The sequence below is a fragment of the Spea bombifrons genome, chromosome 8 (assembly GCF_027358695.1).
Source record: "Spea bombifrons isolate aSpeBom1 chromosome 8, aSpeBom1.2.pri, whole genome shotgun sequence".
NCBI classification, from domain to species: Eukaryota; Metazoa; Chordata; class Amphibia; order Anura; family Pelobatidae; genus Spea; species Spea bombifrons.
In genome coordinates this window covers 23,754,673-23,898,851 of record NC_071094.1, presented here as the reverse complement: position 1 = coordinate 23,898,851, position 144,179 = coordinate 23,754,673, and the positions used below count along the sequence as shown (strand labels likewise).

Here is a 144,179-nt window from a genome sequence, read left to right as displayed (position 1 = left end):
CTGGCGGGGAAGCAACTGCACCTTGGCTGCCACGTGTTTCTTATTTTGTGTGTTTTCATTGTTTTTCCATATGTAGCCACCAGGCTGTGGAAACTTCCAAGCACAAGTTTTGTCACAAATTTTGCTGGAATCCAACAAATCCTCTAAAATATAAATCTGACATTGAAGAGTGCAGAGAAAAGTCAAATAAAGCGGGTCATCTAATGCATAAATAAAGTTGTCTCATTTTTGTCTGTGCTTGCTTGGACATTCAATAAAAGATAAAAGAAATACCAGAAAAAAAAATGGGTATTGCGTTTGGCTTTTCTTTTTCTTTTCTTTGGCTAATTTACAACCCCCCCCCCATATATATATATATACCGGTGTGTATATATATATATATATATATATATATATATATATATATATATATGTTCATGTATACACACACATTAATAGTGCATTTTAATATAAAGTGTAGGTTTTCTGAGGCTCCATTGTCCTTTTTAAATGGGGTAACCTTCATAATGTAGGCAAAGTAAAGTGCCAAAAAAATGTGTGCAAAGTACTGTCTGAATTAGTCCATTACCATACTTAAAAACAGCGAAATTGCAATCTATCTAAACTACATCTGTAAGAGGAATTGTGGCCTTGAACTTTTGCACTCTCCATTACATTTGTACTAATGCTAATGGTAAGTCACCTGTCAGTATTTTACTTATATGGAAATGTCAGCCTATCATATTCCCATACTGCAAATCCCTGGATGCATAAAACAAATATAGGGGTATTTAGTAATAAATTAACTAAATACCGTACATTTTAGAAGCAAAAATATTACTTGAAATCCCTATTAGCAGTTGCTCTAATCTGGCACAAAATTTCCCAAAATATTTGCAAATTATTCCAGCAAGTGCAAAAATAAATCAAATGTATTAACACAAATTAAAAATAAAAACCGCACGGCAACTGTATAATTTTCTTTTTTTTTCATTCAGATTATCCCACCTGATAATGCACCTTCACTGTATGCACTAAAGAGGACCAATTTTTAGCTAGTTATTCACACATACATATATATATATATATGCATTTTCTTTGGGGGGGGTTATTATTTAAATTTGTTAAAACACATTAAGGGGACCTTATGGGATTAACCTATTAGATAATGGGTCCTATTTTCTTCAATTGATATTCACTATAAAAGAGTAACCAGGAGGCAAGACTAATTATCCCCATATGTAAAATAAATGGGCATCTCCATCCGATTGAACTTATGTGCTCTAACAGCTTTTGTTAGAAAGGCTATCGAGAGGGCTGAAACTATTAAACAAGGTTTATTTATTATTGGAGGGGATTTTAATATGGTGATGGACACAAACTTAGACAAAACCTTTCAGAAAAATAACATTTGCCCCAAGAACCTGAAAAAACAATCCTTGGCTTTTCAGCAAATAATCAAAGAATCCGGTTTATATGATATCTGGCAAGCCTTTAACGCAGATCAAAAAGATTTCACCCATTTTTCTTATCCCCATCTATTTTATGCTAGATTAGACTTTTTTTGGGGAGGATTCCCGGCTAACAAACACAGTATCCAAATCTTTTATTAAGGACCTACCCTGGTCAGATCATAATGCTGCAGCACTATGGACAAAGGACCCCCTGACTAAAATCTCAGACTATAATTGGAGACTATACAATCCTCTTCTAATGACAGAAGAGAATCAAAAATGTTTAGGTAACATAACACAGTTATACTTTAACCCCTTCAATCCCAGGGGTTTTTGGTACCTCAAAGCCCAGAGCAATTTTGCCATTTTTGCGCGGTTCAGAGATTATTCTCTTTTCCTGTGAATAGTGTACCCATGTAAACTATATATTGTTTTTTCAAGGAGAGATAGAGCTTTCTTTTGATACCATAGTTGGATGATTAGCTGACAATTTAGAATGAGAAATTTAGTAAAAACTAGAGAAAATTAGAAAAAAAACATTTTCCCTCCGAATCCTCACAAAATTAGGTAAAGTGATGGAAAATCCCCTCCAAATTTATCAATTCAGATGTCCTGATTTCAGAAATACCTAATTTATATAGATTTTCCATACTTTCCCAGCACCAGGGAGCATACTATAAGGCAGGGGTGTCCAAGTTTTTTCTGCAGTGGGCCACTTCATCAGAATTGTATACGTGCGCGGGCCGCACTCATTTTTCACTGTGACAAAAAATATGGCCTTTAATAAAATATGCAGATTAAAATAAAGTAAAATGACACAAAACCTTTACTCTTCCTCTCACTGATTTCTGGGCCTAGAAAGTTTTGCGACTACAAATTCAGGATTCCCTAGATTTATTCTAGGGATGAACTAAAATGAAAATTCTGGACCAAAACATTCAGGGTTCCCTTAGCCAAAACCGAAAATGACACCCACCTTTAAAAATAATAATAAAAACTCACATTTTTAATAAAAGTAGGTAACACACAACTGGACAAAATTAGCAATATGACTTGGCAACCAGTAAATGCTGGCAACCCAGGCAACCAGTAAATGCTGGTACCTAGGCATGATGGGACTGTGCTCGCTGTGATTGCTGTTAGCAATCACACTCCTATCATGCCAAGTCAGCCAGTACATGCTGCTACAGGGTGGCTGTAAGTGATCTGCAGACCCCATACTGCTGGCAGCATCACTACACAAGGGGGGCAGCTAGCTAGGTTTCAGCATGTACTGGCTGACTTGGCATGATAGGAGTGTGATTGCTAACAGTAGTCACAGTCCCATCATGCCTAGGTTCCAGCACTTACACATCCATCCAGTAAATGCTGGAACGTAGGCATGATGGGACTGTGATTGCTGTAGGCAATTACACTCCTATCATGCCAAGTCAGCCAATATACGCTGGTACAGGGTGGCTGTAAGTGATGTGCAGACCCCATACTGCTGGCAGCATCAATACACAAGGGGGGCAGCTAGCCAGGTTTCAGCATGTACTGGTTGACTTGGCATGATAGGAGTGTGATTGCTAACAGCAATCACAGTCCCATCATGCCTAGGTTCCAGCACTTACACATCCATCCAGTAAATACTGGAACCTAGGCATTATGGGACTGTGATTGCTGTTAGCAATCACACTCCTATCATGCCAAGTCAGCCAGTACATGCTGGTACAGGGTGGCTGTAAGTGCAGACCCCATACTGCTGGCAGCATCAATTCACAAGGGGGGCAGCTGGCCAGGTTTCAGCATGTACTGGCTGACTTGGCATGATAGGAGTGTGATTGCTAGCAGCAATCACAGTCCCATCATGCCTAGGTTCCAGCACTTACACATCCATGCTATCACACACACACACACACACTCATTTATTCATATAATCATTCATTCACAGATTCATTCCCTCAATCACACACACTCATTCAAACACCCTCCCCACCCCCTTACCTGCACTGCAACTCCTCGATGCCGCTTACAAACTTCAGCAGGGGGCGCGGCCTCCCTCCGCCTTCTCTGCTAAAGCACAGAGGAAGTAGGATGTCACGTGAACTCCGCTTCCTCTGTGTGCAGTCCAGAAGACCCTCCCACAAGTAAGTAGCAGGGCTTGAGGTGCGGCTCGCATAAGATCGGTTGCCCTGGCTGCCGATCTTACGCGGGCCGCACCTCGAGGTCTCGCGGGCCGCATTTGGCCCGCGGGCCGCATGTTGGACGCCCCTGCTATAAGGTGTACATTTTTTGTATAATTTTTAAGCCTATGGCTTAACGGGTTTGGGGGTTGTGAATGGGGGCAGGAGGGTTATACTGGCTAGATGTTATGCTAGGGCAATGGGATGTAAGGTTTTATAATTATTATTTATTTTTTATTATATTTTTTTATATATATTTTTTTTATATATTTTATTTTTATTTTTTTTGTATTTTTTATATATTTTTTTTTTACACAAAAATGGTTAGAGGTCCTCTTAGGGACCTCCTGAACATGCCAGTTTATTATTATATTATCATTTTAATGATTTTTATTTAATTTTTTAAATGAATTAACGGCTTTTTTTTTCCTTCACTGTTTCAGGACGGGAGGGGGAGTGAGAGACATGGTTTCTCACTCCCCTCCCCGCGATCCCCCTGCACCGATCACACTGTGATCTCTATGCAGGTCCTCACAGACCTGCACAGCGTCCTGTCCTCCGATGACCGCGAGATCGGGCATTTGAAACGTAATAGCTTTCCAGCTTTCATGCGGGAAGCTTTATAGCAGATCGGACAGCGGAAAGCCGGCGATGCCGGCTTCTGCTGTCAGTGGGGAGTCCAGGCTGTCAAACGACAGCCTGATCTCCCGTGCAGCGGCAGGGATGTGTCCTTGATGCTGCAAGAAGGGCTGGACGTACCGGTACGTCTATAGGGGATTGAAGGGGTTAAAGAAAATAGGTCAATTGTTATTCCTATCACTAAAGTCTGGTGTGCTTTTAAAGCCATTATTAGGGGCCACTTGATTAAACTTAGTTCCAAGGAGAGGAGATCACAAAATATGTCACTTCCAGAACTCTATATGACTTTAGACCAACTAACCAAAAATAATAAACGTAATCCCACTGGAAATAAAAGGTAAGATTAATACTCTACATATGTTAAAGATTAAAGAAACCCTCACCAAATTGAGACAAACTTGGTATTATAAAGGTAATAAAGCTGATAATTAACCAACAAATTAAAAAAGAAAACTGCCCAACAGAGAATATTCAAAATAGTAAATAAAGATGTCGCTTATAACAGTCCTAAAGAAATTGATTCTGCCTTTGGCAAATATTATGAAGACCTATATAACATTCCTAACTTTCCTGATGAAAATGTAATAAGGAGGTATTTAGGAAATATTAAGCTTCCAACTTTAATGAATCATCTATTAGAAACGTTAAATTCTCCTTTTTGACTAGAAGAGATTAGAGCAGTTATTAAAAAACTAACAAATAATGTGGCCCCGGGCTCTGACAGATTTTCGACTGTATTTTATAAAATCTTGATGCTAAAAATAGTGAACCATCCAGTAGATCTCTTAAATTCAATAGATCCCAACCTAGATTTTCCAGAAGAGATATTGCAGGCTAATATTGTAACTATACTAAAAAAGGTCTGTCAGTAATTAGCAACTATAGACCTATTTCACTTCTTAACGTTGACATTAAACTCTATGCATCTTTAATTGCCAATAGGCTGAAGGCTTTAATCCTCTCACTAATCAATAATGACCAGTCTGGTTTTATAACGGGAAGATGCCCTAGCAACAATATTCGAAGACTTATACAAATATTGTAGGGCTGAAACAACTAATCGATAAAATCGATAATAATCGATAATGAAAATCGTTGTCAACGAATTTCATCATCGATTAATCGGATCGATTTTTATGGATTATAAAAAGGTTTTTTTCAGAGCAAATGCTCTGAAAAACTCCTCTCCTTATATAATCCGACCTCAAACAGAGATCGGATTATAACACCGGAATCCAGATCCCCGCAACGCTGCAGGGGACCTGGATTCCCCTCACTGTCGGCCGGTCTCTCACTTCCGTCTCTCTCCCCCTCCCACCTGCCTCCTCCCCCCTCCCATACATCACTCTGCCTCTCTACCCGGCACCGTTACTGACAGCCACTTTCCCTGCAGCTTCATAGAAGCCTCAGTGTAAGTGAAGGTGAGTAACGGAGTCTGTCTGTGCGATGCAGACCCCCACCGGCTGACAGAGAATCATCCTCTCTGATAGCCGGTGAGGGTCTGCATCGCACAGACAGACTCCGTTACTGCCCTTCACTTACACTGTGGTTTCTATGAGATCCTTCAGTAACGGAGCCGGGTAGAGAGGCAGAGCGGTGTATGGGAGGGGGGAGGAGTCAGAGGGGTGTATGGGAGCCACCCTCCAATACACCACTCTGGCTCCTCCCCCTCTCATACGCCACTGCCTCTCTACCCGGCTCCCTGGTGTCTTGTCAGAAACGGAGGTTCACAGGAGGCAGAGTGGAGTATGGGAGGGGGGAGGAGGCAAAGTGATGTATGGGAGGGGGAGGAGCCAACGTGATGTATGGGAGGAGGCAGAGTGGAGTATGGGAGGAGCCAGAGTGGAGTATGGGAGGGGGAGGAGCCAGAGTGGTGTATGGGAGGAGCCAGAGTGGAGTATGGAGGGGGAGGAGCCAGAGTGGTGTATGGGAGGAGGCAGAGTGGAGTATGGGAGGGGGAGGAGCCAAAGTGATGTATGGGAGGGGAGGAGGCAGAGTGGTATATGGGAGGGGGAGGAGGCAAAGTGATGTATGGGAGGGGAGGAGCCAAAGTGATGTATGGGCGGGGGAGGAGGCAGAGTGGTGTATGGGAGGGGAGGAGGCACAGTGGAGTATGAGAGGGGGAGGAGCCAGAGTGGTGTATGGGAGGGGAGGAGCCAGAGTGGTGTATGGGAGGGGGAGGAGCCAGAGTGGTGTATGGGAGGGGAGGAGCCAGAGTGGTGTATGGGAGGGGGAGGAGCCAGAGTGGTGTATGGGTGAGTTATAGTGGCGTATGGGGGGTATTATGAATTTTTAGGGCATATAGGGGGCATAAGACATCGATATTAGGCATATCAGGGGGCTCAGTTGCATATCACTGGCATATAAGGAGTATAAGGCATATGAGGGGCACAGTGGCATATCAGGGGGCACAGTGGAATCTGGCATATAAGAGGTATAAGGCATATATGGGGGCAGAGTGGCAAGCTGGGGGTCAGATGTGCATAACTGGGGCAGTTTGGTAAATAAAAAAATTCAAACAAGGCTTTTTTCTCAGTTTTTATTAAATATGAAAAATAGTTAACATATGAATTAATATTTACTAATAACTTTGTATTAAAACCTAGTTTGAGAAGCACTGTGTTTGGGTTCTTGTAGCTTTTATTATTATGTCAGTAAAATAAGAAGGTGAATAGAGAGAGGCCATTGCAATAAAGAGATGAAAGTGTAAATTGTACGTTTTTTATTGCAATTTTTCTTCAATTTAAAATAATGTATTTTTTTATCCGATTAATCGATTAATCGACAAAATAATCGGCCAACTAATCGATTATTAAAATAATCGTTAGTTGCAGCCCTAAAATATTGGATATGTCTAAGAGACAAAGAATACCCCTCTTGTCCCTGTTTCTTGAAAGCTTTTTCTCTGAAAAAGCTTTCGAGGGGGTCAACTGGAATTTGATGATGGCTACATTAAAGACCTTCGGTTTCGAAGGCAAAATCTTGCATGGAATAACTGCTTTATATAAAGCCCCCCTTGCAAGGATTATAGGTACTGATATCTCCTCTCCTTGGTTCGTATTAAAAATTGGAACTCGCCAGGGCTGCCCTTTGTCCCCGTTGCTTTACGTTTTTACTTTTAAAATTAGTCTCTACGCAGACGACATTGTGGTAACTTTAACAAACCCATTATCTTCAAAAGATAATCTTCTTAAGGCACTAAACAGATATGGCGAACTCTGTAACTATAAACTTAATTTCAACAAAACATGTATCCTAACCTCTAATATATGCCCTAAAGATATACTAACGCTAAAAGAAAAATATAACTTTAATTGGTCAGCCTTCGAAATAAGCTATTTGGGCATAACTTTTACATCTAATATAAATAACATTTTGGCCATCAACTATAAAAACGTAATGTCCCAAACAACCGAGACCCTTAAACGCTGGCTACCCTTAGAAATATCTTGGTGGGGCAGAAAAAAACTCAATAAGAGCTTACCTTTTGCTGAAATGGCAATATCTCTTCAGATTAATCCCTTTAGCCTTTCTAAATCAAACCTTATGGAAATTCAGAACGTTTTAAATAGATTTATCTGGCTAGAGAAAAAAACAGAATTGGCACCAAAATACTAAATAAGATAGATTCAGGGGGAATCGGGCTCCCAGATATTCGTAAATACCATGATGCTTATATGGTAAAACATCTAATTAAATGGTATAACGACAAGTTTATTAACGAAAAATGGTATCGGATAGAGACTCTTATATTTAATGCAGATGACCTGAGTTATCCATTATGTTTAGACCTTCATGAAAGGGAAAAAAACATAATTTACTCTAAATTAGTAATAGAGAGCCTTTTAGGTTTCTGGGCCTCTTTTAAGAGAATAAAAGAAATTGGTTCCATTCCATTACCAAATGTTTGGAATTTAATATCAAAAACCTTTCACTAAAAAAATGGCTAGAAAAAGGTCTGTTAATATATAAACAATTAATAATGGAGGAAAAAAATTCAATGTTAAGGGAAGATTTTGATCTTTCTCCTGATGACACACTCACCTATCTAAGAGTCAGAAGTTACATTATGGGAGCTATAGGCGATCTAAACCATATTCATAATGAAGTATTAATTAAGATGTTCACTGAGGACCCATTAATTAGTCAGATATACCATACCCATCTTATTGAAACTAATGATTACGCTAAGTGTAAAACAAAGGCGCGCAAAAAGTGGTTGAAAAAAGTATAGAAGCTGAGCTAGAGTCCTGGAATAAAGTAATAGTTAAAATATTCATAGCCGAAATCGTATTGAACTTCAATATAAGCTTTTATATAGATGGTATTTAGTTCCCGACAAATTAAACAAATTCGGCCCCTCCTATACAAATACATGCTGGAGATGTGGCCTAGATAAGGGCACAGATGTCCACATCTGGTGGCATTGTATCAGTCTATTTCCATTTTGGAATATGGTTAATAGTACCTTAGCGCATTTGGAAATACATGTTATAAGGCAGGATAGTGATGTATTTCTTCTTCATTTAAACTGGCCAAAACTGAACGATATAAAAACATGTGTGCTTTGCCATGTTCTAATTACTGCTAAAATAATTATAGCTAGACAATGGAAAAGTAAAAAAATTGCCATTTGGTCTGAGCTTAAAGCTCAGATTGATCATCAATTACATATGGAGAATGGTCTATTCATAGGGAAATGTAACATTTTAGCTGACAAAGCCTTAAAGATATGGGTATCTCATTTTTAATCTTTATTTGTATTATCATGATTCTATATGTTTTTATCTCACCCCCTGCTGCTATAATCCCATCTGATTGGAACCCCTAAATCAATCCAAATTTTCAGCTTGTTTTGAGTATCTTTGCGACAACACAAAATTATTAGTCCTGTTGTTCTGCTGTTTTTTATTTTTGCTTTGTATGTCTAAATAAAAAAAAAAGAAACCTGTGTATCCAGGCAGAGTTGCCCTTCGGCGTGGGAGCTGTCACTCACATGTTGGTGTCTGGTCCGCAGGCTGATAGGAGGCAGTGTGCCCTGTGCCTGCCTTTTATTTACAGGAAGGACTCTCCCCAACCGCGGGCTGCTGCTTGATAGAGCCCTTTGTCTGATTTTAGAGCCTCTAATGTTCTGTATGGATCCAGTTTTTTTCTTCCATGCTTCGGAATGTCTCTCTGCCCTCATATCCCCTCAGAATTTACCTACACCTTGCTTGCCACCTAAACTTGTTACGGCGCTGCTATCAGGGCCTTTTGTCTCACAGGGGCTCAGATGTGGTGTTTGTGCTGGATGGTAGAGGGGGTATAGAAGGAAACCACAAGGAAGTGACTGGAGCGTGCAAGGTTTTCAGAGCCATGCTAGGAGGCAGCTATGTTGAATCTCAGCAGGGGGAGGTCTATGTGCAAGAGATACCTCCGTGTGCCTTCATTCTAGAGGACTGCATTGGGAGTCAGGTCCCGCCAGAAAACATACGGCGTGGGCGGTCTTGCTGGGGTTGCAGGCGGGAGCGGGCGGTCAGGCACTGTACCTGCGGGTCCTGGTAATCCCGTGCAGTCCCGCAAGGCTGCCTTCTCACTGCTCCCTTACAGTGTCTCCTGCCTTGCTCCGCCCAGGAACAAAACAGAGTCACGTGATGTGACATCACTTTCCGTGACTCAGCCTTGTTCCTGGGCGGAGCAAGAGAAGAGACTGTGAGGGAGCAACTCGAAGGCAGCCTTGCGGGACTGCGCGGGAAATCTGCAGTTCAGGTAAGGAGGTGGGCTTGATTGGCCACAAATGTGGCGGGAGCGGGCGGGATTGGCCACAAATGTGGCGGGAGCAGGCGGAAGTGTATCTACTGAGGGGACCTCACCCGCCTCTTAAGAGGGCATCATCGCTCTTCCAACTTTGCCAAAGAGCACAAGACAAGCAGAGAAACTGAGTCATTTACACATCCTTTGTGTAGCTGCACAGTGATATTTCTTCAGTGGGTATCTCCTTACTGCAGGGCTTGACAAATTTGTTGTGAATCTAGGCGCCAGCTAAAAAAGTTAGGAGCAAGGATTTGGTCAGGAGTGATCTGATCATCATCAGCCCACTTACTAAACTCACAGTATTTGACCTGGAAGCACCCTTTCAGGTCAGTGCTGGTTTTTGTTGTTTTTTTTAATAATTTTTTTTGATAATTTTTTTTTTTAACACTTTCAATGCTGATGTTCCATTGGAGCACAGCATTGACTGATATTTAGTCCCCAAATGTTAACCCCTGCAATGCCACGAATGTGTCATACACAATTGTGGAATTGAAGGGGTTAACACTGCACTGTCGCTCTCATGGAGCGATCAGGCAGCAGGGGAGGGTTGGGACTGGTGTCCACACTCATGTGGAGACCGAAGAACCCTCTCCCCCTGTCTCTGATGCTGCCTCTGGCAGCTGGGGCGCAATTGCTGGTCTATAGACCAGCCATTGCAGGGGGAGTCTATGATGACTGCTGTAGGCTTCCATGCCTACAGGAGTCATCAAAGAGTTTCTGGGGGCTCGTTTTTGCTGTGGCTTCCAGGCCAGCAACAAAACGTGAATTACCCCTAAAATGCCGCAATCGTACAAAACGTGAATTACCCCTAAAATGCCGCAATCGAGGCATTGAAGAGGTTAACGCTGCACTTTCGCTCTCGTGGAGCGATCAGGCAGCAGGGGGGTGTTGTGTCATGTTCCCAATCTTGTGTTGAACATAAAAAAAAAAGATGAAACTGCTAATTCAAAAATATAACAACTGCTTATTTTACAACTGCTTTGGTGAGTCTACAGGTGGACTGGTCCATAAAGTGCACCAGTACTGATTTTCAGCATGATCACGCCAGGTTAATGAGTTGGAGATGTATCCAGCTGAACACATTTCCTTCACAGAAAATAGCTGGGGGTGGGTAAAGAGGCAAAATATATTATATTATATACATATAATAGCTGGAGTGGCCCCTTTAATTGAAAGATGGACCGCCCCTTGGAAAATATACTTAATTGCATCTTAAAAAGAGGTGCCCAACTGATGTGAAATTGAAAATCAGAACGTTGAAATGTCCTGATTTGGAAGAAAGCAGACATTTATTTTTTCTTTTGAATAGTACTTGTCTTCTTTTCTCAGTGGCTGTTGAGAAATTGTAGTGAAGAAATTACTGGCACTAGGGTGACTATTTTCAAATAACTAATGTTCAAAGTTCCAAAATGACATTATATTTATCAAGTAAATCACTTGCAAAGTCTGTTAATTAATTTTAAAGCTGCAGATTTTATCGTACATTCTGCTAACCTGTTTTAAAAATATTTATGCATTTAAGAAAATATTTCAACTTTTATGTGTAAACTGATTACCACGATCTGTTTTAGCAAGAGTGGGCAAGCCAGATGGGCCCAAGCACTAGCCAAGCTGGACCTGCCTGCAGTATATGCTAACCATAAAGGGCCTGGCGAGGACTACAGTCCTAAACTAGAAAGGGAGTTTGAACTAGCACAGCTCTGGTTGGCCAAGCAAGAGGTTGGGTTCATGCCTAGATCAAGGCCGTGTTGATTTGCCCAGCTATATATTTGAACAACTGACTTTGACACAAATAAGATGTTTTAAATTGGCAAACATCGTATGCATTAGCCAGAGAAAAATCCTGCATGACTGAAATACAACATTGCTCTCGACAGCATATGAACGACCACTAAGTAATTTTATGAATTTCATATACCAACTAACAAAGTATTTCTTGAAGCAACATATTAGGGGAAAAAAGCCCCCAAAAGACTACACTGAGCAGTCAATTGACTTTCTTTGCATGTATTAAAAAGGATTAATTTGTAAGACAGCAGCAAAGTATCAATAGGTACAGCATTGATATCCTTTAAATTCCTTTTAGTTCAAAAATCTTCAATCAATATCATTACAACAAATAACTGGATTATTTCCAGCTTGAAGTTCTCTAAAGAGCTTTTTTTGCAAATTGATATTCCTAATTGGGGTTTTTTTTTTAAAGACATGCTCTGAGAGGAATGTTCCATACCATATAGCATATAGATAATTTCTAGTTGTTGTAACTAGTGCCTATTTTAGGTGACACCAGGAAAAACAGGCAGATTAGATGGGCCAAATGATTCCTATCCGATGGCCAAATTCCACGTTTATTTATATCAAAGATGCTTATCTCTGTAACTGCCATGCAATTAGCTATTTCAACAATGGCATTTCAGTATGAGCAGAAACAATTGAGGGGTCTGGGTATCGTCATTTTGGCATAATCTGGAACATGAAATGAAAATATCAGATTGTGGGACCCTAAAAGGGTCGGCTGTAGGTGTTCAGGTGCTCTGTGCGAGCCACACCCGTAGCGCCTCCCATTATCATCCCCAGTGTTCCTTTGTCCCCTCCTGAGGCTGTGACACAACTATCCTTTCCTCCCCATATGGTTCAGGCATAGCTCAAAACAATGCAAGGAAACACAGCACTACAGGTATAGATCAACTGAATAAGACATACAAACCCTGTATTTGCAGGTACAGAATAAATAACACATGGAAATACATCTGAATAACACACAAACACAGTCTAGCAGATATAGATCAACTGAAAAATCACATACAAACTCAGCATTGATGGTATAGATTTAAAAACATAATGCATGGGAACATTAAATTATAGCCATAGATCACAGGTTGCACACCACAAAGGCCAGCTCTGGCACCCAGATTGCACACATAGGATTTTTCCCATTACCCAGATTGCACATAGGATTTGACCAGCATCCAGATTACACATGACTTGCCCAGTACCTAGATCAGGGCTTGACAAATTTGTTGTGAATCTAGGCGCCAGGTAAAAAAGTTAGGAGCCAGGATTTTTTTAAACTAACAGTTGGTCGGGAGGGATCCGATCATCATCAGCCCGCTTACTAAACTCACAGCGTTTGACCTGGAAGCACCCTGGTCAGTGCTGTTTGGTTTTTTTTTTAATTAATTATTTTTTCATTTTTTTAACTCTTTCGATGCTGATGTTCCATTGGAGCACAGCATTGACAGATATTTAGTCCCCACAAGCTTGTGGGGACAAATGTTAACCCCTGCAATGCCACGAATGTGTCATACACAATTGTGGCATTGAAGGGGTTAACGCTGCACTGTCGCTCTCATGGAGTGATCAGGCAGCAGGGGGTGTTGGGGCTGGTCTCCACACTCATGGCGAGACCAAAGAACCCTCTCACCCTGTCCCTGAAGCTGCCTCTGGCAGCTGGGAAGCAATTGCTGGTCTATAGACCAGCCACTGCAGGGGGGAGTCTACGATGACTGCTGTAGGCTTCTATGCCTACAGGAATCATCAAAGGGCTTGTGGGGGCTCGTTTTTTTGCTGTTGCTGGTCTGCCTGTGCTTCCAGGCAGACCACCGGCAGCAGAGCCCCTTACAAAACGGGAGTTAACCCCTAAAACGCTGCGATCGCGGCATTGAAGGGGTTAACGCTGCACTGTCGCTCTCAGGGAGCGATCAGGCAGCGGGGGGGGGGGTTTGGGGCTGGTCTCCACACTCATGTGGAGACAGAAGAACCCTTTCCCCTGTCCCTGAAGCTGGGACTCAATTGCTGGTCTATGGACCAGCCATTGCAGAGGGAGTCTCTTTGATGACTGCTGTAGGCTTCCATACCTACAGGAGTCATCAAAGGGCTTGTGGGGGCTCGTTTTTGCTGTTGCTGGTCTGCCTGGGCTTCCAGGCAGACCACCAGCAGCAAAGCCCCCAAAACGGGAATTAACCCCTAAATGCCGCGATCGCGGCATTGAAGGGGTTAACGCTGCGCTGTCGCTCCCATGGAGCGATCAGGCAGCTGTGGGGTGTTGGGTGAGGTCCCCAGACTTGTGTGCGGACCCAATCAACACACAAACCCCTTCCCTGAGGCTGCCTGTGGCAGCTGAAAACACGAGTGCTGCTTTTACAGCAACCGCGTTTTCAGCCTACAGGATCACTCCGTGGGAGTGATCTCAGGCTCGGGGGCGGGCTCGGAGTGGCTGTGCTGTCTGCCCAGACTTCTGGGCAGACAGCAGCAGTGCCCCCGTGTGGTAACTCAGCCTCTTACATCCACAATTTTTTCTGGATGTAAGAGGCTGACAAAACCTAGGCGCCAGGACAAAATTCTCTGTCGCCATGGCGACCTGGCGCCTGGGATTTGTCGAGCCCTGACCTAGATTGCACACATAAGACTTGCCCCAGCACCCCAATTGCATCCATAGGACTTGGCCAACACCCAGATTGCACACATAGGACTTGGCTAACACCCATATTACACATAGAACTTGCCCAATTCCCAAATAGCACACACAGGACTTGGCCGACTCCCAGATTGTATCCACATGGCTTGTCCAGCACCCAGATTGCACACATAGGACTTGTCCCAGCAATCATCCAGATATTAGCTTGTCCTTACACATGCTTACACACAAACACATTCTCCCTCTCTCATTTCTCATAATTTCTCCCCATCTCATCATCTTTTCTCTTTCTCATTATCTATGCCCTTTCTGGCCATCTCTCCACTTTCTCTTCATCTCTACCCTACTTTTCGATCCTCCCCTTTCTCATTATATCTCCTATTTCTTTTTATCTCATCTCTCCCTTTTCTTGATTTTCCCCAATTTCCTTACTCTTTATTTCTCCATTTTCTGTTTATCTTGCTCTTCTTTTTGATCCCCTTCTCATTATCTTCCTTCCTTTATTTCTTTTCTATGTCTCATCTTTTTATCTCTTAGTTCTATCTCCCTACCCTTCCTCTTTCTATCACCCCTTTCATTTCACCTCACCCTTTTGTCTCTTTCCCTACCCTTTCTTTTCTTTGATCCCTCTTTCTCATTATATCTTGTTTCCTTCATCTCGTCTCTCTTATTTCAGTTTAACTCTCATTTCACTTTATCTCTCCCCTTTCACTTTATTGCTCCCTTTTCAAATCATCTTACTATATATTCTACGATATCCTTCCCATTCTCCCCACTCAGTATCAATAGCCGACACGCTTTGCAAGAGAGCAATAAAACAGAGGCCTTGAGCTCTCTTTATTTTGGGATGGTTAGAGAGAGATCCATGATCTCCACAACCGGCCCTAATCCTCCTGCACTGATCAGTCAAGCCCGCCTCTGGAGAGGGCTAGTAAGGCGAGATCTCTCCAGCCAGTGCCTAACAGAGCCGCAGAGGAGGCGTCCTCTGGGGTGATTGCGCCCTATGCAGCTGGACAGGTCGCTCACCACTAAGGCTGGCCTTGACCTTCTGAAACTGAGATTAGAATTAAAAACCCACACTTTTTTTCTGGTATGTGCCATCATAGAAAAATATACATTTTATAAATGCAACGAGGCCAGACTTGAAAAATCTACAATATTAGCATTCAGATGCTTGTATACAGAAGCATTGGTGTCTCCTATTACAGGACTTTTCTATTAAAACCAGTAAATAATTTAAAAATTCCCTTAAATGCACCTATTTACTTACACTCTGAGATATGAACTCATACCTTCAAAAAAAAAAGTAGCCCATATAGCAGGGTAACAGGGCCGGCCTTAGGTGTTCAGGCCAGCCTTAGGTGTTCAGGCGCCCTGTGCGGATTACGTCTCTGGCGCCCCCCCCCTCGACAAACTAGAAAGGGAATAAATCTAGTTTTAATTCGAGATTATTTATGTGCAAATGCAAACAAGCACAATAATATATAACTGGAAACACTTGGAACAATAATGTACCTTAAATACATTAAATATAAAACATATATATTTATATATATAAAACAAATTGGACCCTAGGCAATTACTCCCTCCGCTCCCACACCAAAAAAAAAAAATTGCCACACTGACTGCAGGTTAGGGGAAGACTGTGAGTCAGTGCAGTCTTCCCTCCTTCTGACTCCTACCGTGACTTTGAAAGGTCCTCTCCCCCGTAATCATCCCCAGAGTCCCTTTGTCCCCTCATTCACTAAACCACACCTTTTACTTATTCCCTGTAGGTTAAGGTATAGATCAAATAAACAACAAATGTAAACAACACTTGCATGTATAGCATTGCAGGTATAGTCCAACAGAATAACACACAAACCCAGCGTTGCAGGTATAGATCAACTGGGGATCACATGTATACCAATAAAGGTATAGATCAAATAAACAACATATGGAAACAGCACTGCAGGTATAGATCAACTATATAAGATATACAAACCCAGGTATACATAAATAATGTATGGAAACATAGCATATCGGATATAGATCAACAGAATAACACACAAAGCCGGCATTGCAGGTATAGATCAACTGGAAATCACATATAAACGCAGCATTAAAGGTATAGATAAAAACCCTAAATTACAGGCATAGATCACAGGTTGCCCACCCCAAAGTCAGCCCTGGTGTCCACATAGAACTTGACCAGCACCTAGATTACACAGACACATTACAGCCCAGCGTGAGCCATTTTTGTCCCCAAACAGCCCAGCATAAGACATCTTTGTCCTCAAACAGCCCGCCCTGTGCCGTCTTTATCCCATAAACACCCTGCCCGTGCCATCTTGGTTCCTGTGACAGACCGACCAGGGACCTCAGGTTGTCCCTCTCCGCTAAGAGAGACTACTCCCTTCAGGACAATAATTCCCTGCAATCCGTAGGCAATTTTCCCAAGCAAAGTAAAGGGATATCGCTATTCAGTACCCAAATAACCAGGCAAGACTAGTCTTTAGGTACAACAAGAGGAGAACTGATTTATTTTACACACAGACGGCTGGATATATCCAGCAAAACACACATTAACATAAAACAAGATACTGGGATACAAACCGCCCCCCTTAATCTGCATCCCCTAGACAACAGGGGCAGTAAAGGGATTAACAATACAAAAGGACACAGATACCACTAAAATAAGGAATACACAGTCTTGTTTAGATTATCTCCCAGACCTTAGTGTGCTGTGTGTAAACAGTTAGGAAATAAGGCAATAATAAAATACATTTTTATTAATAACACACAAAAGGGCTTCATGTCACTGGATAACATTAACCGAGGGGTAGGGTGACTCTAGGAACCGTCACAGTCCCAAAATGCAGGAACCCCAAATCTGTTTCTGAGCTCCACAGTCTTTCGAGTATCTTATGATTTGGATAACGTCGCACTTCTTACCAGGGCCCATAGTCTGTAGAAAGGAGGCTGGCACTCAGTCCCCTCCAGGAGCCCATGGCACGGAGGCTTCCGTGACAGTCCCCAATGCTCAAACACCCTGCTTGTGCCATCTTTGCCTTTCCCCAAATCACTTATACATCTATTATATACACAAGTCACTCATTATTAATTCTCTCACTCATTCACACAAATCATCCACACATTAATTCATTTTCTCACCCATTCACACAATTCATCCACACATTACTTTATTCATTATCTTACTCATTCTCAAGATTCTTACAATCTCTTCCCCTTCTCACTATCTACCCCTCTCCTCCCTTTCTCACAATCTCCTCCCCTTTCTCAGTATATACCCACTCCCCCTACTCACTATCTACCCCCTCTCCTCCCCCTACCCACCCTTCTTACTATCTACCCCTCCCACCCCTTCTTACTATCTACCCCCCTCCTTACTACCTATCCCCTCTCACCCCTTCTTACTATCTACACCCCCCCCTTGCAGTTCACTTACCCTGTGGTGGGAGCGCGAGGCCTCAGTCATGCCACGGCGCACGCAGCTTCACAGCTGAGCGTCGGAATATGAGGTCATACTCCGGTGCTCATCATGAAGCCCCGCACCACAACCAAGGTCTCGAGCTCCCATCACCGCAGTCAGGGCAGCGGCAGTGAGCAGAGGAGACAAAGGGGGCCCGAGCGGTTTTCTTGTGCGACCACTCGGCGCCCCTTTCTCTCCTCCTCTCCCTGCCGCCTCGGCACGGCCCTGGCCTTGGTGATGGGACGGCCGCATGGTGCCCCTGCTGCCATGGTGCCCTGTGCAGCCGCACAGCGCGCACACCCCTAAGGCCGGCCCTTATGTTAAAGGATCTGAACATATATAGCCTGGAAGAAAGATGTGACAGGGGGATATGATATGTCAACATGACAAAGGATGAGAGTTTATTTAAAAGGAGAAATACTACCACAACGAGAGGACATAGTCTTAAGCTAGAGGGGCAAAGGTTTAAAAGTAACATTAGGAAATATTATTTTACTGAAAGGGTAGTGAATGCATGGAATAACCCTTCAGCAAAAGTGGTAGATGTTAATACAGTGAAGGTGTTTAAGCAAGCATGGTATAGGCATAAGCTGAAGCTAGATATAAGACAAGGCGAGGGACTAAGGAAAGTATTTAGGGGTGGAACGACTAGATGGGCTGAATGATTGGTATCCAGGGCCGGCCTTAGGGGTGTGCGACCTGTGCGACCGCACAGGGCGCCATGGTTGCAGGGGCGCCTGACCGGGACTAGATTAAAGCATCGTTTTTTTTTTTTTGTTTTTTTTTAAACTTTATTTAACATCATTGATGTTAAAAAAAGTTTAAAAAAAACAAAACGATGCTTTAATCTAAGTCCCGGTCAGGGGCGCCGAGCGGTTGCTCGTGAAGTTCTCGGCAACCGCTAGGCGCCCCTTACTCTCCGTGACTCCGTCGCGGTGCCAGCATCTCATATTGAGCGCCGGACTATAACGGCGCTCAACATGAAATGCCGGCAGAGCGAGAAGACGGATGCCTCCCGCTCTTACCGCAGGACTCCGGCAACAAGGTAAGTGGGGGGGGGGGGTAGTTTGAAGGGGCAGAGGGGGGGGGTAGTTTGAAGGGGCAGAGGGGGGGGTAGTTTGAAGGGGCAGAGGGGGGGGTAGTTTGAAGGGGCAGAGGGGGGGTAGTTTGAAGGGGCAGAGGGGGGGGTAGTTTGAAGGGGCAGAGGGGGGGGGTAGTTTGAAGGGGCAGAGGGGAGGGGTAGTTTGAGGGGGGGTAGTTTAAAGGGGCAGAGAGGGCGGGTAGTTTGAAGGGGCAGAGAGGGGGGTAGTGAGTGGGGGCGCCAGAGGAGTAGTCCGCACAGGGCGCCACAACGCCTAAGGCCGGCTCTGTTGGTATCTGCCGTCACTTTCTACGTTTCTATTAAAACCAGTTCAAATAATTTAATAATCCCCATAAATGCACCTATTTACTTACACTCTGAGATATGATCTTATACCTTCAAAACTAAAAGTAGCCCATTTAAAAACATAAATTTACTACAACAATTAGGGAGGGTGCCCTGTTTCTGAGCTTCCCACTATTTTTGCCCAGATATTAACATTTTTGCGGTACTCTAAGGTAGTATGTCTTCAATTAAAGGGTGGGAGGTACACAATTTCAGAAAGATTTCTGCTGTCCACACCTCTGCGGTACTCTTTTGTTTCCCGCCATTTTTGCCCAGGTATAAACTTATCTGCAGTATCCCAAATTAGTGATACCATCTTCACTGAACAATAGCAACCAAACATATCTCCATTACTACCTGTTACCATCCTGCCTTTTAACCCATGCAGAGGGTAAATTTGAGGCACATTTAAAACTGTCAGTTGTGATGTGGCAGGTGACTGACATTTTCTTTGTTGTTTCTTAAGGCAAAATGGCCTTAATTACCGGTACTTAAAGATGTGATGCAACACTTTCTATGGTATGATTCCATACTTTTTAGTTGGCATATAAGAATATATAAATATATATATATATATATATATATATATATATATATATACCGTATATTCCGGCGTATAAGACGACTTTTTAACCCCAAAAAATCTTCTTAAAAGTGGGGGGTCGTCTTATACGCCGGGTACTTACCAAGCCGGAGGTTCCCACGAAGCCACCAATCTCTCTAATCACTAGGCGCCGGCTATTGATGCCGAGCGCAGGGATGACGTCATGTCCCGGCGCCCGGCATCAATTGCCGGCGCGTAGTGATGAGGGAGCAGGGAAGCCCGAGGTCTGGCACTTGAGACCTCGGCTTCCCTGCTCTCTAATCACTAGGCGCCGGCTATTGATGCCGAGCGCAGGGATGACGTCATGTCCCGGCGCCCGGCATCAATAGTCGGCGCGTAGTGATTAGAGAGCAGGGAAGCCGAGGTCTGAAGTGCCAGACCTCGGGCTCCCACAACTGGATGGAAGAAAGAAGACAGAAGATAAGGTAAGAGATGGGGAGAAAGGGACAAAGGGGGGAGAAATATACACACACACACACACACACACACACACACTGGTGTGTATATATATATATATATATATATATATATACTGGTGTGTGTATATATATATATATATATATATACACATACACACACACACACACACACACACGTGTGTGTGTGTATATATACCGTATTTGCTCGATTATAAGACGAGGTTTTTTCCAGAGCAAATGCTCTGAAAAATACCCCTCGTCTTATAATCGGGGTCGTCTTCTAATCAGACCCCAAAAAAATGCTGGGGCTTACCGGTCGCGAGCAGCGTCTCTTCTGTTAGAAGCAGGGCAGGACGCTTGCAGCGTCCTCACAGAACTCTATCTCCCCCCTCCCTCCTCTGGGGGCGGGGCCAGAGAAGTTGCTACAGCCGGTCCCCTGCAGAAGTCTGCGAGTGGGAGATCTGCAGTTCAGGTGAGGGGGTGGGGGAGGGTTTTTGAGTATGTGTGAAGTGTGTGTGATTAATGGAATGAATGAGTATTTAAATGTTTGTGAATGAGTGTGAGTGTGTGTGTGATAGCATGGATGTGTAAGGGGGGTGGGGGTTGTAGCATGGCATATGGAGGCTGTAATCCCACTGCTATCATCCCCAGGTTCCAGCATGTACTGGCTGCCTTGGCTTGATAGGAGTGTGATTGCTGTTAGCAGTTTGATATATATATATATCAAACTGCTAACAGCAATCACACTCCTATCAAGCCAAGGCAGCCAGTACATGCTGGGTTAAAAGGCATATCATGGGGCTGAGTGGCATATAGGGGGTTAAAATGCATTTCTGGACCTCCAGAAATGCATTTTAACCCCCTATATGCCACTCAGCCCCATGATATGCCTATATACCTCCAGAAATGCTTTATACCCCCCTATATGCCACTCAGCCCCATGATATGCCTTTTAACCCCCTATATGCCAGAGTGACATACAGGGGTATAAGGCATATCATGGGGCAGAGTGGCAAATAGGGGGGTATAAAGCATTTCTGGGGGCAGAGTGGCATAACTGGGGGGGGGCAGGTTGGCAAATAAAAGGAAATTTAAAAAATATATTTTTCTCAATCATAGCTTTTATTAAACATGAAAATAATTTACATTAATTAATATTTACTGGTAAAACTTTTTCCCTATAGGGTAGTCTTATATTCAGGCTTTTTGTTTTTTTCCTAAATTAATATTTTGATTTTGGGGGGTCGTCTTATAATCGGGGTCGTCTTATAATCGAGCAAATACGGTGTATATATATACATACGTGTGTGTGTGTGTATATATATATATATATATATATATATATATATAGATATATATATTATATATGTGTGTGTGTGTGTAAGGGCAGTGCATGTATGTATATGTCAGCAAATCAACCAGCAAATCAACGGTAAGGTACATCGCTTGCCGTGATTGGCTGGTTGTTGTACGCTGGGTAGAGGGGTAGTCTTATACGGCGAGTATAGTCCAAACTCTATATTTGGACTGTAAAAGTTGGGGGTCGTCTTATACGCCGGAATATACGGTATATAAAACCATCAAATTATAACTGACCTTCAGTAAACATTCTTCACTTACAAACCACCACTGCACAAAACTATAACACAGAATGAATTAAGGATGAGAATAAGGGGTAGTATGAAAATCAATGCTATATTAAATATAAGTTCTGATGCTACTGAGCACGTCATAAGTAAAAATGAAGAAAAATAAAAAAATCAAAATGACTCATGAGTAATTATCTATATATATATATATATATATATATATATATATATACATCAAACAATTCTGTCCCGTTAGATGAGTGGCTTGCTAAATTAGATTAATTATTATTATCTAGCACTCCGTTTTGATTTTTGCTCACCTAAAGATGTCAAAGTTATTTAATATAAATGAATAAGCAGAATACGTAACTATATAAGCAGAGCTACCAGATATTGTCGGCTCTGTGTCATAAAAATATGTAGCTCTCCTGAAGGTTCTATGTGGCTGTGATCAGCAATGGTTTGACCGGATGCAGCTTTCAGATGAGTTTTGACCTTTCCTTAAATCGTTCTCGCGCCCCAATAACCCCATTCATCTGTGACCCCACGTGTCATCTCATCTGTCACTAGTAAACACCTAGAAGTCTGTTCCTCCACCCTTAGCACAGCTGCCTCCGCCCCGGGGAGTTACTTGGCGAGTATCCGGGGTGAGGGGGGGACGGACCCCGGTAGAACTCGCCCGGCCCCCGGGATTTGGGCCCTCGTTGTAGTTCAGAAGCGTTTGGGCTACGTTTGTACTGCGTTACTTCTGCAACCGGAGAGGTGCAGGGAGGGTACAAGCTGCTGTGCATGCAGGGTAGAGCTGGAAGCGAGAAGAGGGAGGACAGATAGCGTTGTGCAGGCACCGGGACAAGTTCTGATGTAGACAGAGGGGACGTAGCGGGACAGGCAGATTAACGCACAGTGACAGTCGCTCTAGTTTATAGCAGTTGGAAGCTCAATACCTAGGGTTCGGTAGTTTAGGGGCAGGTGGGCAGCAGTCCAGCAGTTGCTCCAGGTTTCTGGAGGGACAGTAATATACTGAGGGACTTTGGCTAAGACCTAGTCCGCGGAGGGTGGCAGCAGAAGTTTCTGACTTCGTGGGTGGGAGGGCACACTGTGCTCAGTGTAGTAAGACAGGGGGGCATTGTATTGGAGGGGAAGCACCGAGTACCAGGGCAGCAGGTACGGAAAACGGCCAGTGGGCACTACACCAGGGGAGAAGCGCTATAGAAGGGGTGGGCGGGCACTCTCCTGGCATTCACCCTGACCCAGGGCGGGGGGGATGGAGGTACACATTGGACTCGGAAGGGTATACAAGCAGCCTCCCGGGAAGATGATCCGGGGAGCCTTCGAAAATCTTTTCCTGAGTGTGAGGGAGGCGCTGCAGGGTGAGCGGAGAACAGTGATAGAGGGAGCCCAGACAGCGACTACTTGGAGAGATCCTGGGGGCAGCCACTCAACTTCTAGCTGGAGCGAAGGCTCGGAAGCGCAGCCCCTGCCCTCCTGGACTGACCCCAGGGTTGACCACCTGTCTCCTAGCTGGGGAGAGTCACAGGGCGCGCAGCCAGACGCAGCAGCGCCTCGGAGTCCGCGTGCTCAGGCATCCCAGTTTCCGGGACTGAGCAGCTGCCCCTCGGAGCTGAAGGAGATTCTGGGAGATCAGAGAGGGATGCTGGAAAGCGACGACAGGTCCTCCGATCACCCCCAGAAGGAAAGTTACTCTAGAGCTCCACAGGGGATCTCTGACAACGCTAAAGAGCTCTGCAAAGCGGTGTCCGTGTCACTGGGGCTCAGCATGGAGGCTCTGGAGCATCTGAACCCAGGCGCAGAGACACAGAGAGGTGACTGTATGTTTGCCGGGCCCCCCACACATACTCTAGATGCCCACAAGTGCCAAGTGGGAGAGGAGGAGAAGAGTGACACATCCTCTCCCCAGTACCATGAAGGTACATTTAGGAGGAGCAGTCAGATCAACTTTCCAGCTGGCAAAGCCCCAGTGGATGGCAGGGCACTGGGTACGGAGGAGAAAGAGCAGCCTTGCACAGACTTGGCATTGCCAGAGCCCGTAGGCTTCAGGCACCGTGGCATGGAGCTGGCACCCAGCCTCACTCTGTACAAGCCCACCACCTTCATGGAGGAGACTCCTGTTTTCTCAGGAAGGGACTATTACAGCTTTCAGATGGCACTTACACCACATGGCAGGATAAAGGTAGAGGGACCCATGGAATATGCGGGCAATGCCTGGGGGGCACCTGCCAGATACAGCGAACTGTCAGGCTTTGCCCACTGTGGTCCACCTGGCAGTTGGCACTCTTTGTTCGAAGAAGGGCAGTCCAGTGGCTCCTATGCAGATGCCAGCCTGTACAACTATCAGCGAAGTCATGTGCCACCTGGGCCAGATGGCGAATACCCACCGGACTCTTGGTATCCAGGACCAGCAATCTTGGGTAGAGTACCCTATGGCGGCCCCATGAAGAGTGAGATGTCACCTTGGATGGAGGGTTACCCAGGCGCATTTGGAGAGATGCGGTAAGTCAGAGAGCATGAATCAACGTTTATGAGAAATGTAAACAATTTGTAATATTGGGACTGTGGGGAGGCTAAACCAGGGGCACAAGAAACAGCACAGTCCACTTATCAGGCACACTATTTGTTTGTGACACAATTCAGGTACTGTTTTTATTTTCATTATATTGCAAAAACATATACTCACTGTGACATTTTATATAAATAGCATACATATTGCAAACAGAGCTGAGTATATTACTGTTCATTTGCTTGGTGCTGCACTGGACAGCAGCAGTTTGTTTCTGCTAGCTCTCATCTGACAACTGCTCTGGTTCAATGTTGTAGACCTAGCTGTGCAATCTTTAGAACAAACAAAATTTTGCATGATACAAGGCTCATACTTTTAAAGATACCACTGTTGATTTTGCTAAATTTCCCCAAACAAACCATAAGGAAGTTAACCAGTAATATCTGTACTATCTATTTTAGGCATTCCATTCCCTTAGCAAAGTTTGTCATCCTGTGTCCCACTTTTGTGTCCATTCATTAGGTAAGCTATGGTAGGTAGTAACCTGGAAGTTCTTCATGCCAATGGTTGAAGCCTCTCTAGATCCTGTTTGACCGATTGCGCAATTATTTTAATTCATCAAAACAATATTTACAGCTAATCATAAAGACAATTAACGGGATTGAAACATGGTTACTGATCACACACCTTAATAAATCTCCCTATTTGTGTCTCTTTTGCCCCAGAGCTCAACTCACAGTTGACCATTTAGATCTGTAATTGTCTATTTTATCGAAAAAACTTTTTGTTTACCAGTAATATTGGGCAGGACAGTTTAGAAATGCCTCAGACATAAGCACAAACACAAGAAGCCATGGGATAACAGTTCATACCCCAGTTAATTGTTATGCCCCGCTAGACAAAGCAATGTCTTATTTTGACTTTTTTTTTGTGTGCAATTTTAGATTTTAAACAGCCTTTAGAACATAGTAACACACAATATATATATATATATATATATATATATATATATATATACGGTTGTATCTAGGTATCAGGCAGCATGCATTAAAAACCATTTATACACACGCATGTATACAAATATATATCTATGTGCCACTTGTTTATTTAATTCACGCACTTTCAAGCAGTGACTCCACAAGTGCTGCATTCTTTCCATCTGTTGGCTTTTAAGTGAATAAGAAATAATTATCATGACACAGGACATTGAGCTTTTAAACCAGAGTGACTTCAAGTCTCCACATTTTTCAGTTTAATAGTGAAAATATTTGTTTGCGATCCTGGCATGTGTACTACTTTCAGATTTAAAATTGAATTTCTCCAGTACGTCTTACACAGCATTTTTTTTAAAAAATGTAATCCTTATTGATAATTTATCTTTAAATGCCCCTACCTGTTTTATAAATGGATTTTTTGGGCAACTTGACTTACTCCAGCAAAATAATGGTTTCCACTGAATTAAACTGTTCAAGTGCTATACTGTACATGAAGAGGCTGCGAACAGGAAGAGCCCCTAATATTACTAATAATTTTTCTTTTAAGGCATTTGCTTTAAGTGTTCAAGTGCCATAGGAATATTACTAATAATGAACTTTTCAGATAGTACTTTTGCTCATCATAATTTGATGCGTGTGTTATTTTTTAATGTAATACTGTATTACCCGAGAAGTGTTTATTAGCACGGGTATTTCTCACATTACATTGTGTATTTAAAGTGCCGATAGCTCAGTCTCTGAGGAGGTTCCATACCTGCCAAATTATTTAAAAATTAAAATAAAATTACGATAAAAGTACTTGCAGCAAATTTGCTAACACTACCTATAGCAGCATAATTTGAAATTGTAGAAATTAGACTAAATCTATTTTTCATTCGCTTATAAGATCTCAGAATCAGGTAAAATGGTCGGAACAGTTTTTTTTTGTTTTTTTTTAGCACTGCAAGTTTTCTCAAATACCATTAAGTGAACAAATCTAGGCAAACAAAACAACATCCAAAAAGCTCATGTGAAAGTTGAGTGCCCTATAGAACGCGTAATATACTATTTAAAAAGATTTAAGGGCTTTTTATTTTATTTTTTTATAGAACTGGCCCTTTAACTGGCAACTAACTGGAAAAGAGTCTAGTGTAAATGCAGAGGAATTTGTCCTTGTAATGTTTGTATTTTTTTGCTTGTTTTCTTTCGCTCTTCAGTTTTGAACCCACATAACAGTGTTTTGTGAGAACATATTAGCATATTTCCTATAATAACACACATTTTGGAACACAGTTTTTAAAACGCAAACACAAGAAATAATGTAACATTGCGAAACCTACGTAAGAATATTATTAGCAATGGAGCAGGTTAAAATGGTTCCTTTTTTAAATACAGGATTTTGCCCAGAAATGCAAATCCAGACTTGAGTTGGGGTTACATAATCACTACCTAAAAATTAAATTCCATAATAAAATTAAAGTGTTCTACAGCGTTTTTACCGCCGTATTTTTCTTTTTAAGCTTTGCAGAAATTTTCCTTTAGTATGTCGGCTGGAAAACTTTTGAAAATATTGTTGCAAAAAGTTTTCAAGTCTTTTTTTTCTGGGATTGTGTTGCAGCATATAAAAACTGATTGCTATAAGGTTCCCAAGCATATCAGGCGCTTTAGGGCAGAACACTAACTATTATGGAGATGAATGGTTTATGGGATAAGAATAAAAATACGTATCATTTTTTTAATTGCGTTTGTAAACTTTCCGATGAATCATTTTGTTTTGCGTGAGCTCATCAACACTTATTACACCGTCAAGAACAATTGGAGCCCAGAACCTTCAGGATATATTTCTGCCCTGATTTAAATGCTGTCCCACTAACTCTGTCACCCACAATATTAAAATGCACTTACGTATTTGTTCACTTATTGTGAGTTTAATTAGGATTATGGGGCTTTGTACTCCTACAGTGGGAAAGTCGCATTTAATATGTAACGCTGAGGGTCTGATTTACAGGGGCCTCTTTCCACTGATTAAGTCCTCAATTAACCAATACAATTTCCTGTATACATTATCTTAAGTTTTGTCTGTAGCGCACAGAGATTGTGATCAGAAAATGATTTGGGAAGGCTGCATATGTTTAACCCTTTAAACACCAGGGGGATTAAAAAGCTCCCTTTGCCTCGCTAATGCTGCTTGTAAATTTAGGTTAAACAGGTATAGTTTCCAGAGGTGAATTATTATAAAGACTATAAATACCAAGATTAAAAACATTTTAAAAGCTGAAATTAACCCTTCTTTTGCCAAGGAGTGAACAGCTGTACCCCAGACAGTAATGTGTCTAATAATAATCACCGACGGGTGTGGGGACAAAAAAACTCAACTAATTCATTAATCCACTTGCCTGCCAAAGCTGATTTGTGATACGTATGTCTTTTTTCACTTATTCTGCTTAAATTCTTGTTATCAATTCTGTAATGTCTCCAAGGTGTTGTGATGATAAAAAAAAAAAACATATCTTTTGCCGCTATATTTGCATCTAAAACAGGACTTGTGAGTATACCAAAATCACTTACACCGGGGTAAGTTTAATATTTTTTTTAAATATTTAGTGCTGTCATGAAATGGAAGCCAAACACTTTAGACTGATTCGTTTTTGACTTTTTATTTGCATTTTGTTGCCATTTGAAATGTTTCATGGAATCAAGTTGAAATAATTATCCTTTGTGTAAAAACTGTTTCAAATAATTAGGTGGAGAAGATGTTCATCTTATTTCGGCTTAGCTGGTGTATTTCACGGATTATCACTTATGACTTGTGCTATGTTTTTAAAACCTTAAAAGCTTAAAAAAGATGAAAAAGAAACACAGAGTATTTCATAATGAGTGGAACATATAACAAAGCGGCATAAGCAAAACCATTTGGTATACGGGACATTTTTGGTACGCAATTGTGTGTGTACTTATACATACATATAATGACAAAGATGCACAAACCACGAAAATATAGGAACATCATCAAGTCAATCTGGGAAACATAACTGCCCAACTCCCCTCTACAGTTTTTGAATATCAGACTTTTATATACAAACTGTACTTTGTTTGACTTGTTTTGTACTAGTGGCCATTTTAGGACTTGATTGCATTTCCAGAAGACTATCCCTACGAAAAGCCCTTCTGAATGCTGTATTTTAAATACGTGAAATACGCTTTTGTTGTATTTTAATAGAATACTAATATCTTGAACTAAGATACAACTTTGTAAACTATTTTGCATCGGACAATCCATTTTTCATTGGATTGGTTTTCAATATACCGTGGAAATGAACATAAACTGAATCCACTGAAGGCCACGGAGATCACAGACTGAATTCAGCTACATTATGTGACTGGTAAATGTTTATTATGAGTGGGCTTGGACAAATGTCTGTAAAATTTCACAAGCTAGGAGGAAGAAAAGGCACACTTAGGGAGATCAATGTAAGGGAGCACATAATGGTAGCTTGTAACATTTCTGGAGCCGTAGCTACCTAGTTCTTTGTATTTGCCTAACCGTGGTTACATGTTTGAATCCGAGTAAAATGTGTTAGTTTTCTATTTGTGAAATTGACGTTTAAGCATGGAGGGATTACTTTTACACGAATGCCAGGTTCCTATATAAAACCTCTCATGTGAGATTTAGAAATTTTGAAATAATTAAGTTAAATTCATTTTTTTCTTTGTGGAACAAAAACATCAAGAAAATTGAGTGCAAATAGTTAGCAAATTAGTCACCAGTTCTAATAAAAATGTAACATTCTTTACCAATTCATCCAAGGGGGTTGAAATTTCCAGCAGATTCTTCTATTACATCGCCATTTCATTCAACTATACAGATTTTTCTTAAAAAATTAACGTAGCTGGTTTTGACAAAAAAAAAAAAAACGTTTAAACAGCTTAATGAAACTGGATAGATGCCTAAGATCATAGATTTTTTAAATTTCCTTTTTCTTTAATAAATAACATCTGCATTGTAGAATATTTATTAGTTCATAATAAAAAATAGCCAAATATAATTTAAGTTACACAACCATTACATAACTTTTTCCAAGAACATTTTCTGAGCCAGAGGTTGCTCTTAAGGAAGAATGGTAATTATATATATATATATAAATATATATATATACATATATATATATATATATATATATATATATATATATATATAGTATATGTCATATATATATATTGTAAACTGTACCGTATATATTTTACAGAGGCATGAATGTATATTCAGCTTTATGTTTCCTGTAAATGTATTATATCATGAAGTACAGCTAATATTTAGGACCTTTTCTTGCAACTGAAAAAAGCTGTGGAATTGCAATATACTAGGACTAGTACTATACCTTAACATAGCTGTTTCTTAAGTAATGCGCACTTCAGACATAAAATAAGTTAAACCATTTCCATGATTTTCCCTTAACATTTATAATATTTAATGCAATATTAAATTATCCATTGGATAATATAACTTCTCCGTGCCTTACTTCATTGATGCTACAAGGCTGAGAAAGAAGTTTTTCTCATTAATTGCTTGTTTTGTGAGAAGCTGTGATGTATATTATTGAGTGTTTCTGTTGCTGTGTCAGTTGTGAAGTAAGGTAGATTTACTGGTACTTTTTATTGAACGGGCATGAAATCACTTAAGCTATAAAAGCACATGCTTGTGCACGCCGGAAAATGCATTGCCGGGCAGAAGTTAATCATATATTAACACAAGTTAATGGATTGATTGAATGCACTATTTCCAATATTATATTCATGCACATCAAGCTCGATTTATCAATAATGTACAGTACATGCTCTTGCATACTGCCAAGGGATGCCCAGTGGTTCTCAGTGAAGTCTCACCCAGTCTAATTATTGAGAGACACAAATGCAATAATATGGCATCTAGCCACGGTAAATTGATGGTAGTTTAGACCCTTAGTAGGTGACATGAAAAAATACACATTTTACAAGGTGCTCTCCGTGTCATTTGTTCCCTTCTTCAATAAACGCATACTAAAGGTTAATATATAAAGCTCTCATAAGAGCCTGAGACTCTAGGTTTTATGAATAATGTTCACAATCATCACTCAAGGAGTTGTAGAATATTTGTAGTTTTTCGGGGTGTTATGATGAGTAACTTTACCATGATTTAAAAAAAAAAAAATAATCTCATTCTAAAAATCATTTTCTGTCAGCACTTCCCATGGACTTCTTATGTTTAAAATCACTCAGTGATATAGTAGGTTTTTAACTAACCTGGGAATTTGTGGGAGTTAGCAGGGGAACTGATAATTTTAACTGCCTTATATCACTATGCACGATGAAGGGACAACCCTAAAGAATGTGATTTGGCCCTTTCTCATACATAATGATTTTTTTATCAATGATGACATAGTGACCATTTTAAGCATGACCTAACGATAAGAAGCCAAAAGTTTTTACCTATAAATAGGTTGTGATCTTGGGGAAGGCGGGGGGACCAGTAGAACTTACACCCTCTTTTCATTTTGATTTTCAGAGTGCCGAGTCTTATAATTTATATGTACAGTTTGAGTAGGAGCCTGCTATAAACTACACTACAAGTGACATATGGTTAATAAGTGCATGCTGGCAGTGGATGAAGAAAGGAGCATTCCTCAGTAAATATAGTAATGGTGCATCTGTTAGATTTTTATGATTATAGTCTCAGTATTGGTCTAATCCCTGTGTCATAGTGGTCTTAAATACAGCAAAACAACACACTTTTCTTTCTTGGGAGAAAAAATTCAATGTTGTTTGTAATGGCTGGAAGAAAGGATGGGTTAAGAGTTGTTTTTGCGTATCAGAAGAGTTTAATTGATCATATTGTAAAACAAGTACTCTTTGTTTATATTATATTCATTTCTATGTGCCAATCCTGTGATCCCTTTGTCACTGAAAAAAAAAAATCTCCAATCAGTCTATAAGTACCCAAATAGTCTATCAATATTGAGATTACTGCTTAGACCCAAGCTTTCTGCTATTTAGAGAATAAGTATATCATGATAATTTTTTAGTTTTTAATGTATACTGTCTATTTTGCATTTACTCCAAAACACTGTACATGAAAAATGATGCATTCATTCTGTAGTTATTGGAGTTATAAAATGAGACTTCCATCCTATTAGCCTACTCTCCCTAGCTGAAAATAACTAAAATCAATGGCAGTTCAACCTGCGTACTTGCGGGTTCAATGACATTGAATCACTTGTATGAAAACCAAATGCTCAGCTTTCACAATGTGGAGATGGAGTGTTCCTTTAATAATATGTATCTATCCTTTAAGGGTAGATATGGGACCCCTGATCAAAGCAGATTTTTGAGGTCTTATCTGGACTTCTTTGGAAATCAGCAATAGGTGTGGAGCTAAATTTAGAACTTAAAAGCAGTAAATCAATTTCAATGTTTGTACACCTTTTGCAATGTATTTTACGATACTACTATTTAATATTTTAGCAACTTTTTATAAATACCTATTAGCAATATAAATATAGCTATAGTCTTCTAATAAATAAAATGATTTAACAGATGGTGGCATTTTTTCTTAAGAAGGTGTTAAGAACAATACAGATGTGGAGATGTTTAGGGGTAACTTTAGGAAATTATTTTATACAAAGAGAATTTGTGGATTCATAGATTAGCCGTCTGTCTAACACTGAATGGTAGTAAAAAGGCATGGAACAGACATGCTGATACTCTGAGCTGAAAACAAATCTGCAGATTATAACTAGGATTTAGAAAGATAAACTAAGATAACTACATTGAAATTTCTAACTCTTTCAAAATTATAAACAGAATTCAGGAAGATTATTATAGCGCGGTATTTGAGAAGGAGTGGTACAAGTGCCTATACCGTTGCATTTTTGGTCATAGGTCATTTTTAATTAATCAAATCGGACTGAAAATTATACCCATAAAAGATCCTTGCAATCTTGTGGCTTGTCACAATTTTTCATCTGCTGCAGTTTCACCTGTTCAAGTGCGCCACAGCAATAGCTTAAGACTCCCTCTCTACAAATACAAACTTAATCCGTATTCATGAGCAGGGATGGTTAATTAACTGAAACTTTATCCCCTTCTCTAACATTTCTCTGAGGTCCCTACTGCCAGAGTGGGTAGAGTTACATGTTAAAGGTAACTTTTTCTAAACGATTTATAACAATTAATACCAGTGTCAGAACTCATAAAGTCAGCACAATAAAATGTCAAATTACCTTACGTTGCAAAACACTACACTTTTCAAGAGCATATATTACATATAACATACTTAAAACAAAATTATTACTCAACAAAGTGGCAGATATGAGTTGAATATATATATATATTTATATATATGTGTGTGTGTGTGTGTTTGTGTCTGTGTGCATGTGTGTGCATGTAATAAATATATACATCTCTGGTTTTTATCATAGTTTTGAATTAAGAGATCAAATTATCTTCCTAGTGAGATCTGCCCCCGTTCTTGTGCACTAGAGACCTCTAATTTACTGGACTGCTATTTTTAGAGTTTTTCCAGAATGCAATGGTTGTCCCATGCCGTCTTGTATATTTAGTTGATGTACCCTAAATAAAGAGAATGTCACTGAAATCTCCCAAAAGGTGCATGCTCGTTAAACATAACAGTCACCCCGTATGCTAGATATTATTGTCTACAATTTATTATGCAGTATATGCAAGACCTTTATCCTTTTTTTTACAAGGTTATAAATATACACACCTAACTAAAAAATAAAAGTAATAATTAAGTACTTGGGAGTTTGGCAACAACATATCTTTATTTAACAAATTATTCATGATATTGAATAATGATATCATGATATGATATTGTGGTCTGACCCATAACCGATAAATGTTTATATTGCAGGTAAATGGAGTTTGAAATCCCCTTTGTTTTGTCCTTATTTTTAGAAAATATTGTCCATTGTGTGATTAGGATTGTTATTTAAGATAATCAGTATTTAGAGTGCATTTGAAACATTTAAAATGTGCACTTTAAATCTCAAGCTATGAGTGACTCCTATACATAGAGCGTTTACAGATAATATTCTGTATATAACCATATTTAAGAAAAAAAAGACAAGATTTAGACTGTGTAACGTTTAGCAAAAGAAAGTACAACGTCTAAAGTACATTGTCTATTTACAGCCAAATAAACCAATTTCCATTTAGTGATATAATAAATCATTCTTAATTGATACCTTGGTTTTGTTTTGCATAATTTAGAATTCAGATTTTTATAAAGTTATAATCTTTGTGCTTTCTAACACATATCTATTTTCAGCATTAAAAAATTTGAATTTATGCCAGGGGGAGGCAATAAATCCTTCTTTGCCGTTTTTATATGTATGGTTTCCGTTAGTACGAAAAGCAAAGCTTTTATAAATACAGATATTTACTTGGTTGCATAATTACGCTGTTGTCCGTGATCAAAACCTTTAGCATCATTTCTAGAACCCACAAAGTTTTAATTAATTTACCAAAAGCAGGGCATGTTTTAATGAAATTCTAGATAATTTGTTCTGGACTCTTGTCTCTCCCAGGTTATGCTCCTGGAAATGTATCAATAGAAAAAAAATACAGAGCAATAATCACTCATACACTTTGATTTAGACATATTAACCATGATAGCATTCCTGGCAGCAGATCAAACCATTTTGCATTTCTAAATATCGTGATTAATAGGAAATTGTTTAAAGACTTGTATCTTGATAATTAAACCTATTATAAAACATAAAGGAGCACCCTGAATTTGTTTTTTATTGATCAAACATTCCTTAGGTATTAGAAGGTTCAGATCAGAAGGTTTTAGTGGTTTTTATCATTTTTCTTTTTTAATAGCTGCTGGCATTTTTTCCCTTTTTTTTTTGTAATGCTCATGGAAAGTAGATTTTTCCTATTCATGCACTTTTTCAAATAATGTGGCGTTTATAATTTATAGGCCTTCAAGTCATCATAATTCTATGGCATAGAGTACATATTAATGCAAATCTTAAAAAATATATAAAAGTTGGACGATGTCAGCTCTGGAACTGATCTTAATTAGTATGGTAGTTAAAGCAAAATATTCTTGATATGCAAGATGGTTCAATGTGGATCGTAAACAACCCATAAGCAGATATCTCGTACAGTAGTTTTCATGTCATAATTAAGCTTTAGAATTGCATGCACTGCTTTTTTGGTAGCTCGAAAGATGTATTTTTCCTCAGTTAATTATTTTTCCTTATGTCACCAAATGTGATACTTTTTAATACAGATATAAGAGGTAATTTACCGTATTTTACGTTTAAATACACTTTAGATAAGGATATGTTTCATTTTTTTTATATCAAAATATAAGTTCACATACTTTATTTACAAATTCCATCATGGGTTCAGCAAGCTCACTTCTTATACGCCGCAGAAAGCCCAAGCCCTTCACACTTGCTTGTAGCATCACTGTGGAGTGTCAAATATAGTGTAGAGTTTGACAATATTAGTATGTCTCAACATTCAGTCCTAAACGCAGCAGAAAAGTTGGAAATAAACAGAGAGCGGACATAAGGGCCTTCCGGTTCTTTTACATGGTTGTTTGCTCACGCGCAGATTCCAGCACACCGGACAGACCAGGAACCTCACAGGAGCAGGAACCTCAAAAGCTTTACTGATGCTTAACTATAAAGCATTAGTACTATTTTTTTCTGAGTAGGTCGTATGTGTCTCGTATGTAGTAAACAAGTACATTGTGTGTCTCCTTCTATAGTTACCAGGGAAGGGAATGTATTTTGTAACAATAGTTGTTTACAAACAAGATCTATCCTTTGCCTTGTCCAGTAGAACCTTCTCCTCTTTCAGATTTCACACTTTGGTCTGATGCCAAACTGAGAAAAGCAACAGGTACAGATGCTTTGTTTATTAGACACCTGTTTGGTAAGCTAAAGACAAGTATCTGATTTAAGACGCTTGTTAGGGAGTGACATGCACAAAAGAATGGTAGCTGCAATAGTCTTCCAGTAACAAAAACACAGTTCCATCCTGAGAGCTAATAAACAGAGCAAGAAGTACACAGTGCTATCGAATTCATACGAATTCATTCTGCCACTTTATTTTACTGTAACGTAGCCGACTCTTTCAAAAGCTCAGCAGCGGCCATTTGCCTTTCGACTAAGATTAATTCAGACATATGTAGCTTGGTTTGCCAAAAAAGATGTGTAATGGAGGCAGGAATAACACACCATATTCGTTCTGTTGTGCACGGAATTGTAGGTATTCTGGTATTAACATTAATCATCCGCTCCACCAGGATCAGGAGCATAAACAGAAGTCTGGCTTGCAGGAGTTAACATGAAGGAGCATTATGCGCCTTATTTATTTATTTGATTTTATCTTTTATTTGCGTTACCATCTATTTTTTACTTCAGATATCAAAATATAATGCACCCTGAGACAATGTAAAGACACAGTACCTTTTACTTATGTTTACTTAAGTATGCTCGGGTACATGTTGCCCAGTTTTTAATTCAGGTTTGACACTGGCAAAGCAGGTAAGTTCTTATTGCAATCAGATTTGTGTCCAGAGAAGCAAGCAAATGTTGGTGGTTTGCATTAGTAAACTAGATTAAGGAATTATTTCTGCCTCTTTAAATTCCTCACTTTTTTATGCTGTCAATATTTAACATGTTTTGTTTGTTCCCTTAAAAGTACAAACACATGACACTCAACCAAGGCAACCAGTCTCAAAAACTTTAAACTGAGCCCCAGTAACGATACTTTGCAACGGCTGTACTGTTGTTATGTATTAAATCTCCCCTTCTCCACCAGGCTTAAGTTTACTGCTAAGACCATTAAGTGTTCAATTGCTCAGAACCTTACAGAATGAGGTCGAGGTCCTGCCAGTTTCTAAAAAAAAACAGCACTTTTTTCCTGCTGTACATTGAATGAGATACGTCTTTCGTATTTCAAAGAAAGTGGGGGGGGGGTTTCTTTTTTTCTTTCTCTCCTCTGCTTTTATTATTAAGAGCTCAGCTCTATTTGGGAAATGATTTAAAAAAAATAACAGCTGGAGCAATTTATTTTTTTTAAAAGGAGAATTCCTTTGGCAGAAAAATACACAGTAATCGTATGGGTTTGTAAATCAGTCTGCACTTTGAACGCTCATGCAACTTTTATATAATCCAGATATAATATGTACATAAGAAAATGCCAATAAGGCTTCATGTCGCTGATTTTAAGCATGGCTGCTAGATATGATTCCATGCATTTGGTCATTCACATCTGACACAGGGGCTTAAATTAAGTTTTTTAACTTAATATTTAGGCAGAGACTTGTATAGGTTTCATGAACATACCAAGTTATGCATTTTGTTTTATTTCTCTAACTGCGGTTATATATTATATAGCTGACCAATATAATGCTGTATATACAGTACTACAGAATCTACTGTACTTTCTATCACATGTAATATGAAATATAGCATCTTTGACATTTTTTTTCCTGTGTTTTTTTGTTAACTTTCTTTAAGTTATTTTAAATGCGTCCTCTACTCGACAGGGAATGCTTTATCTTTTGTCTCCATGAACATATGTTTTTTGTGTGTAAAAAATATTCCTCTGCTTTATAGAATATTTTACCAGTGGAATATTTGAGTGCTATATATATATAGTAAATTTAAATATAACAAGCTTATATAAATTGTATACTTTTTTCTTGATTCTTTTATCCACAAATCTTTTCCACCTTAAAAATGGGTCCAATAAAATAAAAACACCTTAGGAGTAGAAGTTGAATGACATTATAGGGACTATTAACAACCCATGACAAACTCGTACATACTTAGACGGATATTTCACAATGTAATTAGAGCATGAGGCAGCAGTATGACGAAAAGCATCAGTTAGTATGAGGATAGAGTCCTACACTCTAAGCTTAACTATAACCACCACGCTTCACCCGACCTCAGCTTTGACATCAAAGCTGCGGCTCTAACAGCCTTTTCGAACTTAAGGAAGCCCTTTTTCAAGGAGCTTAATATGAAAAAAAGTATCGTAACCTAAAGGACACTGAGGCGCTTACCTTATTTTCCATCATTCTTCCTCATATTCTACAACTTAACGATTCAAAATATGTGTAAAATTTCCCCAAAGGAGTTATTTTCCTAAGCCTGAAATATTTACCCCCATTAGGATGCATGGAAAGGTTTTTCAATGGTTATTACTAGTTGTAAAACTCAGGCAAGTTACTATACAGCCGGGAAATACCATAAGGCTTACAGAGATCTTTTGCTGTGCTTATTTTTTTTCCTTAATTAAAATGTGTTCAACGTATGTATCTTTAAAATCGCTAAAAGTTTTATGATCGCATTCCCTCTAGTTATTGTGAATCCTGATGTGAATTTTAAGCCAGCATAAGTCTTAATATACTCTTATACTCTTTTTTATTTTCTTCAGGCCACTGGTTCCTTTCTCGATTTTCCCCATCATTTATAAAACCTGAATGTGTGGCTCTCTCTATATATATATATATATATATATATATATATATATATATAATGTGTGTGTGTTTGTATGCAGCCAAAAACAGATATTCTGGGAAAGAATACACTGGATAAAATCATATTTTCTTTATTTAAGTACAATTCAAGTGTGGCTACATCTTATGCCCATAAACAAAACACAACAAAAATGGGCAAGTGACCGTATGACATAATTTCAGCCCTGGGCAGACACTATTTGTAAACGTTTCAATGATGAGGTTTAGCGTTGAAGTCATTCAGTTTTAAAAACAAATTAAAAGTGTTACGCTTCATCAGAAATGTTGTTAGTGATGACACTGAATTTTGATTGCATTATGCACATGTCCTTTGTCTTTAGTGTTTATAATTAGTTGAGGAACTTTTTGTGACATTATTTTAGTGGTGATCATCAACTGCTTTGCAATGCTGTGTCTGATTTCATTGAATCAATGAGAAAACATAAATGTCTATAATAACATAAAAGCCAGACATTATATGCCATTACTGAAAATAAATTAGTACTGAATTTACTGTTTTCTATAAATCCACACAGTGTCTGTAAAACTGCCCTGTTACATTGTTACTCCAGATTAGTAGATTAAGGTGTTTGTTTAGTAGAAAGCCCTAAATCTCTCAGGCAGCTGCATCTGAACACTCCTTTAATCAAATGATGTGCCTTGTCAGTGCCTTGTGCATTTTATTCCATTATCTATTGTTGTAACTGCGACTGGATTTTGCCTAGTTATGACCCTGAATTAGGACAAAAACAATTTTAGTGATTACTGACCATGAGTTCTAAGTCTTCACAGCAATTAGCATCTCAAGGGCCAATTTAGAACATAAGAAGTTGCGTAAAATAAAATGAGGCCCTGGTAGGTAAACAGATTCAGTCAATTGCAGTGAAAGAGAATAGTACTTTAACCCTTTAAGTCAACATGAGATGTGTAGGAAGAAATCCATTTAAAAAAATATACTTCTGAAAAAAAAATAGACGTAAACAATTACGTTGTTATCAATTATCAGACACATAAGAGGCCAGTTTTACAATTTCAAAAAAGTTATGGGAAGTTTCTTAAGCAATACTTTCGAAGGGTACATTTTACATTCCCAGCTATATTGGCATTATTATTGCACGTTTCCGAGAAGGTTTAAATGCATGTGTTAGTTGGTCATTAGTTAGCTGAATGACACAAGTACCTCGTTAGCATTCAGCTAAAATTAGTAATGAAGTGAGTACAAATTGGCCATTCGAAAATAGCTCATGGGTGTAGTGCATAGTACATAATTCGAGAGATCAATTCATACACCATAATCCTTATCAAATGACCTCTACAATCTTGTGATGTTCTTGGAGTTAACTTCCAGTGCTGTTCTAAATAGAGTCCCCCCTTTAAGTAATATTGTCATACAGAAATTATATCAGTGCGACATTTTAAGGTTACCAGCATGACATATTAAATAGAAATACTACATATGATCTAGTCGGTTTGTGTATTGCAGTCATGACTTCTGATACTATCAGACTTTGTTGTGTGCAACTTGAATTGCAGTGTGCATTATGCTATCCAGCAAAGTTTCCCCGACTCCGTGAAAATTCTATAAACAACATAAACAGCATTATTAAAAATAGTATTATGGGAGCAATCACTAATGTACGGAAACATTTATTTGCTGGTTAAGTAACATATAAATGTTGAAACAGCCAGTATCCGTTTCCCAGTAGGCTAATAATTTGTTTTCAAGTTCATTATGAAGGATCTGGAGAACATGGAAGAATGTTCCCTAAACAGGTCTTCCATGCCTTTTATATATATATATATATATATATATATATATACCAGTATATATTTTTATTCTTTGTTTATTTTTAATAAGCAAGGTTAAAATCTTATTCCCGGTTGGTAACCTTCTGGTCTTTGTTACAATTCTGTTTACATTTTTTTCTTGGTTATTTTCTGATTTTCAGATGTGAATTTACAGCTTTTTATGTGCTCCGCGTTGTTAAAAAGATAGATTTATTAGCTGAAAGAAAAAAAAAGATCAAGGTACAAATTGTTGATATATTAGAAATATTAACAAATGCTTTCTTTCTTGCGACTTGCCAAAAAAGCCTTTTTTTGATAAATGCGGTGCTGATGTCTCTGTAGCATTTTGATTGCGTAACTGGAGAGGTAGTATTTTAACATGATAAAAGATGTCAAAGAGATATTGACAGCAGATTCAGCACGCATTAATCTGGAAATCAAAAGAAGATGCATTACTGACATACTATAATTAAGGGGTATGAGAGATATCTGGGAATTTATATATATAGGTTATATATGCACCCGTTTTTGCCTTTGTAATACTAAAACAGTTACAGGCACAAACAGGGACAGAACCTCGGGTACCTGCATTGCACTAATTTCTTTAGGAAAACAAAAAAAATACTAGAGCATATGCCTGATTAATTAGCGTTATCATCTGTTCTTTTTTATGCAGCATTATTTGTTTGTGAAATCCTTAGGTGGTAGTGTTTAGCGTAAATGAAAGTGCTTTATTTATTCAGTTTCGCTGCTATTATATAGGAAAGATTTTAAGTAAAAACAATTTTGCCTGCTGAGGTTAAATTTCCTTTAATAAAACTAATACCCTCTTTTGGAAGGGAAAACATATTTATCTTGCCAGATTTCTGTTTGAAGCGGAATTATGTTTAATAGCATATCCAGATGTGCCTGGGGTTTGCATTTCATTTGATAATACACATTCTCAATAGTATCCAGTGGCAGTTATAAAACTGAATATCGCAGAATAACACCACCTATCACACCGAAGGAAGCAGGAACTTTGGCTGCATATCTCTTTATACAGAATTCTGTTTGGTTACGGTTGTAGCTCCTGTTCCATACAAAAATACTTTGAGCAAGATCCGGTTACAGGGATAGCAAACTATGGCTCTACAGCTGTTCTTAGATCACAGGCGCTATCTACCTCTGTCTGCAAGTGTTGGTTTATCATGATGGGAGTTAACAATAGCTGTTAACAATTCTCAAGAACCAGGTGGCTCTGGCCACAAAGTAGTCTTTCAAATCTGGTTATCATCAGCCTTGTATATGTGTAAAGAAACCACTTTTGTATCTGCTTGAAGCAGTTCAAAAATTCAATTGGCGAGCTCTTGCACACCTAACTATTGTCCACTAACTTGCATGCCATATACACATAAACGACAAACTAAATGTAGCTCATTTATCTGGTTGTGCATGTAAAATGCACACACAACATGACAGTAATTAGGTTACCTGTTTTTCTTATCTTGATGTTATTTGTATATAATTACAGGCTAGTTGTTTATTTCATTGGTCATGTACTTTTCCAGGTCATATTTTCAGTTATTTATGTTATGCATCATTTTGTACTAACAATCTTATTTTTTATATTCTATAAAATAATAATAAGATTGCTATAGCTTCTGCTTTATTTTTTGTTTGCTAAATATCAAAGCACGATATAAAGAATGCAGAACATTTCCAAAATTACTATATTTGTGCAACATAAGCAGCAAGGCCTCCAGGAGGGAAGAGGAGATGACAATTCAACAAGAAGCATTTTACTGATCTACTGTAGTTCATTTACTTTATTCTTCAAAAACTGACAATTCATGTTGGTTACACTGCAGAGCCTTTTATTAAAGATATAAATTCTATACAATATCAACATGTGCCTCTAGGAAGAAATCAAATAGAATTGAAATTGGTAATGCATTGTTTATAGCTGGAACCATCTACTGGAATAGGGAGATACCATATGTTTAACCCCAAAAATAATGTAGGAAATGTGGATTTGAATGTATATCATGTTTTCTTTCTGTGATTCCTTACTGAACACAACTTTTTTTATCTTACAAAGTTTGGGAATTACAGCTTTGTTCAAACCGTTACTTTATTTGATACATATTTACTACATTTTTCTTGCATAGGGTTTGCTTATCATGTCAGCATAATTGAATAATGTATTTTTCCAGTAGAGTTAAAATGCAGAGGGTCCACAGAAAACACCATACAATAATTTCCATCAGCACTTTTCACTTTCTCACTAAACTCTTTCTGTGATTTGGCAAACAGTTGATTAAATACCTGCAGATTAGACAAGAATGACTTATACCATCCATACTATTTTGCAGCAATGGGGTTTCTTGGGTTCCAGACAGAATTTCCTGACGATCATTATCAAGAAAACAATATAAAAGCACAGTTTTCTACCATCACAAGTTACTGGTTATAATAACTGTGAATTTGGGCATTTATTTATCTGTCCTTGTAAAGAATCAACTGGAAGAGTAGGCTATTTTTATTAGAAGCATTTATTTTAATTTTGAATAAAGTGGGAGTGTGATCAAAGCTTTCAAAGAATGGGCAAATTGCCAAAAACCAAACCAGAGATGTTCAGAAAGGTAACACCAAACTCTGTTGGCACCTGGCCATCTCTCTTTAACCTTGCCGCACCCAATATTTAGAGGTTCTGCCAAACTTTAACAAGAATTGCGTCAATCGCCATGCGCACTTCAAAGCATCTTCACTTATTCTTCAGTCATTTTTAAATTTTACTAAATTATAGCAATTTGCAGCAGTCCTGTAACATGTAATAAAATGGTATTAGTTTTTTAGACATTGGACTGCATCTGCATTGTATAAAAAGCTAAAACATCTATTAATTCACGCACATCCCTTTAAGACCATTTCTTAAGATATTTCCAAACTCTTTCATGTGTAGCATACTTATAGAATAAGTATGACCCCTAGAGAAAAGGTCACACATAAGTTATGTGTTATATATAAACTGCAAGCCTACCCAGTTAACCTGTTTACCTGTCAGTCATGCTGCACAGACGTGTGTTGCAGATTTTGTCTAGAATGGGGTCACAGGAACTTTGTTAATGGGCTTAAGAAAGATTTATGGAAGAAATAGCTCTGTTGAAAAACAGCTCCCAGCCCATTGCACTACCAGCCCTCCCCTAGAAGAAAAAACATTTGATCAAAGTTAAAATCACAATGACACCGAAAATGGACCATAAAGTAGAAAAATGCCGAAAACACTGCTTGTTTGGCATGCAGTTTAAGATGATTGGCTGAGATGTGTGTTGATATCATCATTGTGTGTCTGTAACCATCAGCTGTCAGTTGGACAGCTACAGAATATGAAGTGTAAATTCCAACAGGTCATACAAAAATAACTGGCCATTTAAAAAAAAAAAAGTTTATAGGATTGGCTGAAGATCTGATGTGAGAAAAAAAATAAAATAATGGGAGTTGTCTCTTAGTTAGCATTTAACTGCTGCTTTAGAAATCCCATCTTGCATGCAGATATCTACATGTCCTCAACCAGCTTCTAACTATGCCCAAAATTTACAGATAATACCCAACACAGATGACAATAACAAGTAGATTTTGCAATGGTAACACAGTAACTTGCGATGTGAACCTGGTAAAGGCCGCAACTGAATGTTTTTATCTTTTGCTAAGGGATCTGGCAAGTGCATCCCCAATCTTTTTTCCTGTGATAATTTCCAGCAATGAATATGCACCAGTTGGGGTTTTCAAAATTAACTCTTCTGATTTATACGTTATTTTAGGATTCTGAGAGGCACTATTTTATTTTGTCAAACTATGTAGCCAGCCTAGTAAGACTATCTATTTGGACTACAAAAATAGGAGCAACTTTTTATTGCTTTTTTTACTCAAGGAGTTGTTTACTCAAGGCACTGCATAGAAAGTGATTTTGGTGCAAATCTGTAAAAATAGAAACCAATGGAATATTGCTGCAGATTTGTTACTACAGTGATACGCTTACTTAAACCTTTTTTCCGCCAATAATCAGTATTGTACCATACAAAAGAGCACATAACGTTAGTGTAGACGTTATCTTAGTTTATAGCATTTCAAAACTGGGACGACTTTCTTACATTTCTCTCATCAGATCTGTTTTCCATAATAAATTCCCTAGATGCGAACAAGTATTACAGGGAGTAACATCTGTGTTTTTTCTTTCATAAATGGACACATGCAGTTTCCTGATAGCTCCTGCTGTAATACATATACAATATGAGTTTGTGTTATCTCTGCATCATGGAAACATAGGGGGTCTACACTAGAGCCCTGCGCTGGACTGTTTTTTTTAATCCCGCTCCCGCTGATTTTTTAACCAATCCTGCCCGCTCCCGCAATGTGGGTGTTCCGCTCCCACCACATTTGCCCTCGAGTTGCTTCCTCACAGTATCTCTTCTCTTGCTCTGCCCAGGAAAAGGCGGAGTCACGGGAAGTGATGTCACATCACATGACTCCGTTTTGTTCCTGGGCGGAGCAAGAGAGGACACATTAAGGGAGCAGTGAGAAGGCAGCCTTGTGGGACTGCGTGGGATTACCGGGACCCGCAGGTACAGTGCCTGATCGCACGCAACCCCAGCAAGACCGCCCGCCTCCCAATGCAGTCCTCTAGTCTACGCTCACCTAGAGATGACATAGCAGCCTCAAAAAGATACAGTAAAACAGTGTGATTTATTTCAGTTGTGAAATGTGTTTATTCTACAGGGGATGACAAGGCCTTCAACTCAGCACAGAAAGTAGAGGCATAGGTTTTACCTGTGCAGTTAAAAAGAAGTACTCCAAACGGAAAAAAAAATAATTGTTAGAAAAAACAATCTGTAACTATGTGGGTTTCTGGTTTGTGTTAGACAGGGCTCGCCCTTAGGGGAATCCATGCGTGTCAGAGGTTCTGAACTCTTCTAATTATGCAATTAATAAATTAACTTTGCAGCATGCTTCACAAAGAAGTGTGTTGAGGTATAGTCTGCCTTAAAAAAAATCTAACTTTTATTAACCCTAGACACTGGGATTTGGCAGCACTCTTTCAGTGCATATGAGAAAAAATATGTGAAAAATACCGTATTGGCTCGAATATAGGCTGGACATTTTTCCTCCACTTTAAGTCTTTAAAGTGGGGGTGCGGCCTATATTCGGGGTTTAGCGCAGGAATGCGCAATTCGTATCGCCCAACGCCCGGGCGCTGGGCAGGCAACAGGGTTAGGATACAGGGACCTGCATCCTACTGCATCCTACTCTCCGATACACTCAGCCTCCCCTGCCGGCACTTTCCACGGGGGGAGTGCCGGCACGGGAGGTTGTCTAAGCGCATTGCGCAGACGTTCACCGGCAGCAGCGATGCACGTACACAACCTCTGCTGCCGGCACGTCTCCTCGGTGTGCTTTAACAATCTCCCTTGCTGGGAATTCCCACGGGGGCAGTCCCGGCAAGGGAGATTGTTAAAGCACATCGTGCAGACGTGCCGGCAGCGGCGGTTGTGTATGTGCATCGCTGCTGCCGGTGAACGTCTGCGCAGTAAGCTTTAACAATCCTCCTTACCAGTGCAGACTCCTGGAGTCCCCGATGTCTTCCAGGGCCGGCCGGGGACATCTATTCTACGCACAATAGAAATGGAAGTTGTATACCGTTCTGCGTACAATAGATGTCCCCCTCCGGCCCCGCAAAACACCGGGGACTCCGGGAGTCTGCACTGGTAAGTCTAGGGGAGGGGGGCACATCTCGGGGGTGACACACACAGAGTGGCAGCATGTCTCGTTGGGACACACAGAGTGGCAGCATATCTCGGGGGGTTGGGGGACACAGAGTGGCAGCATGTCTCGGGGGGGCAGAGTTGCAGCATATCTATTACACTTTAAATTACATTTTTTCTTTAAAAAAGCACCTAACTTTTAGGGTGCGGCCTATACTCGAGTGCGGCCTATACTCAAGCCAATACGGTAACATTATTGTGATTTCGCATTCAGTGAAACTAGTGTTAACATTTTTATTTCTTATAGTTAATCTCTATAATAAAAATTGTCATTGTCCCATAAGAACATTGCACTGTTTTTGTCGCTATCTCTGGCTGGTCACGTATGTTCCTTAAAGCTCCTACTTTTGCTTCTGGTTTAAACCATTTAAAATTATACTTCTAGATTAATAGAAAAGGGAAAACGTTTCAATAAAAAAGAGGTACAACTTTCATTGGGCTACCAGCGATTCACATCTCAAAGGCTGGTTGGGGAGATCAGAGATCCAATGCTCCCTGTGGGAGTCTATGATGTTTCCTTGTAGTGCGTGGCTTTCTTTCTAACAAATGTTGCATTGCAAAAATGTACATGTTTTTAGCTAAGATAGTTTTAGCCTCTATTATTGGGATCATGTCTATGGTCAGGTTATAAAGAGCATTGTAGTTTGCAGTTATTAGAAGTACTGGTGTAGAAAAGTGGCGTCTTTTCACTGTTTTAATTAATTGGTGGTGAGCCTATGTCTCTCAGCAAAATACAACTATTTATCTGTTATTTGTTTTCTTGAGTACTACATTTCTTTTTATCACCTTTCAATTAGTTTTGTCACTGAAAACCATCAAGTTAATCTACAAGCCGTTGTTATTTTAAACCGTGGCATTAAACTTGATGCTGAATCCATTATGGGAGACTGGGTCACTGTCAAACATCATTGTACTGTGTCTCTGTCAACTTAATATGTCTGTGCCAGGTAAGTCACGAGATAACTGCCTAGTCAGCATTCAGGACAGCCCTCATTAACTTATGCAGAAGTTATCTTTATTTACCTGCCAATTTATGCAGCTCAGTACTGCAGACGTTCTCAGACTTTGTCATGGTGCTGAGGCTTTCCACTTACTGACCATGTCATGGTTTAATAACAGGGTCTCATTTTACACACGCAGGTTCGTTCAGGGTTAGCTCAATGGGCTTAATTCCTGTGTATCATTGTTTTGTCCCTGGATCGTCGTTGAGACTGAAAAAAACAGGGATACATTTTCCTGAAGTAAAATAATCCCTTTCCAGTATAATTTATATTTTATTCTGTAGCCCTCTGAAATCTCAGTTCAGACATTTTCATTTAGTGTAGTGGATTATGTAACATTTATTTTAACCTCTCTACACTTACATTCGCTATCCTTCTGGGGATGCCGTAAGCGTTGCATTAACACTAAAGACATAGTCTCTGATCGTGGGGCAGCAACTGATCAACAACATTTAACACTATCTAAAATTTTAGAAATAAAAATTGCATATGGATGCTTGGGCAACCATATATTTTTGTTAGCATCAATCAAGACCCTTGATATACATAAGGAGAAATAAACAACCACTTAAGACAACATCAGGAAAATAGAATGGCAAAAAAGGTTGTCATGAAACATTCTGCAAGCAATTCTTTGCTCCTGTATTTTTTTATTTTATTTGGCCATGCATATGTAACCGGGACCTTGATTTATACATCTGGTCACATGATCACATCATGTTTTTACCACCCTTGGCTGAATTAGATATTTTGTTTTCTTCCCTGTGGATAGTTTCATGAAAAAAACATCATCCCTATTTTAGAGCAATAATATAAATTCCACCTTTCAAAAAGCTACTCTGTAAGTGTAGTTATTTATCATGGTATCCTTATGAGAACTTGTACTGCTGAGTAGCTATTCTGCTCAGATCTTGATGACACTAAAATAGCCACTCTAATCCTCCCTTATTTTTGTCGGGATCCCTTCTTGACACCACCTAAGTGTAATGGCTCTTGTTAATTGATTGAATACAGAAGGTATATTGTGTAACAGATATTTGTTTAGCTTCCAGTTTGTTCTCTCAATCCCTAAGTTAATATCTAGTGCAATAATGTTCATGTCAGTCTTTCAACAATGTTATCTCATTGGAAAGCATCCAGAAATCTTCATGAATGATGACAGGTCAGTATTCAGATAGAATGACAGAGATTAACTTTTTTTATTCATATAACACTAGTCAAACAATATAAGTACAATAGAAAATCACCATTGCCCCAGCGGTAGCTCACTCATAATTTAAGATGTTTTTAGATATCATGGCTAAAAATTGGCTTTAAGATATAGTAATACAGTATATTTAACAGCATAAAACTTAAATTCCTTTCTATTGATTTATATATTTTACCATACGTCACTAATAAATTCACAGTTCTGATGCCTTACAATTCTACTAATAACTTTTGTCAAACAAAATATTTCAGTATAACTTTTGTCAAACAAAACAGTTCAGTATAACCTGTGACATTCTTCCTCTACCTGCTTTTTTGTACAATTTGACCTTTCCTAGTACCTAGGACGATTGATAGATCTTTATCTCTTGATCGTAATTGACCTGTATAAATGTGCATGTATATAAAAATACAAAATGTATATATATATATATATATATATATATATATATATATATATATACCGTATTGGCTCGGATATAGGCCCCACCCGAATATAGGCCGCACCCTTAAAGTTAGGTGCTTTTTTAAGGAAAAAATTTTCTTAGTTAAAAAAAACGTAGAATAGATATGCTGCCACTCTGCCCCCCCGAGATATGCTGCCACTCTGCCCTCCACCCGATATATACAGCCACTCTGCCCTCCACCTGATATATACTGCCACTCTGCCCCCCCGAGATACGCTGCCACTCTGCCCACCGAGATACGCTGCCACTCTGCCCCCCCGAGATATGTTGCCACTCTGCCCCCAAGATGTGCCCCCCCATGACTTACCAAAGCAGACTCCCGTGTGTCTTGCGGGGCCGGCAGGGGACACCTATGCAATACGCGTAGACAACTTCCGGTGCCGGCACTTCCGCCGGCACGGGAGATTGTCTAAGCGCATTGTGCTGCAGACTCCCCTCGTGGGAATTCCCGGCAAGGGAGATTGTTAAAGCACATCGAGCAGACGTGCCGCCAGCGGAGGTCGTTCACGCTTATCGCCGCTGCCGGTGAACGTCTGCACGATGCGCCTAGACAATCTCCCGTGCCGGCACTCCCCCCCTGGAAAGTGCCGACAGCGGAGGCTGTCAGAGCGCATCGGAGAGTAGGATACAGGTCCCCTAACCCTGCTGCCTGCCAGGCGCCCCGTAACTGCAAGCAAACTTGCTTTAACACCCACTCACTCTAGTACCGTACACTTACAAACACACACATTTGTTCTCCTGCTCCTCCTCTCCACTTCCCAAGTGCCACTAACCCCATGGAAACAAATTGATGAAGAGCTATTTAAAGTACTGGGATAACAGACTACAATTAGATTAACCCCTTAACGTCCATTGATGGGTCAGGCACGTCACGCAAAAATGGTCACTTAACGACCAATGACATGCCTTGTCATTTCATTAAACAAGCTTAGAAAGTGATCTACGATCACTTTCTTCGCTTAAATGGTGTTGCTGTAATGCCTCTATGTCGAGGCATTCAGCAACACCGAGATCGGCATTAGGGTCACAACCGCCACTGCAAATGATTTTGCCACTCGCAAGATGGCGGTGCGTCCTTAAAAAAAAAAAACAAAGTTGGAAAAGTTTGTCAGAGTGTCTCCAGACCCTCTAGAGAACTCTGGCTCCACTTGCAGCTTTCTAATCACAATGTGAGTAGTAAAATATTTAAAAAAGAATAAAACAATACTGAATATGGAAAAAAAACTTAAGAAAAAAAAGTGGTAACGTTTAAATATAATTATGCATCAGATGAACCACCCAGTTCCAACAAAATTTAAAAAAAAGTCCAAAAAGAATAATAATTTTTTAATAAATAAAAAAATAGGTTTGAGCAAGTGCTAAAATAAGCGCTGTATCTTCCAAAAAATCTTGACATGGAAAGAGTTAAAGTAAAAGTATTTCAAATTCCGAAGGGGTGTCTTAATTTTGAAAAATGAATGGTTTGATGGGGTAAATTGGAGTGGCCGGGCTCAAACATAGGGCATAGGCACAGACTGACCAAAATGGGGAGAAAAAAAGCGCACAAACCCATGCATGGGTGGTATCACTGTACTCAGGCGTTCTTGCTGAACACACATTGGAGTGTTGTTTGATAGTGACATATACCTGGAGCTATAAATTTATACCTGAAGTACAATTTGTGTGGAAAAAATGCAAAAAAAATTACTACCACAAACTTTGGCAAAGGCTGGTGGTAGAATCGCATGCATGGAAAGGGTTAAAATACTAGGATTTGAAATACCTTTGGGTGTCTAGTTTTCAAAAATATATGGTTTGATGGGGTAAATTGGATTAGCCGGCTTCACAGATACCCAAAATGGCACATGGGGGCAGTAGGACCAGATGTAAAAGTTCCAAGTTAAAAAATGCGCACTTCCTAAATGTGGCATTTTACCTCCAAACTAACCCAACAAACCCATGCATGGGGGGTATCACTGTACACGGGATATATTGCTGAACACATATTAGGGTCTTGTTTGAAAGTGACATACACCAGGAGCTGTAAATCTATACCTGAAGGGCAATTTTAGCGATAAAAAAGGGTGGTAGTAGAATTAGTGCATGAAAAGGGTTAAAATACCAGCATTTGAAATACCTTGAGGTGTTTTTCAAAAATATATGGTTTGATGGGGTAAATTGCATGGGCCAGCTTCAAAGATACCCAAAATAGCACATGGGGCAGAATGACCAGCTTTGGAAAAAGTATGGGGAAAAGATCAGAAAGAGAGGGAGAGAAAAGAGAGGAAGAGTAAAAAGGTTTGAAGAAGGGGAAGAAACACTGGGAGAGAACATAGGTGGGCAGAGATAAGAAACAGAGGAAGAGAGAAAAATGGTGTGAGAGAAGAAAGACAAAATAAACAGAGTAGAGAGAGGGGGAAATGAAGAGAGGAAGAGAAGAAAGGAGGGAAAGACAGAGAAGAAATACATTTGTTATGTTTCATTTTCTAGCATTTAAGCTCGTTTTAATTGTATACTAATAAGGAAAGTGCACACTATAATGCCCCATGCCATTTAACTTTATTTTATCTGTCCCCATGTGCCATACTATCTATTACTGTACTCTGTTAGACAGCCCCCTATTGCTTTGTATACATTAAGGGCTTCCTTGTTATCTCTTTACTTACACATTAATTGCAGACAATTAGTAAGCCATCTTGTTACAAACAGAATATACTGATCACCAGATGTGCATCATTATGATCTCAGTAGGAACCAATTTACAACCTAAATATCCATTCTGGCAGCTATATAAACTGTGTGTAAAGGGAGCTGTGCATGTTGTGAATGTTGCAGGATTAGTTTCTTCTTCATCTTTCAGTGGCAGGAAGCAGAAGGCCAGAGGTGACTTGACTACAAATGTTTTATGATTGCTCTGTAAGTGATATTATTGAATTCTGCGGTCTGAGCAGGCTGACCAAAATCGAGAGAATATGTTTTCTATTTTTGGCTCTGGTACCTAGAAAAAAACACCATTATGTGTTGAATGAGACTAAGGAGTCGCAGCATCCTTTAATACTTTCAGCAGCTAGGGTTTGTGCAACACATGAAATGGTTAACCAGAATTTGTATTTGTTTAGGTTGTAATTACTTTCTGTATATATATATATATATATATATATATATATATATATATATATATATATATGCCAATATATATATATTAGCTTAATTTGTGTTAGGCAAAACAAACTGCCTTTTGCAGAACAGAAAAAGGGTTAGATTTCAAATTGGACAATTTGCACATATCTGCACATGCTGTAAAGTGCTGCCCAGCAATATGTGGATTTTAAGACTAAATAACTGATTCCCTTCTTTGTGTTTATACATCCCACAAATTGCGGGGCTGCACTTTACATAAGCAATATACTAACAATACATGAAAAAAATGTCTAGCAATCTAAACTGTGAGTTATAATGCTCCTTTCATCCCCAAATTCTACCCACAATTCTCCTTTCCAGGAAATGGAATAGGAGAGTAATATAAAAATCTGAATTGTATTATAGCTGACAACAGCCCTAAGTATGCCCACAGTCCTAACCACTGGAGTTAAGTCGTAGCTGTTTGGTGGTCCCTGGCAGAATCTCAAGTATGAGCACATTTTACATCCATAAAAGAAGCAGATGGGCATTCAGTGGGAGAACTGATGATACTGATGACATTATAGGCAAACTTGTCTTTATGTCACCCTCCCTTGCGTGTCCCAGGAAAGTTGCATTCATGTGTTGGTAAGTAGTTTAATTTCTACTTTAGGAGATTATATTGAGAATATAAAATAATTATTAACCTACTCATATACATATAATGGTGGATATGTTACACAGTAATTAAATATATTCCCATGACTCCACAGTTTTATACCCATATGAAAGTATAATTGGAAAAGCAGGACACATTATTGCATGGAAAGGTGGAAAGTCAATGCAAGTTATTTTTATTCTGGAATCCTGATATGTTATGGCCTTAATTATTTTTTCTGGCTTATACAAAACGAACACTTGTACTTGTTGCTTCTGGCCAGAAAAATGGTACAGTAGAGAATGAAGTGTGTTGACAGACAAGTTAATTATTTAAAAGTATATCTTTTTGTAACAAAGTGAATGCTAATTTACTGTAAATTTATTAAATGTTTTATCAATTATAATATGCATGAATACGTTTAAATGCAGTGCTAAATGCCAGATATTGTTGAAGCTAAAGAAAATCCCTCTCCAGTGCGTGTCCAGCATTTTAGCCAGTTCAGTAAGTAAGGTCAGTAAATTATGCTAATCTACGAAGGCCTATTGAACAAATCTAGGGTCTACGTCAGGGATGGGGAACCTTTTTTTCTACCAAGGGCCATCTGGATATTTAAAACAAGATTTGCGGGCCATACACAATTATCAACTTACAAATTAGCCCTACATTGTATATTTATCCCACCCCCCTTTTATTATTGATTTATGTGATGCCCCAAGCCAGCACCCCTTGTGAATTAGTGCTCCCACACCCTTGTGTATTGCCCCAGCCAGCCCCACAGTGTGTATGTATGCCACCCAACCACCTCCTCCTCCTTAGTATCATGTCAGCCCTGGCACCCAGATTACATCCACAGGACCTGTCTAGCACCCAGACTGGAAGCATAGGACTTGTCATCCAAGCCCCCAAACAGCCTCCCTGTGACATCCCTGCCTCAACCAGCCTCCATGTGCCATGCTTCTCCCCGCTTACACATCCATGCTATCACACACACATATTTAGTAATTCATTCACTCATACACACATATTAATTCAATCATTCACAGATACTCATTCATTCATTCCCTCATTCATCTATACTCATTCACAAATACTCCCTCATTCAAATACTCTTTCATTCACAGATACTCATTCATCTACCCTCTTCCACCCCCTTACCTGAACTGCAGATCTCTCTGTGCTGCTCGCAGACATTCGCAGGGATCGCTGCTTCCGTCTGTGTTGCTTGCACTCTGTGCAAACAACAGCTCTTTTTACAACCCAGGGGAAGCAGGAACAGAGCAGGGTCATGTGACATGACATAAACTAAAACTCCCATGTGACATGACATAAACTAAAACTCCCCTGTGACCGTGGGCCAGACCAAATGAAGTATAAAATAGTAAAGGAACAGATTAGTGCTAAATCAAGTTAGTGTAACTGGGTGTTACGAATAAGCCAAATAGACAAAATACATCAATTTAGAAAACTTACATTGTCTGGACATTTGGTGGCCTTACTCATCATCCTGCACATCTCTACAAACTTTGTGTTACTATTAATCACTCCCTTCTCCTGCAAACACTTCATTCGTAGGCTACCTATGACACAGCTCTCTTAGCATCAGGTAAATAACTGAATCTCGTCAAGCTTCTAAATGTTTGCCATTTGCTTCCTAATGTTACAATTACAATGGTGTTGATGTACTTTAGTCTATTGTGTGTATATTCCAAGCCACTACAATGATAAACATGGATTTTGTCATGGAATCTGATTTCACAGATGGTAACATATGCATGGTTATTACATTGTATGTTGTCATTCAGGAACAGGAACTCATTGCTGTGGATGGAACTTGCACATATGATCACAACTAAGAACTGTGTTTCTTGAACATTATATCTAATAACAAGTCTGAAGAATACTAGCAAAGTTATGGTCATTAGGACCATATGGACCAGGTTGGTCATAGTAAGAGACACTACACTACAATACAAGCAGAAACCATAACAAAATTAATGTAAAGCCGAGCAGATTGCTAGAAGAAAATTGTTAATGCTAAAGAGGTATGGTGTCTACCCCACATCAACAGTCTCAACTAGGGCTGCAACAACTAATCGATAAAATTGGCAACGAATTTCATTATCGATTAGTTGAATCGATTTTTATCGATTATAAAATGAGGGTTTTTTCAGAGCAAATGCTCTGAAAAATACCCCTCGTGTTATAATCCGTTTAGTGTGACTCACAGGAGTCACAGCAGCAGTTGCTACTTACAGTTCCTCCCTGCAGTCACTGCCGATTGGCCCGCCCACTTCCCTTTTCCAGTCCCTCCCTGCAATCGCTGCTGGAGAAAGAAAGGGGCGGGGCCAATCGGCAGTGACTGCAGGGAGGGACAGGGAGGAAGAAAGGGGCAGAGCCAAAAGGCCGATTGGTTCCGCCCATTTCCTTAACATCGCCATGGCTGTGACACTCATCTAACTGTGAGTATAAAATTTATATTTGGGCTGCTGAAAGTTAGGGGAGGTGGGGGTTAATTTAGGGGCAGTTATAGTAAATGTGGTGTTTAGGGTTAACTTAGGGGCAGTTATAGTTAATGGGGTGTTTAGGGTTAACTTAGGGGCAGGTATAGTTAATGGGGTGTTTAGGGTTAACTTAGGGGTAGTTATAGTTAAAGGGGTGTTTAGGGTTAATTTAGGGGCAGTGGTGATTGATGGGGTGTTTAGGGTTTATTTAGGGGCAGTTATGGTTAATGGGTTAATTTAGGGGCAGTTTTGGTTGATGGGGTCTTCAGGGTTAATTTAGGGGCAGTTGTGGTTAATGGGGTCTTCTCTTCAGGATTAATTTAATGCATATCTGGGGGTATAAGGCATATTGGGTATATAAGGTGTGTGGCATGTCTGGGAGGGCAGTGTGGCAAGCCTGGGCTCAAATATGCATAACTGGGGGGCAGGTTGGGGAAATAAAAACAAGAATATTTTTTTATTCTGCTGTTTGTTTTTAACATCCTATGTTACTTTATTAAATAATTTTTTTTTTTTTCAAAATCCAATGTTTATTTGAGTTTTCAAATTTTTGTAGTAAAAGGGGAAAGGGGTACAGAAAGGAAGGAGGGAGGGGGGAGGAATCAAAACAAGGGGAACAGCGCAAAAAGGCTAGAATGACATGGCAATAAGGCAAAAAAAAAAAAAAAAAAACATCATACGTAGATACGCGATACAGAAAAATGCAAAGGCGTACAGATACAAACGCCCTGGAGAACACAAAGGATACATTGATGATACAGAGCAATAGTAGGCACGGAACAGGAACAACGTGTGAATGAGAAACAATCAAGGCGCCTACTGAGAGCGACCACCCACATACAAAAGCCAGTGAAACCAAGTAGCAGTGTAGGCGTCCCTTTGTTTCAGAGACGAAGCCGAGAGGTCCTCGATCACCCTGATCTCCTCCACCTTAGAGATCCACTCCTGCAAAGACGGAGGGCGATCCGACTTCCAATGCAAAGGAATAAGACATCTCGCAGCATCAAGCAAATGCCGAACCACGGACTTTTTGAATTGGGAAACAGAAAGCGAAGTGTGGTGCAGGAGCATAGGAAAAGCCTGGAAGGGAGGAGGCGAATCGGAGAGCTCAGAGATGACGCGGTAGATCTCCCGCCAGAAAACTTGAATAACAGGGCAGGCCCACCAAATATGAAGCGCGGAACCCACAGCCTCCCCACAACGCCAGCACACGTCGGGAACAGTCGGGAACATAGCATGTAGTCTTGCGGGCGTGCGGTACCAAAGAGTCAGGATTTTATAGTTCGTCTCTTGCGTCTTGGTAGCCCTAGAACTCTGGTGGGTAAGGGTAAAAAGCTTAGACCAGTCAGCGTCCGTAAGTCGAATGTCGCAGGAAGCTTCCCAGGAGCGGCAGAAAGAAGGCAACGTGTCAGAAAACAGCGACAGCAGCAAGCTGTAGAGCAAGGAGATGGCCCCAACCGGCGGGCGCGGCTGAGTACACAGCGACTCAAAGACCGTCAGGCCCCTGTAGAGGCAGCCCTGGTTCGGGAGAGAGGACACATAGTGGGACAATTGGTGGTAGGTGAATCGGTCTAACCAGGAAGGGGACCCCTGTGCATGGAAGTCCGAAAGGGGCAGAATACCCCGTTCCCCCAAAAGACAGTGCAGACGAACCGGCAGCGGGACCCCCAGGAACGCCAGTCCCACCCAGGCCCGACCCGGCGCAAAGTCCGGATTCCGCCAGAGGGGCAGCATGGGAGAGGGCGACGTGGAGAGCCGAGGGAAGTGACCCACGCGCCTCCAGACCGCCAGAGTGGCGGAAATCAAAGGATGCCGCTCCAGCCCACAGCCAAACCTGGGGCCCCAGAGAGCATGAAGCACCCTCCCCCTCAACTCCCCCAACTCCAGTTCAACCCAGGGCTTCTTGTGCGGCCCCGAGATATTCCACTCAATGATTCGCAGCAAGTGGGAAGCCTGGTAATATTTTTGAAAATCAGGGAGAGCCAGCCCACCACGCGATTTGGGGCGAGTGAGCTGAGAAAATTTCTGCCTGGGGCCCTTATTTCCCCAGATGAATCTGGTTACAACTGAGCGGAGTGTAGTGAAGAAAACCCGCGGCAAGCGGATCGGCAGCGTTTGAAACAGGTAAAGAGCCCTGGGGAGCAAGTTCATTTTGATTACGTTAACCCGACCTATCCAGGAAAGGAAAAGGGGCGCCCACTTGCGGAGATCCGCAGTCATAGCAGAAAGCAGCGGCACAAAGTTAGCCTGGTACAGGCGCGCCAGATCAGCGGTCAACCAGACCCCCAAATATTGCATCCGTTCCGGGCACCACCGGAAAGGAAAACTAGCCTGAAGTGCCGGAACCTGAGCGGGAGGGACAGAAATGTTAAGGATCTCGGACTTGGAATAATTAATCTTCAGGTTCGACAGGGCCCCATAAAGCGTAAACTCGTTCAAAATGTTCGGTAGGGTAACACTAGGATTAGTAACAACAAAAAGGAGGTCGTCGGCATATGCTGCCACCTTAAGAGCCACCGACCCTGAGCAAAAACCCTGTATGTCAGCATTAGCCCTAATAGCTTCCATGAATGGTTTAAGAGAAAGCGCGAACAGCATCGGGGACAAGGGACAGCCCTGTCTAGTGCCATTCCCGATAGCAACCGGGGGCGACAAGGCCCCATTAATCCAAATGCGAGCAGTGGGCTTACTATACAACGCATCGATCCACGTCAACATAGCGGGGCCCAGACCCTGATGTTCCAGGGTGGCCCGCAGGAACGCCCAGTCCACCCTGTCAAACGCCTTTTCGGCATCAGTTGACAACAGCAGGACCCCCCGGGCCGCCCCGCGCGCCCGATGGATAACATTGAGGATTCTAACTGTATTGTCACGGGCCTCCCGCTGGGGGACAAAACCCGCCTGATCGGGGTGGACCAAGGACGGAAGAAAGCGGCCCAACCTGAGGGCCAACATCTTCGCAAACAACTTGAAATCAGCATTAAGTAAAGAAATGGGTCGGTAGCTCTGACAGAGGCTGGGGTCCTTCCCGTCCTTGGGAAGGACAACAATCGTGGCCGCCAAGGCCTGGGGCGGCACCTGAAAGCCCTCCCGTATGGAATTTAGAGCCCGGAGGAGAAAGGGGGATAGCCGCTTAGAAAAGGTCTTATAATAACCCAAGGGCAAGCCGTCCGGTCCCGGGCACTTACCCCGTTGGCTGGCACGTAGCGCCAAGGTGAGTTCCTCCTCAGAGAAAGGATCCTCCAGGGAGGAAGCCTGTTCAGGGGTAAGCCGCCGACGAACATTGCGGGCCAGGTACTGAGAGACCCGGTCGTGCACATCCTGGTGGGCGCCCCGGGGGTCCCCCGACCGTATGTTGTAAAGCGAAGAGTAGTATGCGTGGAAGGCTTCCGTAATCTTAGCAGGGAAAGGGGACACCTGACCGCGCGCCGTCCGAATCTTGTGGATGTGAGAACGACGGCCAAGGGGACGGAGCATCCGAGCGAGCAGAGTTCCGCATTTATTGCCGTGTTCATGGAAAAAACGCTGGCTATAAAGGGAGGCCCTTCTATAACGGGCGTGCAATAAATCGGAGAGCCTGCCCCGCAAAGCCGTGAGCTCCCGATAAGCCTCGGCAGATAAAGAGTGTTTGTGAGTAGTTTCTAAGTGCCTAATCTGTGTGGTGAGGTGGTCTATCTCCCGAGTGCGTGCCCTTTTCCGCTGTGCCCCCTTTTGAATGAGGAAACCCCGGATCACGCTCTTATGGGCCTCCCACAGAACCAGTGGGGACATCTCCGGCGTCGCATTGTCCTGAAAGTAAAGTCCCAACTCAGTCTCAATCTGGGCCACCAGAGTCTCATCCGTCAAAAAGGAGTCATTGAGTCTCCACGTCCAGTCTCTAGCTTTGTATAACGGCGACGAAACAGTCATAAGAACAGGGGAGTGGTCCGACCAGGTCATTGGCAAAATAGAAGCAGACTGCAGCAAGTCCAGGTGAGCGTGGGAGAGAAACAGGTAGTCCAGTCTAGAGTAGCAGTTGTGGGGGGGTGAGAAAAACGTATAGTCGCGGGCCTCTGGGTACAGAGAGCGCCAACAGTCAATTAATAGGAGCTTAGCCAAAGTGCCGCGCATGGAGCGCAGGCGGCGATGTGGGAGGCAGCTAGACCCAGAGGACGTATCGGACTGCGGAAAAAGGGGGGCATTCAGGTCACCCCCAACTACCAAGACACCCTCCCGGAAACTAGAAAGAGAGGCGGCGAGGGACCGGAAAGCGACATCCTGTCCCCTATTAGGGAGGTATATGCTAGCGAAGGTATACATGGTGTCCGCAATGGTCCCCTTGACAAAAGTATAGCGACCAGACTGATCAAGGAGAGTGTCCTTGACCAGGAACGGAACCGTACGAGCTATCAAGATTGCCGTGCCCTTAGTCTTAGCCTCCACGTTATTGCTAAAAAAACCTATAGGAAAATGTGAGTCGCGAAGACTGGGGGCCTGCCCCGCTTTGAAATGAGTTTCCTGTAACATCACAACAGAGGCCTTATAAGACCGAAACTCTCGGAGAGCCCTAGAACGCTTCTCGGGTATGTTGAGACCCTTAGCGTTAGCCGAGTAGAAGGTAAGGGGCGAGGGCTGGTAAGCCATGTCTAGCAGCGCAGTGGAAGGGAGCAGGGGGGTAACAAGGGAGAGACAACAGGACGGGGAAACAAAACAAGGGCAGGAAAAAGGAAGGGAAGGCGGGAACGAGAGGGAATTGTGTCAAATACCGGTGATAACTCCGCACCACCCGTTCAGGGAGCAGAGACCCCAGTAGGAGGAGTGTGACACCAGGTCCCCTAGGGGCAAGAAAACAGGCGGGCGAGGAAGAGTAGGCAGCAACCGCAACCAAGCGGTAACAGCAAACACGCCACAACAAAATAACAGTGCCCCGCCACCCACTCAGGTTTAGTAAGGCATATAGGCAACACCGAGCATAAAAAACGATGAACAGACAGATTTAATAAGAACAGACCGCAGCCGCAGGTAACATGTCATGACAAATCAAAAATGGAAAGGATGTGTGGAAATGAGAGTAAGAGCCGGAAAGAAAAAAAATAAAAAAAATAAACATAAATGCCGAGATGCATGTGCGTGTGACAGTGTGTGGGGCAGCGTCAGGACCTATGGAGCCAGGGGCAGAGACCCACGCGAGGAGTGAGCGACGGCCACCGAGCCAACCAGAGCACTCCCGCCAGGTCACTACAGCAGCAATGTACATAAGAGAGACACAGTGGAGGCGCACAACCCATCCCCAGGAGACCGCAGAGGAGCAGCCGAGGAAGGGCAAGCAGCAGCCCCAGCGGACGCAGTCGGAAAAAAAAAAAATATATATATAAATGCCGAGATGCATGTGCGTGTGACAGTGTGTGGGGCAGCGTCAGGACCTATGGAGCCAGGGGCAGAGACCCACACGAGGAGTGGGCGACGGCCACCGAGCCAACCAGAGCACTCCCGCCAGATCACTACAGCAGCAATGTACATAAGAGAGACACAGTGGAGGCGCACAACCCATCCCCAGGAGACCGCAGAGGAGCAGCCGAGGAAGGGCAAGCAGCAGCCCCAGCGGACGCAGTCGGAAAAAAAAAAAAAAAAAAAAAAAAGTGCCGAAATACCGAAACGACAGGACTCACAGGTCCAGGCGCAGGGGCGAGCGATCGGGAATAGTACGTCCCCCGCCGCAAGAACAAGCGAGCAGGGAGTGCAAATGTGGAGCGAGCACTAACCCACATGCAGCAAACACCTAAACAATAACGCACCCAAGTCCCCCCATAAAGGGAAGAACGGGGCACGGACGCAGCACGGAAAATAAAAGAAAGGAAAAATAAAAATAAAAAATAAATAAAAAAAAAACAAAATAACAAACAATGATAAACAGTCAGCTCACGTGAGCCAGGAGGGCAACATCATGGAAAAAGTCCAAGTCACTTGGAGAGCAAGACACTCAGGCCCTAAAAACAGCAGAATAGGAAGGTGCAGGCAGGAGCGCCGGCAGCTTGCGGAGGCAGCCAACTTCACCCCTCCACGCGGGGAGCACGAGCGCCCTCCCGGGCATCGCGTCACGGCGATCTCTGACGGTTGCCGCCGGTCCGGAGGGGTCGAGGGTGGCGCAGGCGGGGTCCGGGTGTCCAGGCATGCCAGTCCTCGACGTCCACATCGGGTAGCTCCAAGGCGCGCAGAAAGGGTCCCACGTCTGCAGGCGTGCGCACAGTGGCCGTAGTGGACCCCCGTCGCGCTATCAAGGCGAACGGGTGGCCCCAACGGTAGGGAAGATCGCGCTCCTGCAGCGCAGCGGTGACGGGTCGAAGGGCTCGCCTGGCCTGCAAAGTGTAACGGGAGAGGTCCTGGAAAAGAGAGACCTGATGGCCCTCAAAGTCCCACGATCTGCGAGCACGTGCCTTCTGCATAATGGCGTCCTTCACCTCATAACTGTGGAGGCAGCAGATAATATCCCTGGGGGGGTCGCCCGGGTCGCAGAGCTCTATGTGCCCGATCAAACTTTATGGGTTTTCCACCCGAGTCAGCGGGGACCCCCAGAATCGACGAAAACAGCTTGTGCAGTATGCCGCGAAGAGCCTCCGGACGTTCACCCTCAGGTAGGCCCCGCACACGTATGTTGCATCGCCCACCGCGGTTATCTAAGTCCTCAAGGTGGTAGAGTAAGTCAGCAAGCTTAGCGGAGTAGGACCGGTCCAGCAGAGTGAGCCGTTGGTCGACGTCCCGCATCCGGGTCTCCGTGGCTGTGAGCCGCGTGTCCAAGCGCGTCATGTCCGTGCGCAAGGCCGTGACCTCCGCCCGAACCGTCTGTTTCACCTCCGCCACCAGCAAACTAAAATCGTCCTTGGTGGGGAGGGAGGAAAACATCCGCCTCCAATCCCTGGAAGTAGGCTCCGGAGAGCCCTCCGAAGCGCGCGGCAAGGATCCGTCCTCTGAGGCTTGAAGGCCAACAGGGGTAGGCGCCATGTTGGAATCGTCTGACTGAGACTGGAGCAGCGCCGGGGTATGGAAATACTCCCTCAGGGACGGAGGCGGAGGCTTGGTGCTGGGCCCCGGGGTAGCAGGGTCGGTCGGGATCCTTTTAGTTCTGCCCATAGCGAGCGAATTCGGTGTGCAGGCGGTAAATAGAGAGCGGGTGGCACAGAGCTACGCGGCTAAGTGGCCATTCTCGTCGCCAGGCCAGCCACGCCCCCCAAAATAATTTAAAATAAATGAAAAATGTAATTTTTTTTATCCGATTAATCGATTAATCGAAAAAATAATCGGCCAACTAATTGATTATGAAAATAGTTGCAGCCCTGGTCTCAACCAGGGCAGGGCTGGCAGGTTTTGGCCAGGGTGAGCAGGTAAAGCCTAACGGCCCCAACATAGACACGCGCACACTCACACCATCACGCTAACACACATATTTACATATTCATGCTCACACACACTTACACGTGCGCACATACTAAAATATCACAGCTAGCTCTCATTTTCACACCTCATTTTCACACCTCAGTTTATGATCCTCACACCAAACTCTACCACACCTTACACCTCACTCAATCACATCTTACACCATCACACCTTTACCTTGCCTGGAGCCTTTTTTTATAGCTTGAATGGCCACGCTATTACTGCTGGTCATGTAACGGAGCATTACTGTGTAAGCCTACTGTGCTCCCTCCTCCGTGAGAAATATGCATATGTATCAGGGTGACTGCATCAGCAGTTTTACCCAGGACACATATACATTTCACATATTGCTGACCAGAACAGAATAAAAGGGTAGGGGTTAATCTCTGTTGATCTGTAGAGTGGGGAGGACTGTCTTTGTGCTGGTACAGAATTCCAAGTTAGGACTCATTAAATGGACCAGAGAGCCTTACAATTTCTCTCTGGTCTAATAATGCCATGTCCCACTGGGCTGCTTGATTGATCTGACCGTGGTGATACGAGTCTTATTGATTAAGCCCTAGATCATTTAATTTAGGGTACCTGATGACATTTTTATCCAGTAAAATTTTCTTTTAATGTGAGTAAATATTTAAACTGACACTTCAACCGTGAGAGTGATTGTGCAGCTTTAACCCCTTCAATACCTCAATTGGGTCTCTGACACAATTACTGTATTTTAGGGGTTAATGTTTGCCTTCAGTGCCCACAATGTTGTGGAGACCAAATGCCAGTCAATGCTGTGCTCCTAAGAAAAAAAATAAACAAAATCCAGGACTGACCTGGAAGTCTAAGGTTCTTCCAGGTCAGTTGCTGCCAGTTCAAAATGTTGCAGACTCAATCGAGTGATCTGATCATTATGACCAGTAACAGCTGCCCTAGCGAGGGGGGGAGGGGTAATGTAAGGTAAGATAAAAAAAAACATACACATAGTAATAAAAAGTAATCATTTTATTATTTTTAAGACATAATTATTACTACCTGACCACTTATCAGTGACACTTCAGGTCACTTATTATTGATCATGACCTAATCCAATCCCTATCGCTAACACTATACACTAACTCAGGGCTCGACAAATCTCCCGCAGTCAGTTATTAACTTGATTTACTAATAATTTGATGTATTGATATATCAGTTCATTAAAAGAATTAATGTTTTCACTAATTTATTTATACATGGATTATCATTAATATATATATTTATTTTTTTTTGCCAAAAATATCATGATTAATCAATAGTTTATTTTTTTCTATTTATTACACATATTTCTGATTTCTCATCTATAGTATATATATATATATATATATAAATATTTATATATATATATATATACCGTATTTGCTCAATTATAAGACAACCCTCATTATAAGACGACCCCCCAAAAAAAACAAAAAGCCTGAATATAAGACGACCCTATAGGAAAAAAGTTTTACTAGTAAATATTAATGCATGTAAACAATTTTTTCATATCTAATAAAAGCTATGATTGAGAAAAATATATATTTTTTTTATTTCCTTTTATTTGCCAACCTGCCCCCCCCCAGTTATGCACATCTGCCCCCAGGGTTGCCACTCTGCCCCCAGAAATGCCTTATACCCCCCTATTTGCCACTCTGCCCCATGATGTGCCTTTTAACACATGGCATATAGGGGGTTAAAAGGCATATCATGGGGCAGAGTGGCATATAGGGGGTTAAAAGGCATTTCTGGAGGTATATATAAATATATATATATATATATATAAATATATATATATATATATATATAAATATATATATATATATATATATATATATATAACTGCTAACAGCAATCACACTCCTATCAAGCCAATGCAGCCAGTACATGCTGGAACCTGGGGATGATAGGAGTGTGAGTACAGCCTCCCTATGCAATGCCACCACCACCACCCCCCTTACACATCCATGCTATCACACACACACTCATTCACAAACATTTAAATACTCATTCATTCCATTAATCACACATACTTGCTCAAAAACCCTCCCCATCCCCCTTACCTGAACTGCAGATCTCTCACTCGAAGACTTCTGCAGGGGCCTGGCTGTGTGAGCAACTTCTCTGGCCCCGCCCCCAGAGGAAGGAGGGGGGAGGTAGACACTCTACTAGCTTCCTGTTCTCCTGCTACTAGAAGAAGAGACGCTGCTCGCGACCAAAGCACCGGTAAGCAGCCTGGCAACCTAATCGAGGTCTGATTAGAAGACGACCTCGATTATAAGACGAGGGGTAGTTTTCAGAGCATTTGCTCTGAAAAAAACCTTGTCTTATAATCGAGCGAATACGGTATATATATATATAAATATACCGTATTTGCTCGATTATAAGACGACTCTGATTATAAGAAGACCCCCAAAATCTGAATATTAATTTAGGAAAAAAAGAAAAAGCCTGAATATAAGACGACCCTATAGGAAAAAGTTTTACCAGTAAATGTTAATTCATGTAAACTATTAAATTTTTTAATAAAAGCTATGATTGAGAAAAATATTTTTTTGTTTTTATTTCTTTGTATTTTCCAACCTGCCCCCCAGCTACGCACATCTGCCCCCAGGCTTGCCACTGCAATATGGCACTTGCCACTGCAATATGGCACTGCAATATGGCCCATGATATGCCTTTTAACCCTCTATATGCCACTGTGCCCCATGATATGCCTTTTAACCCTCTATGTGCCACTCTGCCTCCAGAAATGCCTTATACCCCTATATCCCATTCTGGCATTTAGGGGGTTAAAAGGCATATTATGGGGCAGAGTGGCATATAGGGAGGTATAAGGCATTTCAGGAGGCTGAGTGGCGTATAGAGGGTTAAAAGGCATTTCTGGAGGCAGAGTGGCATTTAGGGGGTTAAAAGGCATTGTATAGAGCACTCTGCCTCCAGAAATGCCTTATACCCCTATATGCCACTCTGGCATTTAGGGGGTTAAAAGGCATATTATGGGGCAGAGTGGCATATAGGGAGGTATAAGGCATTTCAGGAGGCAGAGTGGCGTTAAAGGGGTTAAAAGGCATTTCACAGAGCACTCTGCCTGCAGAAATGCCCCATGCCTCCATTTAACACCCCACCCCCCACACACACTTACCGGTGCTTCCAATTTCCTGTTGTATTGCCGGGGCAGCGGGTTGACGTCTACGCGATTCGCTGCAGCCGGAAGGAGGTGGAGTTGGCAGCGGGGGTTTGTCCATCGCGCAGACCTTCCCCAACTGTCAGAGATCAGAGTTCCCCGCACCGGTGCCGCACTGCGCGATGGACGCAGACAACCCCCGCTGCTAGCCACACCTCCTTTCGGCTGCAGCGTAAGTTGTCTACACGGATCGCGTAGACGTCAACCCGCTGCCCCGCCAATACAGCAGGAAATTGGAAGCACCAGTAAATGTGTGTGGCGTGGGGGGGGGAGTGTTAAATGGGGGGGAGACAGAAGGATCCAGGTCCCCTGCAGCGGTGCGGGGGATCTGGATCTTAGTCTCATAGTCAGACCTCTATTTGAGGTCTGATTATAAGACGACCCCGATTAGAAGACGAGGGGTATTTTTCAGAGCATTTGCTCTGAAAAAAACGTTGTCTTATAATCGAGCAAATACGGTATATATATTTATATACTAAAGAAAAATAAGTTAGAGCAGGGCTTGACAAATTTGTTGTGCATCTAGGCGCCAGCTAAAAAAGTTAGGAGCCAGGATTTTTTTAAAACAGTTATCATCATCAGCCCACTTACTAAACTCACAGCATTTGACCTGGAAGCACCCTGGACTTTCAGGTCAGTGCTTCCCAGACACCTGGGCGGACAGCAGCAGCGCCCCCACGATCAACACGATTGTGGTGACGTAGGGGCATTTTTGGGGGGATGTAGCAGGCTGACAAACACCTAGGCGCCTAGGAGTTAGAACATCATCTTAGAAGAGAAAAAGGAGAGAGAAGATATGACTAAAACTTTAAATATATGAAAATAAAAACATGATTAGGAAAAAAATTGCTCCCACATTTTTTGGTCAAAAATTGTTGACTCCTACACACTAGCCCTAACATCTAAGTGTACCTAACACTAAAATGACTGCTAGGTATATTTACTAAACTGTGCTAGTTGGTTCTGAAACACTCAAACACATTTGAAAAGTTAGCCCCAAACCCAGTGAAGCAGAGACCAAAACGAACATTAAAGATAGCCCCAAACCTAGGGAAGGAAAAACACCAAAAACATGAAAAAATTGCCCTCAACGCAGGAGAGGAACATCAGCAAAATCCATGCTTATATACACAAAATCCTAATACGTGCAAAACATGTGAAGAGGTAAAAAGAAATATTACTCAATCTCCTGTGTTCCTGTTAGATTCGAGGTCGTGGCAGTCCATTAAGGGAGGTAAGTTCAGTGTCTTTGAGGTCCTTGGGCAATGTGCGTTTTGTGAATATATAATTTATGGGGATATTTTCATGTTTAGGGGTAGTTTTACCCCAAAAGCATGAGGTGCACTTTTTGTGGTTGAACTGTAAAAAAGTTGAAACCCCCTTTGCACTCTCATGCTTTTGGGGACTCTTGTGCCCATGTAACACATACCACCTATATGTGGTACCTATGTGCTCAGGAGAAGTGCAAGATTCTTTTTTTGTTTTTTTTTTCTTGTTCCAGGTAGCACAAGGTTAAAAGGTAGAGCAAAAAAATTGAAACTTTTTTCCTGTTAGATTTTTTGTTGCAGTGGGAAACCTAGAGGGGTGTCTTTGAAATCTTCAACGGGTGCATTTTTTTGAAATATGCAGTCTAATGGGGTTAAATTGAATTATGAAAGATCTACTGTGCCTCGCATAAGACATGGGCCCAGTACAGTGATCTGTCAAAATTCCAACTTTGAAAACAGAAATGTGCATGCCCCCACAATGTCTGAGAAATATGCCATACCCATGCGTGTAGGGTAATGCTGTAGTCAGGAGGCGTTGCTGAATATGAATCAGAAACTTACTTGTTCTATAACATATTCACTCAGGAAAAAACATGGTGAAACTGAAAAGTGCATGTAAAAAAAGGTTTCTTTTTTGTTATAGCAACTTTGAAAGATGTTGGTGTGGAATCAGCTGCATTGAACATGCCAATATGTCCCCAATCAGTTTTTCTGTGCTGTTGTGTTATGAGGTAAATTGAAACATGGGAACTCTATTGTGCCTCAAATGAGACATAGACCTAGCAATGTGATCTGTAAAACTTCCAAGTTTGAAAACTGTAATGTACATATTCCCATTTTGACCCCCAACTTCCAAAAAACATCCCATACCCATGCATGTGCAGTATTGCTCTACTCAAGGGTGTTGCTGAATACAAATTATATTGTTTTTATATTATGTGTTTGTTAAAAATGGAAAAACCATAATTTTACTGCAATGTTCGGCACAGATTGGTGCTAAAATGGTTAAATAGAAAGTGTTAAAATGTCCCTAGTAAAATATTTTGGGTTGTCAACATTTAAAACGATATATAAACTTTTGTTTGGCAGTTTTAGTATATCACATTTTTTAAAAAAATGTAGTTTAGAACCTACATACCTTTGATGCACATATTTAGCCTCATAGCTACCAAAATAGATGAAATAGATTCTCTCTTCAATTTTCGATCTGCTATCGTCGAATCTACGTGGACATAACCCGGCGGGAACTTCTGCTAAAATGAAGGCGCTTGCAATGACGTCCTCTCTCTGATCCTCCAATCAGGGAGAGGATGTCACTGAAAGTGCCATAATTTTTGCCCTAACGTGAATTGAGGGCAATATGTCATCATGTCCGGTGACATCCTCTCCTGCGACTGGAGGATCGAGTAGATAATCTCTGCGTCAATTTAATAAATAAACTTAGTTATACTAAAATATGAGAAGGTGAGAGTTTCTATTTAAAGGAGACATTTGTGTACAAGCAATAAGGGTATTACTACGGACGTCATTGTCTGTTTTCTAACTCATGTTCCAGGAGACATGGACAAGGATCAGCCTCCTTTGTGTTATGATTATGTTCCTTCTCTGTGGGAGACTTTCATTTTTGTTTGTTTTATTGCCTGGCTCTGCAAGATGACCAGTTTATAGATGGAGCACATTTAGGCACATGCAGTTGCTTGAATGGTATATTCATCAAGCAGAACAGTAAGAAAATGAAAACAAAAACAGAACGCAATTGTACCAGTACCGCACAGCAAGTAGCATTTAACTCCTTGGTATTTCAGATGTTACAATACAGGGAGATTAAGCATCTTCTTAGGGCCCCAGGGTCCATTAGAGAATATAGATAAAATACCTGTGAACGTGGGACACATGCTAATCCTAATGTTAAATTGCTGTATCATTTTGTGAATTATTAAATTAATCATTTCTTTCAAAGTAAGTCAAACAAGGGGTAGCAACTGTTGAATAGGTCTTGTTAATGTCAATGTTTGAAATTTAGCATCTTTTTTTTAAAGATTTGTTAATATTCATGCTTTTGGGTTTCACTTACAGTACCTGAATGAAGGTATATATTGTGTACTTGCCACAAAGACAGACTATAGAAACCTTATACTAGCTGCCCCCAAAGGATTTTGTTCATTGTACAGAGAGTTCCAGACATTTATCATGTTGATTTTACACATAAATGGTCATCTCAAGTGAGTTTCTTTGGGAAAGAGGCGTGTATTGGCGCTGCGCAATGCATAGTTAATCTGTGATATAAGTAGTGCGATATATGCATGTTTTCAGGGCTTTAATAAGTGCCAGCCACTTAGCTTAGAAATTGTGGCCACTTGGGCATTTATCTTTAATAACTTACACTTTGTATTGAAATTAAACAGGCTTCATTCTGGTTCATTCACGTTAAAGGCCATTTGCTAGGATTGCAGTTTCAAATGCTGATAGCATCTGGCCTTTGGCTATTCTGGTTTAGCCTAGCTTAGTAAATATGGCCATAAATATTTTTGTGAAACAGTCCGTAAACAACGCTTTGTGTCATGTAAAAGGGACCTGGGGCTTTAAACAGGATATAACAATCGCGGTAAGGAGGCTGAGCTTTCCAATGTTTAGTCTAATGGTGCAGCCTTAGGAACACTTTCAAGTGTTACAGCTTGATGCCAACGTTTCAGAACTGAGCCATTTAAAAGCTCCAACAAAAATATCACTATAAGAGTTTTGGCAGCAGCTGAGCACTCAGCATCCTCTCGATTTCACTTCACACCTGTCAAACACTACACTCCAATTAACCTCTTCAGCTCCATGTATAACTGATTTATATTACAAAGCAGATGCTTATGTGGTCTGTATGTCGTATGTTTTTAGAAGGGGACGGTTTGGCAAATTTCAGTCTCTTATACATATACCTGTTTTACTTGACAAGCTTCATGGTATTAACGCACATTATTGATGCCCCCTTTGGTTTTAGTGTGAAATTCCATGTAAAAACAACTGTTGCTCATGGCCCCCATTGAATTGGACTGTCCATAATTAGGCATTCTGTACTTTAGAAACGATTTTGTATACATTGTCATTGCTGCTTATACACTAAATCATGCTCATTTAGCATTTGCAATATGCAGAATTTTGAGTCATTCCTGGGCTCCTAGTCTATAATGTTTTCTAGCATGTATGTTGTACATGAAAATAATGCATAATATCTCTTTGCAGGACCTTTCCTTACGCTCCCTCCATCTCAGTAACCCTCTCTGTCCACTCCCTCAGGCTTAGCACCAATTCTCTTTTCCTCTCATCATATCGTTGTCCCCTGCTTTTTAGTGTTCATCTAGTAAATTAAGGTCTGGTTTTGATCCTATCCCCTAAGTGTAACAGTTTTCCCCATGGCAATGTTCAGGTTACAGTAACCAACCTAAAGTTATCCTTAAGTCAGAGGGTATCAGAGCCATTATTACCTTCACTTCTTCTAACCCCCAAATTCTTCTCACACTGGCTAAACTAATTTATATATTAGAAGAGCAACCACAAGCGCCATCATGTAAATGACGTTGCCGCCACTCGCAAGATGGCGTCACCATCTGAAAATTCAATGAGTTCACAAAGGGTCTATCCAGACCCTCGTGAGAACTCACAAGCTCCTCCTACCATGCAATGTCAATGGAGCCCAGCTCACTAATCAGTGTGATTAGTAAAAAAAAAAAATATATATATATATATAAAAGTTTACATTTAAAAAAAAATGGTAACGTAAAAATATTTCCCCACTGTCACGAAAAAAGTGCATTCATATATTTGCATATATATATATATATATATATAAAGTTTTTTTATGAGCAAGTCCTATAATTCTATATATCAAAAATTCCTGCATGGAAAGAGTTAAAATATTGGCATTATAAATGCCTATAGGGTGCCTAGTTTAAAAAAAAATGTATGATTTGATGGGCTAAATTGAATTGGCCGGCTTCAAAGATGTCCCAAATATGGGACATGGGCACAGAGTGACCAGATGTCTAAATGGCAATAAAATACACACCTCACAAAGGTCTTTTACCTCCCAAATAACCCAACAAACCCATGTATGTGGGGTATCACTGCACTCAGGAGATCTTGCTGAACACATATTGAGGTGTTGTTTGGCAGTGACATATACCTGGAGTACAACGTGTGTGAAAAAATACAAAACATTTTTACTACCATAAAGTTTGACAAAGGCTGGTGGTAAAATTAGGGCATGGAAAGGGTTAAAATACCAGCTTTTGAAATACCTTGGGGTGTCTAGTTTTCAAAAATATACGTTTTGATGGAGTAAATTGTATTGGCCGGGTTCAAAGATACCCAAAATAGCACATGGGGCAGAATGACCAGCTTTGGGGGAAAAATGTTTTTGAAATAGCAAAACGCTACTGCTACTTATTGCCCCATAACGTGCAGAAAAAAGCATAAAAACATTGCGTGTTTCTAAACCTAAGACAAATAGAATCTATTTAGCAGGTTTTTTTCATTCGTTTTTGCAGATGAGTAAAAGATTTTTTTTAAAAAAAAGTGAGAAAAAGTAATTCTTTATAATTTTCCTAATAGTAAATTAGATGATATGATAAAAAAAATTGGATCTAAAGAAAGCCCCGTTTGTCCTGAAAAAAAAAACCAATATATAATGTGTGTGGGTGCACAAAATGAGAAAGAAGAAAATTACAGCTAAACAGCAACACTGAAAAATGTTAACTGAGCCTTTGTCCCAAAATGTACTACGAGTAAGAAACGGTCTTGTCATTAAGAGGTTAAAATTTAATGTTAGTCCAAAAAATTTATAATTTTTATTTGTAATACTGATTGATTTTTTTACATTTACACTACTTGACTAACAAGCTAAATAACCTTATTCTTGTGATACATTTACTGGAGACACACTAGAAACAATAATTTCTGGTGTCACATACGGACAATCAGGAGGTTTCTGTTATCTGGGTTATACGTAACTGGCTGCAAGCAGGAAGACCAAAGGTCTGCATATTTTGTAGTAAATGCCATGGGTTCATGTGGGAATCCTGAAGTCAATGCCAATAATAAAAGAGACGCAGAGATAAACCAAACAAAAACACATACTGTTTTCTTTGAACTCTGCGATGTATTTATTTTCTTGCTTTTCTTCTGAAAATGGACGCTTTAGTGGTATAAAATTCACTTTATAAACGCAGGATGTACAAATGCCTATTACAAGGATATTACATAGATGTGTGTGTACTTATTAGTATGACCAGTTTTATATATTTGTATAAAATATTTGGCTGTTATCTCTAATGGCCCAGTGCCTTTTTTCATCCATAACTATGTCAAGTACCGTGTTTATGAGTGTTTTAAGATCCCTTTATTTGTATTTATATGAATGCGACCACCGTTGTGCCCTCTTTGCTTGTCTGTACTTTTTTTTTGAGCTGGACATAGATGATTATGTTTCAAATCCTTGTCAGGATCTTTTTAAAATAAAAAAAAAATATCCTAAAACTTACAGGATTTTTCAGGCCCAGAAACTATAGAGTAAGTTTTTCATAAGGAATCGTGGGGATTTGTTAAAGAGTAAACTGAGATGAAATACAGCCAGCTCCATTCATTTAGCAAGAGAAATCTGGCCCTTCAAATTTTTCCTATTTTACTTGTTCTTAAGTTTTTCATCTCATCATCATTTCATAACTGAACCTGTTATTCAAGTATAGTCCTCAATAAGCACCAATGTTTTACTGCCTGGTTCTTCACCTTATGCTCCTCTTCAGTTTGCTGAGTGATGGGATATGATGTCATATCCCTGTATTCAGCTTTCATAGGGAACAAGTGAGGAAGATAGAGCTGTCCATCTATTGCTTTGGTGACTGGTTTTATGAAGGACTCCCCAAATGGTCCTGTTGTGTGCATTGTAGTGGGACCGGGGTATGGTGCACCCTGTGTTTTCATCTTACCCCCTCCCTGGAATAGGTTAATGTCCCATTTATCAAAAGAAGCTGAGCCAAGTGGCTCTATATAGACTTTTCAACACTGAAAAAATACATGATGACTTTTCCTTTAATTGCCCAACATATTCAAATGAGTTGTAGGCTTCAAACCATATTTCTTTTCCGTACCCTCTGAGTACTATAGAACATGTACTCATTTTTATGTACACATTACATGGTGGGAGCTCAGTCTATACAGGGATAAAGTGATCTGGTTTGTTATGTTTGTCTATATGCTGTTTAATTGCATGTAGTGTGATTGCAAACCTCCCACTTGGTGCGCAGATTATTTTGGGTATGATTAGACACAACATTTAAATTGTTCAGTTCCTCTTTTTTTAATAGAAATTGTTTTTATTAAAGCAGAAAAAAATTAAACTTCAGTAACGGTGTGGGGGGGGGTGTTATTAGCTGCCTGCGTAGTACACGCCTATTGAGAAGTGGACACTGGCATGCTTTTTCACAGTTAAACTAAAACATAATAACTATGTGAGTGTGGAGAAGGAAAAAACTAGTACATATGAAATAAATTGTATCCAGTTATTGAGACAGATCCTAAAGCCTTTTACAAGCAAGTTTTTATAACAAAAATACTTTGCAGAACAGATTTTAGTGTCTGGTTTCAGTTTCCAGAATCCCAGGCGGACCTGAAAATAAAAAACAGATTATTATGTCGTCCTTGGCATCGTTTTGTTACAGTTGCCACAATTCTCTCCCTTATTTTAATTATAACGGTGCTGTTTCTCCTCATGTTGTTCCTTTTTTTGCCAGGGTATTTTTTTTTACCATGCACGTCTGATCACTTATTATGCCACAATGTAAAATTGATCGAATGCTTACACTTTAATTAGGATATATTTTTTGTGTGCCATTTTCCAGACCGTGCTAAATACTCCAGCATGTGTTCGATTTTATGTGCCTCTAGATTTATCAAGTGCTATGAAAATATCATTAGTGCAAGAATCTGTTGCAGACAGGTTTTCTAGGCATTGCAATAAATCAGCAGCATTGGGGAATAGTAACTGGGTTTAGGAGAGATTTTCTCAATGGCGAATTTTATCACCCCTGAATAAATTGAGGCTTTATAACTTAATAGAGTTTAGAACCTCTAATCAACCAGTCATTTGTCTTCCTACCTCTTTTAATACATGTGTGCTGCCTTGGCATTTTTAAATGTTTCCTTTGCGTCTTGCTTTGGAGCATGTACTAGGAATTAACTTTTTCCCTTGTTTTATTTGACACCTCCACCATCCTTGGTCAGAAAATGAACTTTCCATAATGCAGTCCTCCTTTTGCACCATGTGCTTTTCCTTAAGGCCGAGGAACATTTCTTTCACATCTTATCTTCTTAGTGGTTACTTGCATGTGCCCTTGTGCATTTTAATGCTCGGAGTAGCTATGACTCCTGTTGATAGAGTGCAGATATTATTTGCAGACATATTTTGCAACTCTTACATTTAATATCACAGTCTCTTTCTATTTGTTCAAGATGTGATGTGTTTGTATTCCCACTTTCCTACCAGATATGATCACCTTCTGAATGACTTGTACACCGTAATATAGACTAAAGCATACCTCCCAACAGTCCCAATTCCCTGGCCCTATCTAGCTGTCCTGGGTAGTTGTCCCACTGTTGCACATTTCGCTGGGAGTGGTGAGGTAAGGTGGGGCAGATGGCAATGCCTCGGGCTTTTAAGTGTTTCTAGTTTACAGTCCTGTAAACAAACCCATAGAGGAAGATATGTGGGTAATGTTTACATGCCCCGTGTATTTCTTCTAGCTATTGTGGAATGAGCTAACTTAAAGTAAGATTGAATCAGTTCAGGGTACCTCTGGAATAAAAATTTATTTAATAGGACCAATATTAAACTCTTTGTATCTTAATTATGGTAACTAAACGTAAAGTGTGACAGCCTCATCTGTTTGTCCCACATTCTGGCCCTGTTCCTGTTTGCATGTATTGTACCCCATCCTACGTCTTACCCCCTCAGGAGGTAAAAGGAGTGTATTCACTGACATTTACAAGGATTATGGGCTCATAGATCCATGTGTTCCCCTTGTGCTTGTCGGATTCCCTTTTTCTCCCTGCCTGGCCAGGACCAGGACCTAGCCCCAAATCCATGGAACTGTCACTACGGACGGCCGTTGTCCCACCACGTTGCTCTTTTGGGTTATGTTGTGCTTGTGCTGGCTTGCTATCGGAGGTGGTTACAGAGAGAGAGAGAGCTCATTTGGGAAACCTGGTGTTATTAGTACCCATCCTTAGAACCAGGGTTTACCCAGCTGCAGCTCTGGAACTCTGGCCTGGCTATTCCCAGGGACGTCCCCAGCAATGTCGCTTAGGTTCCCAATGTCAGATCAAGTCACTTTCTAGAACATTACATCCTTGGGCCCTGGGCTCTCCATCTGTACCCTGGGATTGACGCCGCTGCCTTGGGATCATTCCGAAATAGGAACTCTTTGTCGGGTGGGCATTGCTAGCCATAGAACGGTATGGAGACGCCGGGCTGTCTGGTAGTTGATGGAATTATACTCCTGATCTAATTATGCTAGTGTATAAATATCTGTGCTGTTCCCAATAAACCTAGTTCTGTTTGCACCCTACACTAAGTTTCGACTAGTGCTTGGGGGTCACAAAGTGTTAATCCACTGAGCAATTGAGCTTTGAGTGACAGGGAAGATTTCAGTTCGAGTACGGGTCTCCATCACATAAAGGTTATTCTTTTACAGTCTTTTTGGAAAACATTAAGCCTGAAGGTCTATTTTAGGGATATTTCTAATGAGCAAACCTAAGACCTTTCAGGGGCTGGCTCCCCTCTCCCAAGGGCAGGAGGGGTGTGTGTGGCTGCAACACACTTCACAGTGGCAGTGGTTGCCCAAGTAAAACTTTGAAGGGATTGAAGTGCATGGTGAGTGGACATGACCTGGGTGGCGAGGGGATCTGACCAAAGTTGCTCCCCTATCTAGATACTGAACACACCATCCCAAAGCTCATGTAAAACTAAATATCAAGCAAGGGGTAAAATTGAGTAAGTTCCCAGCTCCTTTGCTGAGCTTCCCAAACTCTAGGCTTGTTAGTGTGCTATCCCTTTAGAATCCTCTAAACTAGCAATACATTTCTTGTTTACCTCCATGAAGAGGAGAAGCCTTTACATTAAACTAATTTCTTCTTTCTACACCATCACCTAACACCTTTATATTTCAATAATATAACCTTGGCTATCATTATACTGTATATGAAGTTATTTTTGTCGGATCTCTTACAGAAATTATAAAAAAGATGTCTTTATGTTGTGCTAAAACTTTTTTCCATGTTATATTTGAACATATACACTTTCTCCCCTTTTCTGTGCATATAACGCTTCTCTTTTCCCATCATATATACCAGACTGTAAGCCCAGGGCTCAGAAGTGATAAGGTAACGAGGGTTATAGAGAAGAGGTCTTTACAATTGGCTGTTCCCTTACACCCCCAATTAAAGAAAAATGCATATTCAAGTACTATGTGAGCTGCAGCTCTATTACTATTGCTGCAGCTCTATTACTATTACTATTGCTGCAGCTCTATTGCATGGTCTGACATTTCTTGTTACTGATTGGCTGCTTGAAGCACCCAGTGACAGCATATGGGAGCACTTTCCACACCACCACACTGCTAGAGCTGACTGGGCATAAGTATATGTGCATAGAGATGTGTGCTGCCTTCTGCCTCCAATAGCACAACTCTCTCTTCCCAGTGGACAATTACGTACACCAGGTAAATGCCAGATTTTCATGCTTACACAATACACTGTGCAGTGCTACATGAAGCAGCCCCTAGAAAAGAGTTGCATTCCTTCACTAATTTAAAAAACATTGTCCCTTTAAAGATTGCCTGAATTTGAGTCTTGTGGATTATCCCAGCCATTTTTTTTACTTACAAGTCATTTATACTATATTATTCTAAATAGAAATGTTTGCAATTTCATAGCATGCATGTAGTGAATGTTAGCTGTAATATGATATGTATGTTTTTTTTTTAAAGTATACAATTTTTTTTATGCTAGGTAAACTGAAACCTGAACATTTATTCTGAGTAAAACTGACAAAGTACAAATAAGCCTTGGTTACTCTGAGGCCAATTCAAAACACAACATAGCTATTGTGTTTTGTGAAACTTATATTTTAAGTTCCTTAAAAGTCACGTACAGTATATTGAATAACTGATGACACGCCTGTTATATGTTATAACTAAAGTTTGTGTTCTAAAGAAATCTCAGTACAGTCTTGTGCCGCCAGAATTTTAATGTAAAAGTTCACATTGTGGAATATGAGATTAGTGGCAGCAGGTGGCAGAGCCAGTGTTATCTATTTCCTATAGTGAAGTTATCAACCTTCAATTCCACCAGCCTTGCATGGGCTGTCTGATCCAATCAACAACAAGCTGCAGTGTAACCACAATGCAGATACATTAATGGGCAGCAATAATAATTTCTCCATTATATAAGCTTAAAGTGAGTTTCAAATGTGTATTCTTATTTTAATCTGTAAACACTAGTACATATGTTTGTTTAGTGTATAAAACATTAAAATATACAATTTGGGGGAAAATGGCAAATCTACTTTGAGGATTACAAATAAGATTAATATTGCTATAAGAGAAAAAAACATTTCTATTATCTTGTTTAAATAGAATGGAAATTATTAAAATAAACAATATATACATTGTGGTTTCAATATTGTCCTATTGGTGGCAATTCTCTTTAATGCTTGTCTGTGGCCTGCAAAACACCAATGAGCTGAACATTTTCATCAAACCAAAATGTAACTAATGTTACCACCCAATATTTAAAATAGCCAATGGCAGACACATTTTGTTTTACCGAGACGCTTCTCATTTTGTGACCTACTCACAGCTATTTATTGTAAGGTCATTGCATTAAATGTAAAGACAATGTCATGCAGCCATTGGTCACTGTTCTTGTACACCCCCAAGACAGACATACATAATTGTTGAGTACAGTCACGGTTTCATGGCTCATAAGTCTAATATGCGCTATATGAATCAACAAATAATAATAATGCTGCTTGGTATTCTGTATAGATTTCTATGGATTTACTTCTTCCTGACTCCTACAGTACTCTCAAAAATACATTTGTCAAGCCCTTGAAAAGCTTGATTCTAATATATTATTAAATCTCTCTGCTATGTACCACACATAGAGTGACCACATGTCTCGGATTGCCCGGGACGGTCCCACAATGGAACTAAAAGTGCCAGGTCCCGGGCAGCCTCAATCCAGGTCAATGCATTGAGGCATCAGCCAATAAGGAGAGACTTCACAACTCTCCTGATTGGCTGAGAGTTCAGAAGACTCTCCTGATAGGCTGAGTCCGTCCTTCACGCCAAGCTCAGTCTAAGCTGCAGTCAGCACCAGGTATGTGTGTGAGACTGTGTGTGGTTGTATCTGGTGATAGAGGGGTTCATTCTCTGAATCTGCTCGTCTGGTTATAGAGGGTTATTACTCTAAATCTGCTCATGTCTGGTAATAGAGGGGTTAATTATCTGAAACTGCCCATGTCTGTATATTATTAAATCTGAAACAACATGGTTCCCAAGGCTTCCTAATAATATATAACAGTATATGTGGATCACTGTGTATGTATAATATATACAGTCTATTTTATGTGTATGTGATGGTGTGATCAGTGTGGATATGAAATATATATATATATATATATATGTGTATATATATGTGTATATATATATATATATATATATATATGTATGTATTTTATGTGTGTATATGTGAATCAGTCCTGTGTAATCACGTAGGACTGTTTTAAAGACAGTGCAGCTCGTCTTAGCTATTACAGCAGGCTGGTGTGCCAACAGGTCACTTCTGGGTTCAACACTAAAATAACCACTGGTGTGGAGAATTCACTAAGACTATGGCCTTGTGCTAGCAGCATAAATCACTCTTCTTGAAACACTGGACAAAACTGCCTTTTAATTTATGTGTTGCCTGAAAATGAGCATAAAAATCTCTCAAAAGGTTCGCTCTTTTGAAATATACCATTCATGGTAAAAGCAATGCACCGATTCGCAGAAATTAGATTATGATTAGTTTTGTCAATTTATTGGTCATAGTACAGTATCTGCAGTGTTAAGAAAAAAACATTGTTGGTTCCCCTAGGCATGCACAAAAATAATTTCATTAGTTTCGCAAGGTGTTACGCACTCTACACCTGCTTACATGTGGTTATATTCTGTAGACATTAAGAAAGGAAGAAAAACATTTGCAAATGCCCTGGAGTGAACAGCGTTCTCAGTAATAGACTAATCAATAGCTCTGATTGTGTTTTTCCCTTGGGTAGTTTCTCCCCTCATCATTAAAAAGTCTTACTGACCTGTGGGATAGCTACACCACCTCCCAATAACCCTTCCACAGCCAAAATGAAATGCTTTAAATAACAATTTGTATGTGTTGTATTACGGAAGCCATCTGGCAGTCCATGAATTAACACGCTGTGAAGAGCCAATAAGATATTTTTCTGACCTCTCATGTAAGAAACATACGTTTCGAGTCTGCCTTAATCACACTTAATTTCCCAAACTTCACACATATCTGATTTTAAATACAGATATCCTGCTATAAGCCTGGAAATATTTCCCTAAAGCCTGTGAAATCTTCCAAAAACCACATGTATTTTGTAATAGAAGCAACTACAAGTCTCCCATTTCCATTCTGTATAAAACCAAGTACTATGTAGTCCTCATTATTCTAGTGAAATGTCCATCCTTGCAACTCCTCACAGTAGGTGCTTCATTCTCCTTAACAGTACTGAGGATACTTTTAGATACGAGACAAAGAAAACAAATATTTATGGAAGGTGTGTGGCCTGCATAGTAATGTAGTGAACAGCCTTACTCTTGTTGCAGATGGACATGCAGAAAGATTAAATACAGGATGAAAACTTAATTCAAGGTCAGGAAATGGATATATTATGATCCCTGTTTGCCAGCCTGACGTTTGGATGCCAAATTTGGGTAGGAGTTATTTGGCACCTCAACAGGCCAAAGCTGGAGTGTACGTTACTGGGTTTACAGATCCAGTGACGATAAAGTGTCTGTAAGGGGGGCTATCGATCAAACAGGACGCAAGGACTTTTGGTAGACAGCTGCATCCATGATGATAACATACATAAATAAGAAGAGCTGGCAATTTGAGGAAGCATATAAAGTCTTCTAGTGGCCTGTTTGTTTATGCCTCCAAAAACATCAACCTAATCAGAATTCAGAGACAGAAGTATGTGCTTTGGCCTAATGCTCGGCAGAGCTGTATAATGGAACCCTGAATGACCTCTGTTTACTTTCCATGAAAACATGGATTGCAGGGGATAACTGAGGAAAGTAGGTGAGACATAAGAAGGGAGATACAATGGTAGATCATAGATTCAAAGGAATTGATGGAGCACATGAATGAGTTTAACTGAACACTGTCGTGGACATGTAAATTGGCATACATTGAGTTAATATAAGCTATCATGAGTCCCACACCCTTGAGAACCGCTTGCCTTGACCTTTAAGTCTCACGCCTCTCTGGCCTTGTCGCCGTGTTATGTCTACAGGCGCATCTTTGGACACTTCCCACATCTTTGTCTCTGACACTTCACACACATCCTCCCCATAACCCCTGCCACCACAACCTTTCAGTCATGAAAACATTTGTCCTACTCACTGATTCAATTACTCTGTTCATGCGTAGACACTAAACACACATAGAACAATCAACTGAATTCATGATATGTTTTGTGATACTTCTATTTGCCATAAACTTACAGATGGCCAAAACAAAAATCCAAAGTTTACCTGTAATGTCTTAGTATGTGTTATTTAGACATTTAATCAGTTCTGTGTATTTTATACTGCTTGTAGTTCAAGACTGGGATCATTTTTAAATCTTTTCATATCTCTTAAATGTTGTAGCATAAGTTACATACTGAGAGTGCCATATACCAACTATGAGCTGGCATTGAGGATATTCAAACTAAAAAAGAGGTATTTAAGATTTTGTAAAAGATGGACCTAAATATTACTGTTACCAATCTTGTATTTCACCATTGAACATGCAATTGCTCTTGAAGCAAGTAGATGCTTGGATCCCTGGCACTTATGCGCTCCTAGCACACAAAGCATTGGAAGCAGCCTGCTGGTGTGCAGCTGAGCAGTAAAGTGCTCCATGCATTGAGAGAAACGGCATTTGTTTCAAAGATACCTGAAAATAACATTTTAGGCTTTAATCCCTATTTAATGAAGGCTGTTTGATTTTACAGCATTTATCAATATATATTATGTAGGCCACCTCCCTATGTATACCTCTTTCTAACTTTTAGTAAAACTATACAACTGTATGCTTCCCTTCTATGTGCCCACTTCCTAACCATTCCAATAACAATCTTTATTCAATCTAGGGCTGCAACTAACGATTATTTTAATAATCGATTAATCGGCCGATTATTTTTTCGATTAATCGATTAATCGGATAAAAAAAAACAATATGCAAATTTTTCGTTTATTTAAAAGAATTTAATGAACTGGATGTTAAAAAACAACTTAAAATTTACATTAACATTCTTATTTTGTTATGATGTAATAAAAAACAATATTTTCAAAGTACAAGAACCCAAACACAATATTTATGAAACAAAATAACCCCAAACATTCTGAAAAGAGGTGGACTATTACTGTTCAAGAAACTTTGCCCCAGCACTTTGCACTTTGCACCCAGCACTTTGCACCCAGCACTTTGCACCCAGCACTTTGCACCCAGCCCTGGCACTTTGCACCCAGCACTTTGCCCCCAGCACTTTGCCCCAGCCCTGGCACTTTGCATCCAGCACTTTGCACCCAGCATTCAGCACTTTGCACCAGCACTTTGCACCCAGCCCTGGCACTTTGCACCCAGCACTTTGCACCCAGCCCTGGCACTTTGCATCCAGCACTTTGCACCCAGCATTCAGCACTTTGCACCAGCACTTTGCACTTTGCACCCAGCACTTTGCACCCAGCCCTGGCACTTTGCACCCAGCACTGGCACTTTGCACCCAGCACTTTGCACTGTGCCCCTGCACCCAGTCTCTAACTCTGCCCTGCACCCAGCCCTGCCCCCACATTCTGCCCTGCCCCCACACTCACACTCTGCCCTGCACCCACTCTGCCCTGCACCCACACTCACACCCTGCCCTGCATCCCCACCCCCACTCTGCCCTGCACCCAGTCTCCCACTCTGCTCTGCACCCACACTCACACCCTGCATCCCCACCCCCACTCTGCCCTGCACCCAGTCTCCTGCCCTGCACCCCCCACCCCCACTCTGCCCTGCACCCCCACCCCCACTCTGCCCTGCACCCCCACCCCCACTCTGCCCTGCACCCACACTCACGAACCGCTCTGTGCGAATGGAGCCACTCGCACAGAGCGAACCGCTCTGTGCGAATGGAGCCACTCGCACAGAGCGAACCGCTCTGTGCGAATGGAGCCACTCGCACAGAGCGAACCGCTCTGTGCGAATGGAGCCACTCGCACAGAGCGAACCGCTCTGTGCGAATGGAGCCACTCGCACAGAGCGAACCGCTCTGTGCGAATGGAGCCACTCGCACAGAGCGAACCGCTCTGTGCGAATGGAGCCACTCGCACAGAGCGAACCGCTCTGTGCGAATGGAGCCACTCGCACAGAGCGAACCGCTCTGTGCGAATGGAGCCACTCGCACAGAGCGAACCGCTCTGTGCGAGTGGCTCCATTCGCACAGAGCGATTCGCTCTGTGCGAGTGGCTCTGTGCGATCCGTGCACATAGACAGAAGAATACTTACCTCCGGAACGCGTCACATCCGTCACGTAGCTTGAAGAAGGCGGAGACTGCAGAGCATGTAGCAGAAGCGGGGAACGCTCGCGGAGGTAAGTAAAAGGAGCCGAGTGCTCCAACAACGAATTGATCACTCGATTAATCGATAACGGAAATCGTTATCGATGATTTCCGTTATCGATTATTATCGATTTTATCGATTCGTTGTTTCAGCTCTAATTCAATCTTTATTAAAGGGCATGTATTCTCACCACTACCTGCCTTGTAATGTAGCCCAGAACCAGCTTTTATATGAATGGACAGGACTGTAAACCATGACAAATGTTTCTTATATTAGGCCGCTGATGCCCTGCCAAAAGTAGTGTATGGTGATGGCCCAATTACCAGACCAGAAACATAAAACAAATGCAACGTGGACACAGTGGAAAATGATTTTTTCTGCTCTGCTCTCACAGCTTTATGAACTAAGGACAGCTACTGATCAGTTTTATTATACTGCATCCTTTTCATAAAACAACTATACTGTCTATTAAATTTAAATAGTCATGTAAAAAAAGTCTGGGTATGTTTCTGGTTGTATTCTTTTTTATAGGACTATGAATCATTTGGCTCATTATCTACGTTTCTTGCTTCCATAAATGCAGTACTATTACATGCATCAGTTTTGACAGCTGGAGGCAAACAGTTGGTGAAATGCTTAAATATGAGATGTCCGAGATATTGCTTGCCATTTACAAAAGTCTTGAGGTCTTTGTGTTATTCTGGAGTGACAATTTATTTTAATTCACAAGGCCTATATAGTTGAGTCTGTTACCAGGTCTCTGTCTTGGTTGTGGTGCAGACGAAAGTCATATCCCGGCGCTCAGTAGTGAAGCCACGTACACCAGTGAGACAGAGGCCTTACGCTCCCACCACAGGACTTCAGTTAGGCAAGTGAATAAGGAAAGGGATAGTGAGAAAGGTGAGACATACATAGTGAGAAGGGGGTAATTGAAATAAATAAAAAAAGAGAGACATATAGGGGAGAGATAATGAGGAGGAGAAAGAAAGGTGGCAGGCACCATGTGTGCAACCTGGATGTTGGAGCAATTCCTATGAGTACAATTCCTTTGGATGTAACTTGGGTGCTGAGTGTAAGAATGCCTTTTATTTCATATGCTGAGCAAGTCCCATGGATGTAATTTAAGTGCTTACCAAGTCCTGTGGATGCAACGTGGGTGTCAGGGCTGGCCTTTGTGCAGCCTGTGATCTATGGCTGCTATATTGTAGTATGTAGGAGTTTTCTGTTTGTTTTTTTATTCTAACTTTGTTAACACCATAAAATTGAATTTGTTGATCTGTGATGAATCTATGTTTATATTCTTAATTGAACATTCCATGGGCGTAGGAACCGGAGGGGACGGGGGGGGAATCCCCCCAATCAAAACGTTGTACGGCACCCAGGCGGAGGAGAGGGGTGCCGAGCGGTCGCTCATGAAAGAGTTTTCGGCAACCGCTCAGTACTCCTCCTCTGCTCCCTGCCGCCACCTGCCTCATCGCTCCCCTGATTGCAGTGGTGGGAGGGGGAGGCGTCTGTCTCGGTGCCGGCGCTTTATGCTGGCGCTCAGCAATGAAGCCGCGCAACGTGGCAGAGCAGCGAGACAGAGGCCTTGCGCTCCCACCACAGGACTTCAGCACGGTAAGTGAACTACTAAGGGGGGTAGGGATAGGGTAGATAGTGAGAAGGGAGTGTAGGGATAGGGTAGATGATGAGAAGGGGGTAGGGAGAGGGTAGATTATTGTGTGGATGAATTGTGTGAATGAGTGAGAGAATGAATTAATGTGTGGATGAATTGCTTGAATGATTTTTGAGAATGCATTAATGGATATTTGTATCATGGATGTGATTTAGGGAAAGTCAAATATGGCTCAAGCAGGGTCTTTGAGCCTTGGGAACAAAGATGGCACAGACAGCGCGTTTAAGGGACAAAGATGGCAGAGGGCGGACTCTTTGGTGACAAAGATGGCTCACGCTGGGCTGTTTAGAGACAAAGTAATCTGGACTGTAATTTGTTTGTGTAATCTGGGTGCTAGTCAGGTTCTATGTGGGGAATGTGGACGCTGTGGCTATCTTTGGGTTGTGCAACCTGTGATCTATGCCTGTAATTTATGGGGGTTTTATCTATACCTTTAATGCTTTTAAGAGTTTTTATGTGAATTCCTGTTGATTTATACCTGCAAAGATGGGTTTATGTGTTATTCTGTTGATCTGTATCTGCTATGCTATGTTTCCATTATTTACATGTACCTGCAAATACAGAGTTTGTAATGTCTTATTCAGTTGATCTATACACGTGCCGTTTTCATGAACTACAGGGAATAAGTAAAAGAGAGGTGTGGCTTAGTGACAAAGGAACAGTCCTAAGTAAATGCTTGCCTAGGGTCCAATTTTTCAATATTTTAAGAAAATGTTTTTTTACAAAGATTAGCTGTTTTTTCCCCTATATTTAATGTATTGAACATATTTTTACCAGTGTTTACCAGGGTTACCATTGTATATGTTTGCAAAAAAAGAGATGGGGAGAAAGTGTGGTAGGGGATAGTTAGGATAGAAGTATCTGATGGGGAGAAAAATGGGGATATCTGATGGAGGAAAATGCTATCCCCCAAGATTTTAGGGGTTCCTACGCCCATGCTTCATAATTATTGAACACATGTTTTATCTACAACTACTTGGTGTAAAAACTAGGAAAGCTTGCACCAATGGCCCAGCACATATAATTAAAAAGTGGTGTTATAATGATATTGGGACTTATGCTTTACCACCATCAATGTCTTGCTCACTTTATAGTGATGGGAGTTGTGGTGTACCACCAACAATGTATGGCACAATATTTAGTGATGGGAGGTATAATGTACCGCCTTCTGTGTCTGTCTTGCTATATATATAACGATAAGAGATATACTGTACCCCCCTCAGTGTCTGCATGACTGTATAGGCTCTGTATATATTGATGGGAGTTATACTGTATCACAATCACGCTCAGTATATAATGATGGGAGTTATTCTTTACCATTATCAAAATGTGAATAAACCACTGAGTTTGTAGAAATTTGCTAAAATACTATTTTTTTAACGCTCTGCAATTCTAATTGTTATTTAGTTTCCTCAAAATAACCTCTGTAAAGATTTAGTGGGGTGCACAATTTTCTGTTCTTGCCTTGGGCGCAAAAGGAGCTAGCTAAGGCTTTACCCCTCTCGCTCAGCAGCTTCTTTAAAGTCACATCGCTGGAATTCACTGACAAATTAAGTGTAATGCTGTTTGTGGGGCAAAAATGACACTGACAAAATGGCACTGACAAGCTGTTTGGGGACAAACATAGCACTGACCAACTGTTTGGTGGCAGAGATGGCACTTTGTGACATGTTACATGGTGAAGTCCGGGGAGCCAAAATAGGGGGGTTGTTAAAGAGGTTATGTTTGTTAAGGGGAGGAGTTAGCAATATAGCCACACCCACTTGGAGGGCACCAAAAAGGCATCAGTGACTCTAGGCTCGGCCCTACAGAGAGCTTGTTCTATTTTAAGTTATGTGTTCATCATATAACTCCTCTGAAAAAGTAGATTTGTGAGGTGTGGGGCTAGCCATACAGGCCTAACCACTTGAGGAATGGGGCTTGAGCCCAAAGTATCATTAGATTTAGTGGGAGCAGGAGGAGAAGCGGGAGTTGCACAAGGCAAGCTCTGCTAGACAGGGACATCCAGACTGTACAGGATTTTACAGGACTACATTTCCCCAATATTAGACAAAAAGAACAAGAATGAATCCCCCAGTAATTTAGGGCATTGAGACACAGGGTAGGAATGAAGGAAGTATAAGGAAGGACACTGAGGTACAGGAAAGACCGGGCACTGGCAGACAGACACATCCAGCTATGGTATTGTAAATGCACAACTGTCTTAAACCCAATTCAGGAACAGTATTTTAACAACTAAAACACAGTCATACTTTGTGCAAGTACAGTCAAATGCCTCATGTCAATATGAGTATAATAATAATTGTTTTGTGTTTTCCACAAACTAGAGGATTGGCTGGCAGCATAAATGCGTATTAATGTGCAGCTTGGACAGGAAGAGCATTTCAACACCTAAAACACACTGTGTGCAAGTACAGTCAAACACTTAATTTTGTCACAATTTTTGTTATTGTTTTGGGTTGACCAAAAGCTAAAGGAATGGAAAAAATGTCTGCTGCAATCCCTGTTTATCAATAGTTAACTGATATACAGTTTTCTGCACTAAACGTTTGAATTGTCTTGCAGTATGGTAGATGAGCAATGATTGAGCATCAATCTCAGCCTCTGCTAACTGCCACTGTCACTGATTATTTCACATTCAATCAGTCTGTAACTCTTACTCACAAATTATCAGCACACTTATATATTAGTATTAGTGCTGTACAATGGCTAGACAGGACATAACAAGTAGTATCTAACATAAAAATGTGACCTACAGAAACAACAGGTGAGTAGGGCCCTGCTCAAACAAGCTTACAATCGAAAGAGTTATGGTGTAAAAATGGTAAAAGTGCCAGGATGTTAGGGATGGACCAGCCACACTACTATATGTATTGCAAGAGACGGACTAGGAAAGGTGAGCTAAAGGAATATGAGAGGCTGTTAATGTGTAAGGTTGTAGGCGTCCTTAAAGAAGCGGGTCTTTTCGAAGGTAGGGGAAGGGCATTCCAGAGGATGGGGCAGCCAATGACAAATCTTGTAAGCATGCATGAGAGCTAGAAATCAGAGGAGAGGATAAAAGGAGATCATTGGATGAGCGAAGAGACCTGTTAGGAGTGTATTCAGAGATGAGTGAGGAGATGTAAGTAAGGGAACTGCTATGAAGGGTTTGAAAGTAAGAGCCAAGATTATGAATCCTAAAGTGCACAGGCAGCCAGTTAAGAGACTGACAGAGGGGAGAGGTTTTGGAAAAGCAATTGGAGAGGAAGATAAGTCTGGCAGCAGCGTTCATGGTGGATTGTAGAGGTGCGAAGCAGGTAAGAGGGAGACCAGCAAAACTGGGTTATGATATTAAATGAGAGAAATAAGGGCATGGACAAGGGTATATACATCTAAGGCTTGTCTCTTTCCCTTGTAAATGCTGCTTGGCCAGAGTGAAAAAGTAAGGAAAAAACCTACAGGTTGTTGGACCCAACAATTACGGCTAGGGATGCACCGAAATTAAAATTCTGGACCGAAACCGAAAATTCAGGATTCACTTGGCCGAAAGCGAACCCAAATGCCTTATACCCCCCTATATACCACTGTGCCCCATGATATGCCTTTTAACCCCCTATATGCCCCTGTGCCCTATGATATGCCTTATACCTCTATATGTCACTCTGGCATATAGGTGGTGTAAAGGCATATCGGGGGCAGAGTGGCATATATATATATATATATATATATATGTAATTGCTAACACTCCTATCATGCCCAGACAGCCAGCACATGCTAAAACCTGGGCATGATAGAGTGTGATTACAGGCTCCCTATGCCCCCCACACACAATCATATACTCAGACAGATGCCATGCTACCGCCCCCCCTTACACATCCCTGCTATCACACACACACTCATTCACAAACATTTAAATACTCATTCATTCCCTTATTCAAGCATACTTGCTCATAAACCCTCCCCCACCCCTTACCTGAACTGCAGATTTCTCAATCGCAGACTTCTGCAGAGGCCCAGCTTCTTCCCTCTGCAACTTCTCTTGTCCCGGCCTCCAGGGGAAGAAGGAGGGGAGCAGAGTCACGTGACTCTGCTGGATTCCTGTTCTCCTGGCTAGTAGAAGAGACGCTGCTCGCACACTGTGCGACCGAAGCAGCCTGGCCCCAGCGGACAATTTTTTTTCTATTTGAGGTCTGATTAGAAGACGAGGAGTATTTTTCAGAGTATTTGCTCAGAAAAAAACCTTGTCCTATAATCGAGCAAATAATTTTTTTTTATTGCAATAACAATATATATATATATCGAGCAAATACGGTATAAATATGATTGTTAACAGCAATCACACTGCTATTATGCCCGGGCAACCAATACATGCTAGAACCTGGGCATGATAGGAGTGTGATTTCAATGTTATATGATTGTTAGCAGCAATCACACGCCTATCAACCAGTACATGCTGAAATCTAGGTATGCCTGGGCATGATAGGATTGTGATTGCTGTTAACAATCATATTTATACCGTATTTGCTCGATATATATATATTGTTATTGCATTTTTTGTCCAATTTTGGTTTGTTACTTACTTTTAATAAAAATGGTTAACACACCAAAAAAAAATCAATAACTATATATATATATATATATAATGTCTAACAGCAATCACACTCCTATCATGCCCAGACAGCCAGCACATGCTGAAACCTGGACATGATAGGAGTGTTACAGGCTCCCTATGCCACCCCCCCACACACTCATATACTCAAACAGATACTCGTTAATTCCCTTAATCACACATACTTGCTCATACACCCTCCCCCACCCCCTTACTTGAACTGCAGATCTCTCACTTGTAGACTACTACAGGGGCCCTGCTGCTTCCTCTTGAACAACTTCTCTGGCCCTGCCCTCAGGGGAAGAAGGAACGGAACAGAGTCATGTGATTTGCATTCACATGACTCCGCTGGGTTGCTTTTCCTGACCGGTACAAGAGACGCTGCTAGCACAGTGTGCGACCAACGCGCAGGTAAGCAGCCCAGCCCCTGCGGACAATTATTTTCGGCCGTTTTTTTTTATTTCAGCATTTTGCAGATAAAGCCCTTTTCGACCGATATATTTCGGCCACTGATATATCCCTTTTCTACAGCCATAACCATCAATGAGAACCCCCACTCATTTTTGTCTGCTTCTACCTATCAGTCATTTATTTGTACCCTACTAGACACAGTCCCTTCCCATTCTCATCAAAGAACGCCCACAGACTTAAATAAGCACTCAACTCATACTTCGTCTGTGATTTCTATGCAATTTTCCAGTCGCAGGACAAAAGTTGTTTGTGTATATCTGTTACACACATTTCAATGTAAAAAAAACCAACATATTGGAAGATGCAGGGAAATATAACCCTTTCTCCAACCCTGATACACCAAGCCCCACTAAGGCCAGGCTGGTTTTCAGCTTTTCTCACAGAAGGAAAATATGGCTTTATTAACTGGTATAAGGAATTAAGAGCTTCTCATGCTGGTCGTAAATCTCTCCAGCGTGTCATACCTCATTGCAAATATCACTTTGGCATTGGGCCAGTCCCTTACACTCCACTATCAAAAGTGTATATTGAGCAAAAATTAACTGTACTTTGTAAATGTGTATCCTGGGATGGTTAAGCTTTCAGAGTCTTATAAAAATGCCATTTTAAGATCATAAGTGAAGGTTAATTAATACGGTAGCAAATACAACATGTGGTTTGATGTTTTTCATGAATGTTTTAAATTGAATATAGCTATATATTTAAATACCATGTAGTCCCAATCCTACACCTTGAGAAGAAATGGTGGAAAAGCCACCTAAATCTAGTCTGCTGCTTGCCTCGGCCTTTAGCTGTAATTTTCTACGCAGGCATGTTTAAACTTAAAGGGTAATCCCCACCATATTTATTAATAATAGTATTTGTGATCATTCAGTACAGTGCTAGATACAGTAATGTAGGTTAGCCCTGATGAAAAATGTATATTATTTTATTTTGTGAGCTTTCCATGAGCTTCTCTACCATTGTAGACAGGGGTGATATTTTGGGAGACTTCCCCTGCTCAAAAACAGCACACAATGAGCTAACTCTTCATGGCAGCACTAAAGAAGTCTTGTTTGTCCAATGAAATCCTTATTACCACAGACTTTCATTAGTCCAAGTGTCAGTGTCTAGGTTATTAAGATCTTTTTTAATATTTAAAACAAGACAGTTTGTTAGTTTGTCATGTCTTGTGGATTGGGCTAAGATAACAGCTAGAACAGCATTAACAAATGATGGAAGTTCCCCTTTAAAATAGCTTTTACAAATATTGTGTTGTTTTGTGTTTCAAAGCAATTATAATTTTCACATCAGTTTATCATCATATTTGCTGTATGTGTTTTAGCTCTATTATCTTAGCCCAAACACAAAAAGTCTTTATCCTATTGTCTTGTGGAAAACAACCGCATGTTTGCAAACTTCCCAGGGTCCCACACTAGAACATTCGACATGTGTTACATCACAGCAACTTCTCCCTCAATATATGTGGTGTGAAGTGAGGCAATATGGCTGGTGTCATGGTACCAGGAAATGTTTCACTCACAGAGCACACTTCTTTAGTCGTTCACAATTCCTGTTTCAGTAAATTGTAAAAGCTGTCAGCAATCACCAATACACAGGGCAATTTCCCGGTCGAATGACAGCCAGTACTGTATATACTGGGGAATTCAGGAGTGTTGGTAGCTATGCAATACAATTTAAATAAACCCTCTGACTAATAAAAGTCTGTGGGGAAAGTGAGTAGCATTTAAAATAACTCATCGCGAGGGAGGAGCAGTTTGAAGGCCTGTATCAACAGACCTCACACTCCCTTTATTTTGGGCCAGAGGTTGTAGAGGGAGATCCATGATCTTCTCAACCGGCCTTGATGGGCAGTATAGGAGAGGTCGAACACCAGGGGCCGGCACTGGTGGCAGTCCCTTATGAGAGGCACCGTGGGCGGACCACAAACCCCTGCCCTCCCCTAAGTATGCAACTGGGACACAAACATTTCAGAAATGTTCATGAGACCCAACAGTTCCCAGATACCTTCAATGCTACCCTTTCTACTTTTCAGAAATTAACCCCTGGATACCAACCCCCACTCTTTCCATGATTATGTCATCCTCTTTTACTACTGCCATTCTAACGTTTATTAAATTGTGAATAATTTAGCGTGGCATTGGAATGAATGTGGCAGTGCAGCACTGAGAGATCATGTGCTAGTATGTGCTGCCCTGTGAGATCATATGCCCCAGCCTTCAGAGCTGCGATAATCTGTCCTGTGATACCATATTATCTGCTGTGTTAACATGCCTTATTATGTGATATCATGTGCTACTTTATGCTGTCTGACATGACAACAGTCTTACCTTGTGCCTGTCAATCACCCATTACAAGAAAACAAGTATTGCAGGTAAAAGGTATTACTGGACTTTATGGAGAGTAATGTATAAAATTATATTTATGATGATCTAGCAGAAGGACTGAAGGAGACTCTTAAAGGGACAGTCAAGTCTTTTTTTTTCACTGATCACTGAAATAAGGAACTGTCTTTGCCTGTCTGTTCATTGAATTAGATCATTAAAAATATATTTGTGTTGTGCTTTTAAAGACAGGAGATATATATATATATATATGCGTTAGACATGCATTTTTAACTACATAATATGTACTTATCTCTTTGAAATTTGACTTCAAAATAACAGCTGAACTGGCAGTTTCTGTAATATTAGCCCCTGCTGCCAGTATGTATAAATATATATAAATATTAGCCCCTGCTGCCGATATTTATTAATATTAGCCCCTGCTGTCATTATATATATATATATATATATATATATATATATATATATATATATATATTTACTCACAGAGTCCATTGCACACCATTCCAAATATTCCAAGCCCGGTGCTAGTAACCAGCAGTTTCCCTATAAAACACTTTCAAAAAGATGGTCAGCACTCCAGGTCTTTAAATTGACAATTTCATTTTATTCAAAGTCAAGTCGACGTTTCAGTCATTACTGACTTTCATCAGGACATATATCACTCCCTCCTCTCCTGTACCACAAAATAGGTATAGAACAAATACACAACACAAAAAACAGCACTTGCATGTATAGATCAACGGAATAAGACATTCAAACCTACATAACTACATACTTAAATAATGTATGGAAACATCGCATAGCAGGGATAGATCAACACAGTAACACACAAACCAAGCTTTGCATGTATAGATCAATTGAAATTCACATGTGAACTCAGCACTGAAGTCATAGAATCAGACAAGCAAATCCTGTGTTTGTAGGTATACAATAACAATGAATGGAAACATAGCATTGCAGGTCTAGATTAACAGAACACACAAGCCCAGCATTGCAGGTATAGATCAACTGGAAATCACATGTAAACATGGAAACAGCACTGCAGAACTCAGAAAAAAAAAGGTATAGATAAAACCCCCTAAATTACAGGCATAGATCACAGGTTGTACACCCCAAAGCCAGCCCTGGTGTCCACACTGCCCACATAGAACCTGACCAGCACCCAGATAACACACATCAGACTTGCGATCTTTGTCCCCAAACAGTCCAGCATGAGTCAACTTTGTCCCCAAACAGTCCGTCCTATGTCATCTTTGTCCCATAAACACCCTGCTTTTGCCATATTGGTCCCCAAGGCTCAAGCACCCTTCTTGTGCCATCTTTGCCTTTCCACATCTATGATACACACAAATACTTTTACAGTCACTCACTAATTCACACTTTCATTCACATAATTCATTCACATAATCATTTATTCTCTCCCTCATTCAGACAATTCATCCACACACTAATTAATACTCTCCCTCATTCAGACAATTCATCCACACATTAATTCATTAATTCTCTCCCTCATTCGCACAATTTATCCACACACTAATTCATTTATTCTCTCACTCAATCTCACTCTTTATTTCAATATTTTTATTACCCCCTCTCCCCCTTTCTCACTATCTACCCCCTCTCCCTCCCTTCTCACTATCTATCCCCCTCCCCCTCCCTTTTCATTATCTACCCCCTCTCCCTCCATCCCTGTTATCTACCCTTCCCCTCTTTGTAGTTCACTTACCTTACAGAAGTCCTGCGGGGAGAGTGAAAGTCCTCTGTCTCCCTGCTCTGCCTCCGTCTCCTCTGGGAGGCCTCTAGCTTGGTTGCAGTGCCGGCATGTCATGCTGAGCGCCAGAATATGACGTCATATTCCTGCGCTCGGCAGTGAAGCAGCGTGCACCGCGCTGCTTCACTGCTGAGCGCCGGAATATGACGTCATATTCTGCCTTTACACACACATATACACACACCAGCTTACAAATACATACATTGCTCTTACACACACTACCCATACACACACACCAGCTTACATACACATATACACAGCCCTTACACCCCTTTTATGATATTACATTCTAAATACATAGACATTAAGATTAACATGTAGTTGGCAGCTATAACAGCTTTCACTCTCCTGGGAAGGCTTTCCACAAGATTTTGCAGTGTTTTTGTGGGATTTTTTGCCCATTCATCCAGTAGAGCTGTCCTAGCTCGCAATCTCCATTCCAGTTCATCCAAAGGTATTCAACAAGGTTGAGGTCAGGGCTCAGTGTGGGTCAGTCAAGTTCTTCCACACCAAACTCATCCACCCATGTCTTCATGGACCTTGCTTTGTGCAATGGGGCACCGGCATGCTGGAACAGAAAAGAGCATTCCCCAAACAGTTGGAAACATAGCATTGCCTAAATGTGTTGGTATGCTGAAGCATTAAGATTTCCCTTCACTGGAAGAAAGGGGGCCTAACCCTACCTCTGAAAAACAGTCCCATACCATTATCTCACCACCATCAAACTTTACAGTTGGCACAATGCAGTCAGACAGGTAACATTCTCCTGGCATCTAACAAACCTAGACTCAAATTCAAACTGCCGCGAGAATCAGAGAAGAGTGATTCGTCACCCACAAATCACAAGAGTCCAGTGGCTGCATGCTTTACACAACGCTTGGCATTGTACTTGGTTATGTGAGTCTTCCATGCAGCTGCTCAGCCATTGAAACCCATTCAATAAAGCTCCCGCCGCACAATGTTTGTGCTGATATTAATGTCAGTGGAAGTTTGGAACTCTTCAGCCATGGAATCAGCAGAGCGTTGGCGACTCTGTAACCTCTCTTTGTGGTCTTCCACTTCGTGGTTGAGTAGCTGCTGTTCCTAAACTCCTTTACAAAAATACCAGTTACTGTTGACCGTGGAATATCCAGCAGGGATGGAATTTCACAAAGGTGGCATCCTATCACAGTACCACGTTTGAATTCACTAAGCTCTTTAGAACAACCCATTTTTTTTTACAAATGTTTGTAAATGTAGACTGCATGGCTAGGTGCTTGATTTTATACACCTGTGGCAGCAGGTCTGATTGAAACACCTGAATTCAATAATTAAGAGGTGTGTCCCAATATTTTTGTCCATATAGTGTATATTTTAAGACACAGAGACTGGGTGCATGTTGCCCACATGTGAAACTTGATGTGTTAGCCCCTTAATGACCTTTGCCGGTTCAGGACCGTCACAGAAAAAAAGGTCACTTAACGACCTTTGACGGTCCTGAACCGTCAAAAAATTAAATAAGCTTAGAAAGTGATAAACGATCACTTTCTTCGCTTAAACGGCGTTGCTGTAATGCCTCGATGTCAGGACGGGCTGTGACCACTCCGGAGAGCAGTCACAGCTGCCGCTGCAAGTGATCTTCGCCATCCGCAAGATGGCGGCCGCCCTGTAAAAAAAATAATAAAGATGAAAAAGTTCGCTAGATGGTCTCCAGACCCTCTAGAGAACTCTGGCTCCACTTGCAGGTTGAATACAGGTACTGCATTCAACCATGCAAGTCAATGGAGCCCAGCTTTCTAATCACAATGTGATTAGTAAAATATTAAAAATATATATATATATGGAAAAAAAAATGTGCTAACATTTAAAAATAATTATGCAGAGGAACCATCCAGTACCAGCAAAATGTGTAAAATAAATAAAAATAAAATTTATTAATTTGAGCAAGTGCTAAAATTTCTGAAAAAAAATCTCAACATAGAAAGAGTTAAAATAAAAGCACTTCAAATAACCAAGGGGTGTCTAATTTAATTAAAAATGGCTTGATGGGGTAAATTGGAGTGGCCGGGCTCAAAGATAGGGCATAGGTACAGACTGACCTAAAAAAAGCACACTTCCCAAATGTGGGATTTTAAATCTCAAAAAACCCGACAAACCCATGCATGTGGGGTATCACTGCACTTGGGAGATGTTGCTGAACACACATTGGGGGGTTGTTTGATAGTGACGCATACCAGGAGCTATGAATTCATTCCTGAAGTGGGATTTGTGTGGAAAAAAAATACAAAATTAAATTTTGGGAAAGGCAGGTGGTAGAATCTCATGCATAAAAGGGTTTAAATACCAGCATTTGAAATACTTTGTGGTGTCTAGTTTTCAAAAATATATGGTTTGATGGGGTAAATTGAAGTAGTCGGCTTCAAAGATGTTCCGAAGAGGAGATAGAGGCAGGATGACCAAATGACCACCTAAATTACGCATGTCCCAAAAGTAGCCTTTTACTAGCCAAACAATCTGACAAACCTATGCATGTGGGGTATAACCATACTCAGGAGATGTTGCTGAACACGTATTGGAGTGTTGTTTGACAGTGACATATACCAGGACCTTTATATTCATAACTAAATTACAATTTGTGTGAAACAAAAAATTACTATTACAAAGTTTGACAAAGTGTGGTTGTATAATTAGTGCATGGAAAGGGTTAAAATACCAGCATTTGAAATACCCTGGGGTGTCTATTTTTCAAAAATATATGGTTTGATGGGGATTAAGTGAGTTAACCGGCTTCAAAGATTTTCCAAAAAGGAGATGGAGGCAGAATGGCCAGATTTGGAAAAAAAGGTTTGGAAATCATAAAATGCTACTTGTACTTATTGCCCAATAATTTACAAAAAACAGCAAAAAAACATAAAACCATTGGGTATTTCTAAACTCAGGACAAATAGTACGATCTATTTAGCTAGTTTTTTTTTTTTATAGGTGAGTAAAAGATTTTTCAAAGAAAAGTCATAAAAGGTGTTTTTTTTTCAAATTTTCACCATGTTTTTTTTTAATTTTTTTATAGTAAATAAGATGATATGATCAAAACATATGATATCTGAAGAAAGCCCATCTTGCCCTGAAAAAAACAATATATAACGTGTGGGTACACTAAATGGGTGAGGAGAAAATTACAGCTGAACACAAGCACCACAAAAGTGTTAAAACAGCCTCGGTCCCACAGGGTACAAAAAGAAAAAATGAGCCCGGTCCTTAAGGGATTAATATACACTTATTTAATCAACTTTAGTTCTACATCTAGGGTATATTATTCATAATATTAGATGATTATATCTGTGCATTTTTTTCAGTTTGTTCACCTTGATGAACATTTGCCTCAAATCTCACCAAAGAAATCGAACACTGAAACATGTTTTATGCATGTGACACGTATTCTATATCGCCATTTAATATATCAGCAAGGTTGATTTTTAACATCTAGCACATCTGATACAAAAATATAGATTTCGGCACACATGGAAAGAGATAAGGTGCTGTTCCTAACAACTAATTCCTCTGTTAAGGCTGGGAACGATAATTACAAATGTCATGTATGGAATATTTACTCAAGAACAAGAGATCCAAGACCTCATAAAATGTTTTAAGCAATATGGGAACCACATTGCCACATTAATCTCAGCTTGATTGGGGTTTCTGAGAGGGGGACAGCTGGCTCTTTTTCCTTTCCTGGCTAGCCATTCCTTAAGTTTAATACTATGAGAAAAAGTTATTCTGATGCAGCAAAACTTAATTTGAAAGTGAACTTCACAGCATTGGTATGTGGGCCTGTGAGAAATTATTTAAGGGCACTCTTCCATAGATTCTGCCGCTTTTAACACTTTTGTAACTAAATGCAGTGATTTTTTTGGTAAATAACATCTATAAAGTCTTTTGTGTATTTGGATGTGTTTGTAGAATTAGACACATCACCTATTAATTAGTACTTTTATGAATTTCCCAGAAATAATTCTTTAATCAAGTAAAGTTATGCCTCATTCAAATGTATTTGCCCCTTTCCCTTTCTCGAGCAAGTTCCCGTGCATGAGATATCTTTGGCCAAACGTATCTGCTAACGTGATATACTTAATGCCAGTCAGCTCCAGTGCTGATTTCAATGGGAGTACTGAACTGTCAGTACTTCAATATGCAGAGCCAAGAGGAAAGGATGACAGATCTGCTAAGGTTTATTTGCTTAACGTTCTAGAAAACGTAAATAATATTTTGTGTAACAGCACCTTGACTTGGGCACTATATATTAACATACAGCGTAAACCCAAAACTTAAAAAAGACACAAGAGACTTGAGGTTGTTGGAAAGTGTAAGGCCACAGCGCTTTATTACTGTGACAAATGCAAGAAATAAATTTAAGAAAATATGAGATAGGTTATGCCATCAAATAACATGTAAAACCATAACCATCGCTAAATAATGTTTTGTTATTTAGCGAAAGATCCCCCAGGGACTGAACCCGTGGAGAAAATACAATGAACATAAAATGTTGGTATAACATTTTAAACATAGCATACCTATCTCTAAAAACCGCCGAACACCACAGTCAAATAAAGAAAGGTGAACAAAAAAAGGGGGAGGGAGGGCGGGGATTCACCGATTTACAATGCTGGTCTAAGTAGCCACCCAAACCCCACCCAATAGGCCGAGCAATCCTATACGATGCCCCCCTCCCAAACTCCTTAAATCCTAACCTGGCAGGTTTGCTGTGAATCTAGGCCCAGTCATGCAGCCCTTCCTCTTAGTATCCAGGGATTTTGTTTAATGCTGAGGAGAAAAAATATACCGTATTGGCTCGGATATAGGCCGCCCCCGTATATAGGCCGCACCCTAAAAGTTTGGTGCTTTTTTAAAGAAAAAGTTTTTTTTCTTTAAAAAAGCACCAAAAAAAACATGCTGCCACTGTCCTCCCTCCCCGAGATCCGCTGCCGCTGTCCTCCCTCCCCGCGATACGCTGCCGCTGTCCTCCCTCCCCGCGATACCCTGCCGCTGTCCTCCCTCCCCGCGATCCGCTGCCGCTGTCCTCCCTCCCCGCGATCCGCTGCCGCTGTCCTCCCTCCCCGCGATCCGCTGCCGCTGTCCTCCCTCCCCGCGATCCGCTGCCGCTGTCCTCCCTCCCCGCGATCCGCTGCTGCTGTCCTCCCTCCCCGCGATACGCTGCCGCTGTCCTCCTCTGCCCCCCCTCCTCGACTTACCGGAGCAGACTCCCGGGTGTCTTGCGGGGCCGGCGAGGGACATCTACGCAATACGCGTATGCAACTTCCGGTACCGGAAGTTGCATACGCGTATTGCGTAGATGTCTCCCGCCGGCCCCGCAAGACACCCGGGAGTCTGCTCCGGTAAGTCGGGGGTGGGCAGAGGTAAAACGCTTAGATAACCTCCCGTGCCGGCACCCCCCCCCCGTGGGAAGTGCCGGCAGGGGAGGCTGTCTGAGCGTATCGAGGAGAAGGATGCAGGTCCCCTGCACCGCTGCGGGGGATCTGTATCTTAACCCCGCTGCCTGCCCGGCGCCCGGGACTGCATGTCCCGGGCGTCGGGCGCTAGACCCCGAATATAGGCCGCACCCCCACTTTAAAAACTTAAAGTGGGGGAAAAAAGTGCGGCCTATATTCGAGCCAATACGGTATATGCCTTTTCCTCAGACTGTTTGCAGATATGCAATTGCTTTTTCTAAAACAGAAAAAAAGTGTTATTTATGGAATCTGGGTTCAGGACATTTTCATCTTTCAGACTTAAAGTGGCATCCTCAAACAGGATATCTCTTAAAATGTTTAATTGGAACACCAAGAAAAGTGTAGGTCTTTCCATTTTTGCGACACAGTCCCGATTTGACCACTCTATCCCACTGCCCCACCTAGCTCTGGTTTGTGGAACACTGGAGAATGCATACTGGACATGCCCAGAATTGTTCGCATTCACAGTAGCACTGCCAGTTTGAGTGACACGCTACCTCAGCAACATAATAAACAAAAACCTGTTGGTTGTAGCGACTTCAAAGTAGTTAATTATGTACTAATAAGATAACTTTTGTCCCTATATAATGCATTGTTAGAGCAATGAGAGAATATTGAGATTGTTCTGGGTTTCTTTCAGTATCTGGAACCTTGATATTTGAACCAGCAGCTCTTCAATTAGTGATTCAGATAAGGCTAGATAGAATTAGTCTCAGAGAAAAGTTTCATTCTGTGCGGTCTCCAGGACTGGGTTGGACTAGACATTGTCAGAGCTGATTACCTGGTTTACAGCAGTACAGACATAGTTATAGGAAAAGTCTTATATTTGACAAAGGAAGTTGGGCTAGACCTATTTGCATGGGTTATACTGGTACCTTACAGGAGCAACTCTTCAATTAGTGATTCAGACAAGTTATTTTTCGAAGGATGACATGGAAAGTGGGTCTTTATAGTTCCTTGCCCTAAGGAAGGTAGACCAAAAGTCAAACAGAAGGCTGTGTGCAGTTATTAATGAGGCCATGGTTCGCCTGCCATTAGCAATATCGCCATTTGTTGCTATGGGCCACTCTTTATACATAACTGTCTCTCACCCTTTTCCCTTACAGAATCCACAAAAGTCTTAATAATAATAACAATAATAATAGTTATTTTCATCTTGTTGATCATCAAAAAGCAAACATGCATACACTTAAAATAAAACTGGTGTCTTATTTCAGTCTCATTAGCAATGTAACTATAAATAAACCATTTGTGTTGATACTGAAAGATCATTTCACCCTCAATAGACCTTTCCCACTCAAGCCTTATGCTCTACCAGAGTACACACTACATGGTAGGGGTCACAGTAAAAGCTTTTGTTACTGTTAAATTATTCCACTGCTAGAACAGATCTAATTTGCAGTATACCATCTAAAACATAAATGACCAATTTGCCAAACTAAACTTACATGTTTTGCAGTTTTCATAAACACTTAAACATATTGTGTGTTGTTTTAGGCTCAGATTATGTGCTAGTATTTAAGTAGCAATAGGCCATGTTTTCTACAATTTACTTATATAAGCAAATGTACTAATTTTATATATACCGTATTGGCTCGATTATGGGCCGCACCCTTAAAGTTTGGTGCTATTTTAAAGAAAAAAATATTTTTAAAAGAAAAAATACACATTAGTGGAATGGTAAAACAGTATTTTACCAAATAAACAGGAATACATGTAATTCAAATTTTTGGTATCTATTATGCAGTTAGTCAGCATATGTTATATATAAACAGAAATTTGGAAAACCAAATGCCCCCCTGATATGCCACTCTGCTCCCCAGATATGCTTTATGCCCCCCCCTATATATACCATTCTGCCCACCTAGATATGCCACTCTGCCCCCCCCCCAACTTACCAATGCACCCCCAGACTCCCTGGTGTCTAGCCGGGGCAGCCATTCACCGGCTGCCAGAGAGAAGGTTACAGGTCCCCTGTCGACACTTTTGCTGGGGCTTTTATGGTGGAGCACCGGAAGTTCATCTAATGCCGGGGCTCCTTCATAGAAGTCCTGGTGGAAGTGCCAGCAGCAGCGGTGCAGGGGACTCGAATCCAGGGCTAAATGAAAGAGAAAAAAAAAAACACCTGCCCGGTGCCCAGAACTGCATGTCCTGGGCGTCGGGCGATATGAATTGCACACCCCTGCGCTAAACCCCAATTATAGGCCACACCTCCGGCCAATACGGTATATGTATATATATATACCGTATATATATATACATATATATATGTGTGTATATATATATATATACACATATATATATGTGTATATATATATATATATATATATATATATTGCAAATTAAAAAAGGCATAACGAATATATGTATCAACTGTATATATAAATATATGAAGAGGAACTTGAGGCAACATTTACTCTGTGGATGGGTCCTTTATGGTTTTACTTTGTTGGTTTACTTTCAAAAAATTAATAGTGAACATTTAGTGAGCTATATTACAGGGTGATTTGGCTGAAATTGCCCACTGGACTCAGAGTTGCCAGCCCCTGGCCAAAAATGATTCTGTTTAGATATTCCCTGAGTGTGTAGTATAATTAGGAACTACCACAGTCAATTCTTGAAATTGATGAGAAATAGACATTATTGTCCAATGTGATTGTTCCTTTTTTAGCAATCTTACCATTATTAGATAGGTGGGTACCTCCTTGAACAAAACGTAATAAAACTGCAATTTAAAATACCTTTTTATTGCACCAACATTCTATTTTAAGGACAACCTTTCAAGTGTACCAACCTGCCTTTATCAAGTCAAAAGTAATACTAACCAGTAAGTCATGGACAGCAGTACAGGATTTAAGGGTAATGATAGTGATTGCAGTTATAGGTCACTTTAATTTAAATTGGCCGTACATTAGTTTAGCCAGTGTGAGAAGAATTCGGAGGGGTAGCCACTTATGGGATGCATGTAGTGATATTCACATTGTAGTGTAATGTATTGTTAGATTACCAGAACTTTATATGACATTTACTTTTATTCTAATGTATGCATTCTCCTTATTTAACATTACTTTGCCTAAAGATATATGCATGAGTTTTTACAATGCCATTATCACCCTCAGTCCTACAAATCTCACACTGGCTAAAGTAATTTATGAACACCTTAAACTGCTGTGAGCTGTAAGTGATCAGTCTATCATTCCCCTTACCTCCCTTACTGCTGCCCATGTCTTACTTAGATGTTTTGTGGTTAGTATTGCTTTTGACTTGATAAAGGGAGGTTGACGCTCTTGAAGGCTGGACCTTAAAATGGAATGTTAGTCCAGTATTAAAAATTAAAAAAAGGGTACTGCAATTTAAAATAACACCTTTTTGTTGGACTAACACAGCTATCTCTAATTGTTCAAACTAAATATGAACACTTAATCTGCTTGTTATTCGTTCTCTAGCGTGTTGGCTGTCGTGCTACTAAACTGGTTAACCTGTAAGTAAAAGGACAAGTCTTATTGTGCCAGGATTTTGAATCCAAAATGAGAAAATAAAATGTCTAGCTTATACTTATTTTATGGGCTGTTATGGATAAGCCAGTTTCTCTTCTCCAATATATTTATTTTATTGTTCTTTTCTTTATTCTTCAGTGCAAGAGGCTTGTAGCATTTGGCAAGATTAGAGTAAAAAGAAACAAGAAAAATAAATATTTCAGCATAATAGGGAGCTTATAACATTGTTCTGTGTATTGCATTTAATAATAAGCAGGTCGGGTCTATGCAGCGCTAAACCTCAAAGGCACTGGTATAAGGTACTGTTTTATAAAACACAAACAGTCGATTCTAAATTAATTAGAAAAATATTAAATCTAGTAACCCTTAATACCTAAGTTCTTCATGCAGATTTGTATAAATCCATCAATATGGTCTTATCTCTTACTTACCACTTTACACAGTCCCAGAACACCATATGTGGGTGGCAGCATGGTGTCACATCTTGCTTTTCCCATGTTAAGTGTGCACGAGTGTCACCTCCCTGCGTGTTCTGCTCATGGAATGTCCTGCTTTGGCATCATTTTACACACATAGTTTTCATTTGTAGCTGTACTAGACAGCCTTTAAAGAAAAGCCCACTTTTTTTTCCCTCGCCATAACATATTATTTGTGTAAAAAAACTTTACAGAAATATATTACCATGATTAAAATGCCTTACCCTTCTTCACTGGTGACTGGTTTCTCATTAGACAGTGGCCACCTATTTTTACTATTACACAAGGCAGGCAGCTGAAGCGAACATTGCTTTAAATAAAAGGTCAGTAGGGCTTCTAGTAGTGATTACTGCCAAATCCAGTCAATATTTATTACAGGATGGAATGCATTCATTATTATAACATCTAAAAAGCAGCATGGTATATCAGCTCCCTGTGGCTAAAATGCTCAGCTCACCGTTTCCAGTATGAGACAATCTATGTGATTTGTTTAATTGTGGCTCCAGTACATCTCCACATATTTAATTTAATTATATTTCCCTCTACAAAGTACTTATTATGCCTTATTTCCAAAAATATAAAGAAAATATATAAAATATATACACACATAATTATAAATATATATATATATATATATATATATATAAATATATACATACAAGGGTCTAGCGTTGAAATGATCACCTCTTTTTGCCTGTAAGTCAACTTTATACATGGATCCCTTAGAGATCATGCCTGCTGTGCTTAAGAGCTTTTTAACAATGCCTGAGACAGAGATGCAGAAACCAGATCACCATTCTTGGACAGCTGTTTTGTCCTTAATGAGACTAGTCCGCATAAGGTTGGTTACTGGTTTATTGCTTAACTAACCACATGCTGACAAGTGCCATAACGTGTGAGAAATACTATACCTTTTCAGTCTGCCTTTAGATATACTTCTCTGGGTCAGATTGTGTGAGTACTATTAAACATATATTGTCCACATATTGCATTTGAAGAAAATCACAGCTTAGGCAAGGTGGCGAGCAGGGCCGGCCGAAGACTTAACGCCGCCTGGGGCGAAGTTTAAAATGCCGCCCCCCCCGCCGACGCCGGGGGGGGCGCGGCATTTTAAACTTTGCTGGCGCCATAATCTACCCCCCGCCCCGGTACTTACCTTTAAACAGTCCTGCGGCGAGTCTCCCTGCTCTGCCACGGTGCCGGCTTGTAATGCTGAGCGCCGGAAATTGACGTCACTTCTGGCGCTCTGCATTACAAGCCGGCACCGAGACCGAACAGGGAGACTCGCCGCAGAGGAGAGAGAGAGAGGGGCGCCGAGCGGGTAAGCGAAAACTACTCGGTGCCCCTTTCTCTCTCTCCTCCGCTTCAAAAAAAAAAAAAGCGCTTGGGGCGGCAAAGTGCCGTCCCTTCTAAAGTGCCGCCTGGCGCAATTGCCCCAGTCGGCTCCATTGTAGGGCCGGCCCTGGTGGCGAGGGCCAATAATAGATAAAAATCCATAGATGCTTGTGTTATAAGAAAACTCTACTTCTATAGTTTTGTATATATAATCAGAATCCCCTTACCCATTCCACCAGACTTTCTCCCTCGTACACAACTTTTAAAAGCTCTCTGAAAACCCACCTTTTTCAAGAAGCATAAAACTTTTCCTCATAAGACTCTCAGCCATCATACTAATCAAGCTATCTGAATGACCAACAACATCTACAGATGTGGTCCCTATCAACTCATCCTAATCCAAGCAGCTCCCTCCTATTGTTTCACTTCCACTCAACCACCGACTAAATTGTAGCACTATCACAATAGGGAGAATGAAGATTATCAATAAAATTAACATTTTCAATGTACAAAACGGACAGTAACATTAATACACGTTAAGGCATAATGGTACAGAACATGAGTAAGGCTCTTGTGAGCTCTTTTTAAATAAATGAAAGAGAGAAAAATCCCATCCTGGAGTGAAAAAGGAGTAAAGAAAGAGTAAAGATTAAATTCTTTCTGAAATCAGATAAACATTCACATTTTATTTAACAGTTGGGTCTCTTAATGTGTACTGTGTGCAGACTCCACAAAATGAAAGTTAATGTAGTATCCTCTGTTTACTGTACCTGCTGGTTGTAATACAAATTTGAATCCAATTTAATGTGTTCATGACTTTAAATGCTTGTGAGTGTGTCTGTCTATATTATACATATGTCATCAGGGGAAGGTTGAGCGGTCATTCATACTGACATAAACCAAAACCCGGTGGCCCCAAGCCACCTGGATGATAGGGTCCATGAAATATTTTTGCTCAGGGACCATAGAGGTGGTGTCAGTATGCCCCCAAAAATACCTCTCAACATCTAATAAATCTGTATTATAAGTAACAATAAATGAAAATAAAACGCTATCATTAGGCAGTAGATACCTACCTAAGCTGATGTTTGTCCACAACATTGAAAAATAAAAGACGGTGGTGACATTGTAGGAAGTGTATAAATGTAGTTATGTAAATATATCTTTGTTGTTAATGCTTTACACCATTACTCAAATTACAGCTATCGTAAATACCATAAATAGCAATTTATAAATCACATTAAAATTGGAAGGTGTGAAAATATGTGTGTGTGGGGGTTGTGTATCTTCTCATGTAAAGGTTGTAAGAATTAGAACGCTTCTTGCTTTTTCCTGTATTGCATGTATTTTGTTGCAGTTGCTTGTAAAGGGATCAATAAAATCCACTGGGGTCATGAAATGCCTAACTACATTATAGTTTTAAAGGGCAATAAAGACCTTGTTTAAGATTTTATTCACAGTCCCGATTTCTAATGTTTTACTCGAATTTCAAGCATAATACAAACATTTCAAATGGCTAATAAGGGACGAGAGTACTGCTAAATGTCACTAACTTGTTTCAACGTTACTGTATATTAACAGGGCTCTGAGACTCCAGCTGCAGTGCTTAATGATTTTATTAACAGATCTTCTTAAAACATACTGTATAAACTTCAACTCCAACTTATACTCAGTTCACATGCGTCTCATCCTACTTAACTACATCCTGGTTAACTTCAGTGCAACACATATTAAACTCCGCCCCCAGAACCAAACCCTCTCTTTGGTTCCATACATATTGATACATAACTAACCTTGAGGCACACATTTGATTACTGTCTAAAATACTTTAAACTAAAACAAGACAATGCAATATATATATATATATATATATATATATATATATGTAAACATGTTCATAATGGAGTTCACCTATTGTCACTGTATGTAACCAGAGCTCTTTCTGACCTTTTGCAGGCTAGAGGCTGGCAGAGATCACCTGTTACCCATTGATTATTACTTCCCACCACAGAAAACGTGTCTGATCTGTGGTGATGAGGCCTCCGGCTGCCACTACGGAGCTCTAACATGTGGAAGCTGCAAAGTCTTCTTTAAGAGAGCTGCTGAAGGTAATCACTTGTTCAACCATTACACTATACACAAAGTTATCACAATTTGAAGTAATTTGAACAGATATAGCACTGTGTAGCACTGAAAAGGCCCATGTAATCATTAAAGAGCATATTGCTAGCAATAAGTGAAACAGATTAATTAATAGAAAATATGTATTAAAGCTGATTATAAATGACATTCCTGCTCAATAACCAAGATAATTACAAAAAATGTTTATATATTTTCTTGCCACTGTTCCCATTGATGTTGGGGTTCTTTCCCTTCTGTAAGAAAAGACATGAAACAATGCTTTTACTTATTCCTTTGCTTTAGAATGGCTTGAGTAGAAAATCTGAAATTAGTATGTTGGTTCGTGAAGATCAAGAGAAGGCAGACATTTTAAATCATTGTTTACCAATGAAAAACCAATGCCTGCAGGTTTGCAGATTAAGCCTTTCATTCCCCTACGGACCTACATGTACATCCACAAAAGTTATGGTAAGATTGCCTTCCTCACATTGTTGCAGCGGCAGGGACATCGCTAACCTATTGACCGTTCGCGTGTAACAACACGAGCACCGGTTACATAAGGAATGCACGATTATGCGATCAGGCATTCCTTTCCAGTAGCTGTCACCGCTGATCTCTAATCCCCCTGCTGGCTCACCGAATGCATCGCGATCAGCAATGCAAGCGTATGGAGCCCTGCTTGCTAATTACAGTGTAATCAGTGCAGGGGCAATCAGAGGGACGAGTGTGAGAAACAATGTTTCTCCCTCTTCCCACAAAGGGAAATGTTATTTATATGTCATTATAAAATAATAATAATAATAATAATGAAATAAAAATGAAAAATAAAATAAAAAAAAACAATACAGTGAGCTCAGGGTTGTCATTGTGACTTCACTGGCATACATAAGGTGTACGAGAAATCCCTAAAGGGATCTCTGTCCAAATTGCACTAATAATAATGAAATAAAAAAGCCCTGACATCTCATTGCCCTAGCACTACATGTAAAATTATAACCCACCACTGTTCACTACCTCCTAACCCTTTAAACCAAAAGTATTAAATATACTTCCTTATAGGGTACTATGTAAGGAATAGAATAATAGCACTCACAATTTGTGTATTTCTATGGTTTTAAACGAAAGCCCTATTTGTTTTTAGAAAAGGATGTGTAATTTTTGTGGGTGCATCAAACAGGGAAAAGGGCTAAAAACGTATGGTACTAAGGGTACTAAAAAACCCTGGAAAGGAAAGGGTTAAAATTACAAGTAAATTTGCTCAAACATGACATAAGGGAAAAAAGTGATGCATTTGATAATAAAGTTAACCCCTTCAGTCTCAGGGGTTTTTGTTACCTCGAGTCCCTGAACAATTTCACCATTTTTACCATATATGGGTTTCATTAAGGTTCCTTTTTTCTGTGTTTGATGTACCCAAACAGATTACACATTCTTGTTTTCAGAACAATAAAAAACATTTTTGTGATTCTTAGAATTTATTTTACATTTAGGTACCACTATTGAATAATGACTGAATTTTTGTTTAGCAACATCCCCTGATTACAGATATACCCCACATACATATTTTTTATGTTCAAGAGGGCCACATGCATCCCTTACATAGTACCCTGTAGGGTGGTGTTTTTAATAGTTATGGCTTAGTGGGTTTGGGGGTAGTGATTGAGGGTGGGGGATTATCTTACTTACATTTAGAGCTAGGGATGTTTTTTATAATTTATTCGTTACAAACAATTGGTCAGCCAGGAAGCTAGAAATATGTCTCTGTCGCTGCAAGAAAGTCAGGACGTACCTGTAAATCCTTAAAGGCTTTTAAGCAGAGCTTTATAGAATGTATATGTACGTCCATATGGGACTGAAGGGGTTAAACTAAATAAAGTCCCAGGGCCATATGGTATACATCCTCAAGTACTTAGGGAATGCAACCGAGAAATAACCAGACCAGTGCTTTTGTTCTTCAAGGAGTCTCTCTTATCTGGCATGGTGCCAAAAGACTGGTGTAAAGTAGAAGTGGTACCAATACTCAAAAAGGGATAACATTCTAAGCCATGCAATTACAGACCCATAAGCCTGACATCTGTAGTGAGATAATTATTTGAAAGTGTGTTAAAGCATCAGACTGACTTAATTCTATGGAGGGCAAAATATAGATTACAGTTTCAGTACATGTATTCTGAACTTTTATTTAAAACATATTTTACTCATCTACAAAAGCTAATGAACAAACTTGCTAAATAGATGTCCTGAGTTTAGAAATACACAATGTTTTCATCTTTTTTGCAAGTTATAGGGCAATAAGTACAAGTAGCATATTGCTATATCACAACCATTTTTCAACGCTGGTCACCCTGCGCCCATGTCCTATTTGTGACATGTTAGAAACATGCTAATTCAATTTACCCCCATCAAACCATATATCTTTGAAAACTAGATACCCTAAGGTATTTTAAATGGTGGCATGTTACCGCTTTCCATGCACTTATTCTACCACCAGCCTTTGTCAATGGTTTTGCTAGCAATTTAATTACAGGAAAAATAATGTAACAAAGAAAGACTACAAAAGTTGAATTTGTTTACTCGATTATAAGACAAGGTTTTTTCAGAGCAAATGCTCTGAAATATAACCATCGTCTGAAAAATAACTACAAGACTAAGATCCAGATCTCCCACAGCGATGCGCGCAGACAACCTCTGCTGCTGCCGGCACTTACTCTGGGGCTTCTATGACGGAGCGCCGGCATCACATGACTTTCCGGTGCTCAGTCATAGAAGCCCCAGCGGAAGTGCCGGCAGCACCAGCGGAGGTTGTCTGCGCGCATCGCACAGACCTCCACCGCTGGTGCGCTGCCCCCACTAGACACCAAGGAATCTCAATCATAGTTTTTATTAAATATGAAAAAATTGTTTACATGTGTACTAGTAAAACCTTTTTCTTATAGGGTAGTCTTATATTCAGGCTTTTTCTTTTTTTCCCCTAAATTAATATTCAAATTTGGGGGGGTTGTCTTATAATCGAGCAAATACGGTAAGTACAAGCAGGACCATACAAAGAACAAGCGGTCATCCATTCAGAAAAAACATTTTCACTGAAAAATGCAAAAAGGACTCTTAACAGTAAGAGCAATATAGCTCTTAGCTCACAGAGGCTGTGTTATTTACTTCAACCAACCTTTAAGTAGGCTGGATTAGTTTTTTTTTAGAAAAGCTATATACCTGGTTATAACGACCTAATGAGTTATAAATTGTCGATCCAGTGATAAAATCAGATTACCATTTTGAAGACAAATATTTTTTCCCCGTTTTGAAGCGCAGCTCTGAACCAGCTTCTTCTAGATCAACAATGGGCTTGACCGAATTGACTTTTTTCACCCTATATTACTATGTTACTTTTCAAGAGATTTGGTACAAGTCTTTTGACATTGTGCTTCCAATGCTTAAAGGAGATCTTACAGCAATTACAACTTTACTTTAACTAATGTAAAAATTTATATTTTAAAAAGAAAAAATATTCAGCAGTTTTGAAGTTATTTTAATATGCAATATGAAAATAACTGCCACAAAATGCATTACAAAAGGTGCACAACTAATCCCTCCTGTCCTAAGTATTTTGTTTAAACAAGTTATGAATATTTAAAAACATAAAAAATAAATTGGCCAGTTAGTGAGAATGTATCTGTCATTGTCTTGCTAGGAAATAACATGTTTTACATTTATGCACATAACATATTATGTAGTTGGACAACTGGTGACTCGTTTGTAAATGTATTCACACAAAAATAGCTTTAAAGAATTTATAATGTAGTTTAGAGACAATTACAATCATGTTGATTTAATGGACATTGTAGGAGCTGCAGTTGATAGTTTTATAATGATATACTAAGGAATTAAGTAAAATTTAACATTAACAAAATTTGCAGTGCAAGTTGAATGTCTGCCTCCTTGTAATTGGCAATCAGGCATCTAGAATAGGAGAAATATACGGTATATTTTGTTCTGGATTTAAGGCATTACCACATTTGGGAATACGTTTTCAGGTATAGTATATTCTCCTTGCTGTCACATGACAGCTCCTTCACATGCTATGGCAAAGGACCTTCACTGAAAGGAAGAGCTGTGAGAGCTATTTCAGGGCTGTTGAGACATAGATAAGGTGAATTCATCTGGCAGGAACTCAAGGCTGTCTGTGCATCTGATTTAGCCATAAAACCTCTAGTACCACAGCTCTCCTCCCTGCTTCCAGTTTAAGGGTTTAACATTGTTCAGATAACTTGAATGTCAAAGTGTCACTATTAAGGATTTTCAAGTGATCTGCAGATCGTTGCAGCAAAGTGCAATTAGTCCTCATTGTTTTTTAGAGCTGGAAATTACTTAAAGCTTGGTGAAAGGGAACTAGAATACATTTTAAGTTATTTCTTAATGAAAAACAGATGCCAGAAATGTATACCAGATTTCTCACAGAAAAATAATCCCACTGAAGGCAGTGATTTATTTTTCTTTCATAAATATGGCAGAGCCTTTGCTGCATTATGTTTTATGCAGTTCAGAAGAGTAAGAGCTTGGTAAATATCTGCCCCAAAGCAAAACAAACGCTCTTTCTTTTTCTTTTTGGAAAGGCAGTAACATAAATAAATACATGGCCATCCTTAATACAAATGAGGCTCTGGGCAAACCTTTGCTTTGAGGACCCTTCATATCTGACTTAGAGTTTGCAAGCTCATTATTGGTTCCTGAAGTCTGCGTTTCTGGGTTATTTCTAGGAGAGCTGCCATTGGCTCAGTCTAGGTTCCAGCCAAACCTGAACCAGAAGTGGAGCCACCTTAGGAACTCTCTTCCCTCTCTGGTTGTGGGTCCTTTCAGGATCCCTCTACGCTTGCCACAAACTATATCTATCGCCACAACCTGGGATGGGAGCTGGCTTTACCACTTATTTAAGGTTTTAGGGGCATTTTCCTTAAGGTATACAACACTTTTTACTCAAACTCCATAATTACCTTAATTCCTATGTCCTTTGGTTATTAGATTTTGGACTTCTATAGGTCACTGGGTTCTGGGCAGTGTCCCTTTGACCTCTGTGCAGAAAACCTAAATAAATAAATACATAATTGATTTATTCAGGCCAAGCCAACCACCTTTCTACATTTGTTCAGCAGGGCACATTTTCTGTATTTTTTGTACCTGTTCTCGTGTCATTTGGTATTGGCACTGTACCTCTGCATCTTTCAGTAGCCAGCAAGGTATTATACAATAGTTTTGGGATGTGATCCGTACAGAATATAGTAATGTCTACACTATAAAGAGGTTAGCTAGTATAACTCACCATTTTAAACTTGAAAAAGTAAGTTTTACTAACAAATAACTCTTTCTTATAATATTTTAGAATTCCGTTTTAATATAGAATATTTTTCTGCATAAAGGAGCCAAAGCAAGAAAAAGTGGTTGAAAAATAAAGCTAAATAAGCTTTATCATGGGTATCTACAAAGTAAATCCTAACCTAGGGAGGTTTAGGTTAATGTATAAACTAAATATAGCAAATTTACCCCTATGAAACATCCTAAATTTTCATTAATATAAATGATTTTGTGTGTTTTTATGGCAAACCATTTTACTAATGGAGTTTTAGTCCCTGTGCACCTAAAGCAGATGTGTTATGTTGTGTATCACGCATATTGCACAGTCTGTTATTTTACCAAAGTAAGTTTAAATAGGTACTACAATACAAGTAAAGGTTAAAAATAAACTAGTTGCTTCCCTGTTGCATGTTGATGGTATACACAGTTCATTCTTCTATGGGTATCACAGAAACTTTTCAAGGGAGGACAACCCCAAGATCAAAGTCATAAGTCACTCCATTCTCCATAAATTTATTTTAACCCATTGTTCATTGTTATTTTAGACAGTAGCCCTGTGAAATGTATACATACCTCACAACATTTTAGGCATCCAAATTGGGACATACCTGCATTGGGAATGGGAAGATTTGGGGTCGGTGTAGGAGTGGGCAGAGTTAGCAGCATTACCGCCTTACATTGCCACGTGGGAAGCGCAGTGAAGGTCTGTGTTATTGCATTGATTTTACAGCTCAGACTATCCCAAGCAAGGTAGGATACTTGGGAGTATATACTTAGCTTCCCCTGCTTCTGGGTCAGTAATAATGGTTGAGCCAGAATTAGGCTTAGCTCCTTAAGTTCCCTTGGGTATATGCCCTCCGGTCCAGGGGCCTTGTCTACCTTAACATTATTTCATTGCTTGAGAACTTTTTCTTGTGCCAGCCAATGCCATGTTTGCTTTAATGGTTCCTTAAAATTAAGTTCTTAAAAAAGTTCCTCCTTGGTATAAACTTAAGGGAAAAAAAAGTTTAAGATTTAAGATGTCAGCTTTCTCTCTGTCCTCACTAACCAAGTTTCCCGTTTCAGATAATAAAGGACCAACATTTTCTACCTTTAACTTTTTTCCATTTACATACTTGAAAAAATTATTGGGATTAGTTTTACTCTCCTTGGCAATTAGTTTCTCATTTTCCATTTTTATCACCTTTTTGCAGGCTTTGTTGGCATCTTTGTATGCCGTAAATGATACTGCTGATCCCTCACTTTTATAATGGTTAAATGCCATTTGTTTATTTCCTGTTTCCCGTCTTACTTTCCTGATAAGCCACATTGGTTTTGCTGTGCTTCTGTTATATTTGTTTCCCATCTGCATATATTAGGATGTGCAATTTTGCAATGTGTGCTTAAAGGAATTCCATTTGTCCTCTGTGTTTAGTCCAGAGAACAATCCATCCCAGTCTATACATTACATAGTTGACCATAGCCCGTCAAAGTGTGCCCTTCTGAAATTGAGTGTAATTGTAGAGTAGTTACCAATTTGTTTTTTTTGGAACTAATGTCAAATGAAACTATGTTATGTCAATATTCCCAGTGTTCTCTTACTTTGATGTTTGAGATAAATTCCTCATTGTTAGTTATTACCAGATCCAGACAGCCACCCATTCTGGTTGGGGTCTCTACAAATTGTGACATAAATTGGTCATTAGGCTGGTTCAGAAACTTGCTGCCCTTAGTGGAACAAGTTCCACTATTCCAATCTATATCTGGGTAATTTAAATCTCCCATGAATAAAACTTAATTCCAATTTGCAGCCTTTTCAATTTGAAATAGCAGCTGATCCTCCCCTTCATTGCTAATTTTTGGTGGCTTGTAGCATACACCTATAAGTAGTGTGAGACTCTATTTACTAATGTGTCTCCACATTACTACTGTCATCATGCACAGCTTCCTTAGTACTGGGCTTTAGTTTAGGGTTTGCATATAAACAAATCGCTCCCCTTTTCTATTTACTCTGCCTGTTCTAAAAAGTAAGTAACCTTGTAAATTAACTGACAAGTTGTGCGTATCATCCCACCACGTTTCAGTGATACCATTTAAATCATACTGTTCATGACTTACCAGTATCTCCAGCTCACCCATTTTGTTTGCCAAGCTTCTCGCACTTACTAAAAGACATTTAAGGTTACTACCCATTTTTGGCTCATCAGTTGACGAATACTACATGACTGCAGGTTTTGTACTATGTAGCTCCATATTGTCTATGCTAACCCCACCCCACCCCACTAGCTAGCACTTCATTTCTATCTTTATCCTCCTCCCCAGAATAAAGTTTAAAAGATCCTTGATTCCTCTAGCCATCCTCTCCCCTAGCATTGTAACCCTCCTTTTTATTGAGGTGCAGTCCATCCCTGCTGAAGAGTATGTAGCCAACTGTCTGCCCAGTGCTCCAAAAACCCAAATCCCTCTTTCTTACACTAACCTATTAGCCATGCATTTATCCCCCTAAGCTGTCTCCCTGATGTAGCACGTGGTACCTGTAATATTCCAGAGAATATTACTTTGGAGGTCCTTTGCCTATGTTTCTGACCTAGTGCCCTAAAAGGACCCCCCAGCTGCCCTTAACTTAGTCATTGTGTACTACAACCGCGGAATCATCTCCAGCCCCTCCCAACAATCTGTCTACCCGATCCGCAATATGTGGAACCTGCACACCCGAGAGACAGCATACTGTTCAGCATTCAGGGTCCCGGCGACAGATTACCCTATCAACCTTCTTTATAATTGAATCACCTACCACCAGCACCTATCTAGCCTTCCTTGCCTTATGGTTCCCCATTATGCTGGAGAGGGTACTCTCCTGGCTGCTTTTTTGATCTTTGAGTTTGGTGCGGAAGAACTTGACTGCCTCGCACAGAGCCCTGACCTCAACCTCATTGAACACCTTCAGGATGAACTGCATTGGAGATTGCGAGTCAGGCCTTCTCATCCAACATTAGTGCCTGACCTCAGAAATAGATGAATGGGCAAATATTCCCACAAACACTCCAAAATCTTGTGGAAAGCCTTCCCAGCAGAGTGGAAGCTGTTATAGCTGCAAAGGGGGAACAAACTACATATTAATTCTATGTATTTAGAATGCAATGTCATAGAAGTCCCTGTAGGTGTAATGGTCAGGTGTCCCAATACTTTTGTTCATATAGTCAAACAAGTTTAGCATTCTTGCGTTTATAGTCCAATTTATTATAATTATATATTACTAAAGATAAAATAATGTAATATTACATATAGGTTGTGTAAAATGACATAAAAGTATGAACATTACCATATAGCAAATCATATGTGCAATAGCTACCAAATATGTTGAGACAATTACTAGACATTTACTTGCCTGATTTATTCACCGATATGTACTTGGAGTCAACTGTGTCTGTTATAGTGGCTCACAATATATTATAAATCATTTATACTTATTTTTTTTACTGTTACTGTTCCCAATTTAAGTTAACACTGCTTTTGCAACATTGGATTTCCCCCAGATCTCTATAACAACGAAGTAACAAATATACAACAATACTCAACTTACGAACGTGCCCAGGCTGCTGCCGTAGCAACTGCCACAAAACTACATGCAGTATTTAAATTATGACCTCTGAGTTTGGGTACCTTTGCCACAAAAAATGCAATCATTCTTTAGACAATGTATACGAAAAAGTAAATTAATGAAGGTTACAAGGTATAGGCTGCCTCTAAGTCTTGACGTGGTGAAAACTTGTGAAGAATACAACAGAAAAAACAGCTGTCTTGGATAGAAATACCAGTTATATTCCTGCACCACTTTCAGTGCCATTGTATTTAATTATTAACCCTCTAATCATTCATAATTCATCAATTCTTCATCCTCTGTTCTGTTTCTATGTAATGCCTTGTTGTTTAGCTATCCTGCAGCGGGTTGTATCATTTAGTAGTATAAGGAGGAAGCTGACAGGGTTCTCCACTGTTCCAAAATTCCACAGAAGGTTCAGGCCAGCTGCTGTGATATGTGAGATTTTTGAGCTGTACATTGTGTGTTTCACATTTTGAATTGAAAAGCTGCTTTTTTCTAGAGTATCTACCAAGAAGCCTTTCAAATGAAACGCAAAAAAGTGTTTTGCATGCTGCTATGTGTGTAATACACACAACATTTTAGCCATAACTGAGTCACACCTATCCATGTATAGCAGTGGGTAGCAAGGCTCTTTTCACCAGCACACACATGCCACACTTTGCATAGTTCACATGGTTCACAGGCATGAATCATTCTTTGGCTATGTGGCCACAATCTTTTCTGTAACTGCCTGGTGTCCAATAATTATAAAAGAAGGAAAAAACAAACTTGAGTGCATAGAATGGAGATAAGTATTTTGCTTACATGACAAGCAGATACAGACACAGCCTTGGAGTGGATTAACGTTTTGTGCAATGACACACACAGGTACGCACATACTGAGCAAAAGAACAGGTCACCTTTGGGGTAGCCTTTGCTCATGTTTGTTCCTCTGTTGTAAGAGAGCTCAATGGAATTATTATGTGGTCACCTGCACCTCTTTAATTTCACCTGGATGCCAATATCCAGGTTGTTTGCTTATAACTTATAACTAATTTAATCTAACCTTTACCACATAATGTCTTATTTATTCAGTGGGTACCAGTCTTGATAGTATTTATGGCTGATAGTGCCTGGAAGATCTCTGGACTTACAGTGCCTATTAGATTTTGACTTCAACCAGCCTTAGAAAGACATCTCTGGTATCTGCTGAATGTGTACCTTGCCCTACTGCCAGGTAGACATCACTGTCTTGTAACCTTTTTTAGAGCTGCTAGAAAACAAAATACATATTTGTCTAAACAGCACCCTATTTGCTTATTGTACACCAACTGAAAATACTTGGGAAACAGATTCAACAGCTGTATCAATAAATAAAGTAAACCCCAGTCATTCATCTCTTTATTCACAAAAATATCAGGCTCATTTGGAGTACTGATTTAGTTTTAGGGGATAGGTTTCCAGTACACAGATACAAGTGTACACCACTTAATACTATTAAAATAAGGAAGGAAATGCAAAAATAATTTGGTATGTATTATGTAGAGGAGAGATAGCAGGATGAGGGATAGGATAGAGATGTTCGCATTCATTAAATGACTCATCAAAGTAAAGGAAGTAAGAATATTTCTGAGAAAGAGAACTGTGGGAACAAAATGTCACACTCTGGGGATGTAGGTTGGCAAGCTCAGGGAAAATGTGCATACATGAGAATTTTCCTGGTCTGCAGACCACCTCTTGCTGATCTACTCCATCTATCTGTAAAGACCAGTGTTATATTCTAGGTGTGGCACAGGTAAGGTAGTGTAAGTAGTAACATTTCACAAGAGTATGGCCTTGCTATTAAAATCGTAGCACTTTTAGGAATTGCCAGGGCCCTTTAAGTGCACAAGCATGGTCTACCTGCAGAAACAGTTAATCAGCACCAATGTTAATAACCAATGTTGACAACCAACGTTGGTGAAAAAAATCCTATATATTTAATTTATAAATTAAATAGTAGTAGTCACCAAATGTTCTACTGCAAAGATCTCTTTCTGAGTTCAGAAGCATGGTATTATATACTGTAGATGTATCAAGAGCACCTTAGCTTGATGCTTCCTAGCTGTTATGGTTATGTTAAAATTTAGACTATTTTTAATTGGACATGTACCTTTTGTTGATTTGCATTTATGCACAAAACCAAATTTTCCATCTCAGTATTTAAAATGACTTCAATGAACCTAAGACTTTTGCGTTTCATAGTACTGTTTTACTTAGGGTCTCCTAACAAATACAGGGCCAGTTGGCTTTGATGCCTGAAATCTAGCATAATCAAGCTGCAATCAGTATAATCATGTTTCACAAATTTTATCGTGAGGCCTGACAAGGGTTGTGAGAAGCAATATCTTGCCATGCAGTTGGAAGAAAAAGGGAGACTTCCGCTGACTTGTGTGGCTAGATCTAATAGTGATTGAAGTTGCTCGGATATAACCCTGTGCCTTTATATATTATTGCAGCAGACTGTCAGGTTAGTAGGGAAAAAACAGATCTGTGTGATTATAAGTTCAGGCCTATCAGCTTCCTCTTATTTTATTTAGTGCCTTGTAGCACATCTGTGATTCTTATTGCTACTCAACTCGGCACACTGTTAGTAATCTAAAGGTTAGTAAACCTTATTAAGGTGCTAAAGGAAACACCAAATATAACCATCTACTGACTCATAACCCACCATTCACGTTGTGGTCCCATCACTTTATGTCTATCAGCAAAAAAATTAACTTTTTCTATTAACATCTCTGCTCAGTGGAGGCTTCTCCATAGGAGCAATGCACACGTGAACCTCCAAGCGCAAAAGGAAAAACAAATTGCAAAATTATTAAAAATCCATTTTAATCCTAAATTAGATGAAAATGGATTTTTGATGATTTTTGCTATTTTTTTTCCCTTTGAACTTTGGGGTTCACGTGCCATGAAGCCTCCTGTCCCCTGATGTAGCCTACCTATGCCTGTGAGATAGGAAGAGGCCCTATTTGGCTGAATTTCTGCCGTGCTTGCTAAAGCGCCGGCTGAGCCACCCATTTGATCTCTGTTCGCACAGTAAAAGATGTACGAACCGGAGGAGGAGCTCCCAGCCGTCAGCTTCCATCCAACAAAACGCCCTCCCAGCCCAGCCCAGCCCAGAGTCTCCCCACCCACTGCAGTGTCTGACTACAATCCCTGCAGTCACTCTATCTGCCCCTTTCTTGATAGATTAGTTGCTAAAATTAAATGAATATTCGGGCTGCTGAAAGTTAGGGGAGGTGGGGGTTAATTTAGGGGCAGTTATGGTTAATGGGGTATTTAGGGTCAATTTAGGTCCAGTTATGGTTAATGGGGTGTTTAGGGTTAATTTAGGGACAGTTATGGTTAATGAGGTCTTTTGGGTTAATTTAGGGACAGTTATGGTTGATGGGGTGTTTAGAGTTAATTTAGGAGCAGTTATGGTTGATGGGGTGTTTAGGGTCAATTTAGGAGCAGTTATGATTGATGAATGTTTAGGGTTAATTAAGGAGCAGTTATGGTTGATGGGGTGTTTAGGGTTAATTTAGAGGCAGCTATGGTTGATGTGGTCTTTGGGGTTAATTTAGGGACAGTTATATTTAATGGGGGTCTTTAGGGTTAATTTAGGGGCAGTTATATTTAATGGGGGTCTTTAGGGTTAATTTAGGGGCAGTTATGGTTGATGGGGGTCTTTAGGGTTAATTTAGGGGCAGTTGTGGTTGATGGGGTCTTAAGGGTTAATTAAGGGCCAGTTATGGTTGATGGGGTCTTTAGGGTTAATTTAGGTGCAGTTATGGTTGATGGGGTCTTTAGGGATAATTTAGGGTCAGTTATGATTAATGGGGGCTTTAGGGTTAATTTAGGGGCAGTTATGGTTGATGGGGTGTTTAGGGTTAATTTAGGGGCAGTTATGGTTGATGGGGTGTTTAGGGATAATTTAGGGTCAGTTATGATTAATGGGGGCTTTAGGGTTAATTTAGGGGCAGTTATGGTTGATGGGGTGTTTAGGGTTAATTTAGGGGCAGTTATGGTTGATGGGGTGTTTCGGGTTAATTTAGGGGGCAGTTATGATTGATGGGGTCTTTAGGGTTAATTTAGGGGCAGTTACGGTTGATGGGGTCTTTAGGGTTAATTTAGGCCAATGCATTTTAACCTGTACATTAAGTAGTAAATGTACATTTAATTTTCTAAATGTATATATTGTGAACCCCCATTGGAATTACCCACCAGCCACCACTGTCTCTTCTTCATCTTAGGTCAATGACTAGGGAATTCATGTGGACCTTTTTGAACATAGTAATCACAGGCAATAATAAGCCCCAGACCACTAGTGCCAGAGAAGTAGGAATTTCTATGATACTGATAAATGTTTAGCTCGTAAGAAAATAAAATGATTTTATATGAGAAGTGATACACTCACTATTAGTAGCCTCCCAGTCTTCACACAAGTGTTTTCATATTTAGAGCAATTTTAAACTTATTTTCCATTTTAATCAATGTGACAGACTCTCCAAAGGATCTACAATGTCATTATAGGTTTAAGTTAAGTGTTTCTTCTGTAAATATTTAATCATCGCACAACTCACTTGGCTCCAGATCTAGAGAACCATAACCATTAGTTCTACATACTTGAAATTTGGCACTTATTCAAAGTAATAGTTATGCTTTCATAAACTAAATATGCAAAGACTAGCTGCTACTCTATCCCTGGTGGGATCCGGGTTTATTGATGCCCCAATGAATGCATTTACCTGGTACAGCTGGAATGAGATGATTGTGATGTTCTAGCAGAGTATACTCTGGAAACCAGTGAAACCTTTCTTCTGAGCCTAACCTTAAGATGTTCTAAGAGGTTACAGCTTACTCTCCTCATTTGTCATGTCAGTTTTAAAAATGACAGCATTCCCTGCAACCAGTGCTAGTAGCTGCCACAAGGAATCTTAAGTTTCCATCTTCTGATAGAAGGGAATATTCTAGAATAATTTGGGACTGAGATGCAGACCAGCACTTATCACAACCTCTAATTCCTTTGGTGCTTCCTCAGTAAAATACACAAAGGGCACTGCCTGAGTGGGTAATTTTTTTAAGTACCCTCATGCCAAAGAATTGTCATTTCTGCTTGTGTTCTGTACTTTGCCTGTGTCTGTGTTTTCCTCATGCAATGGTTTGCAGCCTGACCTGACCTCTTGGCCTACCTAACTTTGCCTCTTGTTGCGCCCTATGGGTTTCATACTTGTAGGACTTTTTACCTTGGCTAGCCTCACCTAGCCTCACCCTTCCTGCTTAGATACTTTATGCATTAATGTACTATTGTGATCACTTGTGTCTGTATAGTCCCTGGTGCACAGTGATTTGTGGATAAACAGTGTGAACAGTGGTATCTATGTGTTAAATAATTACATGCCAACAGCAACCACACTGATCCTGACATTTAGACATATGTCATGCCTACCATGGCACCCAAGTGATGGTACTCAAACAAGATCATTAAATAGCATTGCATTATGTTTTCTTTCTTCTCACATGCTGCAGGTGACTTTCTTAGGTCATGATGACACCAATTGCTGTTTCTGTGATTTTCTGAGGCGATTCGGAAAAACATGCAGCATTGGTGGTACGGGCGCGATGACATTAAGAAACTCTGTACAGCTATGCAACTTAATATGTAGAATTATGTAGAATTTTAGTAGGCACACGCAAGTTAAACATTAATAGCTGATCACGCTCTGCTTTCATTTTCATAAAGATACATTAATCTGCCAGTATGTTAACCTGGGACAGGGTTGGCCCTTGGAATTGTGGTTCCCTATGTGTGAGCCTCTACCTCCCTACTGCTTACCTATACATTGGCTACTCTGTAGACCTCTGTGATGACACTCAAGAGTGCCCTATGTCATTTGGTGCCTTTGGCAGTAGGGAGATTCATAAAACCTGGACCACTGTTGTCTCTTGAGGACTGGTTTGGGAACCACTGCTCTAAGAGGAAACCTCGTACCAGATTTCTGAATTCCACATAATTTACTAGAAGCCCAGATGAAGTTTTTCCATCCAACATTTATGGCTCAAATAAAAACACTTGCCATATATTACTTACTCTGAAATTCAAGCTGATGTTTGCAGACAAAAAAAAATCTTATGTGAGTAGTTCTGTAATATTAAAGTACAATACTTGTGGGTTAGTAGACACTATACACACAATCCATTTTGGCACTGCTTTTCCTAATATAAGAAATAAATGGTGTATGTTGTTATTTTTTTATTATTATTTTTTTTTGGCACAACCTGACAGGAATATTATTTTTGACGAAACAAATTGTGAAATCAAGATTTAAAAATCTCACAATTGCATAGCCGAAGTTCATAAAAACCACACTGTTCTGTGCAAAGTGGAAAAAAGAACTTAATTCTTAAATTACCCTAATACTATTAATTTAGTCACTAATATTGCATAACATTAGAATGATCAAGACTCCCTGTACTTCCTGCTTTCTTACTGCAACTGAACAATATTAATCCTCATTAATTGATGTAGCATGGTTAGGAATATTTAAACAGTGTTTTAAACTAATGAATATGAGATGTATGTCCTCAGGCTTCAGAAGAGTATTTCCCATACTTCAGCAACTGCACGCTAGATCTCGTTATATTTATATTGCTTAGGATAGCAGTGTTATTCCAGTAGTGTAGAGAGTAATTGCAGTATTAAATAATACCTTTTATTGGAGTAACATTAAATTTTAAGGACAAGCTTTCAAGAGTATTAACTTCCCTGTATCAAGTCAATAGCTAAAGTGTTCATTTACAAAATATATATGACTAGATAAAAGGATGGTGATACCATTGAAAGCTTATTATCAAAATTGAATTTTAGTTCAATAAAAACATATTTAACACCCTCAGTCCCAAGGGGTTGTTGCTACCTTGTTCCCCAGAGCTTTTTTGCCAATTTTACCATATGTGGGTAATAGCACCTTCATTTGGAAACAATGCAAAAATAATTTAGTGTAAGCATGTAAAAATCTATTCTACACTTTAGGTGCCACTGTTGAACAATGACCACATTTATGTTAGGCAACATCCCCTGATTATATACATACCCCCACAGACATATTTTTTATGTTCTAGAGGACCACATAGTACTTTATAGGGGAGTAATTTTAATAGACATGTATAAGGGAGATCAGCTAAGACAAGATCATAAGGGCATAAACAAGAGCCTTAATGAGACATCTTGTGTTAGGAAGGGACAAATGTAGGCAGTGCTTTTAAGATGGAGACTGCAGATTTTTGAGACAGACTGAATGTGGGGAGTGAATGAGTCAGAGTCAAGGGTGACACCAAGGCATTGAGTGTGAGGGGACAAGGATATGATTGCACCATTGAGGAAAACTGCTAAAGAGGTGTTGGCATTGTAGGAAGGAAAATAAGAAGTTCAGTTCTGAAGAGATTCGGTTTTAGGAATAATGTAGACATCGAGGTAGAAACAGTGGCAAGGCAGTTAATTACACAATCTAAGATGGAGAGAGAAGTTGGGAGAGGATAGGAAAATATGTATCATAGGCATACAGGTGATATTGAAAGCCAAAGGTTGAAATTAGTTTTCTAAGTGAGGTAGTGTAAACTAACCTCAGAAAGGGCCCTAGAACCGAGCGTGAGAGAAAGTGTTACTGGAAAGGGAGACACCGAAGGTACCATCAGAAAGGTAGGATGTGGACCAGAAGAGAGCAGTGTCACAGAGACCAAGATCATGAAGACTTCAAGGGAGAAAAGAGTGGTCCACAATGTCAAAAGTAGTAGAACGGTCCAGTAGGATTAACATAGAGTGATGTCCCTTTTATTTAGCAGTGAGTAGGTCATTAGTAACTTTAGTAAAGGCCGTCTCGGTAGAATGTCGGGTGAAATCTAAACTGAAGCTGGTCAAGTAAGTAGTCAAGAAGTAGTGTGTATAGTTTGTTTGGAAGCTTGGAGGTGAGCAGAAGTAGAGAGGTGGGACAGTAGTTGGACAGATTGGGCGGGTCTTGGGAGGGCTTTTTCAAGATTGGCGTTATGGTAGCATGCTTAATGGAGAATGGGACAGAATAGGTTGTAAAGGGCAGTTGGGAAGTCTAGAAAGGCAACACCCACATCCTTTTCTTTCATCAGGTCAAGGAGTGTGAGTTAGGTGGAGGCAGCCATAGGAGATGCTTTTTATTGCAATAAAAAGTGTTACCTTGTACTTTTATATTTATATTAACACTTCATGGATATTTTTTATGATCTATTAATTGGAAATCCCAATTCAATCATGAAGTCCCAATTCAATCTTGACAAGATTATGAAATAAAGTAACTTTATTTACTATGTTTAAAATGGAATTGTCCTCTTTCACAGAAGTTCACTACACTGAACAGACTTTTATAATGGTGGTTGAAGATCAAAACACTCCTTTTGCACTTATTAGGAATCCTTATCTATAGATAGCAACAATATTTCAATATCTTCCTCTTCATTGGGTTTTCCTCAAGTTTGTTACAACCTACTGGATTAGCAAAGAGAATACTTTTCAAAGACAGTAAGGTTAGGGTATGGAAACAATTAGCGCATCTGGGAACATCTCCTGCATGCTTCCACTGAAGCTCTAAACCTCCCACTCCATATGGCCCTATACAAGCTCCAGCGGGGAATTACTTTTTAGTAAGGGTTTCTCAAAGGCAGAAAGTGCAAATTTGTTAGTTTTTTTTGAAGAAAGGGTGTTTTTACCATTCTGGGGTAAAAACTGAGAATTCATGCTAAGTACATAAGAAGCTCTGCTCCCACTTTCCATTCTTGTAACAGGAATACATAAATCACTGTAAAGTAAAATACTCATAACTCAATATAACTATAATCTGGCATTTCAGTGGTCAAAATCATCTATAAATATTTGTTATGTAATTACCAGAAAATAGGCATCCGCCATGAATATCCCAATGCCCAAATAGTACCAAAGAATGACAATGCACTGTTCATATTTTTCTAGGGATGGTCTGATTGTAGTTAGTTGTAGTGGACCTGAAAGAGAACCAACATACAGATTGAAAGTATATAATGGCATAGCAGCAACGAATAATAAAATAAACAATAACAATATATTTTTCAGGGGAAAAGAAGTCAGGTTAACTTGGCTAGAATTTAGTGCTTATTTAGTGTTACGTGTGGCTAGAATCCCTTTAAACCGTATAGTTCAAGCAAGTAGTTTAATTAATACATCTGATAATATTAAAAAATGTTCATGGCTCCCTTCAGGTAAACTTGGCTAGTGTGCTTATTTAGTGCTATGTGTGGCTAGAACCTCTTTAAAGCAAGTCGTTTAATAAATACATTTGATGATGTTAAAAGCTGCTCATGGCTCACTTTCAAATAGTACGTATTTTATTTATTCAATTCTCATCAGAGTCATTAGCCTTCAGTTTTGAGCCAGACACTATATGCCTCTTATTCATAAAAGGCCTTTAAAAATAAACTTTTTCAACTGGTTTTCACTAACAGAATGTCCTCCCATAAGGCACAGAAGCAAAGAGTTTAAACAATGAAGTGGAAGTCTCTGTGGTATTTTGTGTAATATGCTATTTAATTGCAAGGGGGAGATCAGTAGAATAGTCAGAGCTGCCACCTGGTGGAACTGTTCTAAAATGGCACTCACTGGAACGGCAAATCACTTTTGTAGGATGCAGTAGCCATAGGAGCCATAATTTTGCCAGAATTTGAGGGTTTCTCTAATTACTCCATAACCGAATGAATTAACATTGGGTATAGCTGAATAATATATTATAGATTGTCCAGCAATGCTACTGGTACCTGTTTAGTCAGTGAAAGGGTTAGAGTGTCTGTGCCAAAGTATAGACTCTTCTGCACATTTCCTGAGTGTGTTTTACATCTCAACAGTGTGGTAAATCAGCTAAGACCTTTCTAGAAAATTCTAGACATTGATGTCCTAGAAAATCTGACTAAAATGAACTGCAAACCATATGTTATTCACTTCCATTATAACCAGTTATGGCAAAGACGGGTCATTAAATCAACCTTAATATTCCTTCAAGCCGAGTAATGACACATTTGTACAAGTGGCTGTAAAGGTCATGAGCTACTAAATAAAATAACTAATAAAATGTCATTTAGTCATTTCCCATTTGTAGATATGTACCGCTCTATCAAGTGTGCAAGGCCCTTAATAACATTTCTACAGGTAAAGTGACCTAGGTCAGCCTTCTGGTAAAGTTTTCAAATGTGAAACTTGAATTTCTTCCTAACTCCATAATTCTGAAAAACAGACATTTTTATGTAAAGCAAGTTTTAAAGACTTTTGCTATCATTCTGCACAAATATTAACCTGGGCAGCTTTCATAAAACCTGGAATTCCAGGCCAAGCACCGGCTTTCTGCATTTCAAAGTTGGCACCCCTGGTGAAATCAGATAACCATTCCAGGGTATGGTAGAAACATCCTCCTAGTTTATATATTTGTATTAAGGCCTGGTTGCGTATGAAAAGTGAGCTGTCAATGACTCCTAATCAGTGTAATTACCTGTTAGAATTTCAGTTAAGTGCTTTATTGGCTTGGAAGCACAGAGCTGAGTCTGTAAGTGACCAAAAAGCTGCAATTCCCAATACAGCCATGATTGACGCTTAAGAATTAACACCTTTCAATAAAACTTTTTAAGCTTTGTGGGGGCAGTATAACTGTGGTTTTCTGCCTGCAGTGTTTAGATGTTGGTGAAATAGAACATGATGGCTTTCTATTAAATGGTAGGTTTAATTCAAGTCCTTTTTGTCTCCTTGTGCAAATGCTAAATAAGTGACGTGATACATATTCTTATTTTATGGAGTCATTTTCCAACTAAGTTAAAGGAACAGTCCCATTCGGCCCCTTCAATGAATGATGCATATTATAATATTTTGTATGTATAGATCACTTACCATTAGGAGAAACTCCAGATTTACAATAAACTGTGTACTCCCTCCCCCTGAGCTGATTTTCACGCCAGTGGCAGAAAATTGATGCCTTTAAAATCAATGTGTGGGGGCCTCATTAGACCCCACGGAACTCATGTGAGAACCAGCACTGGAGCTGGTGGGCAGTGAGTATACCACATGTGCACACTGGCAAGCAGAAGATGTGTTTGGCTGAACACATCTCCTGCAAGCCAAGGTGATGGGGACAGAGAAAGAAGAACATTTATGGGGGGCAGCACTCATCCCAAGGACTCCAGGTTAAACTCTTGAAGTTCCCAAGTGTGCTCAGGATTCCTCTGTAAAGCTATTTTCATTAATATCTTAGCACACAGCAGCAATTTTAATTTTGGAGATTCTGGTGTTTACAGATGCTCTAGTTAAACAGATGTTTTAGTTCACAGCTAGGCAACATTTAAACCAATACAGTGTTAACATTTTTATAGTCACTACTAGTGGAGTATTTTGTGTGACTCCCACCATAGTGTTGCAGCTGGCTGAATATATCTTTTTTTATACCATAGCTTTCATGACTCTCTTAAGAATCTCTAAGCTTTCGCTGCTTAGCCATAAATAACAGGTGTTTATCATGCCAGGTTATTGTGAGGTTTTTTTCCCCTTCAAAGATTTCAGTTTTTTTTGCAATTGAATTATTCACGTTACAGGTCACATTAAAAGGTGGAAAAAGTTCTGACATGATTTATATTTGTCTCATTATTTAATATCACAAGAACCTGGCATTTTAACAGGGGTGTGTAGACTTTTTATATCCACTGTATGCAGATATGTCTCTGCAAAAACTCAAACACTGTATATGGTCAGTAGAGGGCATGGGCAACAGAGATGCCATACCCAGTTCTCTCCGTCTGCCTGAGATATCTCTACCCATGATTCCCAGTCTTAAAGTACATATGGTCAAAGCAAATGATAAAAAATGTCATTTAATGTGTTCATTGTTGTAACTTCCTCTCTCGGAATACCTACCTCTCTCTTTTAGCCTGCATCCTCTAATGATTATTTCCTGTCTTGTCTCTCTCCCTCCACTTTTCTCCTCCAACATCTTGCATTGCTACTTTGCCATGACCTGATATTTTTCACATGATGTTTTTCAATCACCAGGGAAACAGAAGTACCTTTGTGCCAGCCGCAATGACTGTACAATTGACAAATTTCGGAGGAAAAACTGCCCATCCTGCCGTCTGCGGAAATGTTACGAGGCCGGCATGACATTAGGAGGTGAGCTGATTACAGGATCCAAATGACATTCAAAGAAGTTCATCATTTCCACAATACCTTCCTCCCTCAATAAATTAATTGCTTAAAAGCACATATCTTAAAATCAGAACTTGTTTAGAAAGGTTAGCTACAGTATAATGTAATAGAATCATAACAGAGCTGTCTACAAATAAGGAGAAAACTAAGCAACATCAATAGTTGTGAACTACAACCCGTATCATGTTCAGCCATGGGCAGGGAATATGTTTTATCTATTTAAGTCTTTGTTATACATTTTAGCAGGAAACATGAAATAACAGGATAGATGTAATCAATTATTAAGGATATCCTAAAAATGAAACAACATAACTTCCATGCATCCTTGATTAATGTGATCAATCTAATTTCCCACAATATTTCTTCAGATTAAGACATAAATCTAGCCCCATTACTGATACAACCCTAGATTGCTATCTTCAGCACTACTAACATAATATGTTTACCATCAGGGGAATTTATTACTCTATATACTTTCTTTTCCTATGCTTATAGCAGTTGGAAGATCACTGTTTTTGGTGGCACATTTATTTTACACATTGAATTCCGAATGGCAGCATGTAATCTAAAATAGCAAAACTAATAGGAACCATTTATTAAAATCAGTGGGGGTTACTCCATTGGGTTCTATAGTGAAACTACCCTTTTTAACTTTGCATCAGAAACAATGGAGTTAAATTATTTGTTCAGGTGGATATGCACATGTTGTGATCATGACTATCCAGTTCACCATCAGTTTTTGAACTACTTTCTTCTTTACTAGTCATAACAGGGTTAATGCGTACCTCCATCTTGCCATATTACATTAACAATCTGTAGTCAGTAACAAACAAGCTACATTTCACTGCCCTGACATTGCTGTTCCTGAGGTCAGTCTGACTTTATTCAATCGGCCAGTATTAATTTAATAGCAGGGCGATGGTTGTATAAGAGAGGCGGTGGAGCAGACTTTGGAAAATTATTTACTATTAAAGACATATAAATTATCCTTCAGGAAATAAAATATCAATAGTCTTTTTTTTTGTGTTGCCTGAATCTGATAATTAGTCCAAACCGTAAGAGTTCATTGCAAGGTAACTCAACATTTAAAGGTGTTTATGCCATGTAGCTGGGACAACGAAGTGAGAACCAATGTGCACACATCATACTTACATACAACTTGCTCTGCTGTTCCACTTTTAGAACGAAATGCAGCATAAGAAACCTCATTCCTAGAACTGTATGGATAATAGGGTGTTGTCATAGAAATGTAAAAAAAATATTTTCACCTGTATTGGTAATTGTTTATTTATGGCATTACATTTTCAGAAGGAACAATAGAATGGCAGATCTGTTACTCTAGATCTCACACTAGAGAGCTCAGTTAATGATTTGTGGAACAACCAAACTAATAAACAAAAAAAAATCAATTATATATTTTATAACAACATTATTATTAAAAAATATACTTCTTTATTAAATCTCTCAATAAAAGTACTTAAAAAAAATCAAACATATACATCTGGTGAACAAATCAAAGAAATACCGCAGGTACACATTTTGTGCTTTATCAAAGGTTAGCAGTAGGGAAACCAAACAAAACTAAATACCTAAATCTTAATTAATGAATACACCAGTGCGACATTATAGCAATAGAAAAAAACCTGAGATATCTCTTCAAGTCACTCCATGTACCAAAAGTCTAGCTAATTCTTTATTTTGTATCCAAGATTTATTCCAGCCATGATATGCACTTTATTACATATGATAGTTTAGAGGTCCTTTCAACTTTGGTGTCCCACTTGCAAATGCATTTGCCTCTTCCCCTCCCACAAGTAATTTTCTGTGCAGAAGATGTGTTCATCTGAGCACATTTCCTTACACATGATATACTTATTCAGCTCCAGCACTGGCTCGGCAAATTAATGATATTTTCTATGTAACTAGGATGCCACCCCCTGTCAGCAAACACTTTTTTGGGGTGTAAGAATACCAATTTAAATAGGATCCGGATACAAGACATAGAATCAGCCAGACCTCTGGTACATGGGGGTTCTGTAGAAGCCAAATGAATTTTTTAGGTGAAATCAAGGGAACCCCTAGGACCTAATTCAAAATTGAATGCTGTTACTGTATTAATAAATATTGTTATTAATTTATTATTGCTTCATGATTTAATTTTTGGGTCATATTGTTAAAATGTTGTCTTCTTTGACTCTTATTCGGCTTCCTTAATGTTTTCTTTCGTTATTATTTTTGCATTAATTGTTGTATTGCTATTATTAGTTACTTTTAGTACTTCACGTGCAAAACAATTATTTGTTTCCAAAAGTGATTTTTTTGTGCTAGTTTAGTTAGGTTAAATGACAAAAATAATCTAGTGAGTACTTCCAAACAAGCTCTTCCTCATAAAGAGTTCTCATTAGGTAACTTTTATATGTCACTTTATAGTTGTTTAACCTGAAGAAGAGGTTTTATTTAAATATTTTGAAGTTGTATAGTGTTAATAATAATAATAATAAAAAATCCGCCATTTCTACAATAATTATTTACAATATTAACAACATCTGCACTGTATTTCTGATCCAGTTCATATTACTTTAATGGACAAAATTAGTTTTTCTTTCAAAACCAAGGGAATGTCTAAGTGACAATCAATCAATAAGTAATCAATGTTTTGAACGGTAGTATATATAATACAAAATAATATTACTTTAAGTTTACAAAATATAAAAAAATCTAACTAAGGAAATTGAGATGTCATGATTCACCAGCAAGACAATAACTGAGATTTATTGAAAGTATCACTGTAGAAAATGGGGTCCATGGCCGTTGCACAAAGGTTCCTGTTATTTAGGTCATTGCACCATTCTACAAATATCAAACCAGCCTTCCTCCTTGCAATGCAAGCCATAGTAATACTATGGCTTACAAATTAAAGCAGCTGCTCCGAAATAAAATAGTGATCTAATTATTTTGTAAGATTTTATTGTATCCACTGTATTATAAAGGCTGCCAGTCTATGCAACATATTCATAGTTCATTTTTTATTTGGATTTTTGTTGAAAAACCATTAATTTTATAACATAAATATGTTATGAAACTGAGAATCAGAACACCCAGTTAGCCAGGGTGAAGGTAGGAAAACTGAGAAAGAGAGAGACAGATCGGATGAATGTGTACAGAATCCTCCATCATGGTTTTATCTGGAATAAAAGGAATGATTAGCCACAAATGTTACATATGGACTAATGTTTCCATGCTGAGAATTAAACTATCACCTTTGGTAATATATATACCCCATCACCAAAATTTACGTATACCGCCCCATGAATTCAAAAGTGAGAGACAGATCAAATGACAAGGCATGTATTTTGGCAGTAGTTTGAAGTTTGGTACCTTGGCAGGCCTCCATTAGCTAACTGTGCTCTGCATTTTATGTACTGCAGACCTGTGTGGAAGTCTATATCATATTCATTGATGACCTGCTCCATATACGCATTCATGTATCTAGGGCCACATTTATCCTTGAAAAACTGTTATAAGTAAAAAAGTTGTTGTGATTGAATACAATTAACTGAACAGTTTGCTGTCCCATGCAGCCTCATCAACAAATGATACATAGTAAAATACTTTGTAAGTACTACAAATAATATGCATAATTTATTAAGATAGTTACATGTGTGGGGGCTTTCAATAGACCCCTATAACTTTTGCAAAAGCCAACTCTGGAGCTGGCTGATGGGTAGCATTGTGTGCATGGATGGTGCAGAGCAAAGAAGAAGGAGGAGGAAATATCGAAAAAATATATAGAGAGGATTGTAAAGAAACCCTCCATACATTTGCAAGATTTTGAAAGAACAAAATATGATTTTGCTGGATGATTATGATGCCTGGATTGTCCTGTTGAGCCCTGCTCTGGGACTGCCATAAATATGGTCGCTTATGATTAACCCAAGGTAAAAAAAATCCTTTACTGCCCAGAGTCATTTCTGAATCAAGATCTTAGAGATATCACTGATATCTCTAAACGTCTTTAAAAAAAAAAAAAACTACAATGTCTAGTTTTGCCTTGTTGGTTATGTATACACTGTTCTTGTTTGAGAAGCGCACTAAATGTTAAATTAAACCAATATGTTTTTCTGGAAAACCTAGAAACGTTTTTCAGAAATGTATATATGTAACATCACTTTGGTGAATATATTATTGACTATGGTAAATAGATTGTGTGTTACCATATAAAGCAAAATTACCTGGTTACTTTTACAATAGACTATACCTTTAGGCCTAATTGGTTTCCAGGGGACATTTCCAAGACAATAATAAATAATGTATATGTCTCAAGGACTGGCCCCGCAGAGCAGGCACCTTACTGTAAGTATGACCATAGAGCTTCTCGGTTAACTGTTTTCCTGATAAAGCTGACAATCCCTGCACTAACCAAGAGCCATTTTAAAAATGTAATCTCCGCTGATTATTCCCTTCTTCTCCTCACAGCGACCTTGCCCCAGAATAAAAGCTTTGTTTCCAAGGCATCCACTCATTTCCACACTGGATTTCATTTTCTCTGCTGTGTCAGTGCTCGTGTGAGCTGAGACCTTCTAACCTTTCAAATAAAAGTGGTTTTCCCTTTTCAGGAAACATCTACGAGTCACGCAGGCTAACTTTAGCCCATGTCAGGAATGCATCTAGTTAGGCCTTTGTACCATGATGTCATCTTTGGCATCTCAAACATTACGCTGTTCAATGTTACCAACATATGGGAAAAATCATATTTCCTTAGAAATTCTTCCCATTTCATAATTACTTAAAATCAAAAAATAAGTTACTTTGCTAATAAATTCCAAATAATTTCATCATCAGAAATGAGCTACAGGTCATAGTAAGGTGAAACCCAAGCATGAAAGGCCTTTTAAACTTGATATGAGGTATGAAAGGAAATTAGGACGGGAATTAAAGAACATATTGCTAAATTTAGCAAGGCAAAGCTTTTGACTAAAAATCATGTGTTGGTTACATACAATGATTTTATATATGCTCCCCTTCATACTTAAGGGAGTTCTCCTTAGATCCCCTCTATAAACTCTTAATATTTGTTTCTAGAGTGCTGCTACCTTTTGCATGAATCTGTCACCACCCCTCTTAAAACTAAGTATTAGCACATGAAATTGTTAACTACAGAGGAGGTGTTGCATGCATGAATGCTTAAAGTTGACTTGTTCCAAATCCACCCAACTCCTGCCCAAAATCAAACCAGCTACAAAGAAATCATTTCAGTGTCGGTTTCTTCACAAAGCTGCTATTATTGACCTGTAGCCATTTTATTTATTGCCTTATTTTTCTTATTAATGCCTTGAGAAGATTAAATACCGCTGTAGATAAGCATCACTTGCTGGCTCAGATCCCAATAATATGTGACTGCCTGCACTTTGTTAATGTTACAATACATACTGGTAATTGTCTGTGTTGTTCTGGAGTCCAGCAGCTGGATTTATTGAATTTATAAAACTGTTTGCCAAAAAAAAGACTCAAGAGTTCCTGTCCCACCTGGTCATGTTGGAACTAGAAAGTTCTCACCCCATAATGCAGGCTTTAACCTCTTCATATAACAGCAATGCGTAGGCTTTTTTTCTGAAATATATTTAAAAAAAGAAACTGTGTCCTAAAGTATTAAGCACACAATTTTCCTATAAAGTTACTCTGTATATTCTGTGACCCTTCAGTACTTTGGTTAAGCTCTTTAGGTCTTCAGCAAAGGTGTTTTCTTTTCTGTACAATTTGAGTAAATTGTTGATCCTCTGAAGTGCCTGAACCTATAAGTAAACATACTTTCTCGACCTGTTTGAGTATTTCTTTTAAAGTTTGGTGCCATCTGTCCCGTTTGTGTAATATTTTGATGGTATATGTTTTAGAACTCTTTTTAATTCATATTCTTTTTTTGATTTGTAGCACGAAAGCTGAAAAAGTTGGGAAACCTAAAGGCTCAGGAGGAGATGGAGGGATCTTCTGGACAAGGGGAGAGTAGCAGAGAGATGACACCTAGTATGTCCATGCCACAACTTGAGGGTTACAGTTGTCAACCCATCTTCCTAAATGTTTTGGAGGCCATTGAACCAATAGTGGTGTGTTCAGGGCATGACAACAACCAACCCGACAGCTTTGCTCTGCTTCTCAGTAGCCTCAATGAGCTGGGTGAAAGGCAACTGGTGCATGTGGTGAAGTGGGCAAAGGCATTGCCAGGTAGGCAGATTTTGTTGTTGCATGAAAATGACTAAATCCAGTGAAGAAGCTGTTGTAATGGCAAGTCTTTCAGGCTAGACTCACCCTAAAGGAAAATGCTTTTACTTCTATTGTCATTAACAATATAGCAATGTTGTAAAAATCTGTAAAACCCATCATTTAAAAGACCATGTTCCCTTATTAAAATACACTTATTTAGCGAGTGACAAAAGGGGGATTTGACATTTTTGTTCTAAACTGTAACTATGCCTTATATTCTAATAGTATGTATGGCACCAAGTGATTCTAATAACACTCCTGAATTTAGTCTTTGAACAAGGATTTTAAATGTGAAACATCAGCGCCTCAACTACCATTTGACATACTTAGATGGCGTTAAAGCTAATAAAACCTTGTGACCTTATAAAATGTCCCCATTTACGCCGAGATCTGTGTAAAATCCAAGACGAGAGGTAAGAGGTGTGACTGGTATTATTATTAATTTTAACTTATTCAACCATTTTGTCACTGAAAGCATGGACAAGCCAATAACTTAACTGTACCAGATAAACACGAATCTCATCTCCCCATGCTAGATAGTCTTTCTGGGACCAATATGCTTACACATGGCTGTAATTATTTTAAATGTATTTTTTTAACCATTGCAACAGAATGACTCATGAATCTCTATAAATTACTATTTTATAAACATGTTGTATAATAATTTTCTTATGCAGAGTTACAAAATGGTAAATCTTTTATGCACAAGTAAGCCTACACAGGATGCTACACTACAGTCCTGTTGGTAACATCTATAATGTTCCTTTCTTCCAGGCTTCCGTAACCTGCATGTAAACGACCAAATGACTGTGATTCAGTACTCCTGGATGGGGCTTATGATCTTCGCCATGGGCTGGAGGTCATTCAAAAATGTCAATTCTAGGATGCTGTACTTTGCCCCAGATTTGGTGTTTAATGAGTAAGTTTTCTTTAGCCCACTGACATTAATAAACCCCAAGAATAGTAATTGTGGCTTATTTGTGGCCTGAGGTATCCCTCTGAGGGATCTTCATAATGTATTATGTAACATTCTCAGAAAGTACCAAACACATATGAATGAAGAATAGGAATATATTTTCATGGGTGGAATTAGTTAAACTGTGTCATGAAAGACACTTCTTCCAAAATGAATGTGCGTAGATACCGTACTTAAGGATCTTTTTAATATCCTAATATTGCATATATAAATGATTTGTGATACAATTGATAAGCAAACCTGTCAATGGAATCAGGCTATTTTCCACAGATTGTTCGTGTGTACCACAGCACCCCCTGCAGTTGTATTCAAGAATAACTCAACACTAATAGCTGAATGTGCACAGGATCCGCAAAGGGATAATTATGCTTAACTTTCTGAATGCTCTACTAGTGAAAAAGTTGAAAAATATACCTCAAAGCTTTGCGTAAATATTATTATTTAAAGTAGATGGCATTACATTTGCCCTGCTGTAATATTCAAACCTTAATCAACAGTCCTGTGTCTCTTGTTAGATTTAGGATAGTCATAGATTTTTCCCTTGCATTTTTCAATTCCCTCAGTATTTCATCTACCGCTTATGTTGGGAAGCTGCCAGTAAAGTAAAACTTCCTTACACTACATCCAAGCCTCTGGCACTCATTTCTCCTGGTTTGAAATAAACTTTCATCCAGCCCTTTTTAAATCTCTATGTATTTAAATGTTTCTATCTTCTTTTCAACATGTGTTAAACATATAAACACATAATATGTTCAACATATATGCCTTGTCCAAATTCATTTGTGCAGTGGTATGGTACAATCATTGTTACCCCCCTTTCGTAGTACTTGTACGTCCTGCATTTATGGTGGCGGCAGCGACATCTTCCTGTGCTGCACAGGAGATCAGGCTGTCTCTTGACAGCTTAGACTCCCCCTGTCATCTGATGCTGGCTTCCTGTTGACCAGTCCTGTGTAACAGCTCCAACATCCACTGGAAGGTCACTGGAGAGACTCCTGGCATCTCTGATTGCTCCCACTGGTGGCTGATCACACACATTGCAATGAGTAATGCAAGTCTGTAGAGCCTTGCTTGCTGATTACAGTGCAGGGGTGATAACTAGGAACAACAAAGAGAAAAAATAAATAAAATAAGAAAGGTGTTTTTTATAACTGAATTATAAATGCAAATAAAAAATAAACAATACCGTAAGCTTGGTGATGTTATTGTAACATCACTGGCATACAGGTAGCAAATACACGGGGATGGTAATAATGAAAATAACGCAACATTTTCCCTGTACTCAAAAAATTGCAATGATAGGTAATTAAATCCAGGCCATAGTCAAAATGTATTACACTCAGAAAGGCACTTCAGTTTTTCTCTTCAAAGGCTAAAAAATAAAGAATTATGAAATGCTGTATTATTGAAAGTGCAGCTTTCAATAGCATTTCAAGGGGTTTTCTTGTAGTGCAACCCCTATTGTGAATATCAATTATAACTAAATTGTTTATATGCGTACTTCAGTGTACACTTCTGACTTGTTAGCCAATCCACATTCTCAGACACCTGAGAAAGAACTATGCATAAGACCAGCGCCAGCTCAGTACGGTATTTGTATTATCTATTTTTTTTTACAATACACTAACATTTTAAACATTCCTTTCACCTTGACCAGATTTTGTCTCTGTTAGTGTTTGATTTCTTGGGGAAAGGAGGTATTTCCATGAATGACACATTACAGTGACAGTATTGAATAGCCTTCACTGAAATCCAACTATCCACCCCGATCACATTGGATGAAATAAAATAAATCTCAGTTGAAGAAAAAACAAAAGTCAGGTTGAAAAAAACACCCAACAACACCTTCCTGTCAGCTTTGAACTGGTGCAGCAGCTTTGGTTTTTTTCAGCTAAAAAATTTGCACTTAAAGCAAATCTCTTGAAATGCTAGTGAGAGCCCCACGCTTATCTTCCTTGGTGACAAGCAGCAGCTTTTCGTAATTATTTATTTTTTCAAGTGGAAGCTCAAGCACTTCACTTCTGTGATGCGTACAAATTTATTGAAAGAGTTTTTAAAGAGAATTTATAGGTAAATATCTAGAATTGACTCTACCAATCAAAAATTCCATTAAAATATTTGAAAATAAAGAAATTAAGACCATATTTAAGATGTTTGCATGTTTTTTTTTTAAATTGAGAAATAACATTAACATAAATCATAGGGGTACAAAGGTCATTTTTATCAGTCACCAACAATTCCAATGGCACGTTGTGTTAGCTAATCCAAGGTTATGTTTAAAAGGCTAACTGATCATTAGAAAATCATTTTGGGATTATGTTAGCACAACTACAGATTTCCTTGCTTTCCATGAAAACAACTAAGTGACCCCAAAGTAGTGTGTGTGTGTGTGTATATATATATATATATATATATATATATATATATATATATATATATATATCTATCTATATATATATATATATATAAATATACCGTATTGGCCCGAATATAGGCCGCACTTTTTTCCCCCACTTTAAGTCTTTAAAGTGGGGGTGCGGCCTATATTCGGGGTCTAGCGCCCGACGCCCGGGACATGCAGTCCCAAGCGCCGGGCAGGCAGGGGGTTAGGATACAGATCCCCCGCAGCGGTGCAGGGGACCTGCATCCTACTGTCTGATACGCTCAGACAGCCTCCCCTGCCGGCACTTTCCACGGGGGGAGTACCGGCACGGGAGGTTGTCTAAGCGCATGGCACGGACGTTCACCGGCAGCGGCGATGTGCCGTTGCCGGTGAACGTCCGCACGATGCATTTTAACCCCCCCGACTTACCAGGGCAGACTCCCGGGTGTCTTGCAGGGCCGGCGGAAGACATCTACGCAATACGCGTATACAACTTCCGGTGCCGGCACTTCCGCTGAGTGCCGGCACCGGGAGTTGTATACACGATGTGCATAGATGTCCCCCTCCGGCCCCGTAAGACACCCGGGAGTCTGCTCTGGTAAGTCGGGGGGGGTGGGGGACAGAGTGGCAGCATATCTCGGGGGGGGACAGAGTGGCAGCATATCTCGGGGGGGGACAGAGTGGCAGGATATCTCGGGGGGGGACAGAGTGGCAGCATATCTCGGGGGGGAGGACAGAGTGGCAGCATATCTCGGAGGGGGGAGAGGAGAGTGGCAGCATATCTCGGGGGGGGAGAGGACAGAGTGGCAGCATGTTTTTTGGTGCTTTTTTAAAGAAAAAAACTTTTTCTTTAAAAAAGCACCAAACTTTTAGGGCGCGGCCTATATATGGGGGCGGCCTATATCCGAGCCAATACGGTATATCTATATATATATATATATATATATATATATATACAATTATTAATACACACACTCCAATATGCACATGTATACACACATACTGATGCTTCTACTTGCACACACAATCAAACACACAGAGTCATATGTACTTTTGGCTCTTAGGATTGGAAAATCTTGCGGTTTATTTGAAGTGCATGTACACACATACGCTTTATAGCGGTCTTCCGTCACTGGGTCACAGTGGCTAACCTTAAACAATCATACAATCCTCAAACAATTACATGAAGGCTCTTGTTACCCTTATCACTGGTGATATGAGGAGTCTGGTGGTGAGTATGCAACCCCAGCTCAGAAATGTCATGACTTTCATGACAAAAAGGTAAAGGGGGGGCAAACTAAAGGGAATCTAAATCCTGGGGGCAGTGAAGATTAATCCTGTATTTATTTATAAAAGTATAGTGTCAGTGTGCTGTGAACGAGTCTATGAATCTATGAGGGCACTATGACATATCTGGGGGTTATAAGGCATATGTGGGGAGGACGGAGTGGCATATCTGGGGATATAAGGCATACTGGGGTATAAGGCATATCAGGGGGCACAGTGGCATATCAGGGGGTATAAGACATATAGGGTATATAAGGCATATGTTGGGAGGGCGGAGTGGCATATCTGGGAGGCATGTGGCATATCTGGGGGTATGTGGCATATCTGGGGGTATGTGGCAAGCCTGGGCTGAAATGTGCATAACTTGGGGGACAGGTTGGGGGAAAAAAACAAGAAATGCATTTTATCAAAGTTTTTTTTTATTCTGCTGTTTTAACATACTGTTTGTTTATTAAATTATTTTAATTGATTAATCAAAAAAATAATCTGCCAACTAATCGATTATGAAAATAATCGTTAGTTGCGGCCCTACTCCAGTTTAGGGTTACTCACCCCCTTGGCATCCATCGGATTATTATGGAGGCAAAGAGAGCTTTTAAAATGAAAATTTGATCCACTTCAAATCTACTTTATCATCTTTTCTAACTTTTTGACATTGTCATCTTTCAGGTATCGAATGCACAAATCCCGCATGTACAGTCAGTGTGTCCGCATGCGACACCTCGCACAGGAATTTGGATGGTTACAGATCACTCCAGAGGAGTTCCTCTGCATGAAGGCTCTTCTGCTCTTCAGCATTAGTAAGTTTTAGAACAAAACATGTACAGTTAAAAAGTTTTTGTTACAAAGGTGTTGCTGCATAAAAAAAAAACAACAATATTAAAAGTAGTTCACCAGTTTTTATATTTGGTCTCCATCCGGTCTGTTCTGGAGCTCCTTTTTTGAGAAACTAATATGGAAAGCACTACAATATTTATTTATTTATAGTTCCAGTGGAAGGTTTGAAGGACCAGAAGTGCTTTGATGAGCTGAGGATGAATTACATCAAGGAACTTGATCGTGTCATTTCCTGCAAGAGGAACAACCCAGCAGCCAGCTCAAGGCGCTTTTTTCAGCTCACCAAGCTTCTGGATTCTGTGCAGCCGGTGAGAATAGTTAATAAATGCAGCAAATTCAAACTGGCCAGTTGTTTCCTCTTTCTAGGAGGGTGAGTGGCTGTAGCTCCTCAGAATTCCACCATAGCCCCCCTCCCGGTTTCCATATTATGAGGTAGGAGCAGAAATCTAAGATATTTTAAATGATCAGCTAGCAAGTAGGCAAACAAAATATGTAACAATAACAAAAATCTTACAGTACTTCCCTCCTATGCCTAACATTTTATAGCTTTGTTGCATTAAGCCATTTATGCTGTTTAGGGGCTATGCAATGGTGGGTACATGATTTGGATACTACCCATCCCAAATGTGCCTACATTTGCGACATATTTGTTTGATCTCTACACATTTGTTGTGGTGTTCTGTGTGTGTGTGTGTATATATATATATATATATATATATATATATATAATGTTCCCTTTTTTGTATTTATTCCTAGATTGCCCGTGAGCTGCACCAGTTTACCTTCGACCTGTATGTAAAGGCACAAATGGTGAGCGTGGATTTTCCTGAGATGATGTCTGAGATCATTTCTGTCCAAGTTCCCAAGATCCTGTCTGGCAGAGTCAAGCCCCTGTACTTCCATAATTCATGAAGAGTACAGCCCCCCTGCACTGTGCCTTAGGGGTCATCATGCAGAGATTTGCAAACTGGACTCCATCTCTAGTCTTTTGCATGTCATGCTAGAAAGACATGGACTCTGCATTTAATTATGTATGTATGTACAGAACAGGTGTCGTGGAAACAATGCTCCATTTGTGCCCCATGCCACTAAACAATGGATGACCGTTCAAAGTATAATGCTATTGCTGGAACTGTTGTGAAACTATTATCTCCTGCCTTTTAGGGAGTAAGAAAGGGTTAAATGCTGGGCATTCCTGGAGGGCACTGTGACTTATATACATGTATGTGTTTATAGAATATGTCCATGCGCACAGGCATAGCCAGGAACAAAGCTTCATGTTATCTCACAAATCCCTGAATTTGTTGTATAAAATATTATTCTCTGCCTAGATTCTTATCATTTATGGATCACAACCAAGCCCGTGTTAACCCCTATATTCCCTATAGAAAAATAAATCATTTAAGTGACATTGGTGAGCAACTGCTCCTAAAGCACCTGTTGCGCACCCATCTGAAAGGGTTAATCCTAATGGTGCATTTGTCTTCAAGCCAGGAGACTCCGAGGCAAAACAAAAAAGTAATTAATTACTTCAAGCTAGATAGATCTTGCCCTTCTTATACATCATTCTGAATGAGCACCACAGCTGTACTTATAATAGTGGTTTAATGCTGGCTTTAGTAGCCTGATGGATAATGGAGAAGCTCAGATTACCTTACATGTCTGTTTTAGAGCAGCAAAGTTTAGAAGAAGCCCCTCTGTCAGAGTTCATTTAAAGCCAACCACACTTATTCATATCTTCTGGCATCTTGGATCCAGGACTCCTCAGTAACTCAGTCCCTTCAAAATTGATCATGTTCAAAAAGTGACCGAGTTAGGGAGCCGTTCTAAGCTATGTGAATGTAGCTAAAAACTCCTTAAAGGAATAATTTTATTTTAAACTATTTTTACATTGTTACAAAAACTACTCACATCACTGTGAGAAGTAACATTTAGCATTACGAGTTATTTTTTAAAAAAGAAACCATTTTAAAATACGTGTTTTCCTTTCTAGTAGTTCATTTAACTTTCAGTTTGTAATATTATTTGTACAAAAGGACAATATACCTTGAAAATTGTAATATGCTTGATCCTTTAATATAACCTTTCATGCTATTTCATTACAGAAAGTATTTAACATATATACAATTACTCTTCAACAAAGGTTTGTCTTGAAACATTTGGTTACCCGTTTAGCTAACATTAATTTAGACCGCATGGCTGGACCTTCTAGTAGACAGCAGATAAATCTCTTGCTACATTTTAGAATTTATTGGCATAAGAGAGCTTAGATGGCTTGTTTATGTGTACTGTTTTCAAGATAAATGTCATTTTTAAGAGATAACCACAAGTGAATCCAGAACCCAGAGTATTTAACTGCATATTTTGTATTTAGCATCTATTATATATCTTATTTTGCAACTTCTGTTTTCACATTATTTTTCTGTGAATTGTATTGTTAAAGTTCACGCCTACATCCTCCAGCAGTTCACATCTGTATGCTTGCTGAATATCATAAGATGTTTTATATAATTGTGGCATAATAGAACTTCGCTGTGATGGGATTCTTATCAGCATCCTTTTTTTCTCTCTGATAAACCCAGAGGTTTTGCTTCAGATCAATAGAGGACCCAAGAGGAGAACTCATTACCTGAACATTTTCAGAGCATTATACCACTTGTTTTGTTAAACCTCAGTCATTAAATGTCTGAGCCGTTGCATGACTTTGCTGATATAGTGACTGAGGAGACCAGAATGTGCAAGCAATGCACAGAAGCAAATTACAAGGTGCCTGTACCCTACAGTGAAGGAATGTAATGTTTGCATGGGATGGGAAATTAGGCCATGCTGAATATAAGATAAGGACCAAGTAAAGCTTGAGGTCTTTCATGGGGTAGAAAAATGGGCAGACCAAATGACATCTGAAATCAAATTAATGGTTTTGTGCCAATTCAGTCATAAACCTTGCTAACCAGCTAGCACAATTCTATTGTACAGGGCATCCTGCAAGATAGGACTATAGGTGAATGCATCCCCTGAGATGCTCTTTTTTTCTTTCACTGCCTCAAATGCACGATTATTTCTGTGGATATTTCTTGTAAATGTAGTTGTGTAAGAATACATAGATATTGTCCATGCATTTTTGAGAAATGCCCTGTAGAAAGAAGAATGTCAACTAATATTAAGGACAAACACAATCATGTGATCACACATAACGTACAAAGTAACTTAAACTCAAAGGGGAACAAATGCCTTCACTGTTTTTTTTTTTTTTTTGAGTAGGTAATTTACACTTTTGCCTATTCCATGCCTTGGCAAAAATTAGTTGAGAAACAAACCATGGTGGTTAAACCGGTTTGCAATCATATCCTCTAATGATACAGGACAACCTACTTCTTATTAGTACATTTCAGCAGTCTGGGCCACCTCACTGTTTTATAAATGGCCAGCCCTGGAGAGCTTCTTCTGCAAGGAGTACAGACATAACCCTGCATTATGCATGTTAAATCAGCTGGACAAGTTCAGAGAAATGTTCAACCTTACCTATGCATTAAGCAAGAAGAGCCTCCTCGGCATGAGGCATTCGCTGAGGCTGTGCTCTATAACACAGTCACATTAGTGAGTGCAGTTTCCCAGTTTAGTAAGTAAAGGCTGATGACTTAATAAGAAGCCTCATACTTAAAGACCCTCCCAGCCCAATACTTGGTAGCAAGACTGACTGCAAATTGCTTTAAGACATACCTGTATATTTTAGCACAGGCACCCTTACCCTTTGCCCTGCTGGCCTTTTTTTCCCCTCCCTCATCACAGCTTCTAGACAAAAAAAATATCTCATTATCTCTTATAACAGGACACAATTGCTGGAGTGTGGACCTTTATAATGCATAGGTAATGCTTTAAGAGAAAGTGTGTATATTTTATTTGAATATAACTGTTCAGAAGTGCTGGCACCTGATGGGGTTCTTATTCTGCTGCACTGTTGCAGAACTACAACCATAATGATGTTTAGGTAGCATCCTGAAAGATAAGGATGTTTCTGTGGCAAGGTGGACATTATGGGAATAGTTCCGAAACAGCTGGAGCAAGTTACCTGAAGAAGTGAGTCAGTACATTTTCTTATTACAACTACATATATCAACATAGCTAATACACAGTTCAACCACCACCCGCTCAAATACAGTTCAACCACCACCAACCCAAACCCTGGGCCACTCACCCTTGCCATTTAACCCAGCACAGTCACCAGGGCCGGCCCTATAATGGGGCAGACTGGGGCAATTGCGTTTTAAACTTCGCCCCAGGCGGCGTTAAGTCTTCGGCCGGCCCTGACAGTCACTGTGCCCAGATCATGGCTGTCCTTGCGCTCTTTGCAGAATCTTTTCATAATAGAAATAATCTGATTTGTACGTCATTACCTAGAATGACATTTTGCATGAAGAAAGTAGATTTTCATAGAAGACACAACAGGATGCTGTTCAGGAACAGCAGATAAGAATAGAGCAGGCTACAAACAAGACAAGTGTTCTTTTTACAGAGAGGCTGAGCAGACATGCTGTATCTGTGTTCTGTGTCAGCAGGGCAGCTTTTTAATGTAGTGCAAAGTGAACTGATTGGCACCACTCTGTAGTCATAATTAAACTAAACCAACATTGGGGTATTGGGGTTGTTTCGCACCTAGGGCTTAAACAAAAAGGTAGCTCGCCAGGTGTTAAGGACTATAACTCCCATTATTTTCAGGTTGTAATTAGCAGGATGAATTGAGGCTGAAGATTATGGGAGTTGTAGTTGAAGGCAAAGTGCTACATGTTTACTGCCATGCGCACAATTATTTTACTAATTTAGTATGTAGAAAGGAAATGTTGATTGCTTTGTATAGCAGTTGTAGGATGCATGGTTTATTTGAAAGTAGATTAATCTTTACTTATATTTGGCCCCATTTTATAATATGCATTTGTTTTGCACTTCAAAGGGACTTGCAACAAAACACAATGAGGCTTCACTTCACTAAAAACGTCCCGTCATTAGTCAGTTTGCATATTAGTCACCAGACAAAGCCTAGAACAAGAAGCCACCGTAGTACATATATAGATTTCTTGACTTGTGCGCAATTCTTACTAAAGATGTCAGACTGTCGATATGATGAGGAAATATTGTGATAACCACTGCGATTACCCTCTACAACTACCAAAAAGGTTTCCAAGCTGCTTCAATACTTGCATAAAATGCC

General features: G+C 40.0%; 1 protein-coding gene across 1 annotated transcript; it reads left to right on the top strand.

Moving 5' to 3' along the window:
• Positions 1–23,221: 23,221 nt before the first annotated feature.
• On the top strand, positions 23,222–140,906 carry AR (androgen receptor). Its single transcript, XM_053474185.1, has 8 exons — positions 23,222–24,468; positions 105,901–106,052; positions 127,080–127,196; positions 133,161–133,451; positions 134,265–134,409; positions 138,806–138,936; positions 139,124–139,281; positions 139,730–140,906. The coding sequence occupies exons 1-8, from the start codon at positions 23,222–23,224 to the stop codon at positions 139,883–139,885; spliced, it is 2,397 nt and encodes a 798-aa protein (XP_053330160.1). The 3' UTR covers positions 139,886–140,906.
• Positions 140,907–144,179: the final 3,273 nt, after the last annotated feature.

Excerpts from the sequence above, each read along its gene's own strand:
- AR (XM_053474185.1), top strand. The coding sequence starts at position 23,222 with ATGGAGGTACACATTGGACTCGGAAGGGTATACAAGCAGCCTCCCGGG. Across the intron at positions 24,469-105,900 it reads GGCGCATTTGGAGAGATGCG|GCTAGAGGCTGGCAGAGATC; the intron begins GTAAGTCAGAGA and ends GACCTTTTGCAG. Across the intron at positions 133,452-134,264 it reads GTGGGCAAAGGCATTGCCAG|GCTTCCGTAACCTGCATGTA; the intron begins GTAGGCAGATTT and ends CCTTTCTTCCAG.